A 144,179-nucleotide genomic window follows, 5' to 3' on the forward strand; every position below is an offset into this window, starting at 1 on the left:
TGACTTTAAACATTTATTTTTATATTACTTGTTCTTGTAGTAATTTTAGCTTAACATTTTTCTAAATGTGTAACATAAAAGTTAATTCCACCAAGCATACGGATCAGTTCCATTTAGGAATTACAAATCCTTAAGGCATAAATATTTTATAACATATTGTCAACATCAAAAAGAAGCAACTTATTTTTTTATAGATGTTGTTTTTAAAATTCAGAACCCATCTGTTTTTTGAAAATAGATCTTTGTTTTCTACTTCGATTTCAACTTCAACACATGAGATCATGCTTCTAAAATAAGTTCCTCGACAATAGTTCAAACAAATGAGATAACTGTCAACACAATACAGAATTACAACGAATATGTCGGAACTCTCTTTAGATATGTGTAAAATCTTTTTTTTTTTTTCCTTCTCAGCTTTTATCATGATTTTTATGCTCAGAAAGTCCACGTATCTGCTTTTAAATGCGATTTATTATTCAGTTGGCATAGTCACCTCTTTAAAATCCCTTTTTAGTGCAGACGGGGTATTTTTATCCTTCAGATGATGCATACTTTATTCTTGATGCAAGAATTATTCATAAAAATAAATGTGGAATGTTAAGAATGTATGAAGAATGAAAATTTGATACGATGGTAAAGTTTTGTTTTTACTTTAAAATCTTGTTTTGTAAGGTTTTTAGGAAAAAATATGCATGTTTGAAAAATGCCTTAGTGAACTTACACTGAAGGACATTATGAATAATGAAACTTATGATCGATCTGCAGTTTTTATTACTCATTGAAAGCTTTAAAAAAATATTTTTTTATGAAACCCTTAATGCATAATAATAATGCATTCGTATCAAATCCCTCTGTTATTGCATATGGATTATGAATTTACATTTAAGTATTTTTACAACGATGATCCATTTTTTCCCCATCAAGCTTATTGCAAAATTTTATTCATTTTAGAAGAAAATATGAAGTAAAATAGATAGGATGTTATGATACATTAAGGAGAAATCAAATTTACTTTAAGTTGAAGCGCAGCGTTTGAGTTACTTTTAATGGTAATTTGACTAGATTTTCTTAATATTTTATTAAAATGCATAAAACTGCCCAAAATAAGTTTTTAACTATTTCGTCATTTTGTTGACGAAAAGTAAAAATATACGTGGGAAATACATATTAAAATAAATATTATTTCGCAAAGTAAAATAAAACGGAATAAGTTCTTGTTATCTAAAAAAACCTGTTACAATTTGAAAGTAAAATGATATTGATTGAAATTAATTATTCTTAATGATATGTGACCAAATAATGATTCATCATAAACTCCAAAACAGGGCGTTGACTTAAATATTCTATTGAATAATATTGTTCTTCAGTGTCATTAAGAGATACGATAAATAGCATTATTTTTTGAAACTTAAATGCATCTGGAAATCAACTGATCAACTTCGGTGCAATTAGACCAGTGTTTCCCAAACTTATGATTTTTGAGCACCCTTTTTAAATTTTTCGTAACGGTGTGTACCACTAATACAAAAATGAATGTATTTTTTTTTAATATATTTCTTTTTCTTTTTTGGTACTAAGTTTTGTTAATAAGTTTATTTGCATCAGTGAGAAGGATGATATTGTTTTTGCTGTGATAACAGCTGCTGTGATAAAAAAAAAATTGCACAAAAGTTAAAAATTACGACTGGCTGTTGACACCACTAATTATTGACTGTTAACCCTGCAAAAAATAGCCGATAGTAAAATACGTAATCATAGATTTTCATAACTAGCTTTGTTTTTAAATAAAATGTTTTGAAATTTTGGTTGCTGCAAGATATTTTGCATAGGAAAGCGTACCTCCGTTAAATTCTTCCCGTACCCATGGGGGTACGCGTACCACACTTTGGGAAACACTGAACTAGACGAGTGCGTTAACTCAAATAAAAATGGTTTAACATATCTTGTTTTAAACCACACTGAGTCAAATCAATTTAAAATAATTTGAAATTTCTTATTTTAAGCCAAAGTCAAATAAAAACTTGTTTATAATTTTTTATTTTAAATTACGTTTTATTCCAATAAATTATTTATCATGCTTCGTTATTTACGATATACTTAAATGTTATCGCAGAATATAATTGCATGCTAGTAAGCATGAAACGAAGTTTATCATTTTTATGCCTCTTTTTTTTCTATTTATAATTGGAAGCAATAATTGGACTGCAACAAATATTGTAAATATAAAAATTATTGAAAAATTTAGAAGGAAAAGATTTAGCATTTCTCAGAACACAATTTTTAACCACTGTTTAGAGCAATTATATTTTGCAATTTTTTTTTATTATTTTAACCTTTGTTTTTATCCAACCTACTGTTTATAATAATTTTATATTGTTTTATTCCCAGCGTTGAGTAGTCGGTCCAATTCAGAACTTTCGACTATCCATATTCAACTACGTAGTTATTTTAAACTCAACCCAGAAGATAATGGAACACCTGGATCAAACATTTGGACAAACTAGCTGTTATGGAGGACTATTTGATGAAACTTGCTTGAATTTGCATAACATGGAGAGGAAAACCACGAAAATCTTCCACTGTTAAACCCGACGGCAACGGGATTTTATCGCAAGATCCATCTACCACTGGGGATAATTTTCGTCAGCACTGTGGTCGGTACGAGCCAAGCGTAGAATTCTTTTCAACTAGGTCACAGTTAGAATTCGGACTTAGGTCACCTCATTAGGAGGCGAACGCTCTATCACTTGAGGCACCACTGCTCTAATACATAGTGATTTTATTTTTATTTTATAATTTTATTTTATACCCAGCTAATCCAGTTTTGAGTTTTCGACTAACAATGTTTTACTCCGTAGCCTTGTAATCTTGAACTCAATCCAGAAGACAAGAGACAAACTAGCCTTTTCGGTGAATATTTTGATGGAACAACCAGCACCTGCGCTACATGAAGAGGAAAACCTCCCACGGCAAGGGGACTCTAACCTATGATTCGTCTACCACTGAGGATATTTTTACTCAGCACTGTGTTCGATTCACTGTGTCGGAATTCGTGTTAACAGACCATAACTGGAATTTAAACTTAAAACTCCTTATTAGCATCAGAACTCTTTATCACTTGAGAGATATGCAATTTGAACAATTTTGAGCAATTATTGAAATAATTTTAATGAACAAAATATCTTGTTTAAAACTGTATTGAAACAATTTTCTATTAAAATTCTGCCTATTATTAATGAGATAATTCTGGCCACTGCTGCTCTAATACTTAATGATTACAATTGACATTTATTATTTTTTTACAGCAGTAACATTAAGTTTTCATCCATCAAACTGGGTTTTTATATTATTGTTAAACATTAGTTTTATCAAAATATTCCCTGTTAAAATACAAGTGTTTGAGAAATACAGAGACATAATTCGTCTGTGCAGCAACTCAACAACACCATATTGAGTTAAGCCAACTGAAAATGGCTTAAATCCCTGTTAAGTGACTGTAAGTGATATAGAGTCTGAAAGGTTCCTCTTTTATGTCTTCAACCATAACAGGATTTCAAGGATTGAATGCTTACCGCAGTCTGATGGGAATTGGATTCAGTTCGGATAGTTCCAGAATAATGAAATACGTAGGTTAGATGAAGAAAGGAAGGAAGGAAAAAAAAAAGGATGTTTGAGCAGGCGCAATATATTTCCAATTGCGGAAGGAAAGGAGTGATGCGATCCTATTTGTGAAAATTCGATTTTCTTGTAGAAAGTGTTATTGAGTCGGAAAGAAAGCGCCAGAGGAATAATATTTCTTTTTTGTAGTTATTTCGATCTCTAGGTAAATTTTCGAAACTGTTTCTTGTTTAGGAAGATTAAAAAAAAATGCGGTTGGAAGCTGTTATTGTATTCAGGAGTACTCTTAGATTAATTTAAAAAGTAATTTTCAATGTCGATAAATAGTTATGTAGATTTAACCATTTTTGAAAGGGATTGGAATTTTTGGAATTCAAACCATTTCTTTTGGTAATTTTTTTGTTCATATGGTAATGGTTACCGGAAATTCGTCTTTTCAAAATTATTCTTTTTATTATTACACATTTAGTAAAAAATACAAAACTGAATAGTAGATTTAACCGAATGAATGGTTTTTATGCCATGCTCTAAGTATCATGATGAAATTGCCAATTTTTATCACATTTATTAACTTTTATCACATATTATCCATATTCTGGTAGTTTTGACCATACTTTTTTATTCTCAGTGTAGATTAAAACAAAAATTAATACATAATATAACTCTCAACGTACTTTTTATATGTTTTTTTTCTCATTATTTTCCATTTAAGAGAATCATAGTAGCAAATGTGTCTCGATTTCAAGCAGTTGTAGTTCAAAGAATATTTAATTGATGACATTTGCTTGCAGATAACAAAGAAGAAGAATTGGTTCTTGAACAAAAACAATGCAACGCAAAGAAACGTACTATCATAAATAACTTACTTGATCACGAATGTATCTTGTTGCTGTGGCAAAGAGTAACAAAAGTCCTTCGTTGCATTATTTACGTGATCTCAAGATGATGGGAAAAAAATGAATTCTCTCAATTGCATAGATTGCTGGAGTTAGTACACATAGATTCTAATACATGAAAGAATGACACGTAGAAGTTTCAATGTCGATAAATTGTTATGTATATTTAACCATTTTTAAAAGAGATAATAGAACAATAAAAATAGCTGTGCGAAAAAGGATTATAATTAACAAAATGTTGATTTTTTTTTTTGATTTAACATAGTATAACATTGTGCTATATAAGGAATGCAGATGGTAATATCTGATAATATTTACTCAAATTTCATCGATGACAAGCATGAATAGATCCTATATGGGAAAAAATTCTGTTAAAATTGCCGTATAGAAAGATAAAGACATTTTTGGTATAAGAAAACCATAATTCTGCTAATGAGACCAAAATACAGAGCGTTTAAACAATTCCATTTGGGTTTTTTTTCTGAATATGGCATAAAATAAAACGTGAATAACATATTTTGTGAAAAATGTAGATCAAATAGAAAAATGACATATTTCTTGCAAGAAATATGTCATTAGGTTAGTGGTCAGAAAATCAAAGCGGATAGCTGAAATAGTCGTTTTCTTTTGGTCGAAACTATTGACAATGCTCAATTTATCCGTTTTTAATAGAGAAATTATTCAGAAAAATGCTAATTGTGTGCTTTAAATTTCATTTTTGATTTTCATGCTTTTCAAATAACCGATAATAAACTAAAATTCATAAAGCTACTATAGAGTAAAAATGTTAATAACATGACAGTGTCAAACGCTTATGCGAAAATAATACTATTTCTATATTTGCTTAAAAATGAATTTTTATAACCAAAACAGTATTTGAATTAGTTAAATAAAATAATTTTGTTTTTCTTCTTTTTTTAATAAATAAAAAATACATACATATTATGTTAGTTTTAAAAAAGGCAAGTCATTGGTACAGTTTCTTGTATAGTAAAAATAGATTTCAGTTTTTGAAAATAAATAAATATTTGTCACGCTTAAAAATTATTTAATTATATTATTATGTTCCATTTTGATTATTCTTGATTTTTTGTATAATTAATACAACACGGAGAAAAAAAAATTCTGGTAAAACTACCATACAGGAAAGCAATGACATTTCTTATAAAAAAAAACGTAATTATGGTTAACAAAACCAAAATTTTTGCAATTTTTTTTTGGTAATTTTTCTGTTTGGTACGAATAACTTTGTAAAGAAGAATTTCCGGTAACGGTTACCAGAAATTCTTCTTTACAAAGTTATACGTTTTATTATTACACACTTAGTAAAAAATAAAAAAACTGAAAAGTAGACTTAACCGAATATGGTTTTTATGCCATGCTCTAAGTATTATGATAAAAGTACCAATTTTTACCACATTTATTAAATTTTATCACATATTCTCGATATTCTGATAGTTTTGATCATACTTTTTAATTCTCAGTGTAGATTAAAACAAAAGTCAATACCCATGATTTTTCTACATCATCTTCGTTCACAGGTCTGGAGTAAACAGTAAACACATCTCTGAAAAAACAAATCATTAAAATGTTGTGCTTAAGAATCAGCTTTGGCATAAATTAAAATGGAGAAAAATGCTCAAACTTTCAAAATGATAATTGGTAAACCTTTGCGTCAAATTTATAAAAAAAAAGAGTCCAATATAACTCTCTACGTACTTCTTATATATTTTTTTCTCATTATTTTCCAATTAAGAGAATCATAGTAGCAAATTCATCTTGCTTTGAAGTAATTGTAGTTCAAGGAATATTTAATTGCTGATATTTGTTTACAGATAACAAAGAAGAAGAATTGGTTCTTGAACAAAAACAATGCAACGCAAAGAAACGTACTATCATAAATAACTTACTTGATCACGAATATATCTTGCTGCTCTGGCAAAAAATAACAAAAATCTTTTGTTGCATTATTTACGTGATCTCATGATGAAAGAAAGAAAAATGAATTCTTTCAATTGCATATATTGCTGGAGTTAGTAAACATAGACACTAATACATGAAAGAATAGACGCACAGAAATTGCCTTTTGTTCCATATACAAGTTTCGCAAACTTTTTGTGTTGAATAACAGTTCCCATAACGAAAAATAACAAAACTATCTATGCATCTTTTCCATTATATTCATATATTTACATCAATAATAAATAAAATGATTTATAAATAAAATTGCAGAAGGTTTTGTTAAACATAAAAATACATATTTTTTATATAGAACATATTATAGCTACAAATGATATTCGTTATTTAAGTTGAAACGTAATATTCTAAAAAAATGCTTTTAGAATAATTGTTTTTGGATTTATAATTAAAAAATTAATTTCTTAAAGTAAATCAATAAGATCAATAAATACAAGCAATTATGTAATAGTAGCGGTTTGCTAGAGTGTGGAAATTTTACAACAAACTTGCAATATTAAATAAATGACAAAGATCAATTCCTTAAATTGTTATCAGATTACGAAAATGAAACATAAAATGTACATAATCCACAAGCACTCAATTTATTCACCTCATGTTGTACTAGTAAAAAAATGAAATGGAAAAAAAAAGTTGATAGTAAAAAACTTGCCAAAAGAGTAAATTTTATGAGTTTTTAATTTATAAGATTCATTATGAACAAAATTTTGTGAAGAAAGAAAATAAAGTAAGAAAAAAACTTCCCTCTTTCACTAATTGTTTCAAATTCGAAAGTAAGAAAATATTTCTTTTCAATTAATATCTATTTTCATGATATAAAATAATTTTAGAATAAGATATTGATGTATAATCACTATCTTATACAATTCGTCTGATTCAAATTTATTATACTGAAAGTATTTCCTTCTAGTAAATATTTGACAAATATATGAAGTTTTGCTTTAGAAATTTTTTCTTGTATACGATAGTGTGACATATAATAACTGCCTTATACTTTTGTTGGCTTCAAATTTATTGTACTGAAAGTATTTTTTCTGGTAAAAATTTGAGATTTATAAAAATTTTTACTCAAATATTTTTATATATGATATTATGGAGTATAATAACTATCTTAAACTATTTGTTGGATTCAAATTTATTATACTGAAAGTATTTTCTTCTGGTAAAAACTTGACAATTATATCAATTTTTACTTTATAAAATATTTCTAATACATGATATTGCGACGTATAATAACTATCTTATACTAATGGTGGGCTTTAAATTTATTGTACTGAAAGTATTTCCTTTAAGTAAATACTTGTTTCTCAATATCGTTTGCTTTAACCTCCCTATCGTGTGTGTCTTTCTTTATTTTAACCGACCGTACATTCTCTAAACTTATACATATTATGCTTTCAGCTACTATCAACGCTTTTCGTCAAAAACTTACAACGAAAACTTACTCTTTTTTGAACTTAATAAAAAATGTTTAAAAATATAAGTTTTAAGTTTTATAATTAAGAATAAAATCTGCCGCAGTTGATAAAAGAAAATCAAGAGAATTTTGAAAATTTTGTTGTAAAATTATTTTTTACTTCACTTATTTTATCAAAATGAAAATAAGTTCTGCTTTTTCTAATAAATTGTAAAGAATAATTATTATATATGAAATTTCAATGTTCAATTACATAAATTCCATCGAGTTCAAATTGCATCGCTAAAACTAGGTACAATTTCAATTTTTATAATGATAATGCCTTGGTAGCATTACATGAAATAAGTATAAAAAAATTACCGACATCAATCGTAAGATTAATCCAAACATCAATTGAAAAGTTTCTACTCCAGATAATATCTGGAAACAATTATCCGGGATTAACCAGAATAAGTGTAATTCACATAAATTGCCATTGGTGCAACAAAGAAAACCGCAATAAAACTTTCGACAAAACATTGTTAACGAATCAATATAAGGAGCTCGAGCAATAAAAGAACACCATATAACTGAAAACAACAAAACTTTTACAACAGACTGGAGAGAAATGGTACTAAAAAAAGAGCTTTTTTCCTAACAGGAAAGCTGGAAAAAAGGAAATATTGTTAGTGAACGGAAAAGTTTTCCTGTGTTCGATCAATGGCGATGAGAAATTATCGTTTGTGATGGAAACTTAGATGGATTGGGGGTCACAAGTTCAGAAAACAAGTCATTATTTCTGAAGTTTCTCATCAGATACGAAACAGAAGCCTTTTTAACTCGCAGGAAGACGTGGAATAGAAAAGAAATCAAATTTAGTATTCTCAATAATTAAATAAATTATAAGAAAAAGAACTAAGAATAAAATAAAATATTATTAAAAAAATAATATAAATAAAGTAAATGATAAACAAAAATTTTACAATAAAATTAATTTTAGGCATGATGCACGTAGGTTGCTAGTACTTTTTATCGTATTTTTTCTTCGGAAACTTTTTTTCCGAGTTAATTGTGCATAAAAAAAGTAGGATAAGAATTGAAAATACGAAATATTCTACTTGTAACAAAATTTTTTATCTGTGTTCTTATATTTCCACACGATTATACAGCCCCATGAATTCTTAATATTTACATTCTTTAAGTAATGTTTAAACTACACTGCAAGACATTTTTTTGTGTAGTTGATACCATTTTTTGGGTTCAGCTAAACTAAATACATATAAGTTAACACGTTCGCTGGCACAGATGAGCTGGTGCGTCAGAGCGGCCCCTCCTGGTGTGCCGATGACGCGCTCGTGTGTCGATCGACTATGATAAGTTATATGCTCTGTGTTTAGTGTGACTTAGGAAGTTGAACGGAAAGGTTGTTTCGGCACGTTAGTGAAGCATTATTTTTTTATTTTTTGTGATTGGTTTTAATTTTTGTTTTAATTTTTTTATGTGCGTGAATGAAAATGACGGATGATACAAGTGTGGCAGGACCATCACAGCCCAGGAAAAGAAAAGTAAATAAAATATTGACTGATGCCGAAATAATAGAATTGTTACAAAATAGTGACCTTTCGGATTATGCTAACACAGACGAAGATTACGGTTGGAAATCTTCGGACGCATCGGATGGAGAGAGTGATCTCCAATATCTGTATAGTATGCTTATTATTTGTAAATATTTTCAGTATTGTTTCATAAATGGTACTACATATACTTGAATGTTATTCCGTTTTATTGCTTTTAAGCTGCTATTTTATGTAATATGTCACTAATTTCTGAGAATATTGATCAGACGAGGTGGAGCGTCAGTGGCACTAACGACGACAGGTTGAGTCTGTGTGCCACTGACGCTCTAAAGCGTCGGGAAAAAAAACTCTCTCTAAACAGGAAAATAACATGTTTCTTCGTTTTTCTGGTTTTCCTAGTAAAATATAAGGAACATTAAAACCCTGTTTTGTAATCCGGCTTCAGAGGATTCAAATATCATTTTTAGTGGAAGCGAATGTGTTAAGACTTATAATTATTCCGCAAAAATATTTAAAACTGTCAAAATTGCAATTGCTCAAAAAAATTAGTGCGAATATATTGCTAAAATTATGCTTGTTTTTAAAACGAAATGTTTTTCAATGAAACCATACATTGATTCTAATGGACATGAAAATGTATGGAGTCAGTGAACAAAAAAAATAAATAAATAAGTAAATAAAATCATAACTTTGAAAATGTAAAAAATGTGACTACATAAATCATCAAAAATTTTAGGTGCGAAAAAACGTTATTATAGAAACTAAGCATAAAACTTATGTAATTGGATTTCGGAAATAAAGACTTGTATTTTTATCTTTATGATATATATTTTTATCTTTCTTAAATCCATGCTCGAAGTTTCACATTTCGCTCATGAATAATTCTTGTTTATAAAGAAAAATTTAAGACAGCTGCAAAAAAAACCAAAGTGAGAAAAATGTTAAAATGTTCCCCTCAAAAAAGGAGAGCTTGGAATTTCTTTGTTTTCATGTGAGATGAGATTTTAGAGGTGGTATACATGCCAGCAGAATAATAAATCGTATTTTAAAACGAATGCGTGAACATTTTTGAGGAAGAGATCAAGAGGTAGCTTTTCACGTTGTTTAAACAAAGAAATAAGGAACTTCGAAAATGCATTTTATATAACTGAAATCCTACTTTGCGTAATAACTTTCTCATATGTCTAAGTTTTAACAAACAATCGTTATTTGTCAAAATAGATGATATTTATTGAAAATAATTGATGTATAATGTAAAATTTTCAGGATCATCTAATCAAAAATTCCCGGAATGAAAGTACGGGCACTCAGGTGCCGGTACATTGTACCGTAAAATCTATTTATACTGGAACATATTACGGAACAAAAAGTTTTATTTGCCGTAATTTTTACAATAATAATTACCATAAAATCATTTCTAAATAAATAAATTTTAGTGTGAAAATTACAATATAATATTTGATGGTAAAAATGGATTTTATTTATGATGCCCCGAAAGTGCCGATACTTTATTGTTCACTTTTGTTACGGATAATTTGGAGAAGAAAATGAAAAAAAAAATATCATTCGTTTTACAGCATATGCCGTCTGGTTTTTTTAGAATCAAAGCATTCAAAAATTTGATCCCAATATAGAATTTTCGGTTAATGTCTTATTTCGATATATCTCGTGAAATTATTAGGGATTTTATAAAAAAAATAATCACTTAAATCGATGGAAAAAAATTGTCTCAAGAAGCCTATAAACCCTTCTAAAACTTAATCATGACCCTAAACCAAAATTTCAACTATCTCAATTAAAAGAAAAAATCGAATTTAACTGATTGCTTGATGCGAAAGAATTATTTAAAAAGAAATAATTAGACAAGTTAATATTTTATGATTGAAGAAGGGTTAAATTTAAGGTTATGAAATACAGCATGGAATATAGGTTTTTTTTCTGCGTTAAAGGTGAAATTTTTCAAAGGCAGCTCATTTCCAAACAATACTTTTTAAAATTTTCATTGATTAGCAAATATTTAGATTTAAGAGAAACAGTTATTAATCATTAAAATTCCCCCAATTTAAAAAAAATATCAATTATTGATAAATGTTTAAATATGAATTAAAAAACATTTTTTAAACTACTTTTCTTTGGACTTTTTACTTGGGCTACTTTTCTTGGACTCAAACTACTTTACTTTTCTTTGGAATTTTATTGCAAGTATAATTCTCATAAACTATCAGATTTTTTTAGTACCTATCAAGCTGTTTTTCATAACTAAAAAATACCAATATTTATTTTTTCTTGTAATCAGAGTGTCAGAAAATTAAATAAATAAAGGAACACCGGTGTCCCATCTGCTTCAAAGGTTTAAAGCTATAAAACGAAAGAAATCAATTAACTTTAAAATTAAATCTCAACAATCACCATAACGTTTCTTCATTATTTTTAAAAGATAATACTTTTAAAATATTAAAGTATAATTTTCAATTAAGTGAGTTCTAATAAAATAAATTTAATTTATGAAAGCTCGAGGTATCTTTTGTAAGTAATTAGGCAATTCTATTGACTCGCGGGTGCCAAAAACTAGACAGGAGAGTTATTTATTGAGAATAACATTGAGAGCCTCTTTTTAACGCTTATCTAAATTGAATCTTACGTTAAATAGGACGACAGAGAATTGTAATTACGTGCAGTGGTAATTATTTTGAATAAAAAAACTCAATAAAGTCATAAATATGCTTAATTCGTTTCTATTGTTGATTACATCGGTTAATTGCATAGAGCACTTATTTGAAAAGTAGAATTTAAATCCCTGCTTTATAATATTTCGAATTTAAACAATGAATGTCGAGTATATTGATAGTATACTAAATAATATAAATATTGTTATTGTTTCTTGTTGTACTCTCAAAAACCATTGGTAGTGTACTCTAAAAAATTAATTTCATTGTTAATTTATAATATCGTTATTCTGAATCAAAATATCATGGGAATTTCCTATGCTCTTAATAAAATCTAAAGCTCTTAGTAATTCTAAGTAAAGGTATAGAAATAACATGGAAAAATAAGATAAAGAATTTTTAAACGAGAATAAAAAATATTAAAATGAAATTTATTTAAAAAAATATTTAAACTTTAAAAAAAAGTTTAAAAAGCCAGAAAACAAGATAATGAAAAGATATTAATCTCGCGATCAGATATTAATCTCGTCATCAGATTTAAAGACGGGATTTTACTTAATGCTATTTTTATACGAAAAAGCAGGGGCAACAATATATATCCTCCTCCACATCCTCGAACCATTAAGCTTGCGTCATGGTACATAAAGATCCGATCATTAGATCAAAAGGTATTCAGGGTATTTTATTTATTTTTTGACTTATTGTACTTTCTGAAAATGTTGTTGTTTCAATGTTGATCTACAATAGCACTCCAAATTTCTATGATCTTAATAAGGGATGAAAAAGAACTTCGTTTTTATTTCAATTCATATCATGCATAAGTATTATATTCAAGAACAATTATTTTGTTTTTTGTTTTTATTTATTATTAAGGAAATTCTTTTTATTATTAATTATTTAATTACACTTTTTTTAATTCATGAAAAAAAGTTGAAGTAAAATAAAAATGTTAAAATTTTTACTGGAATATATCAACTTGCTATTTCTTTTTTTTTAACCTGCAATTGAAATAAATAATACAAATTGTTTATAAATAAAGACTAAAATTATCTTAGTGCTTAGCTTAAATAAATCGATTAATTTAAAAAGAAAACAACTTGATTATTATCTGCAGTAACTATACACATTAAAATAAATGACTTAATATTGAATAGTTCTATGCGTGTGTGTCAGATAAAATTAAATAAGATTTATTTATTAAATTCGAGCTGATTCAATTCTGATCTTAAAATATATTTCTTAAAGATTTATTTTTTTAATTTCGCAAAATAAGTGTGTATTCAAAAACAGTTATTAAAGAGCAAAATAAATAAATACAATTTATAAGTGAAAGTTCTTTTAGAATCTATTGTTGAACTTCGGAACAAAAATAAATTAACAAATATCTCAGCTGTTGACTTGAATGAAAGATTATAACATTTTCCGAATTTCAATTTACTTGTATCCGAAATTTCTAAACTGAAACACTTATCAGAATTTCAAAATAACAAAAAGAACCAAAAAGGAAAAGGAAAGCAAACTCTGCTCTCCGAAAAAAACTCATTTTCAAAATAAAATACTTAAGAAAGTCTTCTTTTGTAAATTACTAAAATTCTCTTATTTCTCACATTTAAGCGTGTTCTTTAACTGTTACATTTAACTTGCAACAAGAATTCGCAGGGAAAAAAATTCGTTACAGACAAAAGCAAATAAACTTCAAAATTCTATTGTAGAATTTGTAATTTCTGTGACAGATTTTAGTAAAAAGTCCTGAGAATACATTCAAAAGTGAAGTATTAAAATGATTTCTGCTAAGAAAGTATTTCTATTGTGTAGATTTAAAAATACGTCTGCTTAGTATTCATAAAACAATCGTTTCTCGATATTTGAAAGAAGTAAATTAAAATATTTCCTTTCTATTAAAAGTTCGAAAATCTGTGACACGTTTTTTGTCACTCTTTTTATTAAATTGATTTTTTTGAAATCGATTATATGGAAGAATACTGTACTAACTCTTAATAAATATAAATTTATTTTCAAACTGATTTTGATGTTGATTCTCTTACGGTGAAAAAAATTCTAGTAAAATATCCTTAATGCAACTAGGTAACTAACGAGTGTGATACGGAAATGGAACTAGGTAACTAACTAGTGCAATGCGCGAAAGCAAATAAGTAACCAACGAGTGCAATGCGGGAAAGCAACTAGGTAACCGACGAGTAAGATGTGGGAAAGCAACTAGGTAACCAGCGAGTGTAATGCGGAAAAGCAAATAGGTAACCTACGAGTGAGATGCAGGCAAGCAAATAAGTAACCAGCAAGTGCGATGCGGGTAAGCAAGTAGGTAACCAAGTAATAGAGGAAGGTGAGCGTTTCGGAAACAATTGAGATGCAGGAAAGTAAATTAGTAACCAACGTGTGAAATGGCTATTAAGGTTAAAAATAATAATTCTAGCAATGATAACCGAATTATTTTTGTGTATTTAAACTATTCATTTGGTAGTTTTACCGTTCCTATGGTAATGGTTAACAGGAAATTCTACTTTTCCAAATTATAGTTCTTGATACCATACTTTTAGTAAAAAATACAAAACTGAAAAGTAAATTTAACTGGACAAATGAATTTCATGCCATGCTCTAAAGTACATTTGAAAATTACCAAATTTTCTTAGGTATTATAAAACGATATTTTACTGTTAATTTTACCAAAATCATTACCAAAGCGCTTCAGTAAAAATTACCCAGCTTTTTGATGCTCCCATAAAACCAGTAACACGGTAAGTTTTACCATCTTCTGGTAGTTTTGACCAGAAGGTGGTGACCATAAGTTTTAGTTTTTTCACAGTTTTACCACTTGTACGGATATTTACACACTGTGAGGTGTTAAACTTTCTAAATTTTATAAAAATCGGAACAATGCATTATTGTTTTCCACACAGTTATGGCTACGCACACACACACACACACACATATATATATATATATATATATATATATATATATATATATATATATATATATATATATATATATATATATATATATATATATATATATATATATATATATATATATATATATATATATATATATATATATATATATATATATATATATATATATATACAGGGTGTCCCAAAAGGTCGTTTACAAACTTAACATGCTGGTCTGTCATATCATGATGAACAAGATTTACATAGGAACTTGTGTCCGAAAATTAAAACTGAGACCGCTAGAGGGCGATAAGTGCAGGTTTGGATGAGGAGAAAAAAAAATGATATCGATAGCGGTGTTAATATGATTTTTATTATAAAACATCATTACATCACAGCAAATGCTCAAAATTCCTTCCATTCGCCACAATGTACGTTTCACAGCGTCGGCGCATGGATTCACGAACCCGTTCAAATTGGCCAGGAGTGTCACGGACACGTGCTGCCGCTTCCGCGATCCATGTCCGATGTTACAGGTGTCTCGTACACTATGGACTTCATGTGTCCCCACAGGTAGAAATCCAGGGGAGTCAGGTCGGGGGATCGCGGCGGCCATGGGACTGGTCCGCCTCTACCGATCCAGCGATTAGGATAAATCCTATCGAGGTATTCTCGAACAGCGTAGCTAAAGTGGGCAGGCTCTCCATCATGCTGAAACCAGATGTTTCGGCGTGTAGCGGCTGGAACGTCACCCCTCAGATCCGGCAAAACTCTTTCTAAAAAATGCGATAGGTATTTCCGTCGAGGCGTTCAGGTAGAAGGTAAGGGCGAATCAACATGTCGCCGATAATACCAGCCCAAACGTTTACGCTGAAACGTTGTTGGTGTGCATGGGCACGTGTACATCTTGGGTTTTCATGCGCCCATACGTGCATGTTGGCATGTTGTGCAGTCTCACGACACCATTCCGTGTAAAGCAGGATTCATCAGAAAACAAAATTCATGATGGAAAATCTGGCTGTGCGACCCGCTGTTGCAAATACCAGGGTGAGAATGCAATGCGTTTGGGATAATCGTCAGCGCACAATACCTGTACTTTTCGGAAGTGGTAAGGGTGTTGCATGTCATCGTGCAGTATGCGCATTATGGTGGAACGAGCTACACCCAAGACACGTTCGCCTTCCCGGAGACTTCTTTGCGGGTTGATGGCATACTCCTGTAGCACGGTTTCCTCTACGACAGGTGTGCGTGTAGCACGTTCTCGACCGATGTGGCTACGTGCTACGAAAGCACCTGATTCACATAATCTGTCCAAACAAAACATGACTTGGCTGACGTCTGTTTGGGAAGCGCTCAAGGTACGTCCGTGCCGCGGCTCGTCCATTTCCATCAGCGGCGCCGTATACGTAATGCATGTCGGCTATTTCCGCGTTACTAAACTCATTCATCCTTCTCCTTCAACGTCCACGCCTGAAATGATTATTTTTCCCACTCTCCCGTTTTCGTGCAATTATCGCCCTCTAGCGGTCTCAGTTTTAATTTTCGGACACAAGTTCCTATTTAAATCTTGTTCATCATGATATGACAGACCAGCATGTTAAGTTTGTAAACGACCTTTTGGGACACCCTGTATATATATATATATATAATTCTGCGATGAAACTAATTTGTTTTTTCATTTTATTTTTTATTTCTCGTTTACTTACGGAACACAAAATCAAAAGATTAGGTTTAGGTAACATAATATTCAGTGATTGCGCATGTGCTTCTGATGTACACAGAAGCAATTTGATAAATTACATATCGATTATGTATAGAACTATGCATAACTTTGTTTACCAGTATCAACAACGTGATGCTATTTTCTAATTGTTTCCTTACATCTCACAAGAGGAACTATATTTGCATAGGAAGTTTATGTTATTTTTTTATATTTGGCGAAAAAAGTGTCAATTTATTAATCCCTTTATTCAAAAAAAAGTGCAAAATAATAACGCCAATTTATTATTCTACATTATTAAGCTAAGAAAATCTTTATTTTTTAGAAGAGAAATCCAAAAAACAATGGGATTTTGTTTCATAAGATACATCAAAACTCATATTCGATTATCGACAAAAAATACAACAGAAAATTAATCCTGCAGTCATAAATGAATTCTTCAAATCATATGTAAGAAACCTTCTTTATAAAGAATTTTAGTGAATACTGATTGTAATTTAAAAATATCATGGTATGCGATTTAGTCTTACCCTGCCAATCAATAATTCTAAATCCCATATTACTACATTATTCATTCTTTATTCTTTTTTATCGTCAGAAAGTAAGATGAAACTTATTTTCCTTTTTATAATTTCTTTTATTTAATTGTACTTAAATTTAATTTAATTCATAATAAGTTAGATTATTTTCAAAGCATAAATAATTGCTTTGTGAATTTGTTTACTGAGAAAAAGATTCTGGTAAAATTAATATACAGTATAGTAATAACATTTCTGGTAAAAAAGCATAATTATGGTTAATAAAATTAAAATATACGGTATAATATACGGTATAAATATACGGTATTCTTTGGGTTATTTTTCCGTTCATATGAAAACAGTTTACCGGAAGTTCTGACTTTCAAAATTACAATCATTATTGTCTCACATTTAATAGGAAATAAAAAACTGAAAGCTAAATTAAACCGAATAAATGTTTTTTATGCCATGCTCTAACGTATCATGATAAAATTAATAAGCTTTGCCAATTTAGGTAAATTTTATTACACATTATTAAACAAAGTATTGTTGTTAATTTTACCAAAACCTGTTCCAAAGCGTTTCGGTTAAAACTACCCGGTTTTTCGTGTTCCCATAGAGCCTGGAGCACGGTAAACTTTACCATATTCTTGTAGTTTTGACCATAATTCTTTTCTAAGTATAACGAAACGGCAAAATTGAACAATCATTCAGAGGCTATTGCTAATAAAATAATATTTTTCCAATTAAATTTGATATAACAATAATAAACAATAATTCATATTGAAAGCTTTAACAAACTAAAACGCTTACCTGTCGAAATGTTTGACAGATCTTCTAAAAATTTCTTATTTGAATATTGTGTTGTGTTATATTTTACTCAATCTTCATAATATTGTTGTCAATTTTCAAATGTAAATAAATTTAAAAAAAAATGCTAACCAGGTAGGACGCACACCTCCTCAGCAAACGTCCTTAACACAGCTAAAAACATTATAAGTTTTGTTTTAGAAATGTAACATCTTTGAGTCTTAAACGTTGAATATTCATTACTTAACTATTTAATCTTTTTACTATTATTTTTGTGAAGAAATTTAAAAGAACATGATAATATCGATCTCTTTGATAATTAATGCATAAATTATTGCATTATACGCGATATGATTGTTTTTAGTGCACACATGAATGTATAAAGTTATATTTATTTAGATTTTATTTTCTCAAACAGAGAAGATTTACTCAGAAGTTATATGTTCCTTGGAAGAAAGGCATGACACTAATTGTGGTGCTGACATATGCACTAATTGTTATTTCTAATAGTTCTCGATTTTTCGAACAAAACTTCCTTTCGATCAGGCCCTTTTTAATTTCTATTTTGGAGATTCGAGTCAAAAATTCTTTAATATCTGAACTTATAGTGCATAAATCAAGAGAAGATAAACCAGCGTTCGCTGGCATTGATGGTAATAAGTGACATAGCAAGGTCTTTGATTTTCATACAAAGTTAGGTAACGTCGTCGTTTTTTATACATAATCAGTGAATTTTTGTTGGATAGCAAAGCAGTTATTTCATTTATTGCAACATTTCTTTCATGATCATTGTAGGCAAGTGGAAATAACTTCAATTGGAAAAGAGAAATAACGCATTCAGCTCGTCAGGCCACGCGAAATAAAATGATTAGTAGAACAAACTGAGAGACAAGTGAGGACTTTATATGACCCCAGTAACTGATAAAATGCCTATTGGGAAAGGACAAATACCGGAAATTCCTCCTATTTATTCACAAAAGGCAGATAGGGTTCGAAAACACAGCGAATAATAGGAAGGGATGAGCAGCCGTCTAGTTTTTTGAGGAATCAGAACTTATCGAGTGCTTGGGTTCATAAAATGACCTATGCGCGACCTCCCGGGTTAACTAGAAATAACTTTTGTAGAAATCTCTAACTGACTAAGCAGTTCATTTGTCACTGATCTGAAATAATGTTAATTTAGGCATAATAATGTTGATACTTATTACAAAATTGTTACCATTAACCAAACTTAATTAGGTTATATTCAACGTGATGTTATATTGAATGAACTAAAAAGTTCATTTGTCGCAATATCGTTCAACAAATTACTAATTTAAGCTATAATAATATTAGTTAAAGCTTTCAGATTTATTGGTGCGACATTTTGAAAGCCTCATTACTTCATTAAATAAACGATCTCCCACATTCATTTCCAATCCCAAAACTGAACTTCCTTAAATTCAGCTTAAAACTAATATTTCTGCAGTTCCCCCAAAAGCAAGCTTGAAGCTTGTTTTGATAAATGATCATTAAACAAGCGGCCATGCCTGAACCGAAAAGGAGTTGATTCAGGCGTAGACTGTGATAATGGATATGATTATTCGGGCAGAAATAAACACTCGAGGTCATTAACAAAATGAAGTTAGCGATTAGTAGAAGTTATTGTTAACTAATCATCGCAAGAAGGTGTCATTACAAAAGCCATCACCTTGGCAACAGCGGAGAATGTTCCAAAGCAACTGATGCACTTTTGGTAATTCAGTTCAGCATGCGAAGTTGCGTGTTGTTGGAGGAGCTTAAGGGCAGTTTCTGTGGGCAGTTTATGGAATGATGCTTTGGGGGTACTTTTGTTGATTTCTTTCTAGTCAGAAAGTTAGTAGGTTGATACACATGCTCATTCTCTGAGGTGTACTAGTTTTGTTTTAACTGGAAAGTAATTTTATAAAACATTTCGGAATATACTTTTTAGACAGAGAAGAAAATCTCACAAAATTACCGTACTATATGACATATCTAGTAAAAAACATCTGGTAAATAAAACCAAAATATACGGTACTTAAACCATTCATTTTGTGATTTTTCCTTTCATACGGTAACGGTTTACCGGAAACCCTGGTTTTAAAATTGCAGTTTTTATTACCACATATTTAGTAAAGTATACAAAAATGAAAAATAAATTTTACCAAATTAATGGTTTTTATGCAATATTCCAAGGTATTATAATAACATTTCTAAACCTTACCACATTTACCAAATTTTGTCACATTGTACGAAACCATATTTTTTTGTGATTTTTACCAAAATCATTACCAACACGTTTCGGGAAAAATTATCAAGCTTTTTGGCATTCTCATAGAGCCAGAAGCATGGTAAATTTTACCATATTCTGGTAGATTGTACCATAATTTTTTCTCAACCTTTTCTAACCTTTTTAACTGATTCAACTTGTTTTTTAACTGATGTTTTGACTATTGCACTTTTAAACAACCATGTAATTTTTTAAATTCAATTCAGCATGCAAAATTCCGTATTGTTAGAGGAGCTTGAGAATAATGTTTCTATGGACAGTTTATTGAATGATGCTGCAGGGAATTTTTGTTGATTCCTTTTGAGTCAGAGTGTTAGTATGTATGTCATAATGTTAATATGCAGTACGCGCGCTTGTTCTTTGAGTTGACTGTTTTGTTTTAACTGAAAACTAATTATCTAGAACATTTTTTGTTTTATCTGGAAAGTAACTATCTCGAGCAATTTTTGTTTTAACTGGAATGTAATTATCTCGAGCATTTTTGTTTTAACTGGATAGTAATTATCTGGAAATTTTTTGTTTTAATTGGAAAGCATCTAGAATATTTTTATTTCAACTGGAAAGTATGTAGTTATCCAGAACATTTAGTGAACATACTTTTTACCATGCTACATAAAAAAATAAGAAAAGTCATAACAGAGTATTTTAATAAAACGTTAACCTATCAGTTATTAAATTTGTTACGTAACTGCTACCTTACAATGCATTTTTAACTAATTTAATTAAAAAAAAATTTAGCTGTTTTTCAACGCGTTTTTTCTAGTGTACTCTCAAATTGCTACAATTACCATATATTTAAAAAAAAAATTTCCCGTTTCAACTTTTAACACTGCTTACCGATTTTTCAAATACATTTTTTAACTGATTCACTTTAATACGGTTCAGTATGCGAAGTTCCTTGTTAATGAAACTTAAAAATAATGTTATTGTGAGATATTTCTAGAATGGTGCTATGATGTTTGTTTTATTAATTTTTCTTCCGAGTGCAAAGTTAGACAGTTAATGTGCTGATACACACGTTATTTTCTACATAAAGCTTATTCTGGGTATTATCAGAGGTAGATTAAACTTCTTACGCACTGGGTACCAGCCCGATGCGTTTTATCAGCTTTAGAGGTAAGAGCGTGCAGTGTGTTTACAAACCTAAGGCTGTAAGGACTTGCGAATGGCAACAGTTAATAAAAAAATTAAAACTATGCTCTGTCGATTCAGAAGGTTAATTTCCAGTATGGCTAAGAGAAAGCTGCGAGTAAAGCAATGTAAATTATGTGCTGAATAACAATTCAAAGAATAAAATTGTAAAAGGGCTGAAAAATGCATATATAGCTAAACATATTATAGTACCATACTGCATTGTTATAAAAACTGTACGTGACTGTATATAAAAATCTGACGATGGTGTCGCAGTTTTCCATTGTTGTCAATACATTTTTATTGGCTGGAAAATCACATGGTAAGATCCAGTTTTCCCACATTAATTTTCATATTGGTTTGGTTGTCATCAGCATAAAATTGATATAAGTCATAAAATTATTGTTTTTCGATAAATATTTTTGTTAAATCAATTTAAAGGTTAATATTTCCTGTACTGTTATTATAACGTCTTTTATTTTCATTCATTTTTAAATTAAGAGTTTAGAAGGATTGTTTATATTATTATTATTATTATTAGAATAGTGCAATTCAACGCTACATTTTAAGATAAAGTTATTAAAATTAGTGTCTGATTTTATTAACTGTTTAACAATTATTATTTTTTGGAGTAAATTACATTCATATACCATTAAGAATTACTGTTTAAGAGAATATTTAAAGGATTTAGAACTTGACTTTCAGCTTCATGCACAAAGTGATGAATACAAAAATTTTATTTGAAATATATCCGTTCATTTGGTAAGCAAAAATATTAAATTACAGTTGTGACATGTTTGTGATAGCAATGTACTTTTTAATTTTAAATGTTATTTCAAAATATAATCACTTAGAAAAATGGGGTAGACTATACTTGAGGGTGCCCCCGCCAAGTTGTGATCGCGATTGATCGCCAAGCTGGGCGATGTTGAAAACCAATCGTGATTCTGATTGGTTTAGGTTTTAATCGTGATTCTGATTAGTTTAGAATTTAGCATTGTTTTTAAATGAATTTTTAAATGTAATTTCAGAGATACGTTAGTTCTACTTTGGATACCGGCTGGTAAGGTTATTTTTGCTTCTGGTACTAAAAATGAATACTGTCAATAAGATAAATCTTAAGTTTCTGTACGATTTTAATAACAATGAAAAAAACAGTAGTTGACTGGTGTATGAATGAAGGTTTAATTATAGTAATAGATATAAATGTCCTGTTTGTGGGTTACCACGGCGTTCCGGGCAAACAAGTGTGGCACCACACATAAGTCGCCAATTTCGCCAAGGGGCACCCTCGAGTATATTTTTCCCGAAAAATGATTTATGTTCACTTGTAGATCGTAATAGTATAAGCGAAATACTTGGACATGGGAAGTGGAGGCACAAGCGTTCTTTTTAGTACATGTATTTTCAGTTGAATAATTTCAGCTGTTTTATTCTTAGAAACAGCAATTATTTTGAAACAATCATCGGTGTTGGTGAGCGACCGCGAACATAGGGCTTAGCCACCTAGTAAAGAAATAATTGTTAAATAATTATACAAAAATTTCTATTAGTACAATGATTTAATAATGTAACTGTTTATATATCTGATTAACTCCTTACTTATAAGTAAGTCAATAAATGGACTACATGAAAACTGAAATTATCGCAAATTTCAAAAAGTTCTAAAAATGATAATAAATAATTAAGTATTATGAAATTACTCTCTTTATTATTCTGAGTCAAAACTCTTTGTGTAGCCATTACATTAATTCATAAATAAAATCTCCCGACTTTTCCGCATTAGCATAAATTGTATTGATATCTATTTCAATATGTGAAAAATAAATTTATGCAGAAAAAAGAGATATAAAAATAAAAAAAACTTTTCAGCTATTAAAAGAACATCGGTAATTAAACGTAAAAAAAAGCTATGGAATCGAAAAAAAAGAACTAAGAAAAAAGCACGCCAAAAATAAAGATCAAAAGATGTTAAAGTTTAACCCATGTTTTTTACACGCCTCTAGTTGAATATTCTGCTTTATTTTTTCTTAAAAAATAAAAGCCATACTTTGCTGCATAGGAAACTTTACTCCCCGCAGAAAAAGATTTTTTTTCTCAACATTTTTAAAAGAAAACTGAAGAAAATAACTGAGTAAAAACAAAACCGCACCAGCTAATTAACGCAAAAAAGCAAGCGAAGAAAATCATAAGGCTAAAAAAAAAAAATGAGAAAGATTATTTTGAATACGGATATGTAATATAGTTCTACTCTTTTTTCTCGCACATTGTTTCAGAAGGAATACACCTCACAAAAAGTGGCGCAAAAGCTGTCTAAATTTGGTGTTGAAAATTTGGCGACAAATTAGGCGTTCTTGCATACTTCAAGGTCGTAGTTAAATCTTAACAGCAATAATTGATTAAGTATACACCAACAGGCTGCTCGTTAGAGAAGAAGGTCGTGTATTTCGGAACTTCAGAAATTTGGCAAATAATTATTGTGCATTTAAACTGTTTCACTAAATTCTTGCGTGAAATGATGGCAAGAAATACTTTAAACATATAACAAGTTATTTTGGATTATTAGTAAAGGTTTAAAAGTGAATAATTATGCAATTTTTAAATAGTGCCAATACGGTGGCCAGAATGGCTATTTAATTACATGAAATATGTAGGTGAAATTAAGTTCTTCTTGTATGGTTAAATTGACAAATTGCTCTTGACATATTTAATACCAAGAAAGTTTTAATCCTCTTTTCTGATTGAGAAAAAATATTGATTGTAGTCAATAATTTGCCCAGAATTTCAATTTTCTTATAGGATTGATTTGAAAAAGTACTCATAAAAAATCTTATAAAACGCATTTATGTTTTTAGATGTGCAATTTTGGATAATTTTTGTTCTCATAATCTGTAAATAAACAACAAGTCAATTTATAAAAACTCTTATATCATTTAACTTCTTTTCAGTTCGATTTTGTTCGAAATCATATTAATATTCTGTCTGTGCTGTAGATATGTCGGATTCAAACTTGTTATGTTGGAACTGTATGTTGGAACTAAACTCAATTTAAGACTAAATGCATTTATACATGTATACATGTATTTAAAAATTTATGATTCCTGCTTCATATTGTATCGTAAAAAGTACTTTACTGGTTCTTATGCGTAGTTATAAAAATTTGTATGTTTCTGTAAATATAAGTTTTAGTGTTACTGAATAACAAACATGGTGGTGACTACTTTACAGAAATTAGAACTACAAACACACTAGGTATTTCCTTATACCAGAACAATCCTTGGTTTAGGTGTAATGGAACACTTAGGAAAGTGTTCCGTTACATTTAAGCAAACTGGTTGCCTCCATTTTCAGTGTTCACATACGAATTTGTTTACAGTGTACAATTCCTATAGATTCTACAAATGATTTCGAGTTTTTTTTAAAAGAAGAAATTGGTAACACTGATTTTTTATTAACTGCCTATCTTTTTCCAGACAAGAATAAATACATTAAACATAATTTGATTAGGTTAGAGATTTTATAAATATTGAATAAGAATAACAATGAAAAGCATTCCAGTGGATAAAGTGGATCATGTAGGTTAAGTTTTCTCACTTCCGAGACCTATGGCGAGATAGTGGATCAGCATTGCACACAAGCCGCATTTTTCTCAAACAAGCTGGTATGTATGTGTCTGAATCTAAATGTAGTTCAACCCTAGCAATAATTTTATCTTGGCCTTCGTTGGATTCAAAATTGTCTTGATGTGGATCCTATAAGAACATGCACAAAGGGACCAATATTGGGAAGCCTAGATTTTTGAAAATTGATCCTAAAATGGCCTATATAGAACCTACATTGGCTAAATAATGAATACAAAACATCTGGTGAATCTGACAATTCAATTCGATATAGGATCGATATTGGTTGTAAAGTGGCTGTAAAATATCGGGTGAATCAGAAATTCTATATAGGGCCAATATCGGAAAAATAAAGACCCTTTGAACCCTTACTGAGCCAAGATTCATGAATATTGGCCAAATGAGGACCCGCGTTATTTTACCGCTAGGGAAGCTTCCTCAAAGGGTTGATCCCCAGTCCTTCATAATGCTAGTTTAGTGTCTTAAACTTCAACTTAAGTCACTAAAAAATGCGAATGAAGAAAAAAAGTTATTCTGTATTTAAGTCCTAACATATGGCGATAAAAATTTCTTTTTATCAGTTTTAGCTATTATTTATTTGAAACAGTCTCAAATAGGAGACGGGAATCTTTTGAGTACACTGTAAAAATTTCTGAATCAATTTACGGTAAAAAATACTGGCACATTGCGTGCAACATTCATAAATTCACATCTCTTTCGTAAAATTATATACTTCATTTTTAATATTATTTGAGTATTCATTTAAATGCAGTGGTTTTACAATAAATATTACTGTAAAAATTGCGCTATATCAAATTTTTTTTGTTAAAATTTAACGGTAAAATTTTACGACAAAAATGGATTTTACGATAAAAAGTACCAGCATCTTGAGTGCCTGTACTTTTAACCGTAATTCGATTCAAAATTCTTTACAGTGTATTCAAAAGAGCTTGTCTCTTACTTTGAGACCTCTTAAATAAGTAACATTCAAAACAGAGTAAAATAATTTTATTAACTTCAATATGGTATGACTTAAAAACAAAACTATTATTTTTCACTAGTCTTGTTTTCAGGGTTTTAAATGTTTACGACACTGAACTAATTATGCATTTGGTGCAGCAAAATAAAATGTAACGTAATGCAGCAAAAAAAGTGTAACGTAATGCAACAAAATAAAGTGTAAGGTAAGGCAGCTAAATAAAGTGTAACGTTATGCAGCAAAATAAAGTTTAACGAAGAGTGAGGAAAAAAACGAAGAAAAAAAAAACACTTCAAATTGCAGGAATTTTCGAAAAGATTGAAATTAAAAAAAATATTCGTGTTAAATTCATAAAGAAACATGGCTCCTTCAGCATGTTAAACTACACTATATTGCATTTCCAGACCTTCCAATGGCGTGATCATTAAGTTTTCAACATAAACAAAATACTGCATTTGTGAGCCAAGACAATGCTAAAAAAAAGGCAAAAAAAAAAACTTTACATTAAAAACTTTAAAATTAGATTTTAATGTAAAGCATCTATGCATGGTTTTATTCAACTTTTTAGGAAAAAAGCATAGCATAATAATATTTCTACTAAATTTTAAAAAAAAAAAGATTAATCAATCAACCTCACTACGTCACCGAAATGAAAATACAACGTTTGCCGTTAGGTTGTCTGCTATCTGGAAAGACGTTTCTTTCTTCTAAACGGCAGAATTTTTTAAGCAAAAATTAAATTTTCTGCCCTTATTTCCAGATCGGACCTCAAGAAGATATTATTCCATTGTTATTCAGTGCAAACATACAAACGGAGCCGTGGTGGCTCAGGGGATAGAACGTTCGCCTTCTAATGAGGGTAATCAGGTTAGATTCTAGCGATGGCTGGTTGATATGAATTGACGCACCGCGCTCGCCCCGACCACAATGCTGACGTAAAATATCCTCAGTGGTAAACGGATCATGGATTGGAGTCCCCTTACCGTTAAGCTGACAGTGGGAAGTTTTCGTGTCGTCCCTATCCATGTAACGCAGATGAGAGTTAGTTCCATCAAAGAGTCTTCCGCGAAGGCAAGTTTGACCCAACACTTGATCCAGAAGCTCCCTTGTCTTCTGGGTTGGGTTCAAAATTACAAGGTTACAGAGTTGAACATTAGTAGTCGTAAACCCAAAATTAGGTCGGCTGTTCAATAGCGGTTTTAAAATAAAATAAAACATACAAACGAAAACATTTCTGACAAGAATTACAAAAAGAAAAAAAAATCGAAAGTAAGATATTATTTTCAATTAAATGGTAGATTTCCCAGTTTTTCTTACATGAAAGAATAAATAAATAAGAAAAATAAAACAATTATGAGTAGAGTTGAAACTCCTTTTGACTTGTGCTTAAGAAGAAATTTATAATTAATAATTATGAATAATGGATAATTAATAATCTTCTTTAGCAGCTGGACTTCAGAAATACAGAAAGTTCAAACCTTACCAGAGAAATGTTCCATTGTATTGTAAGCTTGGACACTGACAAAACTGGAGGAAAATTGTATTGCAATTTTTGAGAGGGGATTTTGCGGAATATATTTGTTGGTGTAAATAAAAACAATAACTGGAGAAGGAGACTTAACTTTTAACTCTACAAGATTTATTAACAACCTAATACTATTATAACATATAAATAAATAAAATGAATCGGGTGGCCGACGTGATTCGAATGAGTGATGACAATACAATAAAAGAGATATTGCATTTTAGACCCACTGGAACAAAGAAAGTGGGGAAGGCCGAGGTTCAGATGGGCTGATTCGGTAGAGTGCGATTTTCTTGCAATTAAGGAAAAGAGTTGGATATCAAAGATGTCGTTCTGGAAAAATCTTCAGAGGAAGGCATTGGCCTACAATGGGCTGTCTGGCCAACTATGATGATGATGATGATGTTCAACGACGTTTACAAAATAATATAAAACATACAAACGAAAACATTTTTCGCAAGAATTACAACATAAATATTATTTTCAATCAAATGATAGATTTCAAAGATCTTCTTATTTAAAAAATATAATAATAAAAAATAAACAGTTATGTGTAGAACTGAAATTCTTTCTGACTTGTGCTTAAAATGAAATTGACTTAATAATCTTCAACAGCAGCTGGACTTCAGAAACACGAAATGTTCGAAGCTTACCAGAGAAATGTTTCATTGTATTGTAACAATATCGCTTAAAAATAAGACATAAGGACATACTTTCTCAAAATATGTTTACTGGAAAAGTGAAGTTTCTTTTAGAAATTCCTACTTTCTTTCAAAACAATAGTTTAAAAATAAGAACTTGATGGAAGCTTCATTTTATCAGCGAAAAAAAAGAAAGAAGCAAGCTTTAGTTTTGTCGTATTTGTAATTCCTTTCTATTTTTTTTACTTTCATTTTTTGGGACAACGAAAAAAAAATAAATATATAACTGAGATACATGAAGTCAACGTCGTACAATTCCTTTCAAATCATAAACTTTATTAGCTTTAGTATTTTATTTCTGATTTGTATGTTCTATTTTTTCATTGGCAAATAAATGTATGTATTTACCAAGAAATAATTTTTTTTTATTAAGTTAACTGTTTCAAATGCTAAAGGACTAATTGTATGGGACAAATTAATATTTAAATGTGATGTTCAGCTATCTAAATGCGCTATCTTGATTTTATTATTCTGTAACTTAGCAGTTACATATGTTATGGTATTTTTAATTTTACTATGAAATAAGCTTAGTACACTATATATAACTCCAAAAAGGACATCATCATCAGTCATAAAAAAGAACTTCAATGCTATCTCAAATTGCTTAGTACTATCCGGTTAGTAAGTGGTAAAAATTTCAAGACTACGTAGGTTTGATCAAACCAAGGAGAAGGAAAGATGAAGAATTAAATATTGAAATTTAGACAGATTATGAATATAATCTGTTTCCATTGTAGTGCATTGCTCAAAATTAAATGAGACCAAACACTAAGCATAGTACCATTTACGATTTAGAAGTGCAAAAAAAGTACAATTTTACACCGGTCTGTGAATCAGCTGTTTCTCTCAAGACAAGGGAATTGTTTTCATGTGTTTTTATGGTGAATCGAATATTCGTGAATTGCAATTTGTTATGGAAACTAAAGCCACTTTACACTGCGTAAGAAAAAAAATAAAATTAAAAATTCGATTTCTCAGGAGCTATTTGATCAATTTTGCTCACATTTTGTATTTTGCCAAGTAAAATTACGTTCTTTAAAGTAATGTAAAAAAAATAAAATTCAAAAATTTTGGACTCTTATTCCATAAAGTAATAAAAAATAATAAATATTATAATAATAAAATATAATGAATTATTATATAATAAAAATAAACATTTTAAATAAAGAAGTGAGAAAACAAACACAAGTAAAACGAAATTTTAAAGATACAGACAGTGTGTCTCCTGATGAAGTATTTTTTTTTTTTTTTGATACTACATATCTTTGAAATTTTGTTTTGCTTATTATTGGTTTCTCACTTTTTTTATTTAAATTGTCTCCATAAGACAAATTTGGTTCCAGCTGTTATAGCGCTTTTCCAGTTTGACTTATCATTTTAAAGCTTTTATTTTAAAATTTGTTTAAATCAATTTCATAACTTAATTGAACAATGAAAAATGAGTTATTTTTTCCATGGAATTATCTTCGGATAAACGATAATGGAATAAATTATTTTTTCCATGGAATTATCTTTGGATTTGGATTTTATAACTGCGTGCAAAAAATTTTTCAATCCGCTTAAGAATTTTGAAGAAATACGCAAAAAATAAAATGAACATTAAAGGGTCCAAATTATGGACCACTCATCTAGTCAAACTATTGAGACCATATATTTCCTAAATTATGACAACCCTCTATACTTTGGGTATCAGTATCCTGAATCAGTCAAAAAAAGATATGTTTAAATTTATTCTTGTGCCTGATTTCGTAATTTAAATTATCGTAATAATTAATTAGAATATTTCAGTTCAACCTTTCGAACCATTAAGACTGAGTCCCAGTACGCAAAAATATGATCAATAAATCAAAAATTAATCAGGGTGATCCTTTTTTCCCCCACCGGATCGCGACAACTCGGAAAAGTGATCCCCTATAACCGATAAATCGTCATCATCATAGTTTGTCAAGCCACTGTGTGTCAATGCCTTCCTCTGAAGATTTCTCCAGAACGACATCTTCGATATCCAATTCTTTTCATTAATTGCAAGAAGATCACACTCCACCGAATCAGCCCATCTCAACCACGGCCTCCCCCACTTTCTTATTCCAGTGGGTCATGAACCCTACAATCGATAAATGATGGTGATTCAGTCGTGCTGGCTCAGGAGGTAGAGCTTTCACCTTCCGATGAGGTGAACCAGTTTCAAATCCCAGCGATGGCTAGTTGATATGAATTCCAAATCCAGCTTTCACGCAGTTCTAAACGCAGTGCCTACGTGAAATGTCCTCATTGATAGACGGATCATGGGTTAGAGTCCCCTTGCCGTCAGGCTAATCGTGGGAGGTTCTCGTGGACATCTTCTCCCTGTAGCACAAATACGGGTTGGTTCCATTAAAAGTCCGCCAGGAAGGAAAATTTCTCCCAATACTTGACCCAGGAGTTCCCTTGTCTTCTAGATTGAGTTCAAAATTTCAAAATTACAAGGCTGGGAAGTTGAACATAAGTAGTCGTAAGCCCAAATTTGGGTCGGCTGTTCTACGACGGTTATAAAATAAAATAAAATAAAATAAAATAAAATAAAATAAAATAAAATAAAATAAAATAAAATAAAATAAAATAAAATAAAATAAAATAAAATAAAATAATGGCGATCACAGTATAGGAGCTTATTTCTCAATTTTGATTGTATCATAATTATTTTTATCAATATTTATGATTTTTTTTAAAATTGGATCTATGATTTCCAAGCTTTTTCCTTAAACAAATATTACTAGGTTCAGGTAGCCATTATAAAATCAAGTTCATAAAATTCTACTTACGTGAATAAAGAACATTTGTTCTTAAAGAAAAGGACGAAACACCTTGTTAATTTAATTAATGCTTTATAATGGTTTCTGGATTAAACTAATTGAATATTTTTACTCAGTTACATCAAAAACATCTATTAAGGTAATAAGAAATTCCTATCTTTTTCATAAATAAAACACAGAATTAAGCCAATAATAGAAAAGATCATTACAGTTGATAAGCGAAAAAAATCTTTATGTAGTACACATTCTTTTGTTATTTTCCATTCTTCAAACTACTCGCAAGGAATGATTTTTTTTCTTTTTTCTTACATAATTTTTTTTTCTGTAATGAAAATGTAATTTCATTTAGGCCCCGCTTTTCTATATAATAACGAGTAGCGAATGAGTAAAGAGCATTTTGTTCATTACAGAAGAAGGCGTCTAAGTTTATTAACTTAAATAAAAGAATAGAATAGAAAGAAATAGAAAAATTCTTGCTCCCTCTCCTGTACTGCTCCTTTTTTCAGGAGTACGTCTTTTTCTTTTCTTTTAAATAGGCACACTTTTTGTGGTTCGGAATGGTGAAAAATGTGTCACCGCAAGACGTCACTGCGGGCGTTTGTCTTGTTGCTATGGTGACACTAGACGACACATAACATTTTAAGTTTATAATTCAGTTAGTTTCTCTTTTCTATTTCATTTGCGTACATCATTACGAATTTATTTTGAAAATAAAAAATTTAATGATGTTGAAAAGTAAAAAAAAATATTTTTATTTTTTACAATGAAATATTTTCTTATACATTCTACTTTTGTCACATTTACTTTTGTTTGAGTTTAATAATATGTATCTATTTGCAAAATTTTCTTAATTTTTTCTTCATCAAAAATGTTTTAAGCTTTGTTTAAACAGTAGTGGATGTGTAACAACGATGTCGTGTTTTTAGATTTTTATATAGATCATTCTTTATATTAATCATCTTGCTATTCTATCTATCTATCAACGTATATATATATATATATATATATATATATATATATATATATATATATATATATATATATATATATATATATATATATATATATATATATATATATATATAATATAATATAATATAATATAATATAATAATATGTAATAGAATATACAAAGACAAAGAGAACAAGGAGGGAAAAAAATATTTTTAAGACAAAAAGAAAGATTATTAAAATAATAAGAATTTTTAAAATTAAAAAAGACAGAAAACAAAACAGTGGAATAATATAATCTTGTCGTTAACTAACGCAATATCATCCGCAAAAAGTAACGCTTTTTAACTTGATATTACTATAGCCGAAGCAAAATATACCCAACCTCGTGTGAGGAGCAACAAAAGAAAGCCGATTAGAAACTAAAACTAAAACAAAAAAAGCATAAACATTTTAGAAAAATACAATGTAAAACAAAAATTGCAAAAAGTTTACAAGATAAAATGCAATAAGTATAATATAAAACAAAACTCTACTTACTGAAATCTTAACAAAGTCATTTAAAAATATTTTCATAACTAAGTAGCCTGATTACGAAATATGAAATTAAAGACATATATAAAAATAGAGTGGATAGTGAACCAGAATGCGTTCTTAGTGAAGTTAAGAACCGTATTTGATATGTCTGTTTTACCGTGAACTGGTCCTAAACTGGATATGCGTAAGGCAATTATATATTATGCTGGATAATTCAAAATTTAAAAATATTAAACGGTCGAATTTATTTAAATAATTTAAATATGCACTATTTTTACTTCAAGTTCTCGGAATACCGAAAAACGCAGCTTTCTTTTTTAAAGAGTCGCCGATTGGTGTAAGCTTTAACAATAATTGGAATAAGGTTTAACGGCACCCTTAGAAAACGGGTTTCTTAATATTCAGCAAAATATATCCAAATCGAATAAAGTCGGAATTCGATAACCTCTTATATTCATTATTAAATATAGTAAGTAAGTCAATATAGTATAAATAAAAATCGAAATAGTGAATGCCTCTTTTCGATAAAAATGCATAATCTCAAAAATGATGTTAAGGAAGAAATGTTTAAAAATATTCGATAGTTGACAGCAAGATTCGAATCGAGACCCTCGAGTTCATAGTAGGATGCTCTAACAATCAGAATTGTACATTTCTCATCTGTTAGAGGTAGGAAGCTTTATATAGTGGTCGCCGTGTTTCATGTTAATTTTCCATTACAGTGATACAATGGGTTTTGATTTGGAAAATATGTAAATATCTTCGTAATAAGATTACCAGATTACAAAATATGAAAACTAAAGCATAAGTAAAGTGATCTCTTATGGTACGTTCTTACTGCAATACTGAAGAGAGTTCAATTTGTTAGTTACCTTGGATGGGCCCGAAAATGGATGTGTTCAAGTTATATATATATATATATATATATATATATATATATATATATATATATATATATATATATATATATATATATATATATATATATATATATATATATATATATATATATATATATATATATATATATATATATATATATATATATATATATATATATATATATATATATATATATATATATACATATATATATATATATATATATATATATATATATATATATCCTCAAAGTTAAATTTTGCTGTGAAATAAAAACTTTTAAGCTATTAAAAAGTATTTTTTGATAATTATATACCTGATAATTTAATTTATTACATTTTAAATACATACTAATACTAATAATTACATACTTACATATTACATAATTACATACTTACATATTACATAATTACATACTTACATAATTACATACTTACATATTACATAATTACATACTAATACATAATATTATTTCTATTCGAAATATTAGATAAGACTTTCTGCCACATGCTTAACTATTTATTTGCATTTCAATTTTCAGAAAATTCGGTCGTTGAATGAATTATCAGATGTAACAGTTAAAAAAAAAGAAATTCTATTAAATATTTAAGAAAAATATTTTAATTTTTAATTTTAATCAATTTCATATTAGTTTTTTTTATACAAAGTGCTACAATATATTTTTTATAAATTATATAATTATAAAAATTATTTTTAATCAATTTTTCTTTCAAATTTTAGTTCCCGTTTTTTTATAATATATTTTTTTGTAAATAAAAATCACAATTTGAAATAATATTTTAAAATATAAGAACAATAAAAAATTTTAAATTTCCCTTTTATTTATTCGTCAAAAAGTTTGTTTTAACTAGGAACATCGTTAATATACAAGTGTGTTATTATCAATCTTCATTTTAAATCATATAATTAAAAAAAAATTACTTCACTTTACGAGTCGAAATTTGTGCATTAATAATTAAACCAAGTTGACTAAATCTCTATAAAATAATATATTTTAACCTAAGATAGTAATTATATTATTAATTCTATAAGACTCATAATGTAGTGCATTTTTTTAATATAATTATAGCTTTTATATTGTTAATTGTTATAGTTTTCATGTTGTAATACTTTTATACTGTTTTAAAGTGAGAAATTTATCTACGGAACTTAATTAGGTTTGGTTTTTTTTAATTTCCTTATTATGTTTGAAGTGGGATTTAATTTGTAGAACGCTCACTTGATGTTGATTAAAAAAGTAATTAAAAAAGTCTTAATTAAAAAAACTTTCAGATGTACTTCATCAAGGAACGAATGTTATTATAAACCTTAAAACATTAAATATTTTAGCTTAAATCATTGTAACTACTATTTATTATAAAATATTGGTATATTATGTATTTCAGTCTTAAACTGTCTGCTCGATAAGACACAAAAAGTATTATTTTTGAGCATATAAATGCATTGAATTAATACAAATGAGAAAAAAAAGGATTTCCTATAATCACCACCTTAAGAATGTAATTTATATTCCTTGTTAAATTAATGAAATCAAAAATATATGAAAAATATTTAGTAAATATAAAAGGGAATTGTATCATCACCTGTCAACTCACTTGTATATTATATATAACATCGCATTAACCCAGTTTCAGTTTCAACTCTTCCTTGACATAGAATTTATATTTCATAATGTTGCTCGGTTTACATTGTAATTGTAGAAAATATATATATTTTAAAATTTTGTTTAAGTTTTGGTTACTATAAAAATTCGTTAAATATTTTTCGCTTGAGAGACTAATTACGAAAATAGATCAATTAGTAGAATTCGATTTCTAATGACGTTTTGTATTTTTGCATTCAAAATTTGGGATTTGTTGCATACATTGATCAGAGATAATGTTTCAAAAGCCTTATAATAAGAATAAATATAACTTATTTATTGTTTAATAAATGTAATAAACTTAATAAGTATAGATTCTAACTTATGTAAGCAAAAAAATAAAATTTTGTATGAGAATTGATTTTTGTAGTTAATTGAATTGTATAAAATTTTGCATCAATTTTGTATTGAAATACTGCGGATTATCCATAGTCGTTATCAGCTATGCTCTAAGATATAAAAAAAAGTACCGAAAGTATTTACAAAAATTTATTTACAAAATATTGACAAAATTTTATCATGCATTATAAAACCAGATTTTATTGTTATTTTTTCCTTAATCACTTGTAAAGTTTTTCGGTCGAAAATACTGTGAATTTTACTATATTCCGGTAGTTTTGACTATATTTTGCTTCTCAGTGTAGTTGTAGAGACTTACAATAAAACGTTTGTTTTACAATTGATCACTTCCATCATTGTAACAGTAATGGTTATAATGCTTATTACTTCATATATAACTTTAAATATTAACGTAAATGTAACTATTTTAACAGTTGCGGTATTTTGACTGATTTTACCTGAATAAAAGTATTCGGGTAAAAATACCGTACAGTATGGTAATGTCGTTTATGGTTAAAAAAAATCTATAATTCTGGTTAATAAAGCAAAAATGTACGGTATTCTGATTCTCAAAATTAAAACTCTTTTTCTCACACATTTAGAAAAAAAAATACAAAACTGAGTAGTAAATTTAACCAAGTAAATGGTTTTTTAGCCATACTCTAAGGTACCATGATAAAATTACCAAATTTTATCATATTTTGGCCAAATTGTATCACGCATTATAAAATCATGTTTATTGTTAAAAATTATTACCAAAACTTTTCGGAAAAAATTCCCGATTTTTTTTTGTTTCCGTAGGGCTCATAACATGGTAAATTTTACCATATTTATGTAGTTTTGACCATACTTTTTTTCAGTGTGTAACTATAAAATTTTAATTTGTAAATATTCATCATTTTTTTCTGAATATGATTTGAATATTAATATGTGCATTTATTCTTCTAAAAGGAACAACCCGAGTCAGAACGAAAAAAAAAAAAAAAAAAAGCTCGAAAACAAACAGTTTTGATGGTGATTAAGTCAACTGATCGGTAACCCAAACTGTTTCCCAAGCCGTGTCGATGCCCGCGATCATTTTTTGGAAATGTAGCGCCCCCCTGCGGTGACGGTGTTCCCTCTCTCCAACTTGAGGATAGCATTTCCTAGAAAAGGAGATGATTCAGTGGCAGGTCGAGCCAATACATGTTCGGTTGAAGTTGTCTGATTTCTTTCATCTGCAATTGTACCAGTTGCTGCAACGGGTATTGAATTTTTTGAAGGATATTTCAAATTAAATATTTTTTTACTTAGCTTTCATTTTCATTCAAGATATTAACTTTTTTTTTAAAAAAATAGTTTTGATTGACAATTTTTTTCCTGAGCTAATGGAAATTATTTGTAACAGCTACAGATAAAACACATTGTGATCGAAACTGGACTCTTAATTTAATCGTGATTTTGCTTGATAGTTACGGAAGCACAATTTTTCAACAGGAGAAATAAAAATGCTGTTATAAAGTTTTGGATATTTAAGAAGTGAAAAAAAAACAGTTTTTAGCTAGTCTTCCATTTATCATATCATTACGTATGGCATAAGTTGGAACATTTTTAGTGCATAAAAACGATTTAAAATAGTACCTTTTGTGGTAGATATAATGCAACAATAATCACTTGTGCAAATTAATTTATTCTGAACAATATCAAATAAGTGCTCCATACATGTGATATATTGAATATCATTAATTGAAAATTCGGTTTCGGAAAATAAACAAGTTGTATTTATTGCAATATTGAATAGGTAAGCCTGCTTATCATTCAAATCTATGTGAGGTATACTAAAAATGATATATTTATAACTATAAAAGGATGATTAATACGCACATGTAGCATATTATTTTAAGGATTTTTAGCAAGTCAGAAGAATATGGCTCAACATGCTTGGACAAGTTCTCTAAACAATAGTGTAAAATTCAATTTCTTAGTACTCATTCCTATATTTTTATTTTTCTGCAAAGTAGTCGCCTTATCTGTTGTGTCTCCATGTGTAAACTGTGAAGATATGCACGTGAAACTTTCTCAAAGCTTACCAATGGAATCTGATGTCCCGGTAAGTTTTATTTCTAATTTTTCTAATTTTTAACTATAGTATTGTTGATATCGTGAAGAAATGATTTGGTTACTTTTTACGTATGAAAGGCATGGGGCAACATTGTGTATATATATATATATATATATATTTATATATATATATATATATATATACATATGTAGGGTTATTCATTAGTTTCCTCCGGGGTTTCGAAGCGTTATAGTAAAAATACGAAGACGAATATGGCAAAAAAGAGCATATGAAATTATTCCGAAAGTTTTCAAGTTTTAATTTAGTTTCGGAATAATTTCATATGTTTCTTTTTTTCATATTCGTCTCCTTTCTTTTAGTATAACGCTTTGAAACCCCGGAGGGAATTATGAATAGCCCTGTATACATAAAGCACAGTAAAGACAAAAAGGGTAAAAAGAAATGAGAGAAAAACGAAAAAAATTAATACGTTTTGTTGTAATGTGTTCTGTGTTCTATATTCTATTTTCATAATGTGTTCTATTTTCGTTTAAATTTTTTTAAGTGCTCTTCACATTACTGAATTTATATTTTTTGCTTCAGCTATATTAAGACAATATTAGAAAGCACTCTTTTTCGTGGATATAATCGTGTGAGCTGATACAGAGATTATATCTTTTCTTTATTTTGTTTTCCGGAATTTTAATAATTTTTTTTAGATAAATAAAAAATGTTTTTAAATATCTTTAAAAATAAGTTTATTTTAATAATTTTTCTTCTTCTCTTGTCATTAATCTTCTTTACTTTAAATATTTTCTCAATATATATATATATATATATATATATATATATATATATATATATATATATATATATGTATATATATGGTTCCATATTCCATGATGGTTTAATGGGAATTCCGGTTGGTTCTCAGGAATATACTATCAAAAAAAAATTCTTTTTTTTTTATGTTGGCCCATCATAAATCAGTCTGAATTCCTACATTGGGGTGATGGTTACTTATGTTGCTTACCATCAAGATTACGTTGGCCCATCAATGGAAAACCATCAAAAGTTTTGACTTTGGTGCTATCATCTTGCCTTTATGCACCATATAGACCATTATGGGAGCTTGGTTCAAAATGGTCTGTTCCCGGAATGATTTACGTTTTAACATTATAAAGGCAACTTATAATTTTAGTTTAATTTTTATCGGAACTAGTCATAGCTATTGATTTTAAAATACCAATATAGCCCAAACAAGACGGTAAATTACATAACAACACCGCTCTCACAGATAAGAACACCGCTCTCACAAATAACTCTTCCTTAAGAACACCGCTCTCACTAATAACTCTTCCTTAACGAAACAAAAACACAGAAGTGAAATCAAAATATCCTCTTGCTATTTCTAATTATACTTTGAAATACAATTCAATTAGAAAAGAAATATAATGATTAACGTACCCTTAACAATATCTTCAAAATAGCCTTTTTCTTCTTCACCTATCGAATCTAAACCCATCTTCACCCATAAATCTTAATCTCAAGTGTTTATTTTTTATTTAAAAATGATAACTCTGAGAGCGAATAATTTGACTTTTTATGATGATTTAGGGATGATTATTTAACGGTAAAGTAAAAATTGAGCAGTAAAAATCACACCAGTTTTATTATTTTCTTCAATCGCAACTTTCATATTCTTTTTCAATTTCGATCATTTTAGTTAAAATAAAGCACAGAATTCGTTCCATAGGGTGTTTTTTTCTGTGTTGGAGTTTGAAATAATTTCTTTAAAAATAAAATAAAAATTAACTATCTCTCTCTCTCTCTTTATATATATATATATATATATATATATATATATATATATATATATATATATATATATATATATATATATATATATATATATATATATATATATATATATATATATATATATATATATATATATATATATATATATATATATATATATATATATATATATATATATATATATATGTATATATATATATATATTTAGAAGTGTAAAAGTTCTGAATTTACATTAAGTCTTAAAAGGTTTTTCTAAATTTAGCACAGACAAAAACATTTAGAAAAGTAAATTCTAAGTTTACTGATGTTATAAATTTATAAATTATTCGTTCAAAAATATGAAATTTATTTGATATTAAATGTAGATTTCAAATAAAACTACGTATTTTTATTTTCATTAAACAGGGAGTTATTCTAACTTGAAATTTATAATATTTTCGTCAAAAATAAAAATGTGTATTAATTAGCTACAACAATTTTTTTTACCCTTCCTGTCACTTATTTTATTAATTATTCGATTATAGAATTCAATTTCTATTACAGCAAAGTTTAATATTCGATTTACAGTGATAATGAAAAGGTGTAAGGATTAGCTTCAACATATTTTCTATTGCTGAAACAACTGACGAAAAGAAATTTATTAACCTTTTTGTCGAAATAAGCTAAGAAAAATAATACATATAAATATCCCATAAACCTGACTCGTGTCAGAGAAACCCTTCATAAACCTTATAAATGCACACACACCCGCATACAGTTACACCTAGCTGTGAAGAGAACAAGAAAGTCTCTTTGCTATGAAACAAATGTTTTCCCAAATCGTGGTAACACAGAAAAGGAATTGTAATTTGCTATACGTTTACACAATGCCTGTTTTATGTTATCCGTAGTTAATCGAACAATTCTTAATATATGTAGAAGAGTGAATTCTAAACTTACAACGTGTCTTTGCAGTGAAAAAATAGTTAGAAAGTTGAGTTCTGAGTCTACATTAAGTCTTAAAGAAATCTTTTTAAATTTACTAAATCTTCAGCTCCGCTTCAGCTCCGAAAAAAATGTAGGAAAGAACTCTAAATTTACTGCTGTTATAAAATATTGAAATATGAAGTTTTACTTTTATCAAATGTAGATTTCAAATAAAACGATATCTCTTTATTTTCATTATATAAGAAATTTTTCATCTTTCAAAGTTATAATATTTTTTCGAAAATAAAAATGTGTATTAATTAGCTGCAACATATTACTGTTCCTGCTACTTATTTAATTAATTATTCGATTATAGAATTCAATTTCTCTTACAGCTAGGTTTCAAATAAAACAATATTTTTTTTACTCCACTTATAGTGAGATTTCTGTTTGGAAATGCGATTAGTTTCAACATATTTTCTATATTGCTCTTACAGCTGACAAAGAGAAATTTATTAACCTTTTTGTTGAAATAAGCTACGAAAAATAATACAATTTATAAATATCCCATAAACCTGACTCTTGTGTCAGAGAAACCCGTCTGAAACCTTATAAATGCCCTCACAATTACAACTCGCTGTAAAGAGAACAAGAAAGTCTCTTTCCTATGAAACAAATGTCCTCCCAAATCGTGGTAACACAGAAAAGGAATTGTAATTTGTTATACGCTGACACTAAAACTGTTTTATGTTAAACATGGTACCTCGAACAACAAGTCTTAAGCACTGAAAAAGACATTTAGGAAGGTGAATTCTAAGTTTACGGATGTGTCGTTTTGGGAAAAGCGGGAGAGAGATTAATAACATCTTCTGCTTTCGGAGCTTTTAATGAGCTATCCGTTTTATAAACAGACATTTGGAATATAGTCTTTTTTGTATTTCCCTAGATAAACATAAGAATCTTTTATTATCTTTTTTTAAATACGAACGAATGTCTTATTACTATCGTAATGTTGAATGCAAATTTTTCAAATATTTCCTTCATTATTTAGTAAACAACTAATGTGTTCTTAAAATTATGTTTATTAAATGTTTCTAAAACTTCTGTATTTTGAAATTTGGTTCTCAAAATTAAATGAATAGATTGTACTAGGATGGATAACAAGATATCATGCATTTTCTGCATCAGTTTTTAGAAAATAATATTTTTTAAGTAATATATCCTCACTTAGGCATGAAACAAAATTATATTTTAAACACCAGATATTTCAGATTTTAGTGTGATATAATGTAAATGATTATTTGGTTATTGTTTTCAAAACAGGAAAAATATATTTAACTCTATATATTCTTATAAAATTATAATAAATTTAAAAAAAATATGCATTTAAAATCTCAATCAAGTTTAATCTTACATTAAAAAGTTAAATTATTTTAGGTAAACAGGAATGTTTTTTTAACGTTAATCCTTTTAAACAAATGAAAGTATTTTGTAATTTGAATGTTGGTACTTCAAATTAAATAATGAACTGATAAATAACAAAACATGATTTACTTTCCTATACCTTATCTATTTATCGCTATTATTATCGATTTAAAAAAAAATATTCTGAAATTATTTTTATATAATAAAGCCCTAAAAAATCCATTTAAGGAAGTTTTTTTACCATTTTTCATTGGCAACTTTGTGTTTTTTTTTCCAAATAATTTTAGTTTCGTTACATTCATGTCTGTCAAGTCTTGAAAATGGGCGCCTACTTTTGAAACGCTCAAAACATGTCGACTCTCATTTCATTTTTGCATATTTTTTAAGCGTATGAAATTTTAATCCGGCAAATGAACCATTATTTGAACAATTTATTCATTAAAATAGATAGAACAGATAGAAACTGTTAATATTTTGTTAATAATAATTGTTAATATGAAATTGCTAATATTTTCTTTACTTCCTTAATATATAGGTTTGAATTTTGAAACAAGCATAATACTATAAAATATAAGCTCCTTAATAAAGACACTCTACAATAAAAACAAAGACACTCTACAATAAAGCAAGACAAAATAGACAGACTAACGACACTCTATAATAAAGCACACGCATATTAAATGTTTCTAAAATAACTGTTAAACATATCGACATTTTAGTCCGAAATACTAATACATTACTGTACGCTTCAAATATAAAATATGCCACACAAACCGATGTGAATGCGTAATCACATTCACATCTCATATAAATAAATAATTATATTCGAATGCGTAAATATTTGATGCCGTATGTCATGTAAATTTTGTAATATCTTAAAATTATGTGTAAGAACCGTTAACAAACCATTGTTTCACTGATAATCTTGAAATCTCAAGCTCATTTCTACATGATATACTACTCTGTTTAGAAAGTCAATGCATGACAAAGCTTCTGAGGATATTTACCCTTGAATTGTGTCCTAAAGCCAGTGATTTACAGTGTTGAGAAGGATATATCCATGTGTATTCATGATGAAGAATGTGATAAATAATTTATTAATCTCATCTAATTTTAACAACCAATTTTTATAATCGGAAGTAATTTTAGTAATCGCAATGTAGAGCTTTATTAATTATCGTATTTTTTTTAAAAAAAATTAGCTTTAAATGCTTTATTTTGTGTTCCAAATTATGAAGTTTGATTATTTTCGGGAATATATAACAAGCTGTCCACAGGCAACGTCGTTAGCTTGAGGTTGATTTTAATATTAAACGTTGGATTTTAGGATTATTCGGGTGCTTCGAAAAATGCTTCCTAGATTAAATTGTTTTAAATATTTGAATGTTAAACTGGTTTAGATATAAGATTACAGTTCCAAGTTTTTAAAATTGGTTTTAGAGCAGACGCGAATCAAAGCAATAACAAAGCAAGGGAGTCTAATTCAAATAAAACTTAAAATAATCAATAGTTCAAACATAAACGTCAAAGCAAGCTTATGGAAGATTTCAGTTGGTTTACAATTTTGTTCGATTTTCAGAAAATTCTTCTTGATTAAGTTCATGTGCATTTGAGATGTCTAGCTACACCTTTTCCACTCGTATTTATTTTTGTTCAGGGCGTTGCTCATGCTATAAAAAATATCCGAGAAAATTATTATCGATCATTCAAATTCAGCCAGACTACCTGAAAATAACTCTTCAAAGGATTTACTATTTTCGAAAATTTAAAAAATCATTTAAACTAATAATTTTAAGTATCCCTTGAAAATAATTACCGTAAGGTAAATTATAGTTTAGCTATTAACGCGTGATTATAATTAACTAAACTTATTAAGGCATTTGGATTTATTATTTAATTTTGCAATGATATTTTTCTGCTATACCCTTTAATCTATATGATATGCTCCGTTCAAACACTTATTGTTCATCATTGTTAAGTACAATGCTGCTAAAAATACCATGATTTTACAAGATATATATGCCGTAAGCTTAAAAAAAAATCTTGCTCTTTGCAAAATGTCGACATGTCATCTGTTAAACTTGCGTCTGTTAAAATATATATATGTCACGGGCAATGTAAATAATTGAGCATTGCTTATAATGCCCGGGCAATTTAAAAAGTGCCCAAAAGTATATGACAAAATGATAAATTATATTGCAATTATTACATTACCCGGTCATTATGTATAATGCTAAAAGTCAAGTGGGCAATTTGTGTCACACACAGCCACAGGGTGTCTTGGGATATTCATCCAATTTTAGATGCACCTGGATAATTTTTTAAACATTTTTTCCCGCACATGCGCTGTATAAAGCAACTATTTCAATTATTCTTATCTGGCGCAGTTTTTATTATTATTATTTTTAATTTTAAAGCAATAATTTCGGTATCAGTTTAAAATTGATTCAAACGCTATGTTTACTTTCTTTTTAAATATTTAAGCTATAGCAAAAGTGGCATTAGACCTAGTATATATTTCAGACATTTACCAAAGGTCCAGTCATACTAGGTCTGGTTAAGTGTCATTGCCCGGTATACATTTGTCCGGTATATCCTACACTGATGTTTTTTTAAGGTCAAGTGCCACTGCCCGGTAAAAATTTGCCCGGTATACCCTACACTGATTTTTTTTAAGGTCAAGTGCCACTGCCCGGTATACATTTGTCCGGTATACCCTACACTAATGTTTGTTTAAGGTCAGGTGTCACTGCCCGGTATACCCTACACTGATGTTTTTTTAAGGTCAAGTGCAACTGCCCGGTATGCATTTGCCCGGTATACCCTACTCTGATATTTTTTTTAAGTCAAGTGCCATTGCCAGGTACATATTTGCCCGATACTCCAAACACTGCTGTTTGTTCTAATCTATCGTCAGTAAGTATTAAAATATCGAATAAATGTAATTATATCCACGAATAAATTAGAATCAAATTGGAGGTAATGAATATTTGGGACATTCACCAAAGCGACTGATTTGATTGTCAACATTCACCGGTGAACATTGGCCAGCCAGAATCACACCACACGCGCATGTTTGTCCCATTGCTGTCAATTAATCAAAGTGCCCAAAGAAATAATAGCGGTATTTATAATGACCGGGCAATGTGAGAAATTATCGTAAAGTAATTCAAATTTATTAAATTGCCCAATTTTAATGGTCATTATTCATAATAACTAAGCATTATGAATACTGACCTAAATAATTACATTGCCCGAAACATATATATATAACGTATATATTCATAACATAACGTATATATATATATATATATATATATAGATATATATAGATATATATATATATATATATATATATATATATATATATATATATATATATATATATATATATATATATATATATATATTCAACTCCGTAGTCTTGTAATTTTGGCCATAGAAACGTTCAGAAGACAACGAAACTTCTTGATCAAGTTTTGGGAAAAATTTGCGTTTTTAGAGAAATTTTTTGATGGAACTCACCCGCATTTGAGTTACATGGAGTAGAAAACCCCCAAAACCTCCCACGGATACACTGAGAGCAAGGGAAAACTATTCCATGATCAGTCTACAACTGAGGATATTTTACGTCGACAGAGTGGTCGGCCGAGCCGGCTGTAAAATTTATGGATCGAATTCAAACCCGGGACACCTCCTTGGGAGAAGAACGCTCTGTCCCCTGAGCCATCACGGAGTTCATTAAGTTTATTGCAATAAGCTTTGTAAAGATGATGTTTGTTAAGATAGTTTCGCATTGATGAAAGTCAGATGAACGTCATCCCCTGATTGGTTGAGTCAATATACGTTATGAGATGACAAGCTTCGACGTTAGCTACCGCTCTAATCTATTTCTCTTTAGGCTTGGTTTCTTAGTGCATTAGTTATGTCATTATTTCACAAAGAGCCGCATATTTCAAATAGTTATTGCAAAGTGCATGCAATGTAAAAATAAGTTATCTTAACGATACTAAGGGTTTTTATTTCATATAAATTAGTAAAAAAATTCCAATTTGTTTATTAACTGAGCATGATATTATTCATAGGTTATTACGTCTTTTCTCGTGATTTCTTTTTAATCTCCATTAAGTTTTATACTACGGTACTTTTTTGTGCAACGAATTTCTGAATTATGCAATCTCATTTTGTCAATAAAAGTTTCTAAATAAAAAGCAATTTTTGATAACGCTGCAAGAAAAAAATAAAACTGACTTCTCCTCCTCTAGCTCTTGTTTTAAATACGCACTATTCTAAACAAATTGTCAGCCACTTGGACACGCTCTTCATTCAAAGAATATCTGAAGCTTCTTTAGAGAATATTTTATCAAGAAAAGAGCCTTGAGATCCATTTAAGTAATTACTTAGGGGTCGTAATAAAATTATAGGTGGTAAGATTTTTCGATTAATAAAATTATAGGATGTCGAGTAAAAACGCCTCCTTTACACAATTACGAATATTTTTTTTTGTAAGTTTCAAGAATTTAAAAGTTGAATTATTTTCGAAGTAAAAAATTCTTATGTACTCTTTAGTTTTATTGAAATGATGTTTAAATGCGCCGTACTATCTAAAAATAAATAAAACAGAACGCTGCTTAGTAAATATATTAAAGCTGAAATCGAATCAGAAGCAGCGACATTTGAAGTTTAAACAAATTAAGCGTTGTAAAAAAATTAGTTACAATTCTTTAAAAAATTTTTACTTTCATCATAATCACTTACTTTAAAATGAATAATTTATCACTAGCATTAATACTGAAAAGGATGTTGTAATAATTACTGTAAGCAATATATTTCCCTAAGGTCGTGACGTTCTTAATTATTAGATGCTATCTCAGCCGAATGGCCTTGCTAAATTTGTAGCAAGGTGCAAAAGGGAAACAGAATGTTGATTTATTTGTTTCTTTTTCAGCTTTCATCATAAGAATAGAATAATAGAATGTACTTATTCTATTATTATTGCCACTTTTAACATTATATTAAGGTTAAATTAAAATTTGGCATGAGTGGTAAAATTTGGTAATTTTGTCATAATACTTTAGATCAATTATTCGGTCAATATTACTTTAAATTTTGTTTTTTTTTACTAAATAGGAAGTAATGAGATCTGCAATTTTAAAATTGGTTACAATTTCCGGTAAACCATCCCCACTTGAAAGGAAAAAGTATCATATGATTGGTTCAAATCGTTTAGATCGCCCGAGACGTTCTATGGGTCCTTATAGAATCGGTAAGAGGACGTTATTAGTTAAGTAATAGTACACAGGGAAAAATTCTGGTAAATTTACCGTATTGTATGGTAATGATATTTCGAGTAAAAACATCACGACTTAGGCAAATAAAACCAAAATATATGGTATTTAAAATCATTCATTTGGTAATTTTTCAGTTCATATGGAAACAGTTTATCGGAAATTCTGATTTTCAAAATTATACCCCTTATTACATTTAGTAAAAAAATACAAAACAGAAAAGTAAGTTTAACCGAAAAACTCATTTTTATGCCACAGTCTATGGTATCATGATAAAACGACTAACTTTTACTACATTTGCCGAATTTTATCACATATTCTAAAACCATACTTTATTGTTAATTTTACCACAATCACTAACACGGCGCTACGTTAAAAGTCACCGATCTTTTTGGTGTTCTTAAAAAAAAAAAAAAAAAAAAAAAAAAAAAAAAAAAAAAAAAACAGAAACACGGTAAATTTTACCATATTCTTGTAATTGTGACCATTTTTTCTCTCTTTGTAAGAAAATAAAAGTTATCTTTTAGTACTAAAAGTTAAAAAGGAAACATTTTAGAAAGCATCACTGCAATGTATTAACGACTTTTGTTTAAGTCTTTATTTAACACTTTATTTCATTGTCGAAGTCCAATGGGGTAACAAATTTTAGTTTATATACAAAATTTGCAGTGGAATTAGCTACACAAGATGGATTATTAAGAACAAGTGCATAACAAAGTTCAAGTGCACCACAAAATACAAATATCAAAATTTTTGGAAAAAAATCTCGAGCAGACACAAGGTGTCTCGTTTGCACTCAGTGAATAGTACACTAAAGTAAAATGTATATTCAAAAATATTATTATTAGAAACTGGTAATATTGACCCTGTTTCCAACTCCTTGGAAACACCAGAATTCTGAGTAATTTTTACAAAAACGCTATGTAATGATTTTCATATTATTAACAATAAAATATGGTTTTATAACATGTGATAAAATTTGGCAAATGTGGGAAAATTTGGCAGTTTTGTCACAATACTTTAGAGCATTTATTCGATCAAATTTACTTTTAGGTTTTGTATTTCTTTTACCAGATATGTGGTAATGAGAACTATAATTTTGAAAACCGGAATTTTAGGTAAACCATTACCACTTGAATGGAGAAATTACCAAATAATTGGTTTAAATACCATATATTCTTGTTCATTAACCATAATTATGGATTTTTTTAAAACCAGAAATATCATTATCATGCAATACGGTAATTTTAGTAGAATTTTTGTCTCCGTTTAAACGCAATCGTGTGATAGATTTATTCACATGACTTGTGTGAGATAATTTTTTATTCATGTAACACTAATATATAATTTTACTGAAAAAACGGCAGAAAAATTCTTTAATTTTTTACTGAATGAAATAGTTTTTTTTTAAAAAAAGAAATGCAGTATACTCTCGATACCTTGAAAACCTTGTTATGTCAAAGAATATTTTTCCAATAGGCATTACATATCTACCTAATTTTAATTTGAATTTCAATGTGAAAGGGTTTCTTCTCAAACCCTTAGTATGTCGAATTTTTTTCGAAATAGAAAATGAACTTTCTCACAAAAACCACAAAAGTGGGTTCATTGGAAACCAATTATTTTCTACTTAATACATAATTATATTTGTCTTACTTTTTGAAGTAAAATTATCATTGTTGTATTTAGACTTATAGTCATCTATTATTGCATATATATTTAATAGTAAGTATTCTTATGTTTCGTGACTCTACTTTTTAAAGTAATATTTTCGTACACATTTTTCTACTTTTTATAACATATTCAATTCTGAACTTGTTATCTCAAAAATAAGCTATCTCTAGATTTCTTAGCGTCCCTTCAACTTTGTGATATCGAAACTAAACTGCAATACTAATTTTTATTATCATGCATTTATCAACAAACACCAAATCTTTATAAACATATGTATCTAAAAGTAGTTATTTCATCATAAAAATGTTGCAAGTACTTAAGAGACGCTTTAAAGCTTTTCGAATTTCATGTAAAATGTGCTTACAAAATATTCTATAAAACCATTTCATATTTTGGAAGTTTTCACTTAAAGTTTTTCCAACAACTAAAATTCGAAAATAAAGTTTCTACCATAAATTTCGCTTTATGCCTCTTAGAGCTAAGCTTGTTTAAATTTATTTCCTGTCCACATTTTATTGAGTTATTTTACCGTCGCGTAGAAAATAGAAGAATAAGTGCATAGACTGGTTTAACTCAGAATGTAAAAGAACACTTAAGAAATGGCGCTACACGCAAATGTTAACTGAAGAATAAGATTGTATTTCACTCTTCTAAAGGAATAAAGCAGGACCAATCGATTCGTCTAAAGAAAAAAACTTTGTTTTTTTATTATTTGCTTTTCCATTTGGCGAGAAACAAAAGGGAAAAAAAAGAGTTTGATGGAGAAATTCGTATTGAAACAACTAATTAAAGGAAAAGATCTAGCTAGTAGGTAATTAAATTTAAGTGGATCGTTCTTCATTTTAATTACATTAATTAAAATGAGAATTGTTTAACTAGTCTTTTGTTCATTGTTTGAGATGATATAGATTATTATATTCATGGAACTGAAATAATTTATTTAGTATAGAACAAAAATTCATGAAATGGTAATCTGATTAGATAAAATATTTTTCATTAAATAATTGGATGTAAATAAAATTAAGGCGAAATAATTAAATTTTGATTTCAGGATTAGTTGAAAATTCATACGGGGTATATTTATTATAAACTAACGATTTTTATTCTAATGTTATTCAATACATGCTAAACTTCCGAAAAGATAATTTTCCAGCACTGTAAAAAAATCTAGTTCAAATTACGGTAAAAAACACCAGTACTAAAGGTGCCAGTATTTTTTAACGGAAAATGCATTTATACCGTGAAGTTTAACGGAGGAAAATCTGATATACCATAAATTTTACTGTAATATTTACTATAAAATCATTGAGAAACTGTAATTAAGAAGAATTACAATAATAAAAATATCATTCTATAAAAAAAATCTTTACAAAAAAAAGTTACAGTAAAATGAATTTTACGGATATTGTGTTACCTGTGTTTTTTGCTGTAAATCTGTAAATTAAGCCGGAATTTTTTAAAGTGCTTCAAGTGAGTATAAAATATTTCTTGCATTTTTAGAAACAAATATACAAACATAGAAAATTGATAATTTCGATTATCTATGTGCATGGTAGAGAAAATTTATTCCTGTATTGCTTATTTATTTTGCATATGTAAAAAGAAGTGGAATATTTGGATTGCGTTTTGAAAATTCTTCATAAAATTACAGTATAAAATACTTGATGTTGTTTCCTTTCCATTCGACAAAAATTCATATAATTTTAACCAGATAAAAATACAAATCCGGTACCGGTACTTAGTCCGGAGTTTCTTACAGTATAGAGCAAATACTGAAGCAAAAATATTATTTTGATGTTGTTTCCTTTCCATTCGACAAAAATTCATATAATTTTAACCAGATAAAAATAATATGGAGAGTTAACATTATTGTAACTCTCGTTGCAAACTCTTCGTATTCAATTGCTTATAAACACATAAAAAATCTTCCAAAAAGACAATTTTTCTAACAATTGTGATTAAAATACTTCTTTTCTTTCGAAAAATAAAAAAAATATCAATAATTAGTTTAATCTACGTACAATAATAACAATGTTTTTAATTTTTTTGTTTATTTTGAGTTTACATGAACACAGTAAATTGGATAAACTAGCACAATAGATTTTTTTCGAAGCAAAAGTTTTTGTTAAATAATTTTATTTGTCTCTCCGAGCACAGAATGTCATGAAATTACAATTTATTACAAAAAAATCTCATTATGCATCAGATATGATTAAAATTAGGGCGGATCTAAGCTGTAAGAAATTTCTAGGAAAATAAATTATCTAGACATTCTCTTTCTAAACAAAACGTAAAAATTGGGAATATGGTTATCTTAAGGGAGGAAAATTTACCCATTTCTAAGTGGAGTTTAGGTCGTATTATTCAAAGTTTTCCTGGTAAAAATAAAAATATGCGCATTGTAGACGACAGAACAAAAACTGACATATATAAGCGACCAATATCCAAATTATGTTTACTGCCTATAGAAGAAAGTGTAGAGGCTGTTGGTTGCGTCAGCTCAGATTGCATGGAAAACTGAGGTAGAAGGATCGAGGATGGGAACGAAGATCGAAGGTAGGAGGACGAACCGAAATAGTTCCTGCGCGGATGAATACCGGCGGAGGAGCATCAACCGGTGGCCAAGGCAGGGAGTGAAAAGGCTGAAATCCAGTATTTAAGCAGATGACAGTTTGCCTTCGAGAGAGGTTGTTGTGCAGCGTCCGAGACTTCGTCCCGATATCCCAATTCTTCCCGGTGACGCCCACCTGCAGTATGCGACATTTACAATCAAAAGTTTAAGTTTTTAATTGTTCTTTTAATAACAACTTTTAATGTTTTAAAGAATAACTTGTTAATTGGAGTTTGTGAAGTTTCGTAGATGGTTTGTTATCTTTCAATATTAAAGAGGATGTTTCTTTGCCATATTGTTTTCATTTGAAAGTCTTACATCTCCATCACCGAATCATATACAATTGGTGACCCGGACGTGATGCCTAAACAATTGGTGACCCGGCCTGGGACAGTCTTCAGTAGAATTCCTAGGGCATTGTGTAACGGAAAAGGGTATTACTCCGCTTCCTGATAAAGTTTCTGCAATTGCTAATTTTCCTCAACCAGTTACAATAAGAGAGCTGCGTCGATTTCTTGCGGTCTTGAATTTTTATAGAAGATTCATACCTAGAGCTGCCCACACTCAAGCAATTTTAAACGAATATTTAAAAGGTGCTAAGAAAAATGATAAAAGCGCGATCAAGTGGTCGGAGGAAGCAGTTACTGCCTTTGAGAAGAGCAAGAAAGAATTGGCGAATTCAACCACGCTGTACCATCCTGTCATGAATGCACAGTTGGCGATGGTGGTAGACGCTTCAGATACTGCGATGGGTGCTGCTTTGCATCAGCAGATCGAGAAAGAGTGGCAACCACTTGGTTTTTATTCAAAGAAGCTTGCACCATCTCAAAAAAAGTATAGCGCTTACGACAGAGAACTCTTGGCTGCGTACATGGCCATCAAATACTTTCGTCATATGGTAGAGGGTCGGCCGTTCACTATCTACACTGACCACAAGCCGCTTATATATGCCTTTAAACAAAAGGAAGATAAGTGTTCGCCAAGACAATTGCGCCATTTGGATTTTATTGGCCAATTCACTACGGATATTCAGCACGTGAAGGGAATAGATAACGTGGTTGCAGATGCGCTGTCCAGAGCAAACATTGCTACCATAGAAACACCTTCCCATATCAATTTTCAAGAAATGGCTAACAACCAAAAAGGTGACCAGGAACTAGCCGAAATTTTAGCTCAACCCGGTAACTCGTCTTTAGTACTTCAACCATTCGTAATAGGTGATCCTGGTGTGGAACTGTTTTGTGATGTATCTACCAAACGGATTCGACCATTCGTACCGAAAGTGGACAGAAAAAACGTCTTTTCCAAACTGCATGCTATTTCACATCCAGGTATTAAGGCTACTATAAGGTTGGTGGAAGAGCGATATGTATGGCCTGGTATAAAGAAAGATGTTAGAACATGGGCTCAGCAATGCTTAGCTTGCCAACGTTCTAAGGTAACACGCCACACACAGAGCAAGCTTGGTACATTTGTTCCACCAAATGCCAGGTTCGAGCACGTGCACATCGACATCGTAGGTCCCTTGCCGCCATCAGAAGGTTTTCGCTACTGTCTAACTTGTGTTGACCGTTTTTCCAAGTGGCCAGAAGCTTACCCGCTCGTAGATATAACAGCCAAATCGGTTGCTGAGACTTTCTATGCTGGATGGATTGCTAGATTTGGAATACCTCTACGAATCACAACAGACCAGGGAACACAGTTCGAAGCCTCACTGTTTGATGCCCTGACTAAGTTCCTGGGTTCGGCCCGTCATCGAACAAGCCCTTATCATCCCGCAGGAAATGGTCAAGTGGAGAGATTTCATAGACAGATGAAGGGAGCGATTAGAGCCTACAGTACAAGTCAGTGGACCAGAGTTTTACCTACCATTCTTTTAGGTTTTAGAGCTGCATGGAAGGAGGACTTGCAGGCAACGACAGCGGAAATGGTTTATGGAACTCCGATACGACTGCCTGGAGAATTTTTATGTCCGTCTACTGGTACAGCGGATCCCGCAAACTTTGTTGGAAAACTAAAAGAGACCATGCAGGAGTTGCTGCCAGTAAAGTCCAGACATCAGGGCCATAGAGCTGTTTTTGTAAGTAAAGACCTTTCGTCGTGCAGTCATGTTTTCTTGAGGACCGATGTCATAAAGAAAGGCCTGCAGCCACCATACGAGGGTCCATTTCAAGTGCTGAGTCGAGGGGAGAAGGTTTTTAGGATTCTTATTCATGGCCGGGAAAGTACGGTAAACGTGGATCGTCTAAAACCTGCATATGTATCCCGAGATGAACAGGACATGTTTCCTAAAAGCGAATCAACAGCTATGAGCGAATCTACAGAGGAATCTACTATCCCAGAGCCTAGTGGCATGCCAAGAGATTTTAAGACACGACCAGGCCGTCGAGTTAAGTTTCAGGGAAAGTATCAGCAATGAGCTGGAAAAGTCTCGCTAGCGCTGGTAGGGGGCTACTGTAGAGGCTGTTGGTTGCGTCAGCTCAGATTGCATGGAAAACTGAGGTAGAAGGATCGAGGATGGGAACGAAGATCGAAGGTAGGAGGACGAACCGAAATAGTTCCTGCGCGGATGAATACCGGCGGAGGAGCATCAACCGGTGGCCAAGGCAGGGAGTGAAAAGGCTGAAATCCAGTATTTAAGCAGATGACAGTTTGCCTTCGAGAGAGGTTGTTGTGCAGCGTCCGAGACTTCGTCCCGATATCCCAATTCTTCCCGGTGACGCCCACCTGCAGTATGCGACATTTACAATCAAAAGTTTAAGTTTTTAATTGTTCTTTTAATAACAACTTTTAATGTTTTAAAGAATAACTTGTTAATTGGAGTTTGTGAAGTTTCGTAGATGGTTTGTTATCTTTCAATATTAAAGAGGATGTTTCTTTGCCATATTGTTTTCATTTGAAAGCTGCTTTCTCCTAATACGATTAAACAACAAGAGTTTTATTGCATCAACTAGGCCTACCTATTGATACCACTCTGTTCCCCTTAACTGAGTACAAAGAACGGATTAAAAAAAATTCTAACATAAAAACATGATATTAATTTTGATTTTGAAATTTAACACGAAATATGGCAATGTAAACTAGCAGTAAGCAAACAGATATTCAAAAGCGCTTGGACAATTATGTCATACAATGCGTGCTATGTTATTCGATAAATGTACTGAATGATCTGAAAATATTCTTTTTATTTTCTGAAATGAAAAACAAGTAAAGAGTCCTTAAGCACGTGCATTGATAACAAAGTTAATCATTGCATATTTTACATTCACATGCAATAATAAAGTTGTGGTTAGATAAAAACAGTTTCACAAATCGATATGGCAATCGACAAAACCTTATTATTATTATTACTGTTATTTTTTTCTGATAGATAAAAATAATGGGTAAAAGACAGATTTGATGCGTTAGCGTGAAAAAAATGAACTAAATTGAAATATCAACTTAGTAGGTAATTATATTTTCATTTTAACAAAACTATTGATTTTTGTTAGTGCTGTTCTTATAAATACGCACATTATAAAAAAAATAACATGCTTAATTACGCTATTCAAAACAAACATAAACAAGCAATACTCAAACAAAAATTAAGAGCGTGTATGGTTTTTACAGTTAATTTTAAAACCTTTAACGAGAATAACTTAATGAGCGAGAATAACTTAAAACGAGACGCATGTTTAAATACTACTTCAGATGCAAAAGAAGTGTCCTTTTCCCTTTCAAAATAGATAATTAATTCTAAAATAAATTATTAGAACTAAAATAATTATAAAATAAAAGGCACTTGAAATAAGCAAATTGCTAAAACCATATTGACAGAATTAATGTCATTAATATCTGAAATGTTCAAAAATTCGTATTTTCATTTATACATGAAATGTAGTCGATTTTTTGAACGATGCATATGCTGCTTTCATGCAGTGTGTAATCACTTAAAATGAAATAATTTATTTACTTTTCTAAATGAACAGAATATGAGGAAAAAGATTTCTTATTAAATGAATAAATATAAATAGGGCGACAGTAAAAATATTGTTATACTTTTGATTTTGAAACTTATAATAATGTAAGTTTAGCGAACTAAGATCCAAAAGCGTATACACGAAGCTACGTAACAAAGTTATACGTAAAAATTTACGAGAATAATAAAACCTTTAAAGATATTTAAGGTTTCATCATGTTTTAAACAATAATGCTACAAAATCAAATATTTATTTTTTTTTCTTATTATCTACAGTTTAAAAAAATATATGTTTTTTGAAATAACACATATTTTAAAAAATACGTTTGAAATACTAGAATATTCTATGGAAGTTAGTATGTTTATCAAAAATATTGTAATTTTTTTTGTTTGTTCATGGCTCCTCTAGTAAAAAAAAACTTTTTCTTTTTTAATAAAACCGAAATATAAGGTATTTAAAGCATTATTTTGGCAATTTCCTTCCTCGCTTGATAACTTTTGCCGGAGATTCTGGTTCTCAATAGTTTCTGGTATTACTACATGTTTAGTGTAGTACAAAAAGTACAAACAAAAAAAAGTAAATTTTACCGAATAAATGTTTTTTTAACTGATTCTCTAAGATATTATGATAAAATTACCAAATTCAACTCATTTACCAAATTTTAGAACATATTATAAAACCATATTTTATTATTTATTTTGCCAAACCTTTATAAAAGTGCTTCATCAAGAATTAGCGAGCTTTTTGATTTTCCCATAGAAACAGACTAACGGTAAGTTTTACCATATTGCCTGGTTTCGAACCGTCTTTTTTCTTAGTGCTGCTCTATATTTTTTGAAAGTAATGATAAAATAATTTTTAATGTCTCTGTAAATGGTAAACTGACATAAACGAAAAGTTTGATTATGATTTCTGAAAAATAGGAATTTCTATGTTTCTAAGAGTTAATAAAGATGTGCAATTAAGAAATAATACTTTAAGAAGATTCTAATTTTTTAAAGATACCAAAACAGCTCGTATTAGAATTTTTAACAGCATTTACACGCTATTAGATTTTGGCAAAATTTCTATTTGCATCATTACTGTGTTAAGTAATATTTGTCATGAACATTTTGTGGAAAAAAATAATTTTCTAACTAAAAATTTCCATTTGCATCAATAGTTATTGTCGTTTTTCAATTTAACAAAACCATCTGTTGGTGAACTTTGTAAATATTTATTAATATTGGGTGAGTTGGTTTCCTTAACAGAATGCATCGAATAGCACATTTCTACAATTCCCCGTAACTTTTTAGATACAGAGTATAAGGTATGAAATAAACATTTCTTGCTGCATTTTTCATTCACGGTAGTTCAATTATTTAAACAAAAAATATATTTATTCTGAAATCGATTTTGAGATTTTATTTAACGAACGTGAAAAGATAGATATGTTTCAATTTAAAGAAATCATTTCAGAGTAATTTGCCCTCGAAGATTATCTAAAAGAAAATTCTCAGGAGAAAAAGCATCTGGAATTGGTACGAAGTCCAATAAAGCTGGAGAAATCGATATTAAACTTCTCTTTTCATCAAAGTTTTAACTAAAGTTTTCTCAGTTTTTCATTTTTATATTCATTACTATTTTGACAGTACTCTTACCCAAACACCAGACATGTTTAGAAAAGAAGTGACAAGGTAAAAATAAAAGTCATTTGAAGAGTAAAAATACTATAACTCAATAAAACGAATGAATATTTTAAAAAGCTTTTACGGAATCAATAACTGACAACTGCAGAAACTGTTGTTTTTGAAAGTTTATTTCTTCGTCTTCAGTAAAAATGGGAGCATTTAGGGAATAAATATTGCATTTAAATATTTGGCTTATACTTCTCAAAAAGTGAAAACAATAACGTTAAAAACAGCTAATTCTGAATTCTATTTATATTTATGTTATATGAGCATCACTACTGATGCAAAGAAAGTGAAAACAATAAAGTTAACAACAGCTAATTCTAACCTCTGTTCATATTTGTTTGGTTTATACTTTTCAAAAAGTGAATACAATAGCGTTAACAGCAGCTAATTCTGAAATTCTGTTCTTATTTATGTTATATGCGCTTCACTACTAATGCAAAAAATGAAAACAATAACGTTAAGACAAATAATTCAGAATTCTGCTCATATTTACATTACATGCTCTACATATTCACTACCGATGCAATGTACTTTTTCTATTTCAATAAAAGTAACCCTATAACAACGTTATCAGATTTAATTACATCAGATTATTTTAAATTTATGTTAAAAACTGCATGCGTTGCTTCCGCTTTATTTTTTGGACAATCCCATATACCGTAAGTTATAAAAAGACGGCAATTAGTAACGGAAATTTTTCATAAGAATATCATACGTAAATAACTAAAAAAATGTTTTTAAGGATGATTAAATAAGTTTAAAGTATATAAGTTAATTGATTTCTTTCGTTAAAAGAAAAGTGTTACTTTTTTGGTCCAGCATTAAAGGGCTAAAAAGCTCTTTTTTTAAAAAAAAAAATTCAATTTTATTAAAACTAATATAGACTTTGAAAATTATATGTAATTCATGTAAACTATGTACTTTTTTACACTTATTGTTGTTGTCATTTGTTAAGGGTATTACAAAATAACCAGCCTGTTTAAACTTTATACTCTTATTTTTATCTTTAAACATCCAGACACAGTTTCGCTGTATGTAAAGCAAAGCTAATTTGTTTGGTGAAGAGCTAACTAAGCCAATATAAATTGGCTCATATAACAACACAAAATACAAAATGTCTTCTCATTTGGTAAAAAAAGGCTTGTTGACTAAGCCTTTTTGGATTTAAAATATTTATAGAAAACTTTTGCAAAATATTTTGTTAATTCCTGTCACTACACAAAATTATAAATTTTATTAATTCTAAACTTTTTTCTAGTAAATTAAATTCAATCTTAACAGTTGTAAAAGTTGAAAGTTTATGTATGAGTTATGCTATAATTTTTTGAAAACTGCCGTTAGAAGATACATGTTTTTCTTAACCCCTGTTGTTTGAACAGGGGCAGAGCCAAAATATTAAGTGTTACTATTTGCACTTCATTGTTAATAATAAATCGAAACAATATAACTGTAAATGTGAAATGGCTAAAAGGATAGAACATTTTTTTTCTGAAAGATAACCAATGTTAAAATCCAGAATAGTTTTGATTGCATTTTTATATTACTCCCAACTCAAACCATTCGTAAAGCTGACGACAGATATGTGCCCAACCGAAAACTTATTAACCCTTAAAATGCTCAACACATAAAAAAAATAATGTTTCTCAACATAAATGGCAGTAACCATTTTACACCGAAGTGAAAAGCTATACATTGGTGCTTCACTATACCAATGTACCTTTGCACTACTTGGTGTAGAGTAGCTGTAACCATTTTTCTTATGTCTTTACACTAAAATTTATAATTACAGTTAAATAAAATACACGTAAGAATAAGTAAAGTTATATTTACAGTACAAAGTAATTTTGTTTGCATACATACACTAATTCTCAAATTGATAATAATTTGTAAATCTAACATACGCGTATACCAGAAAGAATATTTAGACGAATTCAAACTGAGCTTAGCAGATCCAAAGGATAAATGATTTTGATAGTTATATCCGTAAATTTATTTTATATTTATAATTTAATTGAAAATAACATTAAATAACGCAAGTTAAATAAGTAAATTTTTTTAACATAATATTTGTGATGTTGCATTCGATTTAAATAACCTTTTTTTTTATCGTTTTCGTCTTGTTCTGAATTCTGAAATCAAAGCTAATCCAAATTTGAAGTAACCTTATGAAATGTAAACTTTTAACTCAAATAAAATAACATAAATTTTACATAATTTTCACTCCTATTTTTTTAAGATCTATATAAGGATTAATATGTACCTCGTACGTTTAACGTATCAGGTGTTTGAAATTGATTCTTAATTGTATCCGAATCAGTTTGTTACTGATACCAAAAAAATTGGCACTTGCCAATCTCTCATATATACTGCTAAAATGACAAACTAAAGCATTTCTTTCTCTAACTGTATCAGATGAAAATGAAACCAAGCTAGTAACTTTAGCATTTTTAAAAATATTTTCGTCAGCTTGAATAATTAACAAAATATACCAAAAAAAACAAGTTAAATTAGCATTATTAAAATTTGTGGTCATAGGCAATTAATTTAAAGCTTAAAAATGTATCTTTAATGTATAAAATAGATCTATTAATAGATATATAAATAGATAAAATGTCTATTTAATAAGAAAAGTCCCTAGAGGTTTTCATATAAAAATCAAATGAACAAATCATTAAAATGTAACCAAGATGGAGTGGGCGTCTTTGCTAAAATATAGCTGTTATTTTCACCATCAAAACAAATTTTAAAAAGAAATAATAAATGTCAAATATAAAAATTTAATAATTAAACTCACATTTAATTTTATATGCTTCAACCTACTAAACTTGCGTGCAAAAATCAGAGAGATTAATGTTCGGCTTTTAAGTCGATAATTTTGTTGCGTGATTAAAAGTAATCTTGTTTAAGTAGGCAATTTAAATAGAAACTCTGAAATTTTAAAGCGAAAGATAATGAGTGCGCAGCATCGATATTCGAGAGCGCAAACCAAGTTTAATCGTGATGATTTGAAGCAATTTCGGAAAATGGTCTTGATTATGCTTAAATAATTAAGACCAGCTTGTTGTTTAACACATAGTCGTAAACTAGTTTAGTAGATTCAAGTAAGTGCAGTAATGTTTGCGCGCTAAGGACTTCATTTATAATCTTTGATAATGAAACTTTAAAACTAGAAATCCAATTATACATTTATGTTTTTTATAGCAAAAAACATAAATTTTATAGCAAATAGCAAAAAACCACCTGTTTCTGGTGGTTTTTGGCTGCACTGAAAGATTCAGGATCGAATTATGACAAAATGTTCAGGAACACAGTGTGCCGTTATTCTTTACAGTAAAATCCATTTTCTTGAAGCATATTACGGAACAAAAAATCTTATATACTGTAATTTTTACAGTAATAATTACAGTCAAATCACCAAATCACTCTTATGAAATAAATATTACAGTTAAAAATTAGGTATAATATTTCACCATGAAAATTTATTCTACGGATATACCGTAATTTGATCCGGAATTTATTACAGTGTACGCTTTTAAAATTTTAGCTTATTTTAGCACCAAAAATGGTGACAACTACTTTATCGCAAAGTGATTTTTTACTTCACCAAGAACCAAGGTTAGTTTTCGGTGTAAAGAATCACTAAGAATGTTCTTTTTACACTGCTTCGTGTAAAGTAGCTACCTCTCTTTTCGATATTCAGTAGCACTGAAATTTATAACAACAGTAAGATAAACTATACATTTATAATTACAGCAAGATATTAGATATGAATTTATGATACCATATTAAGTAAGAATCAATAATTTCGGCAGCACATATTTAATAATCCTTAAACTGAGTTTATTAGTTTGCAAATCATACATACGCATGTATGTTGCTTGTAAAACTAAAAGTTATTTTTTGAATAAAATTAGCCTCGAGTAATGGAAATTTATAATTATGTACAAAAATGTTTCAATTCGCGTAAAAAATCTCAAGATTTGGCGAAATACGCAAAAAAGTAAAATTAACATTCAGGAGTCTGAAATTTGAATTGCCCTCCTAAACAAACTAATGTTACCCTATTACCATATTTTTGGGGCGGAAATCTTAATCAATCAAAAAGTATATATATTTATTTTGAGAACGTACATTTTTGTGTTCGAATTCGTAATTTAAAATATTGTCTGCACTAATTAATCAGCATATTCAAAATCCCAACTGAAACCATTAAGATTCAGTTATACAGCCTGAGGATCCTATCATTAGATCAAAAGTTATTTAGGGTAATCAGCTTTTTTTTTTGCGAGCTGTACACTGAAAAATATTTAAGTGCATCTTAACACCAAAATTACTTTGCACCAAAAATGTGTAGAATCAAGAGCAGATCCTAGCATAGTGAAACATCAAGAATGTTCTTTACGCTACTAGTTATAAAGTAGGTGCCATATTTGTTAGTATTCTGAGACACAAATATTTATAATTGCAATTAGATACGATGCATATAAGAGTTTGTACGCTGTAAAGAAAACTCGGTAAATCTTTAACCAGTATTTGGTGCAAAGTTTCTCATTATCCCAAAGTTTGGTTAATTATTTTATTTTAGTTACACCATAAAATGAAATATGATCGAGAAATACTTCCATGGTGCTACTGACAGCACCAAAATTCGGTAAAAGACACAAAACTTTGACGGTGACTATAAGCTGAACGATATTTGGTTACGATGGCATGTTTTCTTTAAGACTCGGTGAACATTCGGTGAAGTCCCTGGATGCCCCTTGGCTGTTGCGGGACGGGGTTAAGCTAGTTATTAGTAGTCGTAATCCCAAAATATTTGTCTGCTACTTAAAGACGGTTATGAAATAAAATTAAATATTCTTTAAGGATTAGTAGTCATAAACCCAAAAATTTGGTCGGCTGTTCAACGACGGTTTTAAAATGTAAAATACCTCTGGGGGTACTGAATTAAAAGTTGAACGTTCTCTAGTTCAGGTGAAAATTATAATTTGCGGGTAAATAAATGAATGAAGGTTTGAATGGGTCCGTCCCATAAACTGTTGTGACGTGTGTCTGACGAAAGTTGCATTCTTTGCCATAGATGGCGCCACTGACGATCAAGTGTTGGACGTTCTGTCTGAAATTCGCTTAATTTCATCAAGCAGATTTACTAATTAGCAAGCGACGTTCGAAGCAATTCGGTGTATGTTTTAACGAATAACGTGAAAAGTTGACACCAATTTCCTAAATTTACATTTCACTGCAACAATTTTTTTTTGTTTAATTAGTTCTAATGTTGTCAAATCATAATCTAATTGTATTCGTAACTTTTAGTTTTAATAACAAACATTCATATATTTTTACAAACTGATGTTTATTTTGGATGAAAATATTAAAAAAAGAAAGAAAAATCAAGAAAACTACTGAAGTTTAAACTATCCGAAAGCTTGCAAGATAAAGAAACACTCTTGAACAAAAGCGTCGTTCCTTACATCTTTACATAGGCTTTACGTAAAATGAAATCTTTATCTTTTTTCATTCTTATTTTATCTATTTATTGTTCACTTTTATTGGTAGTAAACAAATATGTTGACGCTCTGAACAATGGCTAAAATGGCAAAATATATTGATTTTGTGCGATTTTCTCAATAAAACGTATGTTATTTTTGTTAACACATAAAAATATTTCTTTCATATTAAATTTTTACCTGCTCGAAAAAAAATATAAGAAACACGCCAAACATTATTACTTAAATACGATTATAATATTTCTTTCATTGAATCACAAAATCTTTCCTAAACAAATTAAATTAAGAAACTTTTCCTATATAATTACTTAACCTTTCCCCTATTTGATATGACGGTATTATTGTTAACTGTTTTGACATTTATGTTTACTGTTACTTTAAGAAATTAATTAGAAACACGCCAAACATTATTACTTAAATACCAATAAAGTGTTTCCTGCATTAAATTACAAAATCTTTCCTCACCAAATTAAATTAAGAAACTTTTCCTATATAATTACTTAACCTTTCCCATATTTGATATGGCGGTATTATTGTTAATTGTTTTAGTATTTATGTCTAGATTCTGCTACTTTAAGAAATAAAAACTGCATCAAATATTATACCAAATGCATTGAATTTTTCATTAGACTCCTTAAACGAAATTACATTTTTCTTATATACTTCCTTTATTGTGATATTTTGATCAACACAAAAAATTAATTATTTTGACATTTATATTTTAATTCTGTTTACTTTAGTCAATAAACAAAAATTACAACTGCTCTGAAAACAATAAACCCCTCTAGATTAAACTTTAGTTCGACGCAAAGAATCCAGTGAAAATGTAATCTCAAAAAAAAAAAAAAAAATGAAAAGAAAAAAAATCACACTCTCTCTTCATTTGATAAAATAATATTTAATTAACCAAGTTAAGATGGAAAAGAGAATACTTTTTCATATACTCCAAAAATAGTAATTTGCCAAAATAAATTGAATCTGCTTTCCGTAATTAGAAAGACTCCTGTTCGCTTTTAACTAGGGGGAATATTTTGAGAAAGGTACTGCAGTACCACATATACTTTGTTATTAAACTCATTTATACTTAGCACTACCTGGAATTAATTAGATGTATAATGTATTTCATTCTTTTCCGATAAAGTAGAAATAATGAAATAAAATTTCTAAAGGGAAAAGAGAAACTTTGGAAGAAAGTTCACAATTTAATTTGTATTTTATAATGAAAAGTTTCGAGCAATTGTTATAGCTTTCAGAAATTAATTTCTCTTTTATTATTTAAATAAAAAGAAATATTTTGCCTTGTTTTTATTTTATTTTTGGTTATTATTATGTTTATAAAGTATACATGGAGAAAAACAGTACGGTTATAACTTCCAAAATATGGAAAAAAATTTATCGTGTTTCTGGTTCTATGGGAACATCGAGATGGTAATAACGGCTTTGGAAAAGATTTTGGTAAAATATATTATCAAAAATGTGATGCAATTTGATAAATATGATAAAGTTTGATAATTTTATCATGAGCATTTGATAAAAACTATATTATTCCGGCTAATTTGCTTTTCAGTTTTGAGTTTTTTACTGAATGTGTGGTAATAAGAAAGAACTATACTTATGAAAAGCAGAATTTCCGGTAAAACGTAACCATATGAAAGGAAAATAACCAAATGTATGCTTTAAATACCGTTTGTTTTGGTTTTATTAACCGGAATTATGCTGTTGTTTCTTTAATTAAAATTGCCATTATCATGCAGTACGGCAATTTTACCAAAGTACTTTTCTCCGTAAAGCATCTAAGAAGAAAGAGGAATGAATATTCATAAACTATATTAAAATTCCGGAATACATGTTTTAGGATTTGCAAGGCTTCTATGTGTCGTAACTAATAAAAATGATGCATTTATTTATGAATTATTTTGATAAATACATCCTATTTTAAATAACTACCGCTGTCAAGATCACTTCAAAGCAGTTATCATTTCGTAGGGTAAAAAATATGCAATCGCATTGAATATTTTAAGACAGGAGCTTGTTCTCAACATTTAGTTCGAAAAATATAGATAGAACCAAAACTTCTGCAGTGAATAAAATATAATACTCAAAAATAATATGTGAAAACAATATTAAAATCTGCTGAATTATTGAGGAATAAATGATCTAAAACATCAAAACCAATTTGATTGCATTATAAAACTTAAAAAGTGTTTCTGATTGTTAGCTTTCATCTCCTCTTAGATAGCTCAGTCCATCAAACAGGTTTTTTACTGTTACATCATGGTTAACGATTCATCAGGTTTAATTTAAAAGGTTTCTCTCCTCATGCATTTAATTTTTTTTCCTCGCTTTGAATATAATTTTAATTTAATTTTTAAACCAATACTCAGCGTGTAAAAGATATCGCGCAGATAAAAGTTTCAAATTTTTTTTAATGTTTTTCAATCTGCTGCTCATACAAAGTATTAAAATTCAGATTTTCTATTTTGTCAATATTTAATTCATATGAAATTTTTTCAAATCATAGTTTTGTTGCTTGAAGATTTTTTTACGCAACTGCTTATACCTGAGAAAACACTGTTTCATCCTGAACCATAAGTAAAAATGAGAATACTCTTTTATTTATATTGCATCTTGAACTGCACTGTTTCCTCCTGAACCATAAGTAAAAATGAGAATACTCTTTTATTTATATTGCATCTTGAACTGCACTGTTTCATCCTGAACCATAAGTAAAAATGAGAATAATCTTTTATTTATATTGCATCTTGAACTGCACTGTTTCCTCCTGAACCATAAGTAAAAATGAGAATACTCTTTTATTTATATTGCATCTTGAACTGCACTGTTTCATCCTGAACCATAAGTAAAAATGAGAATACTCTTTTATTTATATTGCATCTTGAACTGCACTGTTTCCTCCTGAACCATAAGTAAAAATGAGAATACTCTTTTATTTATATTGCATCTTGAACTGCACTGTTTCATCCTGAACCATAAGTAAAAATGAGAATACTCTTTTATTTATATTGCATCTTGAACTGCACTGTTTCATCCTGAACCATAAGTAAAAATGAGAATACGCTTTTATTTACATTGCATCTTGAACTGCATATTTGCTTAAAATCACATTATTTAACAGGATTCTTAAAAGTATTTTTACTCTCAACTAACTGCTCAAAATGGTAATCTTACTTAGATATATGCAGCTAAGAAGAAAATTAACTTATTAATTCAATAAATTATAATTGAAAAAAATCGATGAATTAAACTTAATTATCCTTTTCACCTTTTTTAAATTAACAGATAAGTAATAATAAGTTTTCATTCAATATACGTTGCATGTTGTAGAATATTTTTATAGCGTATTCCCGCGCATTTTGATCATAAAACAAAATCTATTTGAATCAAATAGAAAAAAATATTTCTGTTTAATAAAAATGCCCAAATTATTTAAATATATTTTTATTGTAATTAAAAACTCCGACCAAAGAGGGTTTTTATGTCATATTTTTACATAGGAAATCACTTTGTAAAGGCATACATACAGAAAGAGAAAACTAAAATATAATTTAAGTAACAAATTGTTTTTTAAAAAAGTGCAGTATACGAGTATAGTAAGCTGGGTCACATTAAGATGTATAGTTTGACTATGTGATGAACACTGCCTGTCAATTTTCTAAGCCTCTTTGGACTAAGGTTATTATATAAATTATTTGCAATATGGGTGTAGGTAAATCATTATCTTCCCTCTTTGAAATGCATTCTCTCTCATTTGCATAACAAAATACACGCCATAATCAGCGGTGAGAGAATTTCTTATGTTAAACACTTAAATTGTTTTGAAATAATTGATCAAAATTGTTTTGATGGTATATTCATGAGAATCAACAAGAACTCCCATTAAACAATCATGGAAATGTATAGTCATGAACTATCACGGATCATCATGGATTGTGAGTCCATGAGAGTCGAACTTCTCTTAATGGTTAACCATCATCACCTAATTATAATAGCAGTTTCCATCATTGATCGATAGCGTATCAAAAAACTATGAACACGTTATGGAAAATGTTGGATGATGGTGACCATCAAATGATAATGGACCATCATGAATCGCACTGAAACCAACATAAACCATCAAACATTTTGATAGGGCCATCAAACATTTTGACTTAAGAAGTAAACTACCCTGCCATAAGAATCATCAGGTTTAAGAGCTGATATTTTTTAACTTTACAAACAACTACTTTACAAAAACATAGCTCAATGCCTTACCCCCTGAGCCTTTGCGTCATTTTATGATTGCTTAAGAATTATCACCATACATAAGTTGAACTTCTAAGTATCAATATAAGCATTTCTTTGTTAAAATTTGTCATAACTTGGAGAGTTTATAAAAAAAAGCTTACTAAATAGATGCTTGCTTTAGCTTTCCAATTTCTGATAACTTATTATAAAATTCACGATCAAACCTATGACTTAAGACGATCATGAATCCAATCATTATTTCAATATGTGAGATGGGGAAGCATTTACAATACACCTAATTTAAATTAATGAATAAATAGAAGAATGTTATGTAGAAATCATTATGAACTAACTTTCTGAAATGTTTTAAACAGACCAATTAAGTAAAAACTGTAATAAACGCAGCATTTCAAGAACCAAAAGAATTTTGGAGCAGTTTATAAATCACCTAATTTGAAACGCACTCTGTTTCAAAGCTTTAGCATTCTAAACATACTTAAGTAGAATTTCTAACTCTTCATATCTGCAGTTCTTAGTGGAAAACGGTAGTGATTTGGAGCGTTTAAGAAATGGAGCTTTATGAATGGGTACTCGCTTTTGAAATAACGAGATGCCTAGAAGGGTTAAAAATATTTCAAAGTGCACTTACTGTCATCAGCTGCAATCGAAGTAGATTCTCAAATTGCACTTTGAAAGGATAATTATTCTTTTGAATATGTAGTCCTCACTTCACGCTCTGGAAGTTTCTTTTCTCGTCTTTAGACTGCTGCAATTAGAAGAAAGATTATATTTTAATATCCGGAAAATGGAAGTAAAGAGTTTTGTGTATGTGACAGACAACAACCCTATACATTAGTATGTAGACATGCAGATCAATTATTTAGAAAATACAGGTATTTCGTTACCCTTTTAAACTTTTTAAAAGATATGAAGTTTATTACAAAAGTTAATTAAACATTCACATAATTGTATATTTAACTTTCTTTGCTAACTTAATAGTTTTTAATCATATAATTGGGGGAATTTCAAATAATCCCTCCAATTAAAGTATTCTTTGAAGTTGTCCTAAATGTCTGGCAGTCAGTATAAATATTTTATACTACTATTAATGTACTATCATATTGTGTACTTTTTATGTATTATTCTAAGGGCACTAGATGGTTTATACAGTAAGCAAGAATCATATATTTCCCTGAGGCTTTTTAATTTAATGATCGGATTTTTAATTAATAAGTGCCAATATTAACGGTTTAAAGTGTTGACTTCAAAATATGCTAATTAGTTAAGGCTCTCATTTAATATTCACAATAAGATCAAAAACTGTTCTTTCTTTGAATAAGCAAACTTTTCTATTCGTCAAATTTAGATTATTGTCAGTCAAAATTTGTGTTTAACCGCAATCTGGATTATATCCTCGTAATTGTTCAGTTGGAGCAGTGTTTCAGTTGGAGCAGTATAGCCGGGGTACGCATTCTTAAGTTAAGAAAAGACATTTTCAGTGCAGGATTTAATTAATCATCTGCGACTGAATATAGTTCCGCTTTATTTCGTTATCAAATTATACAACTATGCTTTCAAACCAACATAAAAGCCTTCAAAAGTTAGACGCATCAGGCAGAAATTTAATTGGTGCTATTTCTTTCGATAAATGTCATATAATTTTAAGAAATAGTTATGGTTCCATAGTTTTACTAGAATCCTTGGTCTGGCGACACATTTCGATAAATAAGGAAAACTTTCGTTCTTGAAAAGGACGATATGAATATATAACATTACAAGAGCATTGGATTTCATTAGATTACTAAAAATGGAGCGACTTATGCTAACATGCCCTTAAACAATCAAATTCGAGATAAAGAATTTTTAGTTTTGTTTCGCTGTAGAAGAAGATCGTCTGTACGAAACAGTACTTATAATACCTTCATGAGTTTCTTCAAATGTGAAAAGAAAGGTGTTTATTTGTTACGATATTTAGGTACCATTTTCATTCATTGTTATAACATGTTGGTTGATTATTCAATGTTTGGTTTTCCTCATATCCCACGATTTAAGAAAGCAAATAGAAAGGAGACTGTGCAACATCGTTTCAAAAGTTGGCGATGTTGATATTCATTCAAGCTGGGAGTCTATCATCTATTTAGCGTGCACGTAGATGCAAACAGGCACTTTCCATAGATATAATGGGTTTTCTTAACTTGCAATAGGTCCCCGCAGGCACGTAAAGACACAGTTCTCAGTAGGACACCGAAGTTAAGCATCACTTGTGGTTACTATGCTGGTGGCTGACCACTTTGATCAGCCTACGTAGGGACCGAGGGTGTGCGGTATCAGTTCTCGTTAAACTCTTCTACCGTAAAGTGCTCGACTTCGCTCGCAGGTCGTCAGGCTACTAAAGCGGAGGAGCCACCCCTTCTCCAGAGGACCAAAATTGTTATAACATGTCTTCGGATCATCCTGGGGGATTTTTCCCAGATCGTCGCCAATAGCCCATTGTGCAGCTCTAGTGTGACGTAAATAAGATACCTACATACCTAACTTGCACCAGAGTATAAATTCCTGAATGATAATTTCTTTTTTTTTCGCATTCTATTCTCATTTAAGGCGCCTTATTATTAAATTGAAAAAATTCTACACGGAATTATAAAATCCATTTGTTCCACGTTGTTAGAAAGTTTTCCGCAAAACTGGTCAGATAACAATTTATTTAACTGTTATTTAGCCAAATTTAAACAAAACAGTCAAATAATCATGAATAAGATGTTATTCAAATTGTTAACTGCAAGAAAAACTGTTTATGAACTGCTTTTACCTAATACGATTAAACAACCAGACTTTAACGCATCAACTAGACCCACATTATGAATTCACTTAGTTCCCTGCTGATAAGTGCATGTTATAGCCGACAGGGCAAGTTTGTCAATCTCATGTCTGACAGGACGGGGGTTCGAGTCCCAGCGTTGACACCACAATATTTCTTCTACTCCCTTTAACACATGAAGAGCTTCTAACATCCTCCAGTCCCCAATTTTTGACCCTGGACTGTAAAATTAGATATTCTCATTTACGCATAAATGGTGGCACTATTAAGCTTCTAAACTATCTCCAATGTCCAATTAAGTCTCTTTTTTACGGTTTTGAAACCATGCCAGTTGTAAATGGTTTGAAAAATCGTATATTTCTGCATTCATGATTTCTTTATCATACTAGGTGTAAGCAATTCCAAAACCATAAAAATAAAAAAAAAGATGTTTACGGTAAATTTTACGGTTAATTAGAAGGACAGACTGATGCTGGTTATTTTACTTTAGTTTTGGAATGGAAATTCTAACACTGCAAAACAACTTCATGCAACTTTTTTTATAAATACTGATTATTTTTTTATTAGTTTAATTAATAATGATTAAAAGTATTCTGACCAGCAAGATACAAAAGAGTTTTACAAGATTTTAAACTATGCAATTTAAAATTGCAAAATTTGCTAAAATTTAAAAAAAATCCATTCATTGGTTTTTGAGAAAAAATTTTTTTTCAATATTTTATATTTTTAGTCAACTATTTTTTAAATTTTTTTTTCATTTTTTATTTTGTCATTTAAAATTACATTGATTAAATTGGTGAGAAAAAAATCTGGACAGCTGATATATAATTTAGTAAAGAAGTAAAAGTTCAGAGTAAACTCAAAACATTGCATCAATGATTGCTTAAAAAATAAACTACTGCTTTATTTTTAAATAAAATGAAAAATCATTTTTCCAATGGAATAGATAATACTCTTAAAAAAATCTTTCGTGTTTTTTCCCCATACATTATTTTGTTATCTTTATCTCGTAAGAGTTTATTCAAGTAAATTCATAATTGCATGCATTCCAATAACTATACAAACATACTAAGCAATACATGTTTATGAAACCATTTCTTTCTTTTAATACATAAAACTACTTAAAATGCTCTTCGCTTTAAATTAAATTGATTTATCTTTAAAAAATGTGCATCCCTTTTGTAAAGAAAGGGATGCTTTGAAATACTATTTTAAGATACTTCGTTGAATCTGGTTTTAGAAAAAAAAGAAAAAAAAAAGGAGGTTTGGTTTGAAACCATCTGAAAGAATCTCTTCACTTTACCATGAATAAGTCGAGGTTTCTGATTTTTTCTTTCCTAGTGTTCTTTTTTGCATCCGGCTTCGTATTTGTTAGGGAAAATGTGGCTGCCAAAGAATTTGCAAACACGCCAAGTTGAAAGCATTCCCTTTTTTTATTCTGTTAAGGTAAGAGGTTTGCTTGAAGGTGTACTCTAACCTCGTTATAGCTTCTTCCTGAATGGGATGGGAATCAGTTTTTATAGCATTGGTACTACGTAAAGTGGAAACATTCTATACAATTTGTAGGTACGCGTAAAGTTATAAATTTTAGATGGGCAGGAGAGGAAAAAAAATGTTTATATTTTTCGTTCTTAAAAAAAAATGCCTTTTTATTAGGAAAACTGTGTACGAAGATAAGAAAGAAAGATAAGAAACTGCGTACAGATCATAAACATTTAACAGAAAACTGAAAATGATATTCTGTATGTAATAGCTTTTATTTTTTGTTTTGAATCATTCTTTGACCGTCTTTATTTTTTAATTTCAAATGAAATATAAATAGCTGATAAAATAACTAAACCCAAGAAACTCAAGTGGCAAGATATCACTTGATTTGAATCTTGGACATAAATTCAATTCCGACAATGCAAAAATCATTTCCGCTCCAGTCATATCAACTTATCTTGATGGCCTGAAATCTTGTATTATTCATATGAATGCCGATTCCCTTGTTAACAAAATAAGTTCCGCACCACTTCTCCATAACACGTGGAAATGCACTTTACTTTGATTTTCCCCTCTTTGGCACTCTAGTTTGTATTGTTCTGTTTTGCATCTTTTTTTCTACGGTGGTTTTTCTAGTTACTGTGGATAGATAGGAAACTGTGTACAGATCATAAAACTTTTCAGAAAACTGAAAATGGTATTCTGACTATAATAATTTTTATTTCATGTTTTGAATCATCTCCTACTTTTTTCTTTCTCGGTTGTGGAATTTCAAGTTCTGTTTCTTACCTTTCTTTTCCTAATTTTTGTTGGCAATTTCACGTTATATATTTAAAATAAATGTTTAAAATGTGATAATTGTTAGGCGTTTTAAAATTTTTTAATTGCATTTTAACAGCGATTACTACTTTTCTGATGCGTCAAAATTGATAATGTATAACTGGAAAAATATTTTGAACTACAGATTAAAAGAAAAATTTAAGGAAAAATAGATCAGAGATTTATTCAAATCGTTACAAATAAAGTGGTGTTTCTATCCCTTGGTTGGTAAATTTAAGAGGATGACATGCTTTTTATACTGTGCAAAAAGAACGCAAACTGAAAAACCAGTTTAGTTAGGCCCCCTTATACACAACAGTTCATCGGTAGTTTTTGAATCTGGACACAGCTCAGATGCGTGTTAAAAAAGGACACACATCGAAATATGTGTTAAGGAAAATGAGCAAAGCTCGAAATGCGTGTTTGCGAAAACAGAAAACATTTGATTCCGTTTTTCAAACTTCTTTTATGAGTATTGTTCCATTTTTTAGAATTACCTAATGAATCCAAAGAAATCTGTACAGCAATATTTCTATTTGCATAAATCACTTAATGCATTTTACTAATTTAATTTTTCTAAAAAGGCTTTGAAAGTAAACTGTTTTTTTACAAGCTTGTCATGGGTACTAAAAATTTACAATAGGGATTATAAATTTACTTTATAGGAATTTAGAGTTTTAAAACTCATTTTATTTTTTAGAGTTCTGAATACGAAACTATTGTCTGAAAGTTTCATTTGAAATATAAACCTACCCCTCTTAAGTCCAGGATTTTTCCCGTAATAATTAGTGTTTAAACGAATAAAGAAAAATAGCGTATAGATTTTCTCTTAGTTGTTAAATTTAGGTCGAGAACTTAAAAGACGTATCTCTAACTTTGTGCATTTTCGTAAACATGCATTTTGAGCTGTGTCCATTTTCGTAAACACGCATTTCGAGCTTTATTCATTTTCATGAACAGGTATTTCAAGCTTTGTCTATTTTCGTAAATACGTATTTCAAGCTTTGTTTATTTTAATAAACACGCATTTCTAGCCGTGTCCATTATTGTTAATATTTTTTTCGTGCTTTGGTCATTTTCATAAACTTGCATTTCTAGCTTTATCCAGATTTCAAAACTTACCAACGTTTTACTGAAATGAGATAGGAATTCATGATTTTGTATTAAATAATGCAATTACTAAATGGTTTGTATTAAAAAAACACGAGGAATTGCTAGCCAATTTTTTTTCTTCTTAATCAAATGTTTATTGTAAGGAATGTTTTATTTTAGACATATGTAGCCTAGAGAAAACTAAGTTTATTAATGCAATGAAAAAAAATCACTATAAATTAATTAATTGAACTTAATTAATTTTTTTAATTATTAGATAAGGAAATAATAAATTTTAATTTTAGCACTTTTTACGTTCATAGATTATTTCCTGATATTATTTCCTGATATTATGTCATGAAGAAAAAAATCCTCAAGATTCAAATATATTCCAGTATTTCCTTCGTTTCTCATTATTTTTAATTCTAATAAAAAGTTTCAACCTAAAAAAGATAAAATCTATTAAATTTTACATAAACAGTGGCCTTGTAAAACTATACAAAGAGAAAAAAAGTCATAAAATTTATTTTTAATTACATCAAATGTTGTTTAATATATTGGTCATTGGATCTTAAAAAACAGACAATTACTTTAACAAAATTAATCGAAACAAAATAAGATTATTTAAATCGTTATCAATGCTGATCAGTAAATTGATAGTTCTTTTTAATTTACTTCACAAAATTTCTTTTACTATACATAATACCTTAATTTTTTATTATTTTTGTCGCTTTTTTTTGCAACTAAAAATGCACGAAAATGTTAAATTTGAGAAAATTGGTTACAAAATGCCTTTCTCTAAATAAAACCTTCACACAAAAGAAAGGAATTGGTTTGTTCCACAAAAAAGCAGCCAAATTAAATGACAAGAAATTCCAAAATTAAATTACAAAAATGACATTCAAATTTCACAAACTGATAAAACGACAAACAAAACAAAGGTAAAAGCAAATCCTATTTTTAAAACAGAAATAAAAGATTTTACTGAAAAAGAAATATTACTTTTATTTAAAAGTCAGCTTTTCTTTTAAATTTTCTCCGTGTAAAAGTATTTTAAAAGTTTTTTTTTTCTTCTCCAGAATACATCTCTTGAAGTTCGTATGTGACAGTCATGAAAAATACAATGAGCGAAAAGAAGGAGAAAATATCCACAAGGCGAAACTTTGCTTCTATTTCTTTTAAAATGAGATTATAAGGAGAATCATATGCTGACTACATAATAAATTGCATTTTAATGCCCTTCTTGATATTTCTTTTCCTCGCCAAAAGAAAAAAAAGGTGAAAAGCCAGAGAAAGTTTCGAATTTTTCTGTCTTTTGGTTTCATAGTTATTTCATTAAAACATGTAGGTGTAAAAGTGTGTTTGAAAGGTATTAAGCAGTATTGAATTGTAAAGATATAATTGTGTTAGTGTTTCCTTTGGAAAGAGAACGTATAAAGTGTATAAAACGGAATTTTAATTTGTACCAGCTTCGAATTTTTAAAGGCAAAGATTCCCAATGAGAGCGGCTTAGAAAGCTTAAATTATTTGTCCTGTTTTATTCGGGACATAGGTTATTATTATTATTATTATTATTATTATTATTAGAGAATGAATGTTTAAAAGTGTCATTATAAGATAAAATTAATTGTAACAGTAGTAAAGATTTTATCTGAGTTCATTTTATTTTTTGTAAATGGTTGGTAGGTACTTTATTTACGTCGCACTAGAGCTGCAAAATGGGTTCTTGGCGGAGGCCTGGGAACCATCCATGAGAACGATCTGAACAAATGCCATCCCAATTTTGATCTTCTGTAGAGGGAATGGCTCCCTTGCTTTGGTAGCCCGACAACCTGCTAGCGAAGGCGAGCTCTTTACGGTAGAACAGTTTAACGAGGACCGATACCGTGTACCCTCGGTTCCTACGCAGGTTGTATTTCGTTTGTAAAGATAATTCAAGAACTGAAAAACAGCGTAACTAAGTAAATGAGCATTTACTAACTTACGTTAAAAAGCTGAAATCAATCTTAACATTTATTTACAACATTTAATTGGTAATTAAAATATACTTCAGCTTGACAACCAGTTTTACTTAACTTTTTCAAACATATGGGAGAAATTTTGCTAACAAAAACGCTTCTACTCTTAAAATTAACCTTTTCTTAATCTTGGTACAATATGTTTATCATATGTGATGGTACAACGTGGTATATCGTAAACAAAGGGTTAAGAGGCAGGAGCTGAGACGTAGTTGATCTAAATCTTAAATGTGAGTACTCAAGTATATAATGTATGCACATTTGGGGCATTTATCTGCTGTTGTCACCCAAACTCTCATCTTCTTGTCATATGTTATAAAGTCCGTGCTTTAATAGCTGCTTTTTCGAGTTGTTACCCACACAACATTAATAACTAATGAGTATAAATTTTAATATCGCAATGCATTATCAAGTGTAAATCACGATATTTTGCTGATTAATATTAGTTCGACATCTGTATCAATATTTTTATTTCCCCAATAAAATGTAGCGATATTCGTAATAATATTGTATTCAATAATTATCGCAATGTATAATATTCGCGATTGCGGTATTCGATTAACCTATGTGTATTCTCGGTGACGGGTGAACTGTGTAAATCACTTGTTGTCGAACTTGTCTTCTTGGTACAGATATCCGATAAGTAACTAATATCTTTTCATGAAGTTTATGATATTTTTATTTACAAAGGTAGTATTATATAATATTCTTAATGTATAATATTCGCGATTTCCATATTCGATTAACCTATGAGTATTCTCGGCGACTGGTGAACTGTGTAAATCTCTTGTTGTCGAACTTGTCTTTTTGGTACATATAACCGATAAGTAACTGATATCTTTCCATAAAGTTTATGATATTTTCATTTACAAGGTAATAATATATAATATTCTTAATGTATAATATTCGCGATTGCCATATTCGATCAACATATGTGCATCCTCGGAGACAGGTGAACTGTGTAAATCACTTGTTGCCAAACTTGTCTTTTTGGTACATATATCCGATAGGTAACTGATATCTTTTCATAAAGTTTATGATATTTTCATTTACAAAGATAACAATATATAATATTCTTAATGTATAATATTCGCGATTTCCATATTTGGTTAACCTATGTGTATTCCCGGTGACTGGTGAACTGTGTTAATCACTTGTTGTCGAACTTGTCTTTTTGGTAGAAGTATCCGATAAGTAACTGATATATTTTCATAAAGTTTATGATATTTTTATTTAAAAAGGTAATAATATAATGTTTGAGAATTTAAAATATAAGATCAGAAAAGAACAATTAATTAACTGAGAACAATTATTTATTTTTATTAATAATTGCTATTAAAATAGTATTATACTATTAATAAAATATTTATTATAACACAACTATTTATTCATCCTCTGACTTAAACATGTTAATATGAGAATTTAATAAATTTAGGAACCTTGACACATGTAAAGGCAGTTTGAACGAATAAGAATAAATACAATTATGTTTAACATTACCACTGACGGCGTTATACAATATTTCATAAATTTTCGATAGCCTGCTTATTTGTTTCTAGAATGTTTTACTTCTGCACTTAAACTATTAGGTAAACAGAGCTTTAATGATATTTAATTTTTTCAAGTGGTTTCGCCTTCCTTTGTTTTTAAGAATTTTATACAAATACAAAAACTGTTCCATGACAGCTAATTTTTTTTCTTCAATATTTTGTTGCGGTTTAACTTTTCTTAATCTATGAAATTTCGTATTTTCGATATTATACTCGAACTACAAACACCAGGAAAAACAATTCTAAGAAAATATAAAATGCTGTTTTGAGCCACTGAAAATAAATACTGTTATAATAACTCCAAGAAAATTTGTCAATTGCAGAAAAAAATACGATCCAAATCGTTACTCCCGTTCTCGAGTTTATAACGAACATACATCCTCACATTTATTTTTCAGTAATTTTATTATAAGAACATGAGGGTGTAAAAGTGCTTTTTAAAGGTAATCCATTAAATAGACTGATAAAAATATTACCTCAGTCAATTTTGTTCTTTGAAAATAGTGCTCATAAAACTTGGGTTTTAATTGTACCAACGGTTAATGTAATTTTGGAACACTTATTATGAATGAAGTTAAGAAAAATATGCATACAATGCATTGTATATTAGGAACTGCAAACTAATATTTATGAGAAGAAAAAAACACACCAAAAAAGCAAAGTGGATCTAATTCGCCTGTCATTATTAAAATACTACAGAAAGTGGTCATTAGTGCATTATGAATTAAATAATACGTATGTAAAATTAATAATTATGCATTCAGTTCAACACAACCAGACAAATATTGTTGACTTTGGCTACTAAAGTAATCTAAAAGTAACAAAAAAAACCTCAGCTGATGACACCAGAGATGCCTACTGCTCCGGATAAGACAAAATATTTTAAAAACTGGTAGAGAACTACAAACTACAATGTGCAGATTTTGGGTTAATTTTCTTAACTTTTTAAAGCCTTAAGGACACGGATAGAATGCTGTAAAGAGGCATATCAAATAAGTTTTTGAATTATTTAGAAGAAGTGGTGAGTAAAGATCTTATATACTACACAAAGAATCATACATTAAAAGAATACCACTCGAAAATATTAATCTGCTGTCCGGAGCAAGTAGGCATCTCTGTGACACTGCTAAAATTAATTCTTGACGATTCCTTTGTTTCACTTTATTCTTTTCCTTTTCGTTTTAATTGTCTTCCGAAGTTTGTAAAATTAATATTGCTCAAAATTCATACCATTAAAGCACTATTAACACGTTTGCTTCTAACACTATAAACAAATCTTATGCACATTTACACTACAAACAAATCTGCTTATAACACGCTTGCACTATAAACACATCTGCTTACAGCAGATTTGCACTATAAACACATCTGTTTACAACAGATTTGCACTATAAACACGCCTACTTATATTATAAGCACATTTACACTGTGAGCACATCTGCTAGAAAATAACATATTGATGTTGCATTTAAGCTCAGTAACTATGGGTTCGATCCTCAGTGATGACTTGAAGAGAACACAGCATTAGATCGATGAATATCGACTTCAAAGAGGAAAAGTAAGTTTGTTATCAAAGAGGAAAAGTAGATTTGTGCTCCTGGTACGTGACATGTAAACTTGAAATTAATTTTATTTTAATCTCAATTGCATTACAAAAATAAGTCCTTGCCAATTTCTTCTCTTCACTTTATTGCCCTTTGCCTTTTTATTTTAATGGTATCCTGTAGTTTGGTGAATTAATATTGCTCAACAATAATTTGGTTTAAGCAATAAAAACGCATTTGCTAATAGCACTATAAACATTCCTTATAGCACATATGAACTAAAAGCACATCTACTTATAGCTGATTTGCACTTTAAACTCATCTGCTTAGAATATATTTGCACTACAAGCACATCTGCTTATAGCACATTTGCACTATAAGAACATATGCTTACTCATTCCCACTATAACGACCTCTGCCAGGAAATAATATAATGTTGCAGTTAAGCTAAGGACTGAGGTTTGATTCTCAGCGATAGTTTGAAACAACCAGCATTACATCTATGAATAGGAATTTCTCATAGAGGAAAAGTCGGCTTGAGTGCAATGCTGACTATAAAACTACTATCATGACGTTAGATGCAAATTCATCGAACCTTAACTGGTCTGTGATATACTGTCATGGCTTTCATTTAAACTAATTTAATATATAAATATTTCAATTCTTGAAAATTCACATTTCATAATAGGTTATCTAAGAAATACGCACTACCTATCAAGATGGTATTAAATATGTAATTGTTGGAATTATTAAGAAGAAATAAAGCTTATAAAGCATATTCGGTTTTATATTTCTCCCAAATGAAAACCCTTTATAACATCTCCAAATAATTCATTTTTGCTTTACTAAAACTAGTTTTTTTTCAGATTTTTATTTAAATTTGAATAAAGCTTTTTGCTACAAATATTTCAGTAAAAATAATAATCAATAAAATAAAAAAAATTTTTATTAAAAAAATTAAAATTTATTTTGTATAGTAAATATTCTGATAAATGCATCCGAATTAATTTTATTAAGTCATTTCATTTCGCATCGTCATTTTTTTTGTTCAATTGAAGTTTTAACAATCATATGAAAAGCTTGTGTTTGATTAAAACAGTATTTATATAATTTTATTTTATTTTAATCTATTCTAAACTAAAGCATATGATTTATTTCCAGGTCAGTCAAAATGTATATTAATGGAAATTTTCTTATTCCAATAATTTTCTGCTTTTAGTTTCATTCTTTTCCCTTTCGATATATATTGTTTTATTGTGTTAGTGAAAGGTGCATTGATTTCATAAGATGTATGCGGGTGTTCTGATTTATTCAAGAAAAAAATATTTCAATGTGCTTTTGTAAAAGAAAGATAATATTAGAGTAATCTCAGAAATTTTATTCCATCACTAATATCAAAAGGAGATTTATGGGAACGTATGAAAAATTTAAGAATTATTTGAATTCAATATAACAGGATACGAATCAGATGTATTATTCTTTCATTTCGTTCAGACATCTGGAGATACTAGATAATAAAACTCAGTATACACTCTGGAGAAAAATGATTTCTGATTTAAATGCTACTACTGAGTAAAATATTTAATTAGTAGTTTTTTGAGGTTTTCAGAATAAAACATAAATATAATAGTTCAATGATATTAGAAAATTAGTAAATATGCAGTATTTATTGATGGTAAAACAGTATTGAACTACTAAAAAATCTTTAGGAAACTAGGATTTCAACAACATTTCAAGTTGTAGGTATAACTTTCATCAAAGATTTCTTACAAGATAGGTATTATTTAACCACGATATGTTGGCGAATGGTGGGAAAAGTTATCCAAGGAGTTTATTTTTTCCTTGGTGGGATGTAAAATATGAGCGCATTTCTTTTGGCGAGAATTCCAACCAGGCATACTATTTTGATTCTTTGATTCATTACGATGGGGAACTCTTTAAATATGCTGATTTTGAGTATTTCTTTTTTACATTTACATTTTTTACGTGTCATCTTATCGTTTAGGTTCGATTTTCTTTGCTTTTTTCTCCTAAAATGTTTGAAATAAACTCTACCGCTTGGTTTTACTTTCTTACCTATACCTGAATCGCTAATTTTTTCTATACTGTAAGATTTTTTTTTAATAAAATGATGTACAGTGCAAAAAATATAAACGAACTTCCCTGAATAACTTTTGATCTAAAACGGTGGGATCATCAGGTTCTAAGACTCAATATTTTTGGTTTAAATGAGTGATCTCAAATATGCTAATTAATTATAGCAGGCGGTATTTTAAGTTGCAAAATCAATAAAAAAACATTCTTTTTCTGATTAAGCATACCTTTTTTACCGATGAATTTGGAATTTTTTTTACCCTCTATATATAAGGGGTAGCCGCAATCTGAGAAATATAGTCACAATACTTTTGTTACGCGAGGGGTTTAAAGTTTGGACCTCTTAATGCCAATTATGCTTTTGCGTATTTCACCATATAATAAGATTGTTTTAAGGCGAATTGAAAAATATTTGCTCATAATTATAAAATTCGCTTCTCTAACTATAGTTCTTTGCAAAAAATAGCTTTGATTATATTTCTGTTACTTTATATAATAATAGTTTTTGATTTTTTGTTTGTAAAGTATATCTATGTAAGAATTCGAATTATAAGGTATACTATTTTTCATATTATTTTAAAAAATACATGTTTAGATGGCAAAATACAAAAAAGTTTTTGAGAAATCGAATTTTAAAAATATGATTTTTTTTGACTTTCCAACCTGATGGCTAAATTCAAACAGCAAAATTTTGTTGGAATTTAAAATATAAAACCCCGGTAGTTTTTTTTAAAGAAAATTATCCACTGAAAGCACAGGAAAGTAGATCTTTATTAGAAAGGCTTGGAATGATTTGATAAGTCACATCTTTCAATTTCCACATTTTAGAGCAAAACGTTATGATTTCTATGTAAGCAGTTAGTTGTACAAATGTAATGTGTAAGGAAAATGCGGCTAATCTCTGTATTATGATGCGACACTCTAAGTACTAATTTTTTTAATGTCATATTAATTTTCCGGAAAATTAATTATAAAAAACTACCAAACTATGTCCTTATTTTAACCTGCAATACTTCAATATAATGAATTCAATAGTAGAGTCAAAATATAATAGCAATATACTTCGTGAAACAATGTTATCTAATTTAATAATGCATCAAAGCAATCTAAGCACCATAACTCTAGCTATGCATTATTATTACAAGACTAGAAAGTGATACCTAAACATTGAGTTATATACCTTGTTCTGTATATGACACTTTACTGAGTATTAAACACAGATTAGTTGAAATCAATAGTGTAATTACTATACCCTCCCTCCGAAGTTGAATGATTCGCATTCAAATTTACGGGTCATTAAAATTGGCGGAAGTTAGTAATTGCCTGGGAGTATACCATTAAAAATAGCTATGTTGAGCATGGATTATTTTTCCTTTAAATAGTTAGATAAGGTTTTTATTTCTGACTACATATTGATAAGATTTATAACCATGGATTTAATTACCTTTATGCCCATCGGAAAATTAACCAACCGATCCTGATCCATTGAGAAAATTTGAGAGTATCTTAAATATTATTTTAAATAAACTTCATTATTTTGATTATTTATGTATTACAACCATAGTTTTAATGACATTCATGCCCCTCGGAAAATTAACCAATCGATCGTGATCTATTGAGTAAATTTGAGAGTATCTTAAATAATATTTTAAATAAACTTTATTATTTTGATTATTTATGTGTTATAACCATAGAGTTAATGATCTTTATGCCCATCGGAAAATTAACCAACCGATCCTGATCTATTGAGTAAATTTGAGAGTATCGTAAATATTATTTTAAATAAACTTTATTATTTTGATTATTTATGTATTATAACCATAGCTTTAATGACCTTTATGCCCCTCGGAAAATTAACCAGCCGATCCTGATCTATTGAGTAAATTACAGAGTACTATATTATTTTGATTTTTTAAGTATTCGAGTTTTAAATCTTTAGTAAAATTTATTTCTAGACATTTTCCAAGATCGATAAGCAAAGCAAAATTAGCTTATTTATCAATGTAATGTCTTTTTTAGATGATATTTTTAAGATGTTTATAAAAATATGATTCGAATGCCTGCAAAGAAATCACAGTGATTATCCATGATTGGATATAATTTGCACCGAAAATTAAAACAGCAATAATTTTAAACTAAATGCTTCTGAAATAACTGATAAAAATAATACGAAGAAATTAATTGTGCAAATGATAAAATAATTTACTTCCGTAAAGAAAAATCTTGTTTTATTACTGGAAAGACGGAGTGGTTTGTGCCGCTCTTTTCGTTTTTTTTCTGTTCAGTTAATCGAAAAATAATTACTTTATGTTTTTTTTATTACTTATTATATTGTTTTGAATATTTATGTATTGGATTTTAAAATTGAATTATGAAATTCATTTCTAGCAATCTTCCACTAAATGCAAAGTTAGCTGCATTATCATTCTAATTTCTTTTTTACATGATATTTTCAAGATGTTTATGAATATGCAATTTGAATGCCCGCAACGAAATTGCAATGATTATCTATAATTGGATATAATTTGCACCGAAAATGCAAGCAGCAATAATTTTGAACTAAATGCTTCTGAAATAACTGATAAAATAGTAATAATTAAATAATTCTATAAATGATAAGATGATGCACTTTAATACAAAATAACCTTGATTTACTACGGAAGGACGAAGTTGTTTGTGCCGCTTTTTTCTCTTTTTGTTGTTCAGTTATTCAAAAAATATTTATCTGAAAAAGTGCAACTTCCTGATTTTTCATAATATGATCCTATTTAAGTTCTTATTTAGGATTTAGCTTCATAAGAGCGAAAATATAGAAACTTTTGCTTAGAATGAAAACAGGGACCACATTGGTCCCTAAAGTAATCAGGTACAGCAATATAACAGATATATTATTCGGTTCTCGGAATCACTGTAACATATTTTTCTTTAGTTAAAATTTAGTTTTACACATATATTTGCTATAAATGTGAACAAAGAATTTAGCACAATGGATATCAACATTGGTTCAACACTGAAACATGTTTCAACATTGGGTTCAACACTGAAACACGTTTCAACATTGGGTTCAACATTGGTTTATCACTCATTATTGGTGTTCAGCAGTGATGTTTAACATTTTTTACACGACAAGTAAAATTTAAAAATCTTGCATGAAACCAAAATAATTATTATTAATAACAATTAGTATTTATAGTGAACTTAATAATAATTATTATTGAACGGACAAAAAGTCTACTTAATATTCACCGATTACTGACCTATTGCGAAAATATTATTGCGACATATATAATATAAGTGCAAAATGAATCTTGATGCAATGATACGTTTACTGCTACACATTTATTCATCCTCGGCGGTATAAGTTTATATACACTAGCCATTAATTTATTGGCAAATGAATCTTGATGTATGGTTGCGCATATTGTACAATATATGTACTCACATACTCTGGGTGTACTCCTCCTGTAGAGTTCACCCACACAGTACGGAAAGATTTAGATATTGCAGACCATGAAATTAGAGAAAAACTAAATCTAGACTTAAGGCTACTTTTGCTGTCACACATTTACTCACGCAGTGTAGAAAGATTTGATTTAAGCAGACAACGTATTTAAAGCAAAACGTATAAGGATTCGCATACTGCTACACATTTACTGACTCATTGCGGAAAGATTTAAATTAGAAAGAGAAGGAATTTATTGCAAATTAAATCTTGACGCAAGAATGCGTTTACTAATTTAGTGACAAATGAATCTTGATGTAAGTTTGCTATATTGTATATTTACTGACCTACTCAGAGTGTACTCATCCTCTGAGGTTTACACACTCTATAAGAAAAGATTTAAATTATACAGACCATCAATTTAGAGTAAATTAAATCTTGACGAAAGGCTGCGTTTGCTGTTTCACATCTACTCACCCAATGTGGAAAGATTTGAATTAAACAGAGATGGAATTTATTGCATATAAAATCTTGATGTAAGGATGCGCTTACGTTAGTTACACATTAACTCACTCACTGTGGAATATTCCAAATTATACACACCAGAAATTTAGAAAAAAAAATTTCTTTTTGAGGGATTAGTGTAAAATAAAGCACGAACTTGCTATTTAAACAAAATAATGTTTTACATAAACTTACCCCTAAACATTTATTAACATTACGAATTTCAATCTTTTATTTTATTTAGTAACCAGCGTTTAAAAGCAGACTCAATTTTGAATTTACGACTGCCAACGTGCAACTCCGCAGCCTTGTAATTTTAAACCCAATTCAAAGGACAAACGAACTCTTGGATCAAGTATTGGGAAAAATTTGCCTTCGCGGAGGACTTTTCGATGAAATCCACATTTACGTTCCTCGGAGAGGAAAGACCCCGAAATCCTCCCACGGTTAGCCTGACGGCAAGGAGACTCTCACTCATGATCTCTCTGCCACCGAGGATATTTTTAACATTAGCACTGTAGTTGGTGTGAGCTGGGTGGGGAATCCATATCCCTGAGATTCGAATCCGAGTTACCTCATTGGGAGGCGAGCGCTCTATCCCCTGAACCACTACAGCCCCATTATTTTCAGTATGCAAAAGTTAGCAAAAAAAATGTACTGTTTTCCCTTGTTTCAAAAATCGAGCTATAAATTGATGCTTTATGCTTTTTATTGGTTCGGGCAGAAAAAGATTTTTTGGAATATAGATTTCGCATATATAACACTATGTTTCGAAAACAAAAACACTAAATTTTCTCGATCCTACAAAATTTCCAATTCATGTTCGACAAAAATTTGAAGTTGTTATTCTAAAAGCATGTTATTGGAGTTCGAATCATACCCAATCGATTCCTGTTATAGCTTTTTTACCGACAAAACTTAAAGCCTAAGAGATTTCTTTTCCTCTTCCTTCACAGAAACAGTCAACTTAATGTTTCAAAAACATTTTTATGTCAATGAAAAAAAGGAGTATTTTCCTTTAATAAAAAAAGGGCAGTTTATGGAGATTTATACTACTTGGAGATGACTAAGCTACCAGCAGTTATTGGAAATGGTAAATTTTTTGAAAGCTATTGGCTGTCGTTAAGAAAGACAGTATTCCAATATTGGCTTGTCTTATTCTTATCGTTTTATTGGCATTGCGAAAATAGAACCTATATTTCCGACCTCTTGTTTGCATTAGTGGAACGTTTTGATTTAATTCGATTACTTCAGAGAAAAAATACAAAAACTACTTTATATGGGAGGGAGTTACAACAAAATGAAAAGTAACAATTAGTTTATTGCGTATGTGATTATATTAAGTGTAAAGAGCATGCTGGATAAGAGAAATTGAAATATCTGTATTGATTAATAACAGCGAATTAAAAATTGATCATGAAAGTTGGGTTTCAAACTATTAAGTATTGTACTTATTTATTCGATACAGAAAAAAAAAAGTTCACTTCGATTTTTTTATTCTTTTGTGCCTGCCTGTGCATCATAAAAGCTTCTCCTACTATCCCATTTCCGACCACTTTCTGATTAACTAGAGGGCACACGTTTCATCCACACTTCTGTGCTCGATGGTAATTTAAGTTTTAATTCTTTTGTGATCCCTACGAAAAAAATTATACTTTCGCTTTATTGCCAGTAAAATGCTCGACTAGGTAATGAGCTAACATTTTTACTAAAGAGCGACGTACAATGGCACTACAAGTTCAAAACGTTCCTTACTGGTACAAGCACAATTTCTGACTAAAAAAAGGAACGATAATCGAAATTCTTTTTTTCTGACAAGCTAGTGTGCATAAATTTCAAATTAAGCTTTGTACTGGATTACAATTTGAGTTTTTATTGCTTTAGACCAGTTTCTAATACAAACAATGGCATAGAAATTGTATCTCGATAATTAAAATTTTTTGTGACGAAATGTTTCGTTTCAATATTCCACTTTTTTTCCTTCTTTAAGAACTAATTAGAAACTTTCAAAATGTACATATTTGATTTATTTCTTTATAGTTTTGTTTAGAGACTTAAGCCATCACTATTACTTTTTTAGCTCTTTGAACATAAATTTCAATTCCAATTTCTCTCTTAACATATCTTTAGGATACCACGTAAAAAATTATTTTTCATTTCGTTAAATTATGAAATATACCATTTTTCTTGCACACATTATTTCTTCATGTAACAAATTAGCTGACCAGGAATAGTGCAGTTCTTGATTTTTATATTTTATCAGTTAGAAATTCCCTAATATAATAGTATTTTTTACTGGGTTTTCATTACTAATCTGTTTGTATTTATGTGAGAAACATTAAATTTTGAGACTTATTAATACCGCAACTAATTTAACTATAAAACTTTTTAAATCATTTAACGTGCACCTAAAAAGTCATTTCATAATCATACTTGATGATGCAGAATTTTTACTAAAAATATTTTTCTTATTTTTTTTTATTATTTTGGATTAATTTAGGTCAAAATAAGTAAAAAAATAGTATATTTCACATTTTAATAATTTATGGTTGTGAAATACAGCATGAGACATCGGTTTCTTTTTCTGCGTAACTGTGTGCTTTGAAAACTCAACTAATTTAATCATAAAACTTTTTAAATTACTTAACAGGCACCTAAAAAGCCATTTCATTCTTAATGACGATTAATTTTTATAAAAAATATTTTTCATAATCATTTTATTATTTCGTATTAATTTATTTCAAAATAAGTGAAAAGTATTATAATCAGCATTTTAATAATTTATGGTTATGAAATACAACATGAAACATCGGTTTCTTTTCCAGCGTTAAAGCGTATCTTCCAAACACGGGTCCCTACGAAACGAACTTCGAACTTCAAATTTTTCAAATTTGAAGTTATTTCGATCTAAGAAAGTAATTATTTATCATTGAAATTTCGTTTATTTACAAAATCAATTATTAATAAATTTTTTAAATATTAATCAAAAATAAAATCAAGCTACTCTTTTTGATTTTATATTTCAGTGCAAATGTAATTCCTGTAATCTAATTGATTGTTTCATTACGTATTAGACTGTTTCTTATAATTAAAGTAAAATATATATAGTTTGGTTTGCAATTGCAGTGTCAGCAAAAATATATAAAAGAGGGACACCGGTATCCCATCTGCGTTAAAGGGTTATGGAAAAAAAAAACAGCTTTTTTCAGAATCTGTTAAAAATAGCTACCACGTTAATAAAATTTATTTTATTCTCTTACGAGCAAAAACAAGAAAAATCGATCGTTAGTTCAAAATATTTGTTTTTGTTTTTTTATTAAAAATCCTCCAAGGAATTCTCTATATTTCTAACATATATTTTCCAATCTATCAATCTGTCACTGAAATTATCGGCGCAAGTAAGTATAGGATAAATCGGACTCCGGAAATTAAAGTCTGGTATCAACCTGTCTCAAACTATTAATTTAACTAACTTTTTGAAGTTTGAAAACAGATTAAATTGTTAAGATAGGCTGGTAATAGTTGCTGGCACTACACTTCTGTTATCAGGCATAAAGCCTATTTGATGAATGAACGTAAATATATTCCAGTTGAGATGCTGAAGAAATAAAAATGTACTTCCAATTTTAGAATTTAATCTTGATGGAGAATACTTTATATTTAAGAAGAAATTGTAACACAAATAAGCTTTCATCGTTCCTGAATTTATTTTTGATGTGAAGTGTATTAAAATCAGAGAGGAAAACGGTGGAACAGTTTAGCTGTCTTCATTCTCTTATTTTCTTTTTAACTAGAAAATACTATTCTACTTGAGTAGAAAGACCATAATACTCACACGTGCTGTAAGATTTAATGCGATAGTACACTGTGAAAAAGTATGTTCGAAATGTGGAAAAAAATTATCAGATGGTCCGCCAATTTAAAACCTATATTTCACAGAAAAATACTGTTATTTAAATAGTTAATATTAAGTAAATATTGAATATGAAGTAATAAATTTTTCTGAAGTGCTGTTATTTTAACAAACAAATTATCTTATTTCAACAAAAAATTCTGTAACAGAACTATATCAGTACAGGGGTCCCCGCGAGCCGAGAAAAGAATTTGTACGTCCAGTCGACGTTAGGATTCGAACCTGGCTTACCTCTCTGGAAGGTTAGTGCTCTGTCTTCTGAACCACCGCAGTTCTAGTGTCTCAGTATGAAGAATTTTATTGGTCTTTCTTCTGAGCCACTGCAGAATCAAGAATTTCTTATTTTATAGGTTCCATTTATTGAACTAATATTTAAGTGTAAGAATGTTTAGAATTATAGTGCCCCACCCGTATAAAAATGTTTGGCTATTTAACTTACCAAACAATTATATCTAAAATAATACAATAAACTGGTAAATGGTTTAGATAATAAAGTCGAATGGCAGTTTTATTTATACGATGCTTAAAACCACAAATTAATTGCTGAAAAATGAGAGCAAGTAAAAAATGTTTTGCAATAAGAAATGTTTTGCATAGAGTCTTCTTACAGTAAATATAACAACTAAACTAAAACAAACAAAGCAAAACTGTTATTTTGAAATTTGATAAAAATATCGTTAAAAATTGTTCAAGGTATGAACTTTTAAAATAGTCCTTTCATTCTGCGCGTGCGAACTTAAGAAAAAGTCTGATTTTAATATCTTGCAAATTTAAAAAAGTTTTTTGTGATTTTCAAAAGAGTTTTTGGACATTTCAAAGAAAGCTCTGAATGCTAATGATTTATCCAGAATATTAACTTTGTAACACTAAACAAAATTTACAAGCTAATGATAATACCCTATAATCATAGTCCAGTTAACAAAATGTTGCGGAATTAGGAAACAAAACATTTAGGAAACAAAACATGTCAATTAAAACAAATTTGATCAGGAAATGATCTCTCATAACGCCAGTGACATTTTTAATAAATCTTGTAGTACAAAATGAAATTTGTGAAAATAGTACAAAATGAAATTTGCAAAAACCTGGGGTGTCACTACCACTACGATTATTAAACATCAATTCACTAGTATATAAGATATGCAAACTCGATTCAATCTTTGGGTACCTTTTGATAAATGATGGTTGGCATTGTCGATAAGTCCGCTTCCCACAAACCCTTTATCATTCTTAGCTTTCTCTTAAAACATACAAAAACCAATTAAAACATTGCGAGAAACTTTTTTAAATTTTCAAGCTATTCAATTTGGAGTTTTGTTTAAGTTACCCAACGCGATTCCCAACAAAATTATGAAAAAAATTAATTTTTTTTGTACTAAGTACAAAATTGAGTGTGACGGAACTGCTTTAATTGCTCATAGAAATTTTATTGTTCATATTATTGAAATTGCTTATACGAATTTTAACGTGTTTTTTTTTCAAATTTCAAAATGAAATTTTTGGTCAAATTTGAAAATTTGTTTCAAAAATTTTCTTTAACACTAGATTGCCCAAGGAAGTCATTTTGACTGCTTTTTAATTTCAACTAGAAAAACAATAATTTATATAATGACACAATTTCTTAGAATTTTGTGACTTTTTGTACAACATATATTTTTTTATTGTTAATATTTGCTAATAACTTGTTATATAACTGTAAATAATATAAAAAATATTAAAAATTAATTTTGAACAGATTTTTTTACACTTTGTTATTCTTTAACAATGCAGTCATTTTTACTGCTTTTGGGCAATATAGGTATATACTAATTTCAGTCTTTTTAGTATTAATATCAGTTTTTTTAAAACAAATAGCTGCCTTTCACCAAACAAAATACTATGATTAAAGCATTCAAATATTTAAGAAAATGTTTTGCTTTTATCATAGTTTAATCAACTATAATTTATGAATGTTAACCAATTGACTAAAGTAAACAGAAAAATTATGAAATACGTGAGATCGATTTTCTAAATGATTCATCATTTTTTAATTATCTTTCACTACAGTGTTCGTTTAAACTCACATTGATAAACCCATCAATTATGCCCTCATTTTCTGCGAGTTTCCCAAATTTTAATTATCAGTTTCGGTATCAACTAGGAGATCTAAAATAACATACCCCGGAAATTAAAGTCTAAAATCAAATTTACTCACGTCACAAAGAAGTCTATATTCTCATATCTAATTAAAGATGATACAAAAAATAAATAGAAAAACTAATATCTTGTCTAATAATCAATAAATCAAATTAAATTTAAAATGACGCTTAAAGAATAGAACATTTATGATGATATATGACTTAAATTAGAAGGCAATTTGTATAGTTATAATAGTAATTTGAAATGTAAATAAATTTATTTAATAATACTTGCTGACGTACCAGGATGTTTTATGATCCATTTTCAGCTGTGTGTACTTAGAGATATATTTATCAAGTGATATTTTCTGTGACACTTAAGAGAATTTTTTTTTCGATTTATAAATAGTTCGGCTGTCTGATAGTTAGGTAGTATAATAATTATTATCAAAGCATACATATGTGTAAAGAACAAAATATTATTTCTTTTGTTGCTGTTTCTTGAAATCAAGGTAATTCTTGTTGTAATTGATCAACATTACAGGCATAATATTCCTGCTCTAACTCTATGTAAGCAAGTTTTCTTTTAGCAGCAAGTGTTTTGGAAGATGGGAAAAATGTTGGCATAATTTGAAAGCATGCTTTCAAATTATGCCAACATGCTCGACATACAGCATGCCTGAAGCACTTGAAGCATATTCAAGCGAAAATTTCAGAAATGTCCTATTAAACCATGCAAAATTTATATCGACCAAAATGAGGGTAGGAAGGTAAAAGCTATTTTCCTTTTTCAATACCACTGTAATTAAAAAAAATTATCATTCTTAACCCCCTAGCGATCGACTAATTTTCAAAAAAACGGTCATAAAAGTGTCTATTTTGCCAAATACAAGTATTTGATTAGTGCTGACATCTGGTTTAAAACAAACTAACTATCTACAATTACCTTAAAACTATCCTGGTACTGCCATCTGATGTGTAAAATGAGAAATAAAATGTTTTCCGGGCCAAAAAAAAAGAATTAATTTTATTCTTACTCTCGCGTTACTACTGAGCACTCCAGCCTGGAAATTTCACGGGAGCGAGAAATAGAGGGCGAAACCTTATCCCGCAATTTTCACGGAAGCGAGAGGGAAGGGGTTAATGTGAATATTCCACTCTCATAGAGTAACTTCGTATGTTTATTTTGGTTGCTCTGAACTTTGCACTGATAAAAAATGGCATTATTTCGAAAAGATTCAAGCGAGAGACTGCTGAACTTAATGCTTGACTTAATGCTTGACAATTGTTTAGCGGTACAAAGTGATAAGGCTTATTTTTAACTATTCCCTCTAGCATTCGAGCTTTAATCGCTTACACTTCGAACTAAAACTTGAGGTTAGACTACCACTTCTACCAAAAAAGAAGAAAAAAAACTTAAAGCTAAATTCCAAGTTGGAGTACGGTACCATTTTACAGAATAATAATTGCAAAAATTATTTAGCTCAAAAATATTACGCTTATTGCGCAAATATATTTATATTGACCAAATACAGACTAGATAATTTATTTTAATAATTTACTTTCAATAAGTATGATATCAAACTATAAAGTAATGTTTTCCAAAAATTATGAAACATAGGTCTTACACGGAGAAAAATAGTATGTCAAAACCACCAGAATATGTTAAAATTTACCGCATTTTTGGTTCAGTTGGAGCACCAAAAAAAGAAATTCGGTAACTCTTCCTGTGAGGTTTTCATAATGAATTTAGTACAATTAACCATGAAATATGGTTTTATAACGTATGAGAAAATTAGGTAAAGCTGTGAAATCTAGTTATTTTGTCATGATGCCCTAGAGCATGACTTGAAAACCATTTGTTCGGTTAAATTTACTTTTCAGTTTTCCATTTTTTGCTAAATGTGTGGTAATGCTAACCATAATTTTAAAAACAAGAATTTCCGGAATACCGTTGCCAAATGAATGGAACAATTTTGAAATTAATGGTCTAAATACCGTATATTTTGGTTTGATTAATTAGAATTGTGTTACTGTTTTTTTTTATTATTTTTTTTTATCAGAAATGACTGTAATGTATGGTAATTTTACCAGAATTTTCTTCTTGTGCATTGTATCATTATGTAAAACTATTTTCAAACTATCCATTCACCGTTAATATAGTACAACTGTAAAAAAATAAGAAAAATGAATGAATATATTTTTGAATTGTTCTTTAAACGTTAAAGCCGGTTGTATAGTCATCTGCGAAATTTATACAAATATATATTTATCGTGCACATCTGTAACGAAAAGAGAAATGTTTTGCCATATTTCTCGCGTCGTTAATTGCTTTTTTTTGCGTACCATCAAAACAAGCATATTAATATTTCAAGTGTCACACAAGCGACAAGTCGCATTGAAAAATCGAAGGAATAAATGTTCAAAAAAATGTTTTACAGAAAAAATAAACTGCACAAATAAATTGCAAGTCACGAATCTTCTATTCGAATTGTAAATGAAAAAGGAAAAATCATATTGACAGAGAATTTTTTTTCTTCTTTAGCTAGAGATACTGTCTGCCCTAAAATAAACATATTGCTCAAAAACTTTCTTACCCTTCGAAAGATAGGAAGAAAAAAAAACAGCAAAATCTTCAATCATAGATGTATGTGCTCTGTATGTTTTACTTTAGCAGAGAGATATGGAGGGGAGAAGCGAGAATAAAAACTATATTTTACCTCGTGATAAGAATGTTTCGAATCACCAGAATATCATAGAAATGCAACGGAATGTGAAAAGTTTTGATGAAAAGAGTAAAGTTTTTGATGACCGCTTTATTTCTTTTTTGAAATCATAAGAAATTTAAGCAGTGAGGACAACCTGGGAAAATTTTCATTTTTCTAGCCATGAAAATATTATGCATTGTTGATTTTCTTCAGTTGGTATTTGAGAATTTAAAAATAACTAAAAAATTTTCTTATAGAGTTAAATATATTTATAAAAAAATATATTAGGTTGTTTCTATTCGATGATTTCATTATACTATAAAACAATGCGTTTTTGAGTTCGAAACTCAAGAGTTTCGAGTTATTTATAGCTCCAGATAGCTCTCTGTATGATGATGTTGAAAATAGCAAAAAATAACGATATTAAAAGAAGTTAAATATTTTAAAATTGAAAAGCTTTTAAAATGTAATTTTTTAGTGGGTGAAAGGTACCTCAACGGTGCAAATTAGTATTTCTGTTCTTTTTTTCCAAAAAGAAATTTCTATTTTTATTTCAATAATGCGTCACATCAAAACAATCGATATAAGACCAATTCATTAATCATTTTCGGCTACCAATGTTCAACTAAGGAGCCTTGTAATTTTGTAACACCCATAGAATTTTTCTTTTTACAGACACAATATCGGCTTTTTTCTAAAAATATGAGAAAGTATGGTATCGGGTTTAAGACCTCTTAGTTTTGCTTTCAAAGTAAAACGTCTGTTATTTTTAAATTGCTTTAAAACCAGCGTCATACAGCCAATCCACAAATCCTTTTCAGCTGAAAATCTTTTACTCCATAAGCTTGTAAATTTGCAATACTCATAGTTCATGTTTTTTTTTCCTTTTTATATACATGTTATCCACTTTTTTGTTGAGATATGAGAAAGTATGATATCGGATTTAATGATTCTTAGTTTTGTTTTCGAAACGTAACTTCTGTTATTTTTATATTACTTCAAAATTTTAGTCATACAGCTGATTCATAAAGCATTTTCAGCTAACAAATCTGTTCAATTCCGTAATCTTGTAATTTTTAAACATGAATAACTATTTTTCCTCTTTTGCTAGCATTTTCAATTTTCAGTGTTCAACTCCATAAGCTTGTAATTTTGCAGCACTCATGGCTCATTTTCATTTCTTGTTTACATACATACATTTCTTTTTTACATGCATTTCATTTCTTTTTTACATACATTTTATTGCTTTTTTACATACTTTTTTTTTACATTACATACATCGATTTTTTGTTGAAATATGAGAAAGTATGATATCGGATTTAATAATTCTTAGTTTTGTCTTCAAAACACAACTTCTGTTATTTTTATATTACTTTAAAATCATCGTCATGCAGTCGATCTAAGAAGCATTTTTGGAGACCAATGATCAATTCCATTGCCCTTTAATTTTGAGCTCACCTCTTAACACAATGGAATTCCTTAATTTTACAACAGCAAAGCATAGCTTCCGAATATGCTTCAGAAATAATTCATGGCATTTAAAAGCACTGAGATTATTTAGTAAAATTTTAAAAAAAAATTATTATGTTTTAAGACGTTTGTATTGTTTTCTAATGTTTTTTGAAACATTTAGTGACATTTAGAAAAATTTAAGACATTTGTGATATTCTCTAGTGTCTTTTGGAAAATTTAATGATGTTTAGAAACATTGTATTTAGTCTCAAACATTGTATTGATGTATCTAATGTTTTTTATTGTGTTTAAAAACATATTATCGTATTAAAGTTTGCAGACTAATATCAAAGCAAGAAAAGATAAAAAGAACTATTCAGATGTAACGAAAAATGAGTTAGGTAGGAGGGAGGGGGGAGAACATCAAAATCAGTATTGTTGCCTGGGGAAATTTAGGAGTGTTTCCAACAATTTCTTTTGAACTTTTTGATGTTTCTTGCGGCAATGTTACTCTCTTCTGCTCCTCGTTAAATTTCTAAATAGTTTAGCAACCTCTTGTATGAAATATCAGACAACGAATTTTAATTTGTATAATTTTTTGCTTCCTTATTGACATGATTTTTTTAAAAAGAATATGTAATCATTGCGGAAAATCCTGAATATTGTAATCAAACAAAAAAAGTCTCTAAAATAAATTATTTTGTCTTTGGAAAAGTTTAAGGCAATTTTTCGAAGGCTGTGTCGAAGCTGTATGCTCTTTTGCGAAAAGTGTGCTATTTTCGTAATAGCTGGGAATTTGTAACAGTTACTCATAGCTATTAGGTTAGGTTTCGCCTTTCTTTAGCTAGCGACCCTATAATAATTTTTAAAACGGTGCAAAACATCAACAAGGTAAAAAGTTTCAGTTTTGGCAAAATGAAAGATTATTGTGGCTAAATTTTTTTTTAATTTTTAAAAACTTACTTCAAAGTTTCATTATTTGGGATTATAAGAATTTAAATGAGATCAAAAATAATATTAAGACATTGTTTTCGATAATTTTCATCTAGGCGAAAAAATGCCCAGAAATTGGCAATTTTTTAAAAAAAAGTTTAATAATTTTAAAAATATTTAAGTTATTTGTTCGTTCTAAAGCTTTGCTTCAGGCGTATGGCATATAAACTTAGGCTTTTTATTTTACTTGGTGAAAGAGCTTCTAAAAATCATGTTAATCACAAAGCCAATGCTTGGCGATGTTCTCGCAAAAATAAACCTAAACAAATGTTTATCGGAAGTAAACAGTAACAAGGAAATAAAAAAAGGGATCTTGAAAAGACCAGAAACAATTTTATCTCTCTACATATTTCTCTTATGTGGTACCATGAACATGGGTATTTCTCTATCTATATGCACCAGCACAGTTATTATTCATTTGTTAAGATTGTCGTGAATAAAATTTTAAGAAGTGTTAAAGAATTAGTTATGCGTTAAGTATTTATTTAGAATAGTTTTGTTAGTTTATCTTAAGTAATAATTTAAGTAGAGTCGAATAGCTATACGAAAACCATTATCCTTTTGTTTGCATCTAAGTGCATGTCAAATGGATGCTAAGATCCCTGCGCGAACTCATATCAATATTGTTAACTCTTGAAACGACGACCTGATGAAGGTATGATAAGTATTGTTTCTTGCAGACGATTTTCTTCTACAGCGAAACAAAAGTAAAAATTATTTATTCTACATTAGTTCATGGCATGAGACGCGTCATTTTTTGTGATCCAATCATATCCTATGCTCTTGCAACCTCCTAAAGTTTTCTTTTTTTTTTCAAAAACGAATGCTCTTCTTAGTTATCGAAATTTGTCGCCAAGTCTAAAATTCCAGTATGACTGCAAAACTGTAATTGTTTTTAAAAATAATTCTATGATATATATCGTAAGAGATTGCACGAATTCAACTTCTGACTGACGTGTTTAACTTTTAAAAGATTTTATTTTGTTTTGAAAGCATATTTGTATAATTTGATACTGAAATAAAATGGAACTATAAGCAGTCGTGGATGATTGCTTAAATTCCATACCACAATTGTCTTTTCTTAACTTACAATGGTGTGTAGAATGTTCCTAGAAATAAATTTACTCAGAAGATTTACTCGTATTAAAATTATAAAAAATTGAATATTTTTAAGAACTCTTGTGATATTGTGATTTTATATATAAATATATATATATATATATATATATATATATATATATATATATATATATACACCGAAGAGTCATTACGTTATGACCACCCTGCTAATAACATGTAGGACCACCTTTAGCCCTCAAAACTGCTAGCACCCGCCGTGGCATTGATTCAACAAGGTGCTGATAGGTAGTCTGAGGTATCTGGTACCAAGCGCTCACCAACTGGTCCTGCAATTCCCTCACATTGCTAGGTGGTAGAGTGGCAGCACGAATTTGGTTTTCTAAGTAGGACCACAAATGCTCTATTGGATTAAGGTCAGGTGAATTTGGGGGCCAAGACATGACTTGAAAGTCACTGAAATGTTCGTCGAACCAATCCATGACGATTCAACCCTTATAACATGGTGCATTATCCTGTTGGTAAACACTATCCCCCGCAAGAAAGACTGTTGCCATGAATGGGTGAACCTGGTCTGCAACTATGTTCAAGAGGCTTACGGACGTCAGGGATTGTTCTATGAGGATTATGGGTCCTAATGTGCCCCATGAAAACATTGTTCCTGGGCGAGAAACCATGAAAACCTGGGTGAGCTCATTGTTATCGATGGAGGGTGGTCATAATGTAATGGCTCTTCGGTGTATATATAGACTCTGTAAAGCAGAAAAGAAAGTTAAGCGCAGAAAACGAAATGATAACGAATTTAGATAACGATATAAATCAGAACTGTATGCAGCCTTAGATGACTATTTAAATCCTATTCCGCAATCTTATTTTCTTAACTTCCAAGGGAGTATAATTATACCCTAAGTATTTATTTAGAACAATTTTTTATTCTTATATAAATAAAAGCGTAATAGCAAAGTAATTATTTAGATTTAAGTTAGATTTTTTCTGTAATGGATGTAAAGATTTTAAATTTACGTGGCGTTAAGGAGTATGATAATTATTGCTAACTAGTTATTAGGGATAGCTTACTAATTATTAGGGATAAAGCTTACCCTTTTCGTCCAATTTTAAATTATTACTACAATTCAAAACCTGAAGAACTGTTGTGACAATATTGCAGACATCACTTGAAAGTAGTTAAAATTGAAATCATAGTACTCCGGTACTGAAAAGCCGTGGGTAACAACTAGGTCGTAAAAAATTAGTTGATAAACCTAGTTATGCTAATAATATTTGGTTATCATTTAAGACTAAATATGGTGCTAGGATTAGAGGAGGTGAGTTAAAGAATTTGAATATTTAAGTACAATTTTAAAGTGCATTTGGTTTGGTTACCACTAAACGTATTATGTTGTGTAAAATAACTTTGAAGGGCGACCTCGATGGTCACCGAAGGTATCTAGTAGTGTCTATTAAAATTATTTACGAATGAAAAAATAATATTGGTAAAGTAAAAAAAAAGTGGAATATGTTTCATTCATTGAGCCTTTACTCCTAATACCAAATAAATCTTTTTAAATGTCCTCCAAATGTCACTGCTGACAGATTGTATTTTTTGTTGCATTTTTCTTCCTTCGAACTTTCTTTTATCGCTAAATAACATCAGGAGTAAGTTATCCAAGATTAACTGTGACAATTGCGCTGCTAAAGGGCGTCACAACGAAAGCTTGAAAAAGAAAGAACACAGCTACAAGCAATAAAAAATTCTTTCTAAATGGTACAAAACTTAACTTTTCCAACAGACAGGAAATGTTAAAAAAAAAAGGCTGCCATGTTAGTGCAAAAAAAGTAATACTATCTGAAGATAAAAAAAGGAAGAAAAAATCGAGCAATCTAAAAATGTCGGTCTGTACTCGATCAATGACAGTGAAACATAGCTTAGTGCTTCTGATGGGTAGTAGTTGAGGTCATAAGTTCCGGAAAACTTTCATTATTCTTTTATCCGATGATAAAGATAAAAAAATGACACGGAAGTAATAAGATATTATAAAAAGTATATTACAATATAAAAAAATCTGTTTTTTTTCTAAAAAAATGTAATTAGGTCTGAAAAACATACTTTGATCATTAGTTTTGATCTGGTTCTTGGTAAATTAACCTTAAACCCTTTTGAAGGCCGTGGTAAGTATACTTACCACCACGTTTTACCACTTTTAATTTAGGTTTCCATTTTTCAATAACTTCAGCTTTCTTGAAGTGAGTTTGAATAAAATTCGTAACCATTTGTCACTTTTAAAAAACGTATAAAAGTTATAAAACACATAATTCCTTTTGAAGTTTGTAGCATTTAAGGAATTTATTTTATAAATAAAGAAAAATAAAAGTCAGTAAGCTCCTAATAGGTCATGTTAAATATATTTACCACCAAAAAAATGGCATTTTTTAAACTAAATGAGTTTTTTTTTATATCAATTGCTGTTCTTAAAACAATTTCAATTCCAAAAATACTTTAATTTACCTTTACTAGAAAGGGTCCATTAAAGGGTTAAGTCAGATTTTTTCAAAAAAATTTCGAGATTTAAAGTCTTCTTTACGGTAATACATTAAACTCAAATACACTTGTTAAGCACAATTTAAGGAAAAATAGTAGATATTCGACAGTTATGACTTATGAATTAGTACAATCAAACAATGAACACATTAGTTGATGGAATCAACAATCAATAAAAATCAAATGGTTTGCATAATACCACCAAAATTAACATAATACCACTTATTTATTTTCGGTAACAAGTCAATAGTGTCAAAGTCCCCAAATTGGTTGATAAAATGAAAGAAAAATATTCTTTGAGCTTTAACGATATGGAAGTCGATAACGTGCACATAACTTACAGTTTGTCTACTGTAAGAACTCCTCCCGCCTCTAAGTTTGGCTCCGTCTGCTGCTATGGAAACAAGAATAGTGCATTTCGGGGAGGGTTGCTTCTCTTTACTCTAGGGCTAATACAATAGACCGAAGAGAAAGATTCCCTTTCTCTCGCCGAAACGAGCCAAAACCTGTCCTAGGCAATGACCCCACACCCCTACTTAAAGCTCTTATACCCCTTCACCATAGTCACAGCCACAAGTCCTGACGAATGGATAGGAGAATTCCTACTTCAGAAAAACTATAGGAAAATTGTAGAAAGCTTTCATTCTGCTCTTTAACAGAGCGAATTTGCAGATTATGTAGGTTATGGGCACATTAACGGCTATCGAACTTTAATGATTCATATAGATTTCCTGAATGTTGCATGGTTAATTTAAATCGGATTTTCATCTGTCCATTTACGGTACAAATTTCAAGTGGCATTTTTTTCTTCAAAAGAGTACACTTCAGCTCCGTGGTTTTTTTGCTCAATACATACTCGTTTGACAAAAATTTCAATGATTATTTTGCATAAGCTTGGTTAAATTTCGTTGAGGTAGTCATCACTTTCTTTTTTTAAAGGAGTAAATGATTATGGGCCTGTTGGCATAGGCATAAACCGAAGATCTCTGATCATTGAAACAGACATTTCGAGACCAGAGACTGACTCAGTTTCGGTAGAAATATTGCTCTACAATGAGAATTCACTTTTTTTATCATGTAGGGTCCTCTTTTTAATAACCCTTAACTGTCAAATGACCCCCTGTTTTTCTTTTCGTTCTTAATATTTTAAAGCACACAAGGCTTAAGGTTCAAATCTCAATTGAATCCTGGTGTCCAGTTTATATTTCAAGGAATCTGTACCTCATTAAAAAGACACTTAATATTCGAATAAGTGATTGGAGTTCACACATAATTTTATTAAAATATAAAAACACCAATTGAAGAGGTTTATATATATATATATATATATAAAATTTAAAAGGAAACTGCAGATTGTACAACATTAAAAAATTAAAACTTTTCTGTTTTTAAAAAACTGATTGTTCTAATTTTACAACGGTGAATGAACTAAATTTAAACTATTTTGTGGTTTTAGGTGATGGACGACAGAATGGTGCGCTGTCCAGAAATATGCAGATGTTCAGATATTTATCCACAATGCCAGGATGGAGTTCCAGTTGTGATGGACGGTTGTGGTTGCTGTCCAGTATGTGCACGGCAACAGGGAGATACCTGTAATTCTGTACAGGTTTGTGACGTAACAAGAAAGCTACAGTGCATTTATGCAGATGTATTCTCAACATCTGGTATATGTAGAGGTAAATTTTGAAAAGAAACATTTTAAGCTTATATTGCACACATTATATACTCGCATATGTCAAAGAATATGACAGCCCTTTGAGACTTTATTGAAAACACAAATATCCAAAATCCATATTTGCATTCTATATATTAGGGCATGAGTTGGAATGGATTAAAATTGAATATGTCAAACAAACATTAAGAGGAAGAGGAGGCTATACAACGAAACTGTAAAGCATAAAACTGCAAAATGTAGGAAAGAACGCAGAAGAATCATCCTTATCCAACATCATAACTTCCAGGAGCACTCGGAACTTCACAAATTATTAACCCATAGGGCAAAATACAGTGAGCAAAATAAGAAACAGTCCACCCTGAATAGCTTTTGATCCTATGATCGGACCTTCACGTTATAGGACTCAATATTAAGGGTATAAAATGGAGACATCAAATATGCTAACTAACTAGTGCGGACGATATTTTAAATTATGAAATCAGACACAAAAACGTACTCTGAATAAACATACTTTTTTAGGCAGATTTGGATTTCTGACCTCAAAACATAGGGGGTAGCAGCAATATGAGAAGTATGGGCCTCATAGTTTGGTCAGGAGCGTGATCCAAACTTTGGACCCCTTTAAGTTAATTTTAGTTTTTGCGTTCTTTGCCATAACTCAATATGGCAATTTTTAAGCGAATTGAGAAATTCTTGTACACAACTATAAAATTCGTTTAGAAAAAGATAATTAAAAATAACTTATAACATAAATATAAACTTTAACTTTCAGGCTGAAATTTACTTCGAATAAATATTTATAATTTTCTTTAATTACAGTCGAAAAAATTTTGAATTTTAAGGTATTCACATTTTTGCATTTTTATAAAGAATGTAATTTTACATAGCAAAATACAAAATTTGAACGAAATCGGTCGAATAGCTCCTGAGAAATACAATATTAAAAATACGATTTCGTTAAAATTTAATTTCTCAGTATCTGTTCGAATGATTACGCACAAATTTTGTATTTTGCTAAGTAAAATTATATTCTTTAAAATGATGTAAGAATTTGTATACCTTACAATATAAAATGCTTTTGTCGTTTATTAAATAAAATAATAAATATTAACTAAAAGTTGCACTTTGCTTAGAATTATCTTTGGATAAACGGATTTAATAACTGTGGGAAATTTTTTTTATAATTCGCTTCAAAATTTCTTGAAATATTTTGAAGTACGCAAAACATTAAGGGGTCCAAACTTTAAACCGCTCTCCTGACCAAGCTATGGGGGCCATATTTCCCAGATTGCGAATACCCCCTTACATTTTGAGGGTCAGAAATACAAGTCCGTTGTAAAAATGGTTGTTTAATTCAGAGTGAGCAAGTTTTTTTTGTTTGGTTTCATAACTTAAAATATCGTTTAAACACTAATTTGTTAGCATATTTGAGATTACTTCCTCTAACCAATTGAGATTGAGTCCTGGAACGTGATGATCCGATCATTAGATCAAAGGTTTTATTCAGAGTGGTCTGTTTATTTTTTTTTTTTTGTGCACTGTGCATATTTGTATTCCATATCTTAGGATATGTGTTGGAATAGGTTAAGATTGAAAATGTCAAACAGACCTTAATAGGCGGTGGCCTGCTACGGAACTGGCAAGCACAAACTGCAAAATGTTGGAAAAAACACAGACTAATCATCCTTATTCAGTCCATAACTGTCAGGAGCTCTTGAAGCTCTGCAAATTATTAACACATAAGGCAAAGTACAAAATCACGAATACCAAATCGCCTGCTGGGGTAAAGACAAGTCAAAATACCTTAGAACTAGCGTTTTAGATATAAATTGCAAACAAAATTAAGTCAAGAAACTTTTTTTTACGTTACAAATTTAGAAAAAAAAGATGACTTATGGTTTCTCTTTTAAGAAAACAAAATGATGATTAGCATGCCTCATGATTTTTCCCATATCCTGACTCAAGATCCTCCTTTTTATGTCCTTACACAACCAGTTTATCCCTTTTCTTACGGACACACTGAGTGGTTGTCCTCTGATCACTCTGATTAAACAACGAAGAGACCGAGGGTTCGGGGTATCGGTCCTACCATAAAGTGTTCGAATACACGTGCAAGTCGTTGTGCTATTAAATAAAGGGAGCCCCCCTCTCAGCAAATGATCAAAACTGTGAAGGCACATCTTCGGATCTTCCTCGGCGGTGTTTCCCAGCCGTTGCCTCTAGCCCACCGTGCAGACCTAACGCAATAAACATTCTTATACGTTATTGTTTTTTTTTATATAATTACGCTTTATATCACGTATTCGATATATTTTTTTCTCCATTTTTTGATACTCGACAAGCATCTTCAAAGTAGCCACATTCAAGAAAAATTTTAAAAATTAGTATTAAAAGATTGAGGAAATAAAATATTTTGATTTATTGCTATAAAAACAAAATCTACTGAATTCCTAAAATTGATGTGAAGTTAAAGCCTTTCTTTTTAAATTTTTCCAGATGCCCGCCCGGATGATATAAGAAAATACCTCTATTATGTCACGAATTTGGATACAATGAGCTTTTTTTCCTTGTACCCAACAAGAGCTATATATCCAACTTCCATTTCACACTCCATTTATCCCACATCACACTTTCATTTATATCACAATTATATATTGCCCCCTGTCATGTTTGTTTTACCATGGATTCGGAGAAACTCATTTCTGTTTCCTTTGCCTTCGACGAGAATTCCGTGCATCCGGATATACAGCACTTTTTTTCCCTCCCCTCGACAATCGTATTCTATCATTCTTTCATTTATACCACAATTAATATATAGTATTGTCGACTGACATATTTGTTTTGACATGAATTCAGATTAACCTATCAATATTTTATTTATTTATAAATTTTTTTTCTTCCTTTGACAAACACGAAACATTCTGCATACGGTTATACCCCGCTTATTTCTTGGCCCATAAGTACATAAATATATCATGGATCAGATAAATCACGCTATTTCCTTATCCTGGGACTGTAAGTCATATTGGGCTTCCGAATATAGCTCCACCAAAGAGAGCTTTATATAGCTCAGCCACTTTTCTAGTCTCCTGACAAATTACGTTATAAAATGAACTATTGTTTAATAATTCATAATTTGATAATCCAATTACTTATGGCTGAGTAAGATATTTTTCTAGCAATATTGTACTTATATTATTCCATTTCGTTTCCAAAATTTTTATTAATTATTATTTTTACCAAAAAAATGATACTCAATTCTTTTTCTTTTTCATAACACTTCACATGGCCTTATTTAAAAAAAAATATTTTTTCCAAAATAATCTAGCAATAAAAGAGGGGGGAATTAATTAATTTTTAGTGACTCAGCATTCATCACGTCGATATTGCAGTCATACGCTATTTATAAAGTAATGTCTCCTGCCAAGTTAACGAGAGCTATCAAGAAAATTAGATTTCTAATAAACACGTTGAGTTATTTTCTAGCCCAAAGGAAATATTTTATTTTTAGCTGTTATCCTGTTTCCTTAATTAACAGTGCATCAAAATTCCTTTCCACTTGCAAATCCAATTGCTAAGACAAATTAGATGACTAAGCGGTAAATTAAAAGGACCTGGCGAAATACCGATTTTCGCCAAGTTACTTTAAGAGCCAATTCAAAGGAAGAAGGGATGACTTAACTAGGGGAAGCATTTTGCTCCGTTCTGCGAAGGCATCACCATTAGGGATTTGCTTGAATGAACTTGATGACGCCAAACTTTATCAAATATCGGAAAATTTCTGCCCAATAACAGCCAAAGTCTTAGAGGGAAATGTTAAATTTCTCTTTTAGCTTTGTAAGGTCTTTTCATCCATAAAATTCTTTATTGGAAAATTTCCATCGCTATGTTTATTAGGATCAAATTAAATGGAATCTTTGAATGAACTACATTCACCTGTTTCGAAGATATACGTTCGTAAATTGGGTAATAACTGTAATCGATAGTTCAAATGTGTTTCAAATTATATAACCATTTTAGTTAAATTTTATTAATGCAAATGAAATCGGTTGTAACTAATGGATGTGATGCTTAATTGTCGAACATTTAAAATAGTTTATTAGATGAACAATTAGTAAACATAGAAAATATTGTAATTATTAGTTGAACATTGAAAATACTTTGGCATAATAATTTAAGCACATTAAAAAAATTAACCTCTCACTATATGTATAATAGTAAAACGGTATTTAACATGGTAGGTCATTTTCAATAACAATTAATAACAATTAAAGGAAATATTTTAAGAATAATTGACTTTTAAGGTACGTCAAGTTATCTGTTATATTTATTAAGTTCATATTTATTTCTCTTTTCGTTTACTTATATTTCGCAAATATACTCTTTAATGGAGAAAAAATACGAAACATTAATTTCGAGCTATTAGGGGGCTTTTTCTCTCTTATAGCTTTTATTTCTCTTTGCTACATGCAGGCAAGACGAAGAGAGCAAGTTGATGCCGACAGAACCAGAGCGTTTTTATGTCAAAAATAGCGTACCCATTACACAAAATACAGTATCGTTTAATATTATGTCAAAAACAGGTAATGGTTTGAGAGAAATGATTGGAAACCGAAAAAAGGATTTTTCCTCAATATTAATCTACATGTATCTGAAATTGCCTTATTTACTAGGTAACTAATGAATATTTTTAATTTTTGTTCATTGAGAATTGTTCATTGCGATGTTTTCTAATGAAATCTTTTACCAAATTTTAAACTTTATAGCTGTTAGTAGTTTTAAAATTCGTCAAAGTTTAAAGTTTTTCTAAGTGGATGTTCTAAAAATGCTTGCAAAATTAAAATATAAAATTTGGGAACTATAAGTTCAACCTCACAGATTTTCATTGGTGCTCCACGGAGCCCTGGAAATCTGTGGAAACGTATCAGGGATTCCGAGATTTATGAGTTTTTTTTTAAACAGGTTATGAATTTTGAAACTTGCAATTAAATCTATATCCAATTATTAAAATAATCTTGAATTTATTATATATTTCCGTTATTTTTATGAAAATTCAAAGCAATGTATTTTTTAATAACAATGTAATGAATTAATAGTGTAATGAATGTAACGAATTAATAGTATATGCATTTATGAAAAATTGCATCAGTATTACACATCGAATAAAAATAAACAAATTCAAATTTGAAGAAATATGTCTTTTTTTAACGATTTACTATTCTCAAAGTTTATATTTGTCATTTTTTGGTTTTTATTTTAACGAAAACCATATTTTAGTTAATTTATTTTCAGTTTCTACATACTGCACTATGATCTCATGAGTTTTTTCACGGAGATCTGATGAAGAACTAGATTAGATGTCGCACCAGAACTGCAAATTCAACTCTCCGAGATAGAACACAATTTTAAGATTAATATTGATAAAGCGATGTAAAATTCATTCTTCATTCAAACTAATTAATAAAATTTAGATCGTTGCCGATTTTTAAAATTATTAATCGTTTTTCGTTTATAGTCTGCTCACAATTGCTAATGAAGTGTATTTGTTACGGTTAAAGTGATAAATCCGGTTATTATTAATACTAACCGGTCAATAATAATAATAACCGCTTCTTTCGGTCAAAGTGAGAAATATCGCAAATTATTCACTTTAACCGGTTATTATTAATAATAACCAATGAAGTTTGGCCAATGAGATTAAATGCCTTACATAACACTAGAACATGGGTGTGCCTCTTTGAACATGTGTCACGGTTAAAGTGATAAATCCGATTACTATTAATACTTACTTGTGAAAATTAATAATAACCGCTTCTTTTGGTCAAAGTTAGAAATATCGCACGTTATTCACTTTAACCGGTTGTTATTAATAAAAACCAGTGAAGTTTGGAAAATGTGATTAAACGGATTAACCGGTCAAGATTAATTATAACTGCTTCTTTTGGTCAAAGTGAGAAATAAAAACGCGAAAGAATGACATTGACCAAACTTCATCGGTTTTTATTAATAATAACCGGTTTATGTGATATATTTGCTGAAATTATTCAGCTTAACAGGCTTATTTGGTAATTATTAATATTGACCGGTTAGTATAAATACTAAGTGTCTATTCATATTGATAGTAGCATATTCATCACGTCTCGGAGTTCCGCCAAAAGTTGATCGTTTAGGGTTCCACAGTCGAAAATAATTAGATACCACTGTCTTAAACTATCATCTAATAATGTAAAGGAATTGCATTCATCAATATTTATAAGTAAGATATCTTGTCATTTATCGATTTCTAGGCATTGATTAAGATAGTGCGCATAGTTTTTATTATTAATATGACATGCATTACTTGATGTATTGAATTCAAAATACTGTTTTCATACTAAAAGGTGCATTGATTAAAATTTGCCTTTGTCCAAATAGTAAGAAGAGGACAAGGCTGTCATGTTGGACAGACAACTTACAGAGATGGTGAAACATTTAAACTGGACTGTCGTACACAGTGCACATGTCAGAATGGGACTTATGGGTGTGTGTCTTTGTGTCCTCATGAAAATGTTCGACCATCATCAAAGTGTCATCATCCACAACTGGTTAAAATGCATGGATCCTGCTGTCGAGAATGGCTTTGTGATTCAACCTTGATTGAAGGTAAAATTTCAAAAAAAAAGTTCGTTTTTACGCCGAGGTTGCAACTCTTTCTGCAATTCAATATCTGGTAGTTTTAGTCATATAACTTTCATATTCTTTATAAAAGTGAATTGTTTATTGTTATATGCTACCCAAAAATAATTGAGTCTGATAGCTTAATTTGCACTCTATTAAGTTCGAAGTTGGAAAAAGTTATTGCAAATGATAACAAGCGATTCCCAAAATATACTTAGTATAGCTCCAAGATGCCGTGGAAGGAATGCATAGATACAGAGAGTTAGGACTTGTTTGTGATTTGTAAAAACTCGGATATTCCTAAACCTATATTGAATACCCAGTTTAAACATCACTCCCGTTAAGATACAGGATTGGTCGATCCAGAAAGCCACAGACTATTGCAGAAAATCAATTAAATTGACTGAACTATTTATGGTGAACTATGTTAACTAGAACGTATGGAACTCGGAGAAGGTGCTCTTTAGAAAATTGTTTATAGAGTGCTGAAAAAGAGTTTTTAGACCCGTTTATCATGTTTCACAATATTTCATGATGATAGCTTGTGATATTGACTTATTTGGGCAGCATATACTATAAACTCAAGTCACAGTTCTCCAAAAAAGATATAGTGTTTTCAATTCTGGCCAAAGATCAAGAAATAGTCAGCTCCAGGCCACATTCTAATTTAGGCCACTCTCTAATACCTACTTTGTTTTCTTGAAAACGTTTCATCCTCAGACTCGATTTAAACATACAAAATAAACTACTGAACAAAACATACTATTTAAAAAAAATTTGAAAAGTTTTTAACATATGAGAATTCCCAGAAAATATTTTTATGCATTTTTCAGTAAACACAAATAAAATACAGCTTCTATAAAATTGATCCCACTTTAGTGCTCCAAAAGTAAAAAGTGGAGAATATTTCTTTGTTCTAAACGTTGCTTATGTCCACTTCTAAAATTATTTCTTACTCTTTTTTTAGATAGGAAGAAACACTGTCAACCTTACACAAGTGAATGGACCTCATGTTCTACAACATGCGGTACGGGTATATCATCACGCATATCAAACGACAACCCCGAGTGTAAGTTAAAAAATGAAACAAGGCTTTGTTTACTGAGACCCTGTCCAACAAAAGAGGACATTCCACAATTCACTTCTCATGGACATCATGTAAGAGTACGTTCGATTCATTTGTTCACTTTCTTATTCCAGAACCAACCCAGATCCTGCCAGTAGTCAACCCAGATCCTACCACCCATTAGAGCAAAGGAACTCAATATTTTATTGTGGACGTTAGTGTACTTAATCCATGAATCCGTTTGAATAAATATAAACACTATACGAAATGTACATGTACTGTACAGCTGTGTTAAACACACTTACTGCATGAAGTTCGAAATATTTTAATGACAGTAAAGGTACCAAATTAGGTGGTAAAGGAAGCAGATGACTACCCTTGTTCTAAACAACTTGTACAATGAAGAATTTAAAATTTTAATTCATACGAAAAGAAAATATTTTAACTGGAGTCACGGTGGCTCAGACAGTAGAGCACTTGCCTCCCAATGAGTTGACTCAAGTACAAATCTCAGTGATTGTTTATCGATACGATACGAATACGCACTGACCACAGTGCAGACGTAAAATATCTTCAGTAGTAGACCAATCATGGGCTAAATTCCCCTAGCCGTCGGACAACCTATGATTGTTTTTAGTTGGTTTCTACTTCAATGCAATGCAAATGTACATTAGTAATGGGCAACGCATGTGCATAATGAACATTAATATACAAATATTAATTAACATTTGGGCAACGCAAATTCACAGTTCTTAGATATTTTCGCACCACTTATTTTAAATCTGCAATCAGTTTCTCTTTCTGAAACTACTATTTCTTAAATGACATTTTTAGTCTAATTTTTGATGAAATGTACAAACTTAAATACCTTAGACATAACAGGGTATCGCATAAATGTTAGGACAGACTTCTAGGGGAGTAAGGGAACATCATCAGGATTAAAATTGCATAGGAACCCATTCCCGGAAATTCCTTCGTATGCGGCTAGGCGAGCTTTCCTGTTATGACCTGTTTAGAAGCACTCGTAGAAGCAGTTTATAATAGGGGATGTACGTCTAGCTGCGTATGACATTTTCGGGCATGGGTTCCAATGCTTATAAGGTAGGTACTTTATTTACGTCTCACTAGAGATGCATAATGGGCTATTGGCGAAGGTCTGAGAAGCATCCCTGAGGATGATCCAAAGACATGCCATTTCAATTTTGATCCTCTGCAGAGGGGATGGCTCCCCTGCTTTGATAGCCCGACGACCTGCTCGTGAAGTCGAGAACTTCATGGTAGAACGGTTTAACTAGAACCGATACCGTGCACCCTCGGTCCCTACATAGGCTGATCAAAGTGGTCACCCACCCGCTTACTGACGGCAACCAGTGATGCTTAACTTCGGTGTTCTACAGAGAGCCGTGTCTTTACGATCAGTCCACTTCGCGACTAATGCATATAAGGAAATATCTTCTCTAGCATCTAGGGCCGCTTCCCTATTATAAATTGTTTCTTCGTATGCTTTTAAACAGGCCATAATACGAAAGTGCTCATGGCCGCATATGATGACATTTCCAGTATGGGTTCCTATGCAATTTTAAACCTGATGATGTGTTTTATCTCTCCTAGAAGTTTTTCGCAACATTTACGTTGCCCCATATATAACATTTTTAAACTTGTACATTTCGACAAAAAATAGACTTAAGATTTCATTTAAAAATATCTGTAGCTATAGGAACAAAACAAATTTCGGATTTCAAATTCCCACACCCGAAATATGCAAGATCAAGTATTTGCACAAATGCAACAAAATATCTGTTCTCCAATGTTATCATGCCTCATTAATATCGTTCACATTTATTTCATTTCAATGATAAAAAAATCTCATATGACGTATAATTTATATTATTTTATTGAATATTACCTTCCCATCTATTTTTCTTTCTTGCTAATGATTCAAACAAGCTATAAAATGCAAAGTAATTGCTTAATGTCAAATCATAATCCTATTTACAAGCTTTAATATTTATTTGAAACAATCTACATAAAAGATATTAAAATTTCAATGAATTTTCTCATTAAAATGTTAATGCAAGTTCATTGAAATTAATTCCGAAATTCTAAGAAGGTAGCTAGTTAGTAATTTATTGTTCCATTAGCATTTACAATCATTAACCGTACTTAATTCAATGTTCAAAATGTAATGGTTCAACTTCTTTTGTATTTAAACTCGATAACCAGAAAATAACTTTTGAAACAGTTTTCACAGTTTTAAGAATCAATTTAAAGTTTTCTAAAGAACTTCCTGTAATAAAAGTCCACAATGAGCATTTAATGCGCTGCTTGGTTCGTAAAATCTTTTTTTTTCTTCCGTCAAATGGGAACATTTAGTGTAGCGTTTCTATTTTTAAAACTGTTATTAAATTTTTCACTCCGAAGGAACTGATACAACACAGAGAGAATCACTAAAAAAAGTTATGAACATCAACTAAAATGAACTCCTTTTCATTATATTCGATAAATATTCCCATGTCGTAAATATTTAAGAGGGTTATTACGATCTTTTGAAAACTTTTAAGCTTTTAGGGATACTCATTTAACACCGGTAATTTTTGTTTTTATAATATATATTTTAATCTGCTAGTTTTCGTTATTAAGTAATATAATTTTTTTATTTGAAATTAATATGTGCTACCTTTATTGATCTTCATTTTATTTTTTAAACTCTTATTTTATGATCTGAATATATCTGATATAATTTTTTAGAAAGTAAAAATGTTGCTGTTTTTTTTGTTTGTTTTTTTGATTTTTCATAATAATAGTTATTTCTTAATGATTAACCAAATTATTTTATTCAGATGGAAAATTACATCTATTATACTCTTTCTTAATATTAAATTTAAAGCGTTAATTTCAAATTTATTTTATGATTTCGTAATATTATCTTATATATTATTGATATTATATTTGAAATATTTATAATATATAATTTACATTATATTTTAAGGCCTTTTAAAATGATAATTCTGCACTTAATTTTAAGCTTCTGAATTTTATTTAGATGGCTGTTCCATTGAGTGTACTAAAATAAAAAATAACTCCTAAGACTCAGTATTTAAAGAAAACGTACTGATGAATAATTAATTTGATAACTTAAAGTAGTAAATCACACAAAATATGAAATTAAAAAATTAAAATTTCGTACGTTTGAAAACATAATGTTTATGTTATACATACATTATATTATCGCGTTACATTCCTTATATGTTTTTCTATAAAGCAAATAGCATTTTGTTATCATTAAAATAAACAAAATAAAATAAATTTTACTTAAACATTAAGTTAATCTTACATTCTGGATAAATTATTCAAAAATCATGCAAGATCTAATTCTTTTCTTAAAAATTTAAAAAAAATAATAACATAAATTTAAATTGTTTTTCTATTTTAATTATGTAATTCTAAAAAAACTGTAAATAGATAAATTAAGTAATCTATATATATATATATATATATATATATATATATATATATATATATATATATATATATATATATATATATATATATATATATATATATATATATATATATATATATATATATATATATATATATATATATATATATATATATATATATATATATATATATATATATATATATATATATATATATATATATATATATATATATATATATATATATATATATATATAATATATATATATAAATATATATATAATATATATATATATATATATATATATATATATATATATATATATAATATATATATATATAAATATATATATAATATATATATATATATATATATATATATATATATATATATATATATATATATATATATATATATATATATATATATATATATATATATACTCACATTTAAGAATGATCCGTTAAATTTGTAAGATTTTCAATAGAATTACAATAATTTCAATACCATATTTTAAAAATTTTCACACACATAAAATTATGACATATCACACATATAAACACATATAGCATAACATACATATGATATACAATGTATTACATGTATACATATATAAAATAATGGTAACAATATATCTAATCTGAATAAGAGCTTGGGACAAAATATATATATATATATACCATAATTTTTCTGAGAGTTACACTTTTTATATGATATTATTCCTCAGTATTACTTACAGATAGGTTCCGACTAATTGACAAAATCAAATACTGTGAAAAATCCGGATCAAGTTACGAGCACTCAAGATGATTTGTAATAAAATCCAATTTTACTGATGCATGTTATGGAATAAAAAACCTGATATACCATAATTTTTACTGTAATATTTATTTAATTAGGGTGATATACGGGTTTTATTGCAATTATTACTGTAAAAATTGTGATATAACATTTTACGGTAAAAATGGATTTTACGGATAGCGTAATCGAAGTGCCGGTTTTTCATACCGTAGTTTGATCCGGAATTTTTACAGCGCAGAACTTTATTTTTTTCTCTACATAAAAATACTGGAGTGTTTCAACAAAAACACTCTACTGAAAAAATTGAACACGTGGCTTATTTCTCGTTACATTTTTTTCTTAAAAAAGCCCCCTCAATATCTATTAAAACGTTTAATTACCGTATTACAAAACAATTTTAAAGATATCTTTCTTTTCTTTCTAGAAGAACCATTTATGCAGAGCAACAATACGCAGCACCACTCCCATTCGATTAACCGATGAAGGAAATTGCACTAGTGTTGAGCTCTTTCAACCTAAATACTGTGGCTACTGCACGACGCACCACTGTTGCTTTCCCAAAGTAACGACGAGCAAAAGAATTCAGTTTCGTTGCATTGACGAGGAAGGGACTAACATCATGCAAAAGGATGTTCTATGGATAATTAAATGTAATTGCACAGAAACTTGCTAGTTCAGGCTTCTAGAAAAATATGTTATCTAATACTACCGTCCATTTGACTTTATTAATTTAAACAACAAGCTTTTACACTCTAAATAGAAATAACTGAATATTTTGAGAAGATATGATATGAAAACTGCCTGTACAGAGAAAAAACAAGATATTCCATTGGGAAAAGTGACCCATATAGCTCTTCGACTTTCTTACAACAACCAGTGACTTCAACCTTGAAGTTTCGTAACTTCCTACGATGCTGAAGACCACAATGAATTATAAAAAAGAAATTTAAACGATTAAAATATAAGGAGAAATGTACGACCAAAATTTTTATTGAGAAGCAGTCTTGGCACTAACTATTTGTTTTTAAACCTTTATGACACACCAGGTAATTGCACAATACTCTCATAAGGTACTTGTGATATTAGAGTTTAAAGCTGCTCTTTGCTAACAATGAAGCTTTTTTTCCTTAATAGACTTGCTATTAACAACTTGCTATCTGGTGTTTTAAAAGACCTTTAAATTCCTACAAGATCTAGTGAAGAACAATTAATTGTTTTAACTTTCTGCGAAGTTCTACGTAACAGCACAATGCTCTCAAAGGTTCTTGTGATATTAAAGTTTAAATGTACTGTTTCGTATCATTAAAACTCTTTGCCTTGGCACTATCAGATTTCTATATTGAAAGGTCTTTGATTTCTAACAAGATCTTTTGAAGAACTAAACTTATAACAGGTCGTTAATCTCATTAAAGATAGTATTTGTGTAACAGGATGATGAAAGAAGTATTCTTGTAACAGCAGCGGAAATCAAAGCAAGAAACTTTGGATTGGTTGTCAGATACTCTTTGGCTGGAAAATGTTATGCAACAAAAATAGCAATGTATTTAGTTTTTCAACTCAGAATTTCTAATTAATGATTGAAAACACAAAGCAACAAAACCAGTGTATATCTCATCACTGATGCGAGTTTAATGTATCGCAATGCAATAGTTTATAATAGGAGTAAAGCAAGGTGGTGTACCTTCATTAATTACTACGAATGCTACATATTTAATGCATGAAGGTCGTGTTTGAATAGTGGATCAACCCCATTTATATATTTAAAAAGATATGAGGTTAGTTATATTTATATAAGTCATCCTCATATATTTTAAAACTATTACACCTCCTGATTCTTCTGCAAAATGAAGAACTCTAGAAATCAGATTATAGTATGTATTTGTAAATAGAATATGCGTCTCAAAATTAAGTGATTTTCTCACTCTCAACACTTTTAGCCTCTGCGTTACCATGGTTTGGCAAATCTAACTTTTCCCCACTCAAGACGTCTGTTCTATTTGCAAAGATTTGGATTGGGAAAACAACATAACTAAACTTAATGGCTCTTTAATTCAAAATGAACAAACAAAGACAGAATTGGCTCACTACTTAAATTAGGCCTTCTTACAATATCCCAATGCTGGATAATGTATTATAATAAGATTTTATGAAAATGATAAAATTTACTCATTTCTGAACTTCGGAATGTGTGCAATCAAGGTTCATATCCCTGAGCAAAGTTTTCAAAGAACGCTTAGCCTTTTAATACGCAAAAGTGTGAGCAAATTTGCACAAACATTCCCATTCTGTGTTCGTTTATACCGTGATATAACACTAAAAAAACAATTAGAAATGAATGAAAGCAATCAGGTCTTCAATTTGCCAGTTAGAAAGACGTAATACAACAATTCAAGTGGAAAATAATGATAAATTGTGATTGAATTCAATGTGATAATATTTAATTTATAATAATTTAGAAACCTCTATTTGAGCTATATGGGTGAATGTTGACTTCTACAATTGTGAATAACTCAGAGCTTTAAGCTTGAAAATTTGACAATGTCTTTAAAAGAGAATACATCGAATACTTAGAATATATAATTTTGTTCTCAAAATTATAACATTCAAAGAGTCATTGCTAAATTTATAATCTAAATTACAATTCATGTCATTTACTTAAAGTTGATAAGTGACAATTACAAGGATTATCATACAACTGCAATCACACGTAGAGGGCTTTATCATTTATCTATTTTATAAGAAGGTGCTTTCGTTACATATCACTAAATTAACTTGAAGTATTTTTATTGTTAAGGATTTAATTTTATATTTAATTTCGTTTGCTAATAGTTAACCAAAATAGTTTAAAAGGAATTTGGGTATTTGTTAAATACACACAATTTGATAATTCGCACATCAAACTGTATTTTAAGTAAACGTCTTCATTGCAACATTTAGGACGTTAATAACTAATCTTAACCGTACTCTATTATGAAAAACTCCGTATCAAATTGCTGTAAAAAGTACTGTCACCATGTGTGCATCATCCGTTAAGTTGATTATACTATACAATCTATTTTTACAGTAATATTTTATACCGTATATTTTACAGAAATCATTTAACTACAGTAATTCAGTGATTTTACAATAAATATTACTATAAAAATTATGCTATATTTAATTTTTTTGTTGCCAAATATTTTATAGTAATTTGATCTGGGATTTTTTATATTATAGAATATGGTCAATTTGTAATTTTTTTTCTTAGTGTCTGATTTCTCATTTAGAATTAGCGTATTTAAGTAATTTTTTAACGCTTCTAAATTAAAATTTTCAGTCTATTCAATTTTAAATTCTTCAAAGGTTATTATTGTTACTATTATTATTATTATTGATTATTATTATTAATTATTATTAATATTATTATTTTTACTATTATAATTATTGTTATTGTTAATTATTATTATTATTATTAATTATTATTAATATTATTATTTTTACTATTATAATTATTGTTATTGTTAATTATTATTATTATTATTAATTATTATTAACATCAAAGTTATTATTGAAAGGAAACTAAAGAAAAATTAACATCTATCAATAATCAAAAATATTATTTTAAAATTTGATACTGGAGGGTATGAATTAAATTGTTTATTGACACGCGTTTATGTTATATCTGTATATAAATTATATTTTTGATAACTATAATACTACATCAAAACTGAAATTTATAATAATTCAAAAAAAAAAATTTATGATAACACAAAAAAATTAAAATATTTATTTATTTTTTAACAAATTCATTTTAAATTTTAAAATTTTTTTTTAAATTTTTTTCTCTTTTTGCTTTTTATTTTCGGTCTTAAAACATGTTTAAAATACGGAGACGATTATTTACAGCAGTTCAAAACCTAATTTAAATTAAAGTTTCTTTTCCTATTCTGAGTATCATATGTCGAATACATGCTTCTGAATTATACCTATATTTTAGAAACATTTTAAACTGTAAAAAGTATTTAAATTAAACTAAGCAGTACAGAGAGTATTTGAGCAGCACATTAAGTATTCGAGGTATTCAGTACCTTAAATCACCTGAAATATTAAAAATGAGTTTTAACTGCTGTCTGCCCAAAACAAGGGCAACAGGAAACGCACCTTATATCTATATTTTTAGCTAGATTATGTTGATGTAACATTTTTAATATCTGTTATTCTAAATAATAACTCAAAATGATGTGTGTTTATTTTTTATGACGTAAGGTATGCGAGAATAAGTAAGTTAGAAAACATATGCATGTATTTGAATTTAGAAAACATATCACTTTTCTAACAAGTGAATCTCTCATATCTTTTATTTTTTATCAAAAATTATGAATATTCATCACATCAAGTGTAGTGGCTTCCAAATTTAAAAGTAATTTCACTTTGTATTCTGCAGTTACAAACAAAATTTCAGAAGTATCTCATTTTTTATGCAGTATTAAAATAATATTTGATAAAAATTAATTGGAATTTAATGCTTTTATGCATTTTTTCTTAAAATTGAATCTTATTTTTGTAATTATAATAATGTTTGATGGAAATTGTTTTGATATGTAACGTTTTCATGCAATTTTAAACGTTTTAGTTTTAACAACTGAATTTTTCCATGTAGTCTAAAAATATTTAGTGAAGGCTATTTATTTTTTTGACTTAATATTTTTAAATTGCATAAACAATGTTTTTAACTTTGATCAAACGTTTATTAGCATAATATTTCGATACTAATTCATAAGTTTAGTAACATAACATAACCAGTAACATAAATTTTATTTCCATAGTTATTTTTTATGTAGGTTGATTTTCTACCCACTTAAAACTGTTTGCTGCAGATTTCTAAAAGATTTTAATTTGTCATCATGAAACTAATAATTATTACAGGAGACTAAATTTTGTAACTGAAGCTCACAAAAAAGTAAACGAACTGGAAATTATTTATTTGGAAGCTACAGTAATTTATTCATATGAAAAGTTATGTAATGACATTAGCAAAAAAATGAATTTTTATATTTTAGAGTGATTTTAGAAAATGTTATAAATTTAAACCTTACAGGACATAAAAATCAAACACTGTATTAAATTTATGAGATTAGGCATTAAGTATATAACGTATTTACAGAAGAAAATGTATAAAATTTATCAGAATGCTTACATTACTGTGTTTGTCAATAATTACCTATTTGTCATTTGTAATAATAAATGATTTTCAAAGTGTATTCATGTTTTGTCTGTTCAGTGAAATCAGTTTTTCCACACTTTTGAGGAATTAAAATACGTTAAGCATAATTTGCCAAATTAAAAAAAATATTTTTAACATAGAATATTCAGATTATAAAACAAATACATGATATGTGTATAATTTCAAATTCATAAAAAAGATGCCTTAAATATACAGAGTGTTCCGTAAAGACCACCCTAAACATGCATTTTTAAAACATTTACCGCGAATAAAAACTTAAAAGTATATGAATCGGGTATAGCAAACTAATATTTAATATAAGAAAAAAGCTTTCGAAATATCACCAAATAAAGTTGAGGGTGGCAGACGCCATAAATATCAAAAGAAGTTTCATTTCAGTTTTTGACGAGATTTTCCTGAACTAACTTTTTCAAAGTTTTGAAAAAGTTTGCTAGAACTTACTTTTTCAAGATTTCCTTGGACAAGGTTTTCTAACCAACTTGAAGGTTTGCTAACAAACGTTTCTCCACCATCCCCTCCTCGCTACTATGAAATCTGTCTTATTGTTTGTTACTCATGTCTTTCTGTATCATGATTGATATAAATTTAAACCTTACAACTAACAAGATATAAAAATCAAATTTTGAAAAATTTTGAAATTTTGAACAATTTTTTAAAATTTTTTCTTCGATTTGTGACCTTTAATGTACATTTAATTTTTATTTTTAATAAGGATTCTAAACATACGCATTAAGGGTGGTCCTAATAGAGCACCGTATACATGGTATGTACTTCTGAAAAGCTACGGACTTGCTTTTAAGTGTTACTTTAAGAAAGAAACTAGTTGTTAAAATATCAGAAGATAAATTAATGCAGTGTACAAAATTAGCGTTTGCAATGTATTGTGTTCATAAACTTTAAAAAAATTGAAACTGTTATTTAACATAGCGTACCATTAAATCCTTTAGATATTTCAAAATCTATTAATGCTTAATTTTGAAATGTCATTGCACTGTTTGTTTGTGTAAGTTTAAACTACTTAAAACTTTTACTATTTAATTAAAAAAAAACGATACAGTTTTATATTTTAAAAGTATTGTAAAGTACTTAAACTATACATCTATAAATTTCTTTAGAACCAAGCAATATTGCTGTCCTCAATATCTGTCCATTCGATTTGCTTGCAATTTCTTTACTTCCACAGTTTTACTTCACCATAATATTTCTATAGTTATTTTTGGAACCCAATTTATTACAATTGTTTATACAAACTGGAAATTTGGACTAAAGAAGCACTTTTTTAAACGTTTGCGAGTATTTGAATCAAAATTTCAGAAAAATTTGATCCAAAATTACAATTAAAAAGACCCATTAAAATTAAGATCATTAGTATGCATGTGCAAATAGATACTATTGGTTTGTTCCTATATTTTTCAAAATTTGAAGTGGTTGATTAAAAACCGAACAGCTTTAAAAATAAAAGCTATTACAATTTTTATTTGCTTCCATTATCATTACAAATTTATGGGACAATCTCTCTCCACTATTTAACCCCTTTAGGACAAATGGGGGGAAAATGCACCCCCTCACTCCGCGTTTATATGTATTAAACTACTTCTTACACGCATTCTGAATTTATAAGTATAAAGGTGTACGTAAGTGTATTTATACGAGATGTAACAAAAAAGTACCAAATAAGGATAGCGTTTTTGTTTTCGTGGACCACCAGAGTTTGACAGACTCGTTTTCTATATATGATACAGTGGACCATGTATCCCACGATTACGTAAGAGGGTTGCTATTTATATTTCTGGCCTAATAATGAAAAAACAAATATGTAGGATCGAAATTGGTTTTATTGTTTTTCAAAATATTCTCCATGATGATCAATACACTTTTGCATGCGTTTGAACCAATTTTCAAAGCACTTTTTCCAGTCCGATTGAGGTAACTCCAAAACATGCGTTTTGAATGCATCAACCGCTTCTTCGGGGGTCGAAAATTGTTGTCCACGTAATTTATTTTTGATGTGTGGGAATAAGAAGAAGTCATTGGGTGCCAAATCAGGGCTGTACGGAGGATGACCCATCCGTTCGATCCTTCGCTCCGTCAGAAATGCCTTTGTTTGAGTCGATGTGTGAGAGCTCGCATTGCATGATGAAGAATGATTCGCCTGTTCTTCTGCTTTTTTCGAATTTCTCCGATGACTTCTGGCAAACAAATGGTCGTGTACCATTCAGAATTGACTGTCCTGCGCTGCTCTAACGCCACTGTTGCCACATGACCGTTAATGCCGAAGAAACAGACAATCATTTGTTTCGATGTGCTTCTTCCTCGAACAACTTTTGTTGGTTTTGCCTCGTCTTGGAAGACCCAAACAGTTGATTGCTGTTTTGTTTCCGGCTCATATGCATAGATCCATGATTCGTCACCTGTGTAGATGTTATACACAGCCTTTGATGTACCTTGAACGTAGTTTTCCAACATTTCCTTGAACCAATCGACACGAGTCTTTTTTTGAGCGTTTGTCAGATTATGCGGGATTCAACGCGAACAAATTTTTTTTTACGCTCAAATGTTCATGCAATATTTTATTGATGCTAGTCATACTAATGTCCAAAGACGCCCCTATCTCACGGTATGTCACATGACGATCTTGCTTTATCAGTTCACGCACAGCATCGATCTTTTCTGTCACAACAGCGGATTTTGGACGGCCAGTACGGGATTCGTCCTGGATCGAACATCGACCACGATTAAATTCGTTATACCAATTTTTTACAGTGCTGTAGGATGGCGCTTTATCGCTGAATAAAGAATTAAGTTCATCGAAGCACTCTTGTCTTGACAATCCACGTCGAAAGTTATGAAAAATAATGGCATGAAAATGTTCACGATTCAATTCCATTTTTTGAAAGAGAAGAACTTTTCAATTTACTGTCAACACAAATGAAACTATAATGGTAAATCGTCTGCTGAATTTATGTTTAAAAATATCAAACTTTCGATTAAAATCATCTGCGGTCGCCTAGCAACACTTACTGTTGCCAAGGCCAGAAATATAAATAGCAACCCTCGTACATGGGATCACGGTTCCAAAATTATTAACTAACTGTTCTGCACGTAAGAAATCGTATTTTAACCTGCAGTCTTCTCCGCATAGCAAAACCGGTTTTCCCATCTTATTAGATAAATAAATAATGTATTAGGGAAATACACATTCTTCAAATTTTACCCATTCGCTAGTCCGTCAGTGGGTTAAAGGGTTAATAAGTACAAATACAAAATAAAGATAAGTTGACTATTCATTAAAAAGGTATACATTGTGCATGAATTATTGCAGCGCATCTGTAAAAAATAACGATTATTTTTTTCCATTTTTAAAACAAATATAAACAAAATAATCTTAAGATCCATCATTATATCATTCGGTAATTTAAAATTGCCAATTATTTTTGTATTCCTGCCATAAAATATCTAATGCCATTCTTTTTATTAAAACCGATAATTTAAATCAACAGATAAAAGCTTAGTAGGAAGCTCTCAAACTGTCGTTAGCACCTCTTTGTGAGTGTTTGCTAATTAAAATTACGTCAAATATGTGTTCGACATGTTGATGCATCGTAATTGTTAACTTAAGCTTAAAGAGATAATAATTCAAAGATATGTTAAGAAGTCAAATTTGAATAAGGAATTAAGTTTCGCGGAGGTGTTTTCGTTTGGTTTTATGTCAATCAAAAGTCGGTAAAGGTGAATTCAAAGTGAAAAGAAACATTTACAAATTTATTGAAAGACAAACAAAATCCCGTTAATTATAAATAAATATGAGAACTTTTTTAGTGGTCAGAAGATTCCATAATTTCTCAACATTTTTATTCTATTTGGGTTAAGGTGACTTCTTAACTCTTGTGTTACTTCCTACTCTTATGTTACTTCCGATTTCAGGTGTTAGTTCATTATCTTCTGTCATGCTCTTATGCTACTTCCTAGCAGCTGTGTAATTTCCTTGTGTTGCTACCTACTCTTTTTTACCCAAGTCAAAATTTTTGATGGCTCTCCTTTGATGGTCCAACATAATCTTGATGTTAACCATCAATAATTCCATCATGAACCATTATATTTTTTATTGTAACCAACAAAAGTAACCATCACCTCAATGTAGGAATTCGGACTGAATTATGATAGACCAGCATAAGAATTATTTGACTTGTTTTGATGGTTTGTTCCTGCTGAACCATCACGAATTTCTACCTCAATATTTTAGAAATCAAATGTCGGAATGTTCATGAATAACCACTATCCCAATGTAGGAATTCGGACTGATTTATGATGGTGCTGCATTAAAAAAACCTAAATTGTTCCGATGGTATATTCCTGAGAACCAACAAGAATTCCCCTTAAACCATCATGAAAATGTATAGTTGGAACCATCATGAACCGTCACAGATCATCATGGATTGGTGGTCCATGAGAGTCAAACTTCTCTTGATGGTTAACCATCATAGTATTAAAGTAGCATTTTCCCTCATAGAATGATGGAAATTAGTTAGCATATCAAAAACCATGAACATGTATTGGAAAATGCTGAATAATGGTAACCATAAAATGATGTTGAACCACTATGAATCGCACTGAAACCAACATAAACCATAAAAAGTTTTTGATGGGACCATTAAGAATTTTGACTTGGCTAATATTATTGTCTCTTTGTTATTTCCTTATGTTACGAGTTAACTGTTTTTCTACACAGAAAGTTATTAATTCTGTCTAATTAAATCGCAGTTTTGTAGCATTTCATGTTTTATTACAATGGGAGTTAAATTTTCGATCCTATTCATCTACATTAAACGTTCACTGTTCAACTAAATGAAGCGTTTTCTGTGTGACATGATTAAATTTTCACTGTTTTATCTACATTTAAGCAGACTCTCCGTAACCTCAATAATCTAACATATCGTCTGAACATTTTGAAACTTACTATAACTCTCGAATGTATTTGGGAGTTTAAGTAGTGGAAATTACACTCTGGTAAACTGCAAACTAGCGCTTGTTAACTTTCGCATTAAAGTCTGAAAGTTGAGGTTAAAGTTAAGAGGGAAATTGTAACCCGAAAGAATCTTTAATAGGCAAAGCGTGATGTTCCAGAGTAAGAATGTTCGAGTGTAGTTATTTAGCACGCAAATTGCATCGCATTTCCACCAGGTAGAAGTTGATGGACAGATAAGCATACTTAAGTCCTTTTTAATCGAATTTTTCTTCAGCATTGAACGTGACTAGAATGATCCAAAGAGAAAATAAATTCAATAGAATATTTTTTTTTAAATAGAGCTTGATTTTTTAATACTTTACGGTTTGCGTTTGATACGATGCAATTCGAATAGTCATTGTTAAAACATTAATTTATAGACAGAATTTAGTTATTAAATTTAATTACTCAAAGAATAAAATTAAAATCCCGCATACTTTTTTTAAAAAAAATGTTTTAATTTGAATGTAGTCTGAAAATAAATAAAATTGTGCAAATTATGTTAATATAATAAATGAAAGTTTGGTTTTAATTAAAAGACAAACAAATAGATATTATTATTTAAAGAAAATAGTAATTGTTTTGCATAAAAATGGTATGTGAGTGATTCTCACGAAATATGACAATTCACAGTCCCTTGCTCCAAGATCTAATACTATACTACTAAAAGAACTTTTTTTTAAAAACAATTAATAAATAGCAATGCTGTTAGCATTTTAAAATGACTTGGACATAGCATTGATTGTTTTGAAAATTTAAAAAATTTAATTGAATTTCTAATTGTCTTGTTTCCGGTATGTCACAAACAATATTTCTAATAATAACTATCGTCAAAACTTCACATAAATTTTTCAATACCTAATTTTTTTATCTCAACCGCTGCAAGCATTTCTAGAATATACGCAGATGATATTATCTACTAAAACTTCGTTTAAAATAATTTCTTCTGTCAATAATCTGTTTGTCACATGAAAACCTGTCATTTTCCTGGCTTATTTAGTGATTTAAAACCAAAATAGATAGAGGCAGTAATCAATATCTTATGTTAATAGATTGATTGGATACCATCCTATCTGAACATGTCTTGTTGCATGAATGAAGAACCAAATTTCTGGCTCAAAATCTATTTCAAAAATTTTTTCACGGTGAGTAGGTTTTTATGTTGTCATTTTCTTGTCTTCTTGAAATCAGTAACAACAGAAACTACATAGATTTATCTGAGTTATTTCAAGAAATCCTGTTGTTTTCTGTGGAATGTAAACGTCTTAAGCCAAAATGTTAAATTAAAGTAAAGTTAAATGCTATAAAATGGCAAATTTGTCATTATCCCGGCTGTCATTTTCCTGGCTTATGAATGCCAGCACTTTGACATGCTACCAGAAGACTTTTTAAACAGTATATTATAAAGAGGGAAAGCAAATATTAACCTGAAACCAAGTTTATGTATGATTGTAATATACTTGAGTGTAATCAAAGTTATTTATTTATTTAATGATTGATTATTGTGCACAATTTTATTCTGCACATATCAGCAAAAAAATTTTTTTTGATTCTCCCTACAGTGGATAAAAAGAATTAATTTAAGAAATTTATTGTCCATCTAACATAAAGGCTGAAGTTGAGTTACTTACTATTAACTTAAAATGACTGTTTTTTAAACTTCTAAGCTAACATGTAATTTTCCTCGTATTCAAGATTTTGTGAATTTCTATTTTATTTTTTCTCTCGAGCAAATGTCAATAAACTACACTGCTGTCAGCAAGATATTAATAAATGCAACTAAAGAAGTGTACAAAAAAAATTAGATTATTTTGAAGACTTAAAATTTGAAGAAAGTTTTTGGTCCGAATTGTCATGTTTCCAAAGAATCACCCATGTATTAGTCTGATTTTAGAAAAAAAAACATTGAATTTTTAATCATTAAAAATAATTTATTTCAATGTTAAAATATTTACTTTAAAACATAGTAATAATTTCTAGTGACGCCCGGTGGCTTAATGGTAACTCCGCGCTTTCGTGCCACAGATCATTGGTTCGATCCTTGGAACGGGTAAGGTTGACTCTGCCTTTCATTCCTTCAGTGGGTCAATAAAATGAGTACCTAGCGAGTTTGGGAACTAAGAACTGGGGAATCCGCTTTCGGCTGATAAACCCAACCGGAACACACCCAAGGTCAAAAAAACTTAGATGGGCACAGTAGGTCTTGGCTCTCTATGGGCTGTCACGCCACTGAGTTCAGTTTATTAATTTTTAGTATGGGGATTGTATTGCAATTTCTTTATTCATCTCTAAATAATTGAGCATAATTTGAACTTAATTTTGAACCGTTTAAAATTACTTTAGAGCTTTTACGTTGCAACGAAACTGCTTGACAATCGCCAAGGAACTACTGATATATGCAAAGTAGCGTTCTTGACAGCCTACCAATAACAGTTAAATAACGGTTAGAGGTGTGACTGAGCAGAACCCGTTATCTGAATAAAAGACAGTGTACACAGTATCTTCATTCATTTGAAAATTCATAATGTTAGGTATTTGACTGAAATACCACCGTAGATTGTTGAACTTATTTCCGTGAAATTCAGTGTGGTGATGTAATAATTAAGTGCAAAATTTTAGCAAGATATCATTTGAGTTCTTACGATAGTGGATGAGCAGTTGGACGACTGGAAGCAGGTCCCATTGTCACCACTGTGGCCACAGTATCGAGAATGCCAAATGTCATCTCGCGGTTAAAGAAGATCGTAGGAGGTAGAAATGGTTATGCGATAGCATATGTCGTAGTAGGAACACCACTCCTCAAGGGAAACGATATGTAGCCTCATAGTGATAAGGAACAGAAATGTCACTCCTAACTGCAGATCTTGCTACCACTATCGGTACACATGTTTCTGCCTGAACTATCTCACGGCGATGAAATCAAATTGGTTTATGTGCACGGAAACCTATTCGATGAACGTGGTATTTGAGAAAGATTTCGTTGGTATGAGAAACGTATTGATTGTGGTAACCAAATGAATGCTCAAGAATGATGTACTCCAATGAATCCCGATTCAATATGACCAGTGATTCTGACCACCAGTTAGTGTAGAGAGAGAAGGGAATAAGTTGTGCATAGCACCATTGCTATGCACAACGTATCACGAACGTGATCGGCATGGCCCAAGCTTGCCGGTATAAGCAGACATCATGCAAAATGGCTGAACATCGCTTTAAATCTTGGAGTGAGGTAGCGTTACGGTATTGCACAGAGATTATTCTGGATCATATTCTTCATCTTAAAGGCGTGGTAAGTGCAGACTTTCTGTTTATGGATGACAATGCGAGGCCACACAGGTGCGCTGAGGTGTCGGGAAAAATAAAAGTAAATATATTGACCGTATGTCATGGCTTATGTATACGGTCATGGCTTAAGTATACCTAGGAAACCTTTGGCAAACGTGTTTTACAAAGAATACACCTTTTCCAAACCGTGCAGGCTGAAAACTGCTTTCAGAAAGGAGTGGGACAATATCCTTTAAAGACTCTTCTAAAAAGTAATGGAAGGCATGAATAACAGATGCAACATGTGCATTAGTGTCCGAGGAATTCACTTATTTTACCGAAGTACTCATTTCTGTTTCATTCTGACAAGAAAATCCATTTTACATGACTGTTTGGAAATCTTCCAATGTGCCTATTTTTATTTTTTATTTTATCATTTCTCGATTTGTCGATATCTACACTATTTTGTATCGTAATAATTGAATATTCCCTATACTAAATATGAACATTGTTTCAGTTCATCAATAAACGTCTATTATTATTTATTCCGAAAAATATAACTCTTCCTTAACATTTGTCAAGCAGTGTAGTAACAAACAAATCAAAACCTAACAGTCTAAAAACAATTGACTTATTTTAAACTTAATACATTTTATCAAAAGTGAATTCCATGTGCTTCTTGTAATTACATAATTAAACTATAAGACAATGCAGAGTTTAAAAAAATAGCTTAAATAGTCACCAAGTATACATAATTTTCGTCAAAATGTATATCTTATATTTATTGCAACTTTTTAATCAATTAATTCTTTTTTCAACTTAACATATTTTGCATGATTTGGAGCATCTTCTTTTGCATACTCATAATTCGGAACAGCAAACATAACATACCTGCAATACTTAATGCTAATCCGTTTTACCATTGCACCGAAATTTTTGCCACAGCAATCAACATAGGAATTGAAAGATTAGGTGATAGATACAATAATTATAGCTTTAATATTCATGTATTGACATCCACATGAGGCCATAAAATTTCTATGCTGTTTGACTATTTTTTAAAAAGTATGATTCATATCTAATTTAGCATATTTTGCATGATTTCTTTCGTATTCTTATAATGCGGAACAACAAATATTACATATCTGCAATACTTAATGCTAATACGTTTTACTATTGCAAAAAGAGATTAAAGTTTAAGTGAAGGATACACTAATAATTTCTTTAATATTCAAATATCAAAATCAAGTCATTAAATATTCTACACTCTTATCTAATATGGTCTTCAGTTATACGTAGTTAACATTTTGAGCATTTTACCTTTATGTAATTGTAATTTACACCGACGAATAATATCCATATTAAAAATGCATGGTAATTAATTTTTATATTCAATTATTTCTCTGTTTTCTTATTAATATTAAGATATCAAACAATAATGCGATGAAAATAACTGGCTTTTTTAAAAAATAGCCGACATTTTATGTGTGTATTAAAATAACTGGCACTTTACCTTTATAATAAAATAATTGACAATTAACTTTTATTATAAAATAACTGACATTTTAATTTAGTTTTCAAAAAATTGATCACTTAAACTATTGCCTTACGAGCTATAACATACTCTGTTAAGATCAACTTATTATATATTACATTTCACAAAAATCGTATCAATTACTTTGGCTTAATAAATTTTTTTTTCAATTCATAAAACTCTTCGAAATATCGTATCCTTATGAAAATTGGATAACAGTGTTCAGAAGTTTAATTTTCGTCTTAACATCTATCCGAACAACATCATTTCAGGCATCTATTTTTACCAAAATCCTTTTTTTTTTCCAAAATCGATATTTGCATGGTAAGGAAAAGATAACGACTCATTTATTATGTATGCCAACGACATGTGGTGTTATGCAAGGACTTCTAAGCATTGATGAGGTCGATATAACAATCATAAAATATTCATGAAACAACATAAATGTCAACCGTCGAACAAAACTTATGTCCGAATCGTCAGATGGTTGGAGACTTGTGCATCGATTAATAGTAATGCATTAATTTACTAATACTAACGATCTTATATTACTTTTTATTCAATCCTTATATACTTTAAATGACATTTTAATGAGAATACTTTACTACTGTTCTAAGATCAATATTTGCAGAAATAAAAAAATATATATTTTTTTTAATGTTTAGTTTATTTTGAAATCAGTTCAATCCCTGCCCGGTCAAGACAGAAAATGCTACATCGACTTTAAAAACTCATTATTTGCTCGGGTCCCTTTAAAATATTGCATATGTTGAATTTGAATAAATTATGCTGATTTGACTTTTAAAATTATAATTTGAATATCACAAAAATTACTTTAACATTGACAGTAAATTTTTAAAAGAAATAATTAAAAATTGGAATTTTTCTTACTAAGTCTTTATTAAAGCGCCAGTGATATAAGAAGGAACAAAGCAAATTTCCTTTGAAAATCTTCAATGAAAACAAAAATGTTTTTAATTGTAACTTTTATTGGCCGACTCTATAAAAAACTATGGTATAAAGTACTGGCGCTTTGGGGGTATCAGCCGTAAAATCCATTTTACCGTTAAATCCATTTTAACCTCCTATTATTAAACCGTAATTTTTACAGTAATATTTCAGTGATTTAGTGATTTTAATGTAATTATTACTGTAAAATTTAAGGTATACCAGTTTTTTGTACTGCAACTAGCTCCAATAGAAATGGACTTCACAGTGAAATTTACAAGCACCGTGAGTGTCGATACTTTTTATCATTAATTAATCCGGAATTTTTTACATTGTTGACAATTTTTTACCGTACTCTATATTTTTGAAATTTTTCTTTTAGAGATTAGAGTTGCGGATGCGTTTATATAATATCTTTGATGATTCAGGAAGCAGAAAGTAATAACAAATCTAACTAAACAACTATTTTAAAAATATATATTGTTCCATAATAAATCAAATTAAAAAAAAAACAGTATTTCAAAAATAATAATAATGATCATACAAAATTAAAATTAAAGAAATAATTTAATATATCTCTCAAAAATGGAATATTTCAGTTTAAAAAAATATATAAACACCGATTAAAACGACAAGGTAAATGATAGATAGTTCATTTGGAGTACTATCTAATCTACAAGAAAGTGTATTGCTAACCATATGCTGTCTAAAACTATGAACGCGGAGGGAAAAAAACATTTCACCAACTCATGCAAAATTATTTATTTGTCTCAATTTCACTTTTATACTCGAACATTTTTATGTTTCTTTTATTACAAAAACATCATTTTCATCTCTTCTACCAAATAAATAGATGAATAAAGATAAATTAGATGAATAAATGTCATATACAAAAATTGAAAGATATACCATTAGACAATATTTGGTGTCTGAAAATGAGATACGACAGCAAATACATTTATTTCACTAACAAGTAACTATCTGAAAGTCACTGAAATACATTTGAAGAAGTCGATGTCAAGTTATGGCTCTAGAACTACGTGTTATTTAGCGTCTTAAAATGAGATAACAAGACAAATACGTTTCTTTTCGTAATAAGCGACTATCTGGAAGTCACTGAAATTCATTTGAAAACGTCGAGTTTCAAGTTATGGCACAAAAGCTGCGCGTTATTTGGTGTTTTACAATGAGATACCAAAGCAAATACATTCCTTTCCCTAACAAGCGACTATCTGGAAGTCACTGAAATACATTTGAAGACGTCGAGTTTCAAGTTATGGCATTAAAGCTGCATGATATTTGGTGTCTTAAAATGAGATAACAAAACAAATAAATTTTTTTCCATAGCAAGTGGCGATCTGGGAGTCACTGAAATACATTTAAAGACGTTTTGGCTCTAGAGCTGTCGTGATGTTTGGAGTCTTAATATGAGATGGTAAAACAAATACATTTCTTTCCGCAATAAGCGACTATTTGGGAGCTACTGAAACCTCGTGTCTCAAGTTATGCCTCTAGAGCTGAGCGGGGATGTAGCGGATCATAATGGACCATTGGGATGAGTTTTGTATCTTTAGCCACGACAGAGAAAGAAATATTTTTAATATTTCTGCTGTGCTAAAAGGTCACTGATGGTTTGTGTAATTTAATTGCTGCCGGACAGGTTTTAAATTATTACTAATGCAATACTTAAAGAACTCGGACAATATCTCAGATATCTCTTGAAAATGGTTAAAATTGAAATCAAAATGGTTTTGAGCGGGTGATGTCACGGACAACAGCTACATGATGAAAGAATTTGGTTAAATTATTTTGGAATGCTAACTAAGCTGCTGAGATTGGAGGAGGGAGTTGAGGAATTAAAATATTTAAATGCAGTTTTTCTGCGCATTTGACTTGGTTGTCAATGAAAAATATATGGTGTACAAGACAATTTAGAATGTTGAACAAGCTCATCAACGAAGAGGGCTTGCAATAATAATAAAAAAACAGAATTGAAGTATTCTAAAATATCTCTTCAGCTATAATATATTAGTTTAAGAAATAAAACTCAACCATTATACTACAAACTACAAAAAGCTACAAAATTAATGGTACATTGCTATTGGATTTTTGAAATTCCTCGAAATGGAATAAATGATATTTTGAACTACAAGCTATGTAATCTTCAAGCTATAAAGATAGGTATAAAAAGAACTAACTTTTCACCCACTCATAAAACTGTTTATTTTTCTCAAGTTCTCTTTTACACCCAACTATTTCCATGTTTCCTTAATTACAAGAACATCCATTTCATCTCCTCTAGCAAATCGAATTACTGAGATAAATTAGATGACGAAACGGCAAATTAAAAGGGCCTGAAGGATCTGCCATTAGACTATATTTGCTGTCTTAAAATGAGATACGAGAGCAAATACATTTCTTTCCGTTAACGGGCGACCATATGGGAGTTGCTGAAATATATTTGATGGCGCCGTAACTTTATCAAATATTGGAAAATTACTTATCTTTACCACTAATCATTTTCAATTGAATGTTGGAATTCCTCTTATTTCTTTGAAGGGGGTTTTCACCCGTAAAATGTTTTATTGGGAATTTTCTTCACAAATATGGCTCACTGTGAACAAAGAAGATGGATTCTTTTCCGAATAATGGTTTGTTGGTAGGATGCGTCGAGCGAAAGGGTTCACTCATCCGAACTTAGTTTAATGATTTAAGGAATACATCGAAAAGGGACTACAAGCTATAACTTAAAGGTTTTGAAAACTAAGTTGAGTTTCTAATAAGAGTATATAAATTTCGATTAACAATAAGTGTTGCATCCGCCTCTGCCTTTGAGACAAATTTTAAATGAGGAATGGAATAGGAATTGGAAGTTTTAGCTCCTATTCAATTTGAAAAGATAACTTTCAAGAATAATTTCGGCACCGGAGCAAAGATCTATTATTTTCTATGTCACCATGTTAATACACTCATTATCTTATTATTTGTTAGTACTCTTATTCTTTCATTTATTATTTGTTCCTTAATTTTCTTTAATTTGATATTCTTTTATTTATTATTTATTATTTTTTAAAATTATAATTTACCCTTTTAGGCGAGAAACATAATATATTTCAATTATATTGATTTTTATTAGTTTATGTTAGTAAAGTATTTTGTTGTTAACTCCACGCTCGACTATTTTCGGTTTTTGTTTTCCTATTTTACTCGTTTATATAAATCTCACATTTATGCAGTCTAAAACTATATTTTAATTTTTCCATATTAATATATCATAAGATCTGCCACTACTGTTTTAGATACTAAACTTTCCGCTGCATTCTGCTTCGTTGCGCAAAAATTACGAACTTAGAAAAAGGAAATAATGACGTTGCAAAAATATATAGGGAGTTATGATGAAATAAAAAATTAAATTAAGTAACTAGGTGCAAAAATAATTAGCTGTTAAACGTGTAATAAAAAATAACACGTGGGCTGCTTTGCATCTCGCAGAAGTTCAACTACGGAGTAAAAATATGATTTGCAGAATGATTTGTTTTTGATTATGAACTTAATATAATCCAATTTTCAAAATTCCAATTTATGCAAAAGTTAATGCAATTCTAAGTTATTTTTTGCAATTTAAAAACTTAAACAGCAAAATATAAAAATATATGGCTTACGAGTATCAAATATGTTCGGAAACAACCTGAAAAGAAAGCATATTTTTTGACCACAATAACATGTTTTCATCTCTGATTAAAGAAGAAAGAGAATTAGAAACTTTTATTAATATCTTCAGCAAAAGAAAGTTTAACACTAAAGTTAAAGCTTATTTTAATTTATTGGGGAATTATTATTTCGCTACGAACGTTTTCTTTTAAGCTATAGGTGAAATAAAAATTAAAATTCAAACACAAAATTATTTTCGTTAATATCTTAAAAAACGAAATAATCCCCCCCCCCAAAAAAGCCAATTAATCCCAAAACGAAACCCCAAAATAGTAGCGTTTTTTTAAACCATGTACTTCGATGTAGGGATATTTATTAATCTCTTTTGAGGTTCCTATTTTATTGGCTAACATTTGAGTTTATGTCTAAAGTAGCAAAAGGAGGAAACATAAATTAGACATTGCCAAGTATAAATCTTAAACATATGTATTGAAACTCTTCGAATTATAAAAACTTAGTTCAATGCAGAGAACTGTCGTACCCTATTCTAACTCTTCATAATGATATAAGTCTCTTTAACGTGTAAACTAATTTCTTGTTTGTTTGTTTTTATTTTGTCATATAATCCGTATAACTAATTATAACTTTTTTCAAGTACAATTGGTAAATCTTCAAATCAAGTTGATCATCCATTTTTTTACGATTAACATAATAACAAATTGATGCATAAAATTATGATAATTAAATATTTTGTTGAGAAAATTGACATTATTTTTGTAAAAAATATCGAATTTTGAGATGAGGAGAAAATATTACTTAGATCAGAAGCTTTCTCGACTTATGAATGCAACTGATATTTAGAAACGAGATGCTTTGTAGTAGATTCAATAGTTATCTCGCGATACATTTTTATTGAAAAAGATGTTAATACAATGAAATGAAACTGTTACAGAAATTGAATAAGAAACTGCGTTTAAAACTACAATTACTTAATTTTATATTAAAAATATAGAACCTAAAAGCGTTTGGTGCACCTTTATCAGTAGGGCAAATGGCATGATCAATAATTTTATTAGATTTACAACTTTTACTATCAATTTATTTTTGTTACTCTTTAATATTATTAAATTTGTAATTTTTTATTGTCTATTTATCATTGTTACTTTTTAATTGTACATCTATCTCAAGTAATCTTAAAGATGTTACACTGCACTAATTTAAACAAATTCAAATAATTTTTCTTATTGAATTCGCAACTTTTACTGACATTTATTATTTTTATTATTTAAATATATTTTTGTCTCAATAACGTGAATTAACCACCGTCGAATTATATCATCTCCATTTTGCCATCTCTTCTATTTGTCTTACTTTTGAGATGTACACATGTAACGCCGAAACGCTTTTAGGTTTTGAATAAATTTTAATGTTTGTGATTTTAATCTCATTTTTCATTTCATTTAAATTTCATCACAAATGATTACTCTCATTACTTAACGCAGAGTTTAATACCTTATAATATGCACGCAGATAACAGACATTGAAATAAATCTAGAATAAAAATTACTAGAGAATAATATTCATAAAAAGAAATTATTATTGTCTCTTGTAATTTTTGCACGTTTATCTTTTAAATTCCTCTTTTAAGTTATTCTTTTAATTGGCACATTTAATATATTGCTGTTTTAATGTTTAGCACCTTACATGATTTTAGCTGTTCTACGCCCGCCATGTTCATGGGCTGTTGCCATGTCTGATGTGTATTTTATGTAATTTATGTTTCTACTGTTCTCTGGATATTTTTTTGATTTTAATAAACATTTACCCGTATGCCCTAAATAAGGGCGGGTCGGGGTAAATTCTTCCATTCATAAAAAGAAATGGAATTGATTTTTTACATAATATTTAATGTCCTTCTGAAGTCAAAAGCTTAATTTGAAAATCTGAAATCACTGGAATGTAAGTAAGGAAACTTATTTCGGTAATATTTACATTTTATGTGCTAAAGAAAAGTTAATTCAGTTTGCAAACTTAGTCTTAAATTATTTATTATTCTGTACTGAGAACCGACACCTCATATCCTTAGTACCTTTACAGACTGATCAAAGTGATCACCGAGCAGCACACTCATTGTTAAGAGTAATGCTTATGTTCGATGATCTTTTGGCAATCGTGTCTTAAAGTCAGCCTATCGTAGAACAGTTTTAGTGTCCCCATGTTTAGTTAAGAGCATTAACATTGACAATAGACATTTGATATGGATATATGTGTTTGATATAAGGGACAGCTAATAAATCTTTGTCAAAATAAAGGACAGACTGCCGAAATTATAGAAAGACACCACAAAGATTTCGTGACATTCAAATTTCAGAACAGACACGATGCAATTTCTTATTATAAACTGCTTCACAAAAATATTAATGAGGAAATCGAATGGCGGGATACGATTTCGTTGCATTTTCATTACAACACAGACGCGATGCACTTGGATCTTAGTTTCTTAGTCTACCAGACTCATAGAGCACAATTCTTTTATCACGAAAAATTCTCACTCATAACGTTATTTATTTATTACATACATAAATCTAAATAAATGTGTGATCTTTTTAAAAAAAAGTACCTGGTATGGTCTTTAAAATTAAATGGCTAATTATAGAATTTACAGGCAAACAAAACAGAGTCATCTCTACAGAGTAAATCGTTTGATTTACTCAGAAGAGAACTTTTTTTATCCTCTATCTTTTCACGAGTGGTTGGAGTCGGTAAACTAATTTCCAGCCTGTGTTTACCCTTTCTATATCGCAAACTCTGAGACCAAGTACCTTCACCATTCCGCCTAATTCTTTGAGTTAAAGTAGTAGTTTGAAATCCCGCCTTAAACCTTCCATGTATATCTGTGATGTTCTTTTTAAACTTGTGTTATCGTTTCTTACATTTATCAAGGACATATGATCTGAACTTTGTGATGAGTACACAAAACATGAGGAAATCCATGAAAACGCTCTTAAGCCTTTAGTGAGCGTATTTGTGTCCGTTCATTATGCAAGGTTTATCCTTGTACTAGCCTCCTCCACACTTTTCAAATCTTCAAGGGTATGTTATCCATTCTTTGTACTGAGAATTACACGCATGGATATATATGCGGCTGTTAAATTTTGACTACCCATTAATAATAGCAAATTTTATTAGATTTTCATGTTCATACTTGTTGTTGAATTATTGCACATTTCTATTATTTTTAAAAGGATATTCTTTATGTCCTATTATAGCTAAAAACAAAAACGACACGATGAAAAGAACTTAATTAACTGTCTAGTACTTTTTATACCATAGATTGATATCAGAAACAAATACGTCATACACACGCGTGAATAAGCTAATCTTTGTTATGGGTTCAATTATTTTCACTCCGTTGCTTGCGAATATATGGTCTGATAGGATTTACCTGTTAGCAGCATTAAATTTCCCCTTTCATATAATTAACTGAGTGACAGGAAATCAATTATGAAGAGAAAACATTTTACGAATTCAATCTAAACATTCTCAATAGGTAGCTCCGAAATTACTTACAGACCAAAAAAGACGGTAAAAAAGAAATGCTTAATAAACCTCGCAGTTTAAGCACGAGTCTGGTTTTTCCAGACGGACGATAACGTTAAATAATATAACAGTCGCGGTACTTAAACAGCCGTAAAGTTTTGCAGACTCGTAAAGATATTACTTCTTCCATTCTATTAGTTTTATAAAAAGAAAACTTTAAAAACTTGCGGCCCTTTTCTAAAATTAAGCTCTTTTCAGGCGATGTATGAAAAGGCGGAGCAAAAGTTATACCATTAGTGGATTAAGAAATTACTTTTCTATGAAAGGTGAGTTTATAGACTCGAAAAATTGAGGATGGATGATCAGAAACCTAAAATTAGGCTTCTTTTTATGGATTGTTTTCAAGATAAAATGGAGCAAGTAAATAAAATTTAATTTTCTCACTATATTAATTACTACGGAGAATAATTTTTGTTGTTTTCCGTTACATGGGATAATTTAACGGATCTTGGATATTCACTGATTTCAAATCTGCAATCAGTCTCTCGTTCAAAGGTACAACTTTCCTTAAAAACGAAAATTTAAGTCTATTATTTTGTCAAAATGTACAAGATTTGAAACGTAAAATATTACTAGGGGGGGTCTCAAAAATTTTGCGGCTTGGGGAGTTAGGTCACATAATTAGGAATAAAACTGCACACTTAATACTGTATAATTTGTGCTCAAAATATGTTAAGTATATGCGTGAGAATTTAAAATACGCATAAACATTTCTAGTATGTAGATTTTCAGTACTTTTATTTTCGAATTGAAATACTAAAAATCTGCATACATAGAATAATTTCTACAATATTCTTTAAAAATGAAAATTTTAGTCTATTTTTTGTAGAAATTTACATGCTTAAAAACGTCAAATAAGACATAAATGTTGCGGCTAAATGTGGCGGGTCGCATAAATGTTGCGGCTAGGGGAGTTAGGGCACATCACTAGGAATAAAACTGCATAGGATTCCATAATTTATTATCTTTTGCTCAAAATTTGTAACGTATATGTATGAGAATTTAAAATATGTATAAACATTTCGGTATCTAGATTCTTAGTACTTTTATTTCGATTTAAAAAAAAAAAACTATGGCCATCTAGTCTTACCCTATTTAAGTGGTAATAAAAATACATCATTAACTAATGAAAACTATGACATCTCGTAAAAAGCCGTTACTAAACTCATAAAGAATTTATGAATAAAATTACAGTTGAGTTTCTTTTTCCAAGTTTTGATTACAAGGTTTAAAAAAAACTCGATGACACTTTACAGGAAGTAATAATTGGAAGCGAAATTAGAATGGGTTGTTTCATTGCTCTTTTTGATAATTCTAAAAACACTTAATCGCAATAAAAGGGATTTTTGAAAACTCGTTTCTTTTGTGTTCAATCCCGAAGGGCTTAACAGAAATTGTACTCTTTTTTTCACTCGTGAAATATTTTTCACCGAATTCTGCAATCACATTAACGTCTTTTATTGTTGGTTATTTTTGATCTTTTAACAATTGTAATTGCTTTCTAAAATATCACTATGGTTTTTACTTTGCGGACAAAACTTATAATAATTTAAATCTATATATATAATAAAATAAAGAATTTCGGTCAAAGTTACTAACTGAAGTAAAATAATAAGCTATGTACAAAAAATCAAAATTAATAGAGCGATGATACTAATTAATTTAAGAGAGCATAAAATATCGGTGAATTATTATTTTTTATAACGCTGAACAGCCGATCCAATTTTGAGTTTACGACTGCCAATGTTCAACTCCGTAGCTTTGCAATTTCGAACCCAATCCAGAAGACAAGAGAACTCCTGGATCAAGTATTGAGAAAAAATTGTGCCTTCGTGAAGAACTTTTTGACGAACCCAACCCGAAATTGCCTTACATAACGCGAAAACCACGAAAACCTGCTACGAATAGACTGACTCTAACCCATAATTCGTCCACTGAGGATATTTTACGTCAGCACTGTGGTCGGCTTGAGCCGGGTGCGGCATTCGTATCGACCAGACAACACTGGACTGCAAACGCTCTATCCTTTGAGCCATCGCGGCTCCAGCAAACTATTTTTGATGTCCATGAAGCTTATTTGCGTCGCGGTGGCTCAGGGAATAAAGCGTTTGCTTTCCAATGAGGTGATTCAAGTTATATTCCCTGCGGTGACTGGTTCATACAAATTCAGCTCTCTTATCGTGCCGACCACGGTGCTATGATAAATTTCCTCCGCGTCAGACGGAGCATGAGTTAAAATCCCCTTGCTGTCAGGCTAACCGTGCTAGATTTGGTTTTACTCCTCATGAAATTCAAATGTGGGTTAGTTCCATCGAAAAGTCCTCTACAAAGGCTAGTTTGTCCCAATACCTGATCCAGGAGTTCCCTTGTCTTCTTGGCTGAGTTCAAAACAACAAAACTACGGAGTTGAACATTGATAGTCGTAAACTCATATTTGGGTCAGCTGGTCAACACCGGCTATAAAATAAAATAAAATGATTTGTAATTAATTTTGGAAATAGGTATTGTTAGAAATAAAAAAAATACCCATTAACTAAAAACAGAAATTAATGGAAAAATGTACATATTTGTTAAGAAGTCGCCATATTACTTTTGAAACTAATGATGTTGGTAGTAGGCATTACAGACATCATTATGGAAATTGATGAGCTTTTATTAGATACCAAATATAATCTTGTCTAGGTAAAATGTACTTAATGCGTAAATTTGATGTCCATTACAGCTGCATCAATGCTTTACATTTTTATGATAAATACTGAGAAAACAGACTTTGCAGATATAAGTATAGAATAAAATATCTTTATTGTGGTAAATTTTAAATATCATGAGTTACCTAGAACATCAACTTTCTGCCAGATGATACCGAATACGTTTAACCTTTACTTTGACGGGATAAACGACTGATTGTGCATTTTGCTTAATCTAGTAACGTAAAGCCACTGAAAAGAGCAAAAAATAATAATAAATAAAGAAAATAAATATGAATTATTTTAGTGTTTTTATTGGTGTCAGAATTTTCTTACAGTTTTATGCATGATTTTATAGTGTCGTTCAGTACTGATTAATTTATTATTTCTTCTTTTCACCCAGTACATAGAATGAGTATTCAGCTAGTTTGAAAAATAAAGTGAATAGTTTGAGAATAGTTTTGAACGAAAATATTCTAAATCCGTTCAAGAATAAACTATTCTAATAGATAAATTTGACTCAGAGAGTTTAATAGTTTCCTAATAAATTATAAACAGCTAATAGTTTCTAAATAACAATCACTAATAGTTATTAACTAATTTTCTTAGAATGCATTTTGCAAATGAGATTTAAATTCGCATATACATAATGAATATGATAATTCGAAGATATAATGAATACGATTAGAGGGAAATATTATTTTTTTGAATGGATTCCTTTACATTTTAGTAAGATGTAAAAAGAAATGTTTCTTCCTCTTTCATATGTAATAGTTAATTTTTTTAAACTTTTTAATGAGAAAAAATATTCTAATTATGAATGCAGTTAGCGTAATGTCTTTAGTCTGTGGATATTGAATCTAACAGCAATTATAATAGTTTTCATAAAATATGTCTTTATTTCAAATTCTTTTTAAGAAATCTTCTGAATATACAATTAAATTAGAAAATAAAATATTTATTCGTTAATGACCCTTTATTGATGGATAGGATTTTAGTTCATGGTGGCCATCGCCAATTAACAGAAGCAAATTTGCTTTTGTGTTAGTCCAATTTAATATATCATCAAGGAGAAAAAAAAATCTGGTAAAATTTCCGTACTGTTTAGTAATGACATATTTCTGGGTTAAAAAAACATAGCTCTGGTTCATAAAACTAAAATATACGGTATTTAAACCATTAATTTGGAATTTTTTTTCGATTTATGGAAATGGTTTCCAAAATTAAAGTATAATAATGTAATAAAATATACACGTAATAAAAAATCTAAAACTAAAACGTAGTTTTTCTGAATGCATAGTTTCATGCTATGTTCTAAGGACCCTGATAAAATTATCACATTTTACCACATTTTCCCAATTTCATAACATTTTAAAACACAATATTTTATTGTTCATCTTAAAGAAATCATTAATAAAACGCTTCGGGAAAAAGTTCTGAGATTTTTAGTGTTCCCATACCATATTCTGATGTTATGGCTCACATTATATCATACTCTGGTAGTTTTTAACATATTTTTTTCCTCAGTGTAGTATTTTAATATTAGGTATCTGAAACGAAGTGTTATTGTTTGAACTATTAACGAAAATGTTCATGTCTTTCTAAAATAATACTTTTTCTAAGAGGAAGCCCACTGAAAACGTCAAAAAGATGAACTAATAAATGAATACTCATTATACGAATGAAAAAAAAAGACTTGATCGATGTATTTTAATTTATATCAAATAAAGTTTTTAATTAAAGTATTTTTATTTTGTGAATTGCACTAAAACTGCAGTATTTAAAATAAATAAGCGTTAATTCTAAAATTTAAATAACTAGCTTGAGAATAGAACACCAACTCACACCATAAATTGGTATTGATGAGTTCCATCCTAGATCGATAAACTTAAATTACCCCCTCTAATTATTGGCACCATCGAGTAATGACTCTGAAACCGGTAATTTAAACCTCATTTAAGTTTTATTTTCTCCGGATATTTCTAATTATCCAGAGTTCAATAATTTCACGATACATTTACTTAACAGTTCCCCGAAAAGAGTGTTAAATATTAAAATTCAGAAAGATTTTTACAAAGATTTTTCTTGGAAAAACATATACGTAACATTTAGAAATTGCGAAATTCTACTCCTTTATAAATTATGCATAGATAGGGGTGTAAAAATAAATGTTTCTAGACAATAAAGTAATTGCAGTAGAATAAGTTTTAAATAACATAAAATACTTTTGAATAATTAATAATGCAAAGCAACCCTTTGAGGGAAATAAAAATTTTTATTACAAATGCTTCCAACTAATTATTTATGCGGAAATTTTAAATCTTAAGGTTTTCGTATTTAGTAAATTTGTTGATTGCGAATAATTCATAGAAATATATTATACAATAACAGTATCTAACATACATGCATATATATATATATATATATATATATATATACATACAATAACAGTATCTAACATACATGCATATATATATATATATATATATACATACAATAACAGTATCTAACATACATGCATATATATATATATATATATATATATATATATATACATACAATAACAGTATCTAACATACATGCATATATATATATATATATATATACTAGCTGACCCGGCAAACGTTGTTTTGCCACATGAATTATTTCTATAGTATGAAAATATATCTTATTTATTGTAAATGTGTGCGTATGTGGTATATGAGTGGAAGAGGCATGGAGCGCTATGAACGATGACGGAATGTGAAAATAACAACACACCAAATAATATTTTTTTTAATTTATTGTAACTTTTTTTTATAAATTATATATACAACGAATTCTGAAAATATTAGTCAGCAATATTAATCTCTTAGTGCAATGGAGTATACAATATTTTTTGTCATTCCATCTTTAGCTAACACAATTAAACTGGGTGGTTTGCCCTCTCGAGAGCATGCCGCGTATAATTGTCTGTGTGAAGAACATGGTGTGCTCAAATCTAAGACACAAACTGACATTGTTTGGCCTTGTCATTGCAAATGTCAGTCTTATATGGAAGTGAATGCGTTTAAATTGAATTGGCACATCTGTGGGTATCATAGGGATTCGTGGAAGTAATATACTTTCATCCCGGAATTTGTCATTTAAAATAATGACTTCGATGACGTTGTTCATAAATTTTTTAACGGCAAATCGTGTGCCGTTGCACAGCCGGGGTGGGTTCAAATTACGAAGCAAAATAACTGGAGATCCAACTTTGAGTACTAAATTATGCGGTGATATGCCAGGTAAATCCAATGAGTTTAAAAGCTCTGTTGGAAAATTTGCAGCTTCAATGGGATCGCAAACTGCATCAACGGATTTATATGTCACCAAGTTACCTGGCAATAACTGTTGCATCGACAGATTCAATTCGTTGGTTCGTTCAATAAAGTTGCAGCAATGCCAGATGATGCAACGGCCAACGCGATGCCATTATTTGATCGTATTTCCCCGAGAATTAGCGAAATAATTAATGTTTTGCCAGTTCCACCTGGTGCATCAGGAAAAAAAATTCACCTTGTCCAGCCGAAACTGCGAGCATAATGCGGTCATAAATGTTCCTTTGTTCCTCATTCATTAGTGGAACATTGCGAGTAACGATCGCTGCTATTTCTATCATATTGCATTGAAGTTCACGATTCATGTCAGTGTTTAATAAATCAGATACACTTCGATTTGGAGAAGGCATACCGAAATGACTGAGTGGCAAGTTGGCAATAATAATGCAAAGATCCCCAATAGCAATCAGTGCTTCATTGTACATGGCATCGCTGAATGTTATCGTTAGATCGTTGCAACGTGTGCGATGTTGATACCGTATATCATCAGTCATCGAATCTTTGTGATTATCCCATAACGCTTCTATACAGGCCGGGAAACATGTAGTTAATACTATAGCGAATAGTAGACGAATTTGCTTTGCAGTACAGTTCAATGCTGTTTCAGCAAGCATACATTCCCACTGGTTGTCGTCTTCCAGCAAGATGAGTGCAAGGCATGCATCTTTATACGTTGGATGCTGATGTCCATCGACTTTACGTATATCTTGAAATGACAATGAGCCGGTGACCTTAACCAACAACAGTCGAAAATAAAAGCACTCAGTCTGCCTTGAATTGACTGTAAATATTCTCCCCAAGGCGTTTGATTTGAATAAACCGGGACATGCATCAACCGGTGTGCCTTGCTCGCGTATTATACATTTTTTTGAACCCGTGTGAAATAGGGTGGTACTTCTGAGTAGAGTAATGTCTGTGCAACGGCACCAAAAGCATCCGTACGATTACCCAATTCAAAAAATTTGGCGAGTGTAGTTTTCGGTGGATTTGTAGCTCGGTCAATCGCTGTCTCATTCGTGAAATATACGCTCTGACCGTTTTCAAGATGAACGGCTAAAATGACTAACGGTTGGATCCCGTTCATTAATTGGGAATCCAAAGATACGCCAAACAGCTTCATTGGAGCTGATGAACCGGCCTATTTGGTACAGCGTTATTTCGTCGTTGTTATTGGGTATACTATAGCCTACGTCACAGGTTGTGTTATTCCTACTAAATTTAACCCATGAACGGCATTTTCTGCGAGCCTAACTTCAAGCCACAAATAAACAAACGAAGTGTTTGATCGTTTAAATAGCTGCTTGCCAGATTTTATTGCATTATAAAGAAAAGTAATTGATATTCGATTTTTGATTAATAATTGATTTATGTGGATAGTGGCATTTATGTGGATAATGGCATAGAATTTAGCATTGCGTCATGGTAAATGTTATTCCTACTAAGTGGAAGTAGTTGTGTTTTTTTTATATTATACCCAATTCACTGGAAGAGCTGTCACATTGGTATTTTCAACTCGAAATACTGCTATATCACTGCCTTTATACACATACTTGCAAATATATTTGATGTTGACCTTTAAGGGCGTGCATAAGTATTAGAGTTTAATATGACTTGTTGCAACGTGCTTGAATATTGTTTTTTAATTGTTATGTTTCCACGTCTAGTTTGGATCCGAATACGATTAAATAAAGATATATTTAAAATATACGTAAAATCTGTCCAAAAAATGAAAAAAAATTAGTTATAAACCTATTCTCAGACCTACTGAATATACATATAAAATTTCATCAAAATCGATCTAGCCGTTTAGGAGGAGTTTAACCACTAAAACTGTGACAAGAGATTTTTATATATATAGATATATATACATACAATAACAGTATCTAACATACATGCATATATATATACACAACAGCCCATAAAGGGCCAAGGCCCATCTCAGTTTTCTTGACCTAGGGCTCTGGGGTGCAGGAGCAGATGTTCCGGTTAGGTGTCTAGTCAAACACGAAACCCCCAATGTTTAGTTCCCAAGCATGCTTGGTACTCATTTATCGACCCACTGAATGGTTAAAAAGCTGAGTCAACCTTGCCCGGCACTAGGTTCGAACCCAGGACCTGGGGCACGGGAGCGTGAAGCGCTATCCCTCAGTCATATATATATATATATATATATATATATATATATATATATATATATATATATATATATATATATATATATATATATATATATATATATATATATATATATATATATATATATATATATATATATATATATATATATATATATATATATATATATATATATATATATATATATATATATATATATATATATATATATATATATATATATATATATATATATATATTTTAAAAGGTATTTTTGAGGTGTCTAGGATGATTTGAGGATTATTCGAAAAATATTTCAAAAAC

At 29.5% G+C, this 144,179-nt stretch overlaps 1 protein-coding gene across 2 annotated transcripts; it reads left to right on the top strand.

Moving 5' to 3' along the window:
* Positions 1-36,641: 36,641 nt before the first annotated feature.
* Ccn (cellular communication network factor protein Ccn) lies at positions 36,642-113,410 on the top strand. 2 transcript variants are annotated; one of them, XM_043052083.3, is made up of 5 exons: positions 36,642-37,589; positions 100,275-100,497; positions 106,911-107,138; positions 108,121-108,317; positions 112,890-113,410. In XM_043052083.3, the coding sequence occupies exons 1-5, from the start codon at positions 37,407-37,409 to the stop codon at positions 113,136-113,138; spliced, it is 1,080 nt and encodes a 359-aa protein (XP_042908017.1). In that variant the 5' UTR covers positions 36,642-37,406; the 3' UTR covers positions 113,139-113,410. The 2 variants fall into 2 exon arrangements, with proteins under 2 accessions (XP_042908017.1, XP_071039141.1); XM_071183040.2 differs by having other exon boundaries at positions 36,646-37,589; positions 108,121-108,311.
* Positions 113,411-144,179: the final 30,769 nt, after the last annotated feature.

Source organism: Parasteatoda tepidariorum, chromosome 7 (assembly GCF_982258835.1).
Source record: "Parasteatoda tepidariorum strain Cologne lab strain chromosome 7, Ptep-v5.0, whole genome shotgun sequence".
Lineage (NCBI taxonomy): Eukaryota > Metazoa > Arthropoda > Arachnida > Araneae > Theridiidae > Parasteatoda > Parasteatoda tepidariorum.

What these genes read in the sequence shown, in the direction of transcription:
- Ccn (XM_043052083.3), top strand. Translation starts at nt 37,407, where the DNA reads ATGGCTCAACATGCTTGGACAAGTTCTCTAAACAATAGTGTAAAATTC. An exon ending in TGATTCAACCTTGATTGAAG is followed by an intron (nt 107,139 to 108,120) that starts GTAAAATTTCAA and finishes CTCTTTTTTTAG; the next exon opens with ATAGGAAGAAACACTGTCAA. An exon ending in CTCATGGACATCATGTAAGA is followed by an intron (nt 108,318 to 112,889) that starts GTACGTTCGATT and finishes TTTTCTTTCTAG; the next exon opens with AAGAACCATTTATGCAGAGC.